The sequence below is a fragment of the Balaenoptera acutorostrata genome, chromosome 6 (genome assembly GCF_949987535.1).
Source record: "Balaenoptera acutorostrata chromosome 6, mBalAcu1.1, whole genome shotgun sequence".
NCBI lineage: Eukaryota > Metazoa > Chordata > Mammalia > Artiodactyla > Balaenopteridae > Balaenoptera > Balaenoptera acutorostrata.
In genome coordinates this window covers 96647530-96791708 of record NC_080069.1, presented here as the reverse complement: position 1 = coordinate 96791708, position 144179 = coordinate 96647530, and the positions used below count along the sequence as shown (strand labels likewise).

The following is a 144179-nucleotide window of genomic DNA, read 5'->3' as shown; positions in this document are numbered from 1 at the left end:
GCAAGAAGCTAAGATTTCCAGGTAATTAAGGGATGGTCCCTGTCCTTGAAGATATTATCTTTCAGATATGTCATAACTCTCAGGAATATATCATTAAGTTCTGGAAATTTTTCTAATATAGTTGTTCAATTTTGTATCTGCCAAAAGATGATTTAAAATTTTACACCTCCCTGATGCTTTATTCAGGAAAAAATGAAGCTAAGGCTGACTTAGTCATACACCTTTTCAAATTCTTCAGCCTGGCAGAGTGTTTTCATTCATTTTATAATGTCTTTCCATGTTCAATATATTAAAAAATCTTTTTATGGGTTTAAATGAAGTAGAGAATGGCTATTCATACTCATAACTTCTTTAACAAGTTTTCTTTATTTGCCCCATATTCTAGTCCTAAATGACTTGGCAGTTTGGGGTCAATAACTGACTAAGAATAGATTCTCTTCTTAAATTCACTAGTTCTTCAATAACAGTAGAGGATTCATTACAATGAATGAGTTTCTTAGTGCAGTAATTAGAGAGTTTGATATTGATTTCCCATGCTGTGACAACTGCTGGCATTTCTGTGACAAAAATAACCATTATATTTAGAGAATCCTTTAAATACTTAATAGAAATAGAAGTTTGAGGCACAGATACATCCATTATTATATCAGAAGTAGTTAAAAAAATTTTTTCCCTTTACCACAATCCAAAGATACAGTACTGACTTGAGATACAGGTTAGAATGCTCTTTCATGCTATTTTACTTTCAAAATGGAAGATGTTTATCATTATCACTGATACAGGGTTAGGGTTTTTTTTTAATGTCTATCATACAGAAATTTTAAAAGTGAAAGAAACCCATCTGGTGATCCACCATCCAGAAATAATTGCTGTTAATATTTTTATATATAATCCCTTGTAAATACTTTTCTATGCTTATGTCTTTAAATTTAATGCCTGAGAATAGATCTGGCTGTTACAACAACACTTCTTAATGCTTTTCAGGGACTACTTTGTTAAATTGATTTTCCTGTTTTCAAAGAAAATATTAGTTTTTGTAGAAAATTTAAGTGCTACAGAGTAAAAAGAAACCCCCCTCACCATCACTACCACTAATCTCATCACCCAACTATAAGAAGAGTCAGTATCAACATTTGGGTGGTTATCCTTCCAGAATGCATTTTATATTTGTAGTTAGTTTACATTGGTAGAGACTTTACTGTGGATAATTTCATATAGATTAAATCATATCATGCATACTATTTTGCAGCTTGCTTTATTTAAAAAAATTAAAGTCATAATATCTTCTAATAGAAATGAATACAGAGTATGTCCTTATGTGGTTGTAAGTTATTTAATCAGTCATTTATTAATGAACACTTAAATTCTTTTCAGTTACTTTTTTGCTATTTCATGTTGCAGTGAACATTCTTGTACCTTCGCATTTGCACTCTTGTCAGTTTATCTCCTTTTCTCCCTTTAATCTCAAAGTAGTTTTCTCTTAAAATATGACTCAGGTGTTCTTGCCATTTAAATGATACGGCTATAAATACAGTGTTAATGGTCTGTCTCGGGATGTTCTGGACCCCTATATCTCCCCTTGGTTTTCTTTTCTGAGGAAGTCAGTGGGGTCAGATGGGGTCACAAATTATCATCTAAATGAGTAAGAAGGGAAATAGGGCATTACAACCCCATCCTCTGAGGCAAATGGGTACACAGTGAATAATTCCATTTACATGAAATTCTAGAAAATGCAAACAAATCTATAGAGACAGAAAACCAATCATCAGTTGCTGGTGACGGTAGAGGGTGGGAAGAGCAGGGCAGAGGGATTATGAAGGAGATGAGGAAGCTCTTGGAGGCGATGGATATGTTCATACTCTTGATTGTAATGACAGTTTCATAGGAGTATGCATATGCCAAAACTTAATAAACTGGACACCTTAAAAATGTGCAGTTATTGCATGGCAATTATAATGACAAATTATTGATAGATCTGTTAAAATATGACAAAAGGATATTAATAATGAACACCGGGAGCTTTCAGATATACACAGTTGCTAAATTATCAACTAATATTACATATTTACATTTTGCTTTTAAATTTACAAAGAACTTTAATTACATTTTCCCATTTGATCCTCACAAATGTTTTGTTGAGTACACTGGACAGGCATTCTAATCCCATTTTACAGATGAGAAAACTGAGACTCAGAAAAGTTAACTTGCCCAAGATCAAAAAGCTACAAAGAATTGGGTCTAGACTTTTACCTATGCTGTGCTGACTTTCCATTCTGTGCAACTTTTATGGTATCACATTGTCTCCCCCTCACCGGTTACACCTTTGATGCCTCATTTTCAGGATCTCTAACTTGATACTGCATTAGGCAGTATACAAATCTGGAGCTATCATTATAGAAAAATCAATACCAAAACATACACAGTTTTTACCCCCAAAGAATTTACAGCAGGGACTCAAAGATATATTTGTACACCGATGTTCATAGCAGCACTATTTATAATAGTCAAAAGATAGAAGCAACACAGGTGTCCATTGATGGATGAATGGATAAAGAAAAAGTGGTATCTACATGCAATAGAATATTATTCAACCTCCAAAAGGAAGGAAATTCTGTCACGTGCTATATCATGGATGAACCTTAAGGACATTATGCTAAGTGAAATAAGCCAGTCACAAAGGGAAAACCGTTGTATAATTTCATTTATATGAGGTACCTAGATTAGTCAAATTCATAGAGACAGAAGGTAGAATGTGCTTCCCAGAGATTTCGGGGAGAGAAGAATAGAGACATTGTTTAATGGGAACAGAGTTTCAGCTTTGTAAGATGAAAAGAGTTCGGGAGATGGATGTTGTGATAGTTGCACAACAATGTGAATGTACCTGGTGCCAATGAACTGTACACTTAACAATGGTTAGATGATAAATTTAAGGTTATGTGTATTTTACTACAGTTTAAACAAAATTTTAAGGTGAGGTTTTTAACATACTCTTTATATTTATTTGGAAACTCAGAGACCTAGAAAGCATGTGTGGGCTTATTACAAAAAAAAAAAATCCCAAAGCGTCAGTTATTTACTTTGTCGCTGTTCTTAAAATGCACTTCTGAGACATAACATAACCTGTTAGCAAAATCAGGCTACAGAGAGCCTATCTCCATACAGAGAGGGAATGAAATATAGCATATGAAATGTTCTCTGCCTCATGCCTGCACGCTGACTGGAAATCCCATAATTTGGAGCCTTGCTGAATTGGAAAAGTCAACTACTGTACTTGGTCAGTTCTACCACAATTTTTAGCTGTAGTCGCCCTTCCTGTTTTCCCCTCTTGATTCCTTCTAGTTCATTCTATACATAGTAGTCAAAGAGCTTTAAAAATACATTATGGCATTATGCTAAGTGAAGTAAATCAGAGAAAGACAAAGACTGTATGATTTCACTCATACATGGAATCTAAAAAAGCTAAACACATAGAAACAGAGAGTAGAAGGGTAGTTGCCAGGGACTGGGGGTGGTCAAAATGGGGAGATTGGCCAAATGGGAAAAAAAAATTTAACATAAGATTAATAAGTTCTGGGGATATAATATAAAGCATAGTGACTATGGTTAACAATACTATATTATATACTTGAAATTTGCTAAGAGAGTAGCCCTTAAATGTTCTCACTCCCCCCCCCACACACACACAATATGGTAACTAACTAACCTTATTGTGGTAACCATTTTGTAATATAACCATTTTGCATAATATTGTACACCTTAGACTTATATAATGTTATATGTCAATTACATCTCAATAAAGCTGAAAAAAATACATAATTTTATGTCAAGTCACTGCCTAATGGCTTCGTATTTTGTGTAGAATAAAATCTAATCATCTTACTGTGGCATATAAGGTGCTGCACCATCTGGTCCTCACTATCTGGTCCCTTTGGAGCAGCTTGTAGCACTCTCTGCCCCTCTAGCATCCCCTAGACCACTGACATTCTTTCTTTTTTTAAACATGTCAAGGTCCTGCCACAGGGCATTTGCACATGCTACCGCCTTGCTTGAAAGACTCGTTTCTCCACTTTTCAAATGTATTCTTCCTTGTCCTTTGGATCCCAAATATTACTTCTTCACAGAAGTCTCTCCTGAATACCTTATTTAACATGGGCCCACCCATAATCTCTATCTCTGTTCCCTCTTTGTTAATTTCATGACATTTAACACAGTTTGTAATTATGTCATTTAGTTGTTGACTCTTTTTCTGTTTCCCCTGACTTGAATCTAAGCTCTTGAAAGGCTGGGACTATATTTGTTTTGTTCACTATTAGCCCGAGCTCCTAGCAGAAATTTGGCACATAAGAGCAAATCAATAAAAATTTGTTGAATGATTGAGTGAATAAAAACAAAAATTAAATACAACCTAAATACCCATCAATAGAGGAATAGGTTTTCTATAAAATACCATTCTATTGTTTAAAAGAATGAGAGATATTCCTACATAGTATTGTTAAATGAAAAAAGCAGGTTACATAACAGTACATTCATTGCAGTAATATTTTTAATAAAAATGTGTATTTGTGAGTATATATACACCTATATGTATATACATGTGTGTATGTGTGTGTAATTCAGAGCACCTACAGAGGAAACTATTAACAATAGCCGAAGAAGGAAATAATATTGTAGAATGGTGGGAACTGGATGATGAAAGACTTTAGTTTTTTTTTTTTTCATTTAATTTTGCTAGAGTGAATTTTTCCTTCTGTGAGTACATTCATGTTTTTTGTATAATTTAAAAATTAATATATTTTTGTTTGCTGATACCTTTATTTAATATGTTCAAATTAATTTGGGAAATTGGATAATCAATAGGTGTGAAAAGTTACCAGAATCAATATATGGTGCAAATGGGATGCTATATGTAGAGATTAAGTAATTTCAAGCCCTTAAACTAAAATTGTTAGGTAAGAATAAATTTTCAATGTTGGAAACACTAGGGATAAAATAATTACACATTTTTGCTCATTCAAGAAGATAAGTTATGTGCTATTGTCATGAGATTTCAGGCCTGAAATATTGATTTTTTTATACCAATAAAGAATAAATATATTTGAGAGTTTTACATTTTATTCAGCAGTGCTGCAATTGATAATGAAAACAGAGACAAGACATCAGAAGATTTTACAACCAAGAAGAGTTGTGTCCATTCATTCGTACACTTGATCAGCTCTGTCACATTTACTCAACTTCCAAAAAATAAGCAAACAAAAAAAAAGAGCTTTGTCTATTTTTAGAGTCTGTTGGATCAATGTGGGAAGAATGCATATATCCTTTATATAACCGCCAATTCAAACAGAATTGCAGAAATGTAATTCGTGATTGATTCCTGAAAGAATTATCACAAAATATAGGTCAGAGGGAACCTCAAGGATTCCAACCCACTTCCAGCATTTGGAAACGTGCACTGTCTCGCCCAGAGGAGGCACAAGTGCAAGACAGCTTCAGGCTCTCAAGGATAAGCATCAGACAGCCTTGTAGACTTTGCAGTTTTGAGCTTGAGGCCACTTCTTTTTCCAAGTTCTGCCTTCAACTTCTTTGCCTCAGGAATTAGAGTCTTTTCCTGCATCACTGTCACCTTTAACATTGTCATCACCAACAGATGTGCTTCTTTTCCTAGCCTGGCTACAGAGTGGAACACGGTCTCCCAAGAACCTACTTTCCTTGATATTCTGAAAAGAGTGTAGTCTCTGTACCCTTGGGCATGAAATAGCTCAGCAACAATGCCTCAGAGTCACAGGCAGAGCAGGAGTGGTGGAGGAGAGCATCCTATGGTGTACAGGAAAGATGGTGGTATAAAACCATGATATAAAATTTTAAGTCTCCATCGGTTCCAACGGGCAATTTCCAGCTCAGTCTGGATGGCCACCAACTCATTAGTGTTGAGTTCCATGAACATAGATTTCCAACAGGCATTTTCTTATTGAGACAATTTGAATATTAAAAGTATTTTCCCTCAATTCCTGATTATAGGAAGAACAATCCTCTTCCTCACTCCATGATCCCTGCATCTGACCATGAAATAAATACTATTATTCTCTTGAAAGTATTAGGAGAAACTATTCTGTCCTCTCCCCCCTCACTCATGCTCCCCACAGAAGGAAGGCCTTAACTGAATAGGAGAAGGTCACCAGGGTCACTGGCTTCTGTAAGCAACATATAGGTTGTGTTCATATATTCATTACCTTCTCCTCTCCTGGCTCCTCCCTGCAGTAAGCCTAGTAGCTGATTATTTACCAAAAATAGAGCTGATGTTTTGATCCTTCCAAACTCTATTTCTTAATATGTTCAGAAACGTAGAGGAGAAAGGTCTCCCTAGAAATGTTCATTGCCTTCATGGTTTAAGTCTCAGATTGATGGATGTCTGTCTCAGACCCACAAACCACCGAGTAATGTGGATGTTTGAGACCAAATGAGGTAACAATACGTTTAAGTAATGTTTATTGAACTTAGCACAGAAAAGACACTTACCAAACAAAACTAACAAAAAAATGAATGAAGATAGAAATAGCTCATATTTATTTAGTGAGCATAAACTAAGTGCAAGATGCACACACAATTGGTAACATACCACATCAATCAAGGTCCTTTCCAGAAACGAAATTCCACTCAGATGGTTTCAACTCAAGCGTCTTTAATAAAGGGACTATTTACAGAGGACTGGGCAAAGTTAAGAGAACTAACCATGGATGCTGAAGCACCCAGGAGTAGAAATAGGCAAAAGCCATTCATTATGATACTTAGGCCTGAAGGACACAAGGAAGAATAGCGTTGCAATGGCCCAGTAAGAGCTGGCACCCTGGAGGAGGGGCCGTGGGACAGAAGGAGGAGGGGCCGTGGGACAGAAGGAGGAGGGTCAGATCTATTGCCATAATGTGCCAGAACCAGGACACTTAAGCAGAGAGAAAGCAAAGAAGAGAGACCAACTACTTCTCCTTTTCTCCTGTCTCCTTTCAGTGTGTTGCATTGACCAGAAGCAACTAGCCAGCCAGGGAGTCTGGGTGATGCAATGTGTAAGGATCAGCCTTAGGGCACAGAAGAGGGTAGAAAAGGATAGAGAATGGGTCAGTCAGAGCAAAGAGGGGAGACAGAAAATGGAAAGCAGTCAACACAAACGTGTAATAAGAATTATCTTAATTTTCAAAACTATCTTGTGAGATAAATACAGTTATTCTCATTGTAAACGTTAAAAAAAGTGAGATTTAGAGATGGTAAATAAATTGTTCAATTCCTGAGTCCACAGGCTTAATAACTAAACTATTCTAGATGCAGAGTATATGCCCCAAAATGTTTGCTTCAATAATTAATTGATTAAGCAGGAGCTATATTTGATGTAATTAGGCATGCATTGTCTTTATAAATATAAGCTAATTAAGCATAGTAATTATTGGTCTGTAAAAAAAAAGTGAGATTTAGAGATGGTAGATAAATTGTTCAATTCCTGAGTCCACAGGCTTAATAACTAAACTATTCTAGATACAGAGTATATGTCCCAAAATGTTTGCTTCAATAATTAATTGATTAAGTAGGAGCTATATTTGATGTAATTAGGCATGCATTGTCTTTATAAATATAAGCTAATTAACCATAGTAATTATTGGTCTGTAAAAGAGAGATGACTTTTCTCCCCTGAGATATCAAATGCCACTTAATTAGGATTAGGAAACAACTGAAGGAACATTTAGGATTAGGAAACAACTGAAGGAACATTTAGGATTAGAGTTGCAAGGCAGAGGAAGCGGAGATTCACTAGAAACGAAGAACTCTGAAAGGCAGGTTTTTCGCAGGCAGCCAATAGAGCATAAGTCCTCGCTGAGTTCCCACAAACATCTCTCCTCTTCATACCTCTGGCGTGATTTAGGCAAACGGTGTTAATCTAGTGCCTGAGCACACAGTTCATGACCCGACTCTGAGCTCTTCCATGTGCTATTCCCTGGGCCTGAAATACATGTCTTCCCTTTCTTTTCCTGATCTTATTTTTCAAACTTATTTTTCAACTTATTTTTCAAAGCCATGTTCAAAGCCATTTCCTCTGTGAAGTCCTCCTGAAGGCTGGGGATGTGTCTTGCACTCCTGTGTACTCCTCATGCCTTACAAATAGCCTGAAACATATAAGACACTCCGTGAATGTATTTAAATTAATTAAACTTAGGAGAAAATGAGAATTGGGTTCTGAAGATTGCAGACTTTGAGGGGAAGCAATATAGAGAGACACAGGACTAAAATGAGGTCGATATTAGAGGTAGATCAAATTGATATAAAGAGCCATCAATAAAGCTAATTTCCTATACAGCACAGAGCTGGACTCTCTTCCCTTGAAACTGCCCACAACACCACGTGGATGTCTGCTCAGTGTCTGCCACCCAAAGTCTCCCTGTATATCTCTTTGTTACTTACTGTTTGAAGAATTATGCACATATGTTTCTTTACCTTTCTCATCTTTACATTTTATCTTCTCTCATCATTTATAGCTAAAGTTGAGTTGAATCAGTTTGATCACAAATATACACTATTCCTTCCCTAACAGAATGGCTACATGTTACTTTTATTTTTAAAAATTTTAAAGATCTTACTGGCTTTATTCAATGATTCATGAATCAGGCAGCATCCAATCTAACAGATGGAAAGGAGCTCCAAGGAGAGTATAGGCGGAAGGGAGCAGGAACAAGGATGTTCTACTAGCAGAAAGTAGATTGGCGGCAATGTCACTTTCCTTTAAGGGATGGGGTCTATCGGGCAGGTTACTTAACTAGAGCTGATTACGCGGTTCCTGATTGACTGGTTTAAGATTGCATTTCTGGGAGAGCCGAAACTGTAATTAAGTCTCAGTTTGGTGAGGTGGGGCTTAGCATAAGTGACTCCATTTGGGTCCTGTTGTCTTGTTTTTATCAATCCCCCCCCCCTTTTTTTTTGGCCACACCATGCGGCTTGCGGGGTCTTAGTTCCCCAGCCAGGGATCAAACCCATGCCCCCTGCATTGGGAGCGCAGAGTCTTAAACCCTGAACCGCCAGGGAAGTCCCTCAATTCCCCCTTTTTGATGAGACTCGCAGTCTGAGATGTGATCAAAGTTTGGCATCGGAATTACTCCCAGCTACTGCTCTAAAGTTCTCTTAAGTTTTTGCTGAATCTCTGTGGTGTTTACAGGTCGCTACACTGGGTTCACATTCTTTAAGTCAGTCATTCTCTTCATTCCTTTTCTGATGTTCTAGTTTAAGGGACATCTTTTGCTTGCTGGTTAGTGGTTGCAAACATGCATTTGAAGATTTTGAGAGAATACCAAGCCCCAGGGAGACTACTGTGATTATCATAAGCAGGATAATTCCTAATATCTGGTGTGTACTTGGGAGTAGAATGGCTACCTTTTAATATAACCTTTTTATGAGTCATTATTCATCTCAAATTTGACATTATTAAAAGCTTCTTTTGCTCCCAACTCCATCCAAGTCTCCCCACACCCAGATTTATATGGAGTTGATTGCTATGTTAGCTAAGGCATCAGACAAGGCATGCAAGAGGCTATGATGATGAATAAGATATGCTTTCTGACACTAGGAAGTTTGGGCTGTAGCAGGAAGAGTAAGAAAAGATGTTCAATAATTGATCTAAAGAATATAATTTTTGAGGTGCAGAAATAATTGCTAGGGTGTAAAGAGATGAGAGAACTCACTTCTGATAAGGAGAATAGGAAGGGCTACACGAAGAATACAACATCTCTTTATTTTTATCCAGTTTTGAAATTGCCATAGACCTTAAGTTTATGAACCAAGGAGCAGATAGGAGAATGATAGGTTTTTTCCTACCTCTTTTAAAGGGATTAGAAAAGGAATGGCGTTCAAATTTAGGGTGACACTGGAAGAATGGGGGACACTCTGCATGCCATAGAGGGATGATTTATAAAGTTATTCAATTCAAGGGAAGCAGATGCTCAGAGCCTAACATGACTCAGGAAAGTCATAAATCTCTCCCCTTTTCACCCTGGGCCACCATATTGCACATCAAGAGACGCCATACATGGCATATTCTATGTACATGTAAAACAGTCAGGAGCCTCCAGGAGTCTTTTTCCTTATTGCTTTCTCATGAAATTTTAATACCACAGATATGCTGTGTGTCTTTTATGTACTGTACATATATCTGTGCTTCATACCTAAAAGAGTAAGATTTTTTGTTCCTCCCCTTACCTGCCCCCCATCAAAAAGAACAAATTTTCACCCTCTTGGGAGTGATATCATCTGTGTTGAGAGTGCTTGATGGGAAAGCATTATCTATTCATGTTACAGGGGACATCTTTGTAGACCATAATGTGAATGGTTCTGCCGGAGGGGAGAAACCCAGCTCCCCCATACCACTTCGAATCTCCGGAGAGATTAGACAATAATTAAGTGATCCTAGGACAGGCAAATTTGATGTTGAGACATTTTAATTTCAATCTCAAATATTAGGTTATCTTAGTTGACATCTAAGTCACACCACAAATAACAACAAAACTATTGCCAGGTACTGAGAAGAATTCCCACATCTTTACAAGGCTGATGGAACTTTCCTGAAAGACTGTAAATCATCCATCACACGGGCTTTTGAATGTGTAGCGGACTTTAGTGAAGGATTAAGGCTACTGCTCGTCCTCAGACTTTCCCACTTAGGACAGCCCCCCTCACTTCCTGATTCTGCATCTCAAGCACCTTCATGAAGATTCATTAGTGTCATTATTCTGAACTGGCAAAGACTTTGACATATCACTTTCATTCTCACTTTTCCTACTAAACTTTTTCATAGAAGAGGTGCGTATAGCGATTTATTTTCTTGCTGATGTGAATTGTCTCCCAAATACACAGAGATTAAAATGTGAGAGTGGTTATTGTTCATTATAGTTTTATTTATTTTATTTTATTTTTTTAATTAAAAATACTTTTTATTGTAGTGAAGTATATAACATAAAATTTTCCATTTTATCCATTTTTAAGTGTACAAATCAGTGGCATTAATTGCATTCACAATGTTATGCAACCAATCATCACTATTTCCAAAATTTTTTCATCACCCCAAGCAAAAACTCTAACCATTAGGCAGTAACTCCCCATTCCTCCCTCTTCCCGTCTTTAGTAATCTCTATTCTACTTTCTGTGTCAATTAATTTGCCTACTCTAGACATTTCATATAAGTGGAATCATATAATATTTACCCTGTTATATCTGGCTTATTTCACTTTGAACAACGGTTTTAAGTTTTATCCATGTAGCAATATGTACAAGAACTTCATTCCTTTTTATAGCTGAATAATATTCCATTGTATATATATCCTGCGTTTTGTTTATCCATTCATCTGCTTATAGACCCTTGGGTTGTTTTCATCTTTTGGCTACTGTGAACAATGTTGCAGTAAGCATTGACATACAAATACCTGAGTCCTGTTTTAAATTCTTTGACATATATACCTACAAATGCAATTGTTGAGTCAGGTGGTAATTCTACGTTTAGGTTTTGAGAACTGTTTTCCACCATTTTATATTCCCACCAGCAATGTACCAGGATACCAATTTCTCTACATTCTCACTGATACTGTATTCTCCTTTTTTTTTTTATAGCTATTCTATTGGTTGTGAAGTGATATCTCATTGTGGTTTTGATTTACATTTTTTCTGATGATTAATGATTTTGAGCATCTTTTTAAAAATTATGGTAAAAATCACATAACATGAGATATCCCCTCTTAACAAATTTTTAAGTGTACAGCATTAATGTTGTACATAAGCATAAGCACAATGTTGTACAGCAGAGCTCTAGAACATTTTCATCCTGCGTGACTGATACTCTGTATCCATTGAACAGCAGCTTATTTCCTCCTTATAGTTTTAAATAACATTTTTTTCCATTAGGGTGAGTCATGTATCATTATAGATATTCTAGTTAAAAATTGAAGAGGTTCTGTTTGGGATTGCTAGCCAGATTCTGTTTTTTGTTTTTTCTTCCCATTTTTCAAGTATTGTTCTTTGTAATGGCAAACAACAGCAAAACGCTTTCACTTTTCTTTTTTTTTTTAAAGCTCATTCAAAGAACTGCTTTTTTTTTTTTTAAGATTTATTGATTGATTGATTGATTGATTGATTGCTATGTTGGTTCTTCGTTTCTGTGCGAGGGCTTTCTCCAGTTGCGGCGAGCGGGGGCCACTCTTCATCACGGTGCGCGGGCCTCTCACCATCGCGGCCTCCCTCGCTGCGGAGCACAGGCTCCAGACGCGCAGGCTCAGCAATTGTGGCTCACGGGCCCAGTCGCTCCACGGCACGTGGGATCCTCCCAGACCAGGGCTCGAACCCGTGTCCCCTGCATTAGCAGGCAGACTCTCAACCACTGCGCCACCAGGGAAGCCCCTCACTTTTCTTTAATCGAATGATCTGTCTTGAGAATAAATTGGTTTCTCAAGGACCTATTCAAACATTAAGACTCAGTGGTCACGTTCAAGTTTATTAAATATAAAGAAAATTCTCACATAGAACACAAATCTAGACTCTGAAACTTCTAAACCTCTGACCCTTGGAAGATGTCAGTGGACCAGGTTCAGGTGATAATCTAGAACATGGCTGATATTTTCACCAGCCATTTTCTTCCTCGATATTAGCCAGAGACCTGGTCTACACCACACCCATCAATCTCCTTTCTTGCCTCGATTTTTGTGATATTTGATTACTATAAGGTTGGGAGATTTTATTGCATAAAGTTTAAAGGATGTGTCCACATTGGAAAGGAACACAAAAGTACCCAAGAAACTCTCCACTTTAAAACATCCAGCATTTCGTACAGTGTAATTCCTTCCTTATCCCCTAAAGACAGTTCTGATTCTATCGCACCAGGCCTTCAGTAACTTCAAATTGCTGTCAGCAAAAAGTAAAAACTCCTTAGCATGACATACAAAAGTCATCTCAGCCTCATCCTATCTACATTTATGACCTCATTCCAAGCAAGCCTTTCTCTTACTTTTCCTATGTTACTGGGCTTTTCTAAACTAGACTTTTTTTTTTTTTTTTCATTTCTCTGCCTCTCTGCTTGTCATTCCTTCTGTCTAGAAATTACTTCTCATGCTGACCACCAACAATTAACACCTGACACCTCCCCTAACAAGTGTTTACATAACTAGTCACCCTTCTCTAATGCCCTCATGCTTTGCATGTATCTCCTTCTCCAATTTAATTGTAGTTATTTGTGTGCAGGCTCGCTCCTGCTAATAGGCAGTCTCTTCTTAAGGGAATGGACACTGCTAACTCAGTAAAGTGCTTATGACACTATGCACTTATTTATTTATTAGGCTGAACTATATAAAACTGCTGATATTTAACCATTTTGACCTACAAAAATGACAATACTTATATTATTTATGACCTACCTCATTCTAAAACTACCTCTCAAAATCCTGTCGAAAATACACTGAGACAGACAGTATGCTCACCAAACATTGCATTTGAACCTCTGCACTTCCTGGCTCCCTTGCTACTGGTTAGGGCCTTACAGCCAGGCCTGGTCAATAAAGCAACAAAAAGGTGAACAGAAGTGTGTCCCTTGGTGGCTGAAACAGTGAAAATAGCATGTGCATCTTTCCAGGTGCTCTTCTCTTGCTATAATGACCAAAGTGACTGCATGTTCCAGACAGTACAGCTACAGATGGTAAAACTTTTTACCTTGGGCTGGTAACTGACACACGGCACAAAGCTCTACACCAACCTATAATGTACATAAGCAAGAAATAAACCATGGTTGTGTTAGGTCACTGGGATTTCAACTTTAATTTCTGGCTAATCTTACATGTAAACAAATGAAGCAAAATAGACAAGGAAATGAGGGAAAGGGACATAAAAATAGAGAAATAAAGACAGGACAAGATTAAACCCAAAGTTTAATAGAGGGATAGACTGGGAGTTTGGGATTGACATGTACACACTGCTATGTTTAAAGTAGATAACCAACAAGGACCTACTGTATAGCAGATTAAACCTGAAGTGCCAGCCATTACGCACAAGAGGTATGATACATATTTGATTTGAGCTTCCGCGTGGTCCCCCATAAAGGAGAAACACCATCTCTTGCAAAGTTCAATGTCTCCAAAAAATGAAAACTAACTTATAACAGTGCTTTAAATTCTGGATATATACTGAATGAATGAACTTACTATCATTATTTATGTGTATACTATATATCAGGAAAATAGAGAATAGCAACATTAGCTCTAGAACAATTAAAAGAGTCTTTATGAGAGTGGGTCAGAGAAACCTCTCAGCTGTGCTGAGCCTCGCCTAACACTAGATCAATTACTTTTCTGTCTCCAGAGGTATTAACCTTGAATTGCCAATTAGCAAATGATTCTAAACAAAAGGATGCCGATGTTTCGGTAAACCACTCACTTTGTGCGTGCATCTTTAATACGTTCTTTTTAAAAATACCATTTTAGACAATGCTCAATGCATGTTAACAAATCCACAACAAAGGATCTTACATTAAAAAATTCTTAGCTCAGAGGTGAGAATAACACCTCCAATAATTTTGTGAGAATCACGTCACAGAGACTGACAATAAGATATTAATAACTTTATTCTGCAAACTTTTGCTGAAACTAAGACTAATTATCTGAGTTGTTATCTCTTCAGTTACACATTTCCAAATTAAGATATAAAGGCAAAATAGTTATGCACTAACAATATGTGTTTGTATAAGCATTTGAATTAAAAAGCTTGTGAGATTATGGATCATTTTTATTATCTCCTTTATACTTTGCTTTTATCAAAATATTTAATAATAAGCTACATTATTTTTATAATCAGAGAAATGCATTTTAAAATATATAAAATTAAAACATTTTGGTGTTTTGATCCAGCCTGTTCTCAGTGCTATCTACCCACCCTCTCTTCCTCATTCACAGCCTTGAACTTTAAAAACAGGGATCGTATCACATTTGCCACTTATTACCCCTTTTACTACCTCTATCTTTCACAGCTTGAGGACAGAAACTCTTGTTATAAATAAGCTGGATAGGTCTATAAAATACAAAAACACCTCTGCATTCCCACCGGCAAAGTTCTTAGAGGAGACCACTCCTAGTTTACTTTGTAGATACTCCTGCTTCAGCTAATGTGCCCCAGCGTCTCATCCTCAGCAATGCAATGTCCCTGTCTATTTAATACAGTCTGTTACCTCTTTGCTCAAAGCCAAAATCATTCAAACTCTGTCTATGCCCTTTTATCTGTTACTGAAGCTACACTATTCATTTCCAGAAATGTACCTCCAATTCTGTTACCCTCTTCAAAGCACATGGCATCTCTGCATAGCAGTCAACTTCTCATACAATGCTTTAACAAAGCAGAGAGAAGAATATGAGTCCTTTTTCATATTAGTTGATATAACATCTGGAACACCCATATTTTCATTTGGTGTTCAATAAGCAATTATAAAATCAGTCTATCAATAAATTATACCATATTACAATAATCTCTTGCTCTATCTAAAACTTAGGAAAGGAAACTTAGGAAAATAAAAGGAACACCTCTGTTCAACCCATTAGACCCTCCATGTTTTGGGTAGACAACATTTGTGTGCACTGCGCACACACACACACACACACACACACAATCAATCCTCCAGGTAGGGCTGAGTAGCTCACCAAACAGTCCTCATTTTGTCCTCCCAAATCTCCAGTCTCAGTTTCTCCTGAAGTGTAGTATCACAAGTAATTTGTCTCTGATCCAAAATAAAGTCTCTATACTTCCAAAGTTCAGGCCCTTTTGTTTCCATTACTCCTGAGAGCCAATTTATCTCTGCCACAAAGGAGCTACCTGGCTTTTCCCAGAGGAAATGCAAAAGACTACATCATTAATACTTTGATAGAAAGAGCTGGTAGTATATTTAGTTGACACAACCTTCTGGAGGGCAGTTTTGTGATAAATATGATGTGTTAAACTTCTGCATAAACTATGACCACCAAATTTTACTTCTAGTAATTTATCCTAAGGAAATAATAGTGGATGTGTGCAAAGTTTGCTTAAAAAATGTTTATTATGAAATTATGATGTTTCTAGAAGAAAATATTAACAGCATTTATTTCAAGATTGACAGCTTTTATTTCAAGGTAATATGATTATGTCTTTTATTTTCTTCTTGATAGGTTTTTAAATATATATATGAATGTTCCTATAATAAAACTGTAATCAGACATAAGAATTCCATTTTCTGATCTGAGGATAGGCCTTGTCCACAGGCAATCAGCAGGACTGAGTGACTGATTCAAATAATTTCACCTTTCATGTAAGAGTTTCCCCTCCAGAATCAGAAGAAGGGTGTTGTCAAGCCAAAATTCATTTAAGAAGTATTCTTCTAAAGTAAAAGAAGGCCACTAACCCACACTGCTGTAACAAGCAGGTTTTTTAGAAAGTCACTTCCCACTTGTACTACCTGCATTGGGAACTAATTGGGTTTGATTTACTACGTGTCTCAACAGACCTTCCAGCTCACTGGCTAAGCTGTTAGGTTTGCCTTGAAGTCAGTAAACCTTGGGTCCCTCTAGTTCTCAGTCTGGGCCTTGGGCATCATCATACAAGCATCATTTACCTTGATTGCCTCAGTCAGTGGCCTTTCCCTTTAACTCACTAGAGCTTCTGGGATATTTTCTTTTTATTCTCCACAATAAAATATCTTTCACAATTGAGATCTCAGAGCCTCAGATACGAAACCAGTTAAGGTATCTTAGGCCATTTTTCTGTACCTTGAAAAGATATTATTGCTATGATCTATTGTTTTCTTTCAGCAAAATTTCCTCTCTGAGATCCCTGTGTATCTCTTGGTGCCTCTGATTATTCCCGATTTTGAAAAGCAGCATTATAAATTTAATACAATAGATATATACTGAGAGTTTATGCCACTATTGCTTTGGAGACCATGTTTGTAAATTGAACTGGTACCCCAAGTTTATAAAATGTTGCCTTCTAAATATGAGGCCAATATTTTACTTTCAATATTTATTTTACAGCAGAATTGCTACAATTCACTTAAGAGGCAACTTGGTAAGGAGGAAATAACCTATTAGACATTTAAGTTATAGGTTGGATCCTGGTTCTGTGGGTTCTAGAGAGTCCCCATAAAAGAAACCCCTATATGAACCATGTAACAGCTTGAAACGTCTCATTTCTGGGAAGGCTTGCATGGTATGTATTTTAAGAGAAAATCATCCAAGACAGGAGTAGAACTACCACTTGAGGAATAGGCACCTGAGAATATCATAAGACATCACTTCTGAAAGTGCTCTCCAGCCATCCTTGGAGGCAAAGCCCTTGCTAGCTAACAAAGTGCTTTGTGAATGCCAGAATGTTCCTCAAGACTGGTGGCTCCCTGGAAGTAGCTGAGGTGGTAGCAACGATTAGGACAACTTTGGAGCCTTGGGCTGTCGCAACAAAGGTGTTAAGTGCAGGCCTTCATGGAAGGCGTACCTACGTGGCTGTTGACTGAGGTTCCCACAGACACTGAACAAAGTTCAAGGAGGCTGTAAAATCATGGAGGTGATATCACAGAGTTGGGCACACAGTAAGAAATCAGCATTCATTTTCCTTCCCTTCTCATTCTGAGATTCCTTTATGTCTAATATTTACTGTATAATCTACCGGTAGCTTTTCTCCCTGAAGCCCCCAAGAAAAATATACGGTGTCTTTCTCTAGAGTTATCAAAAAATCTTCTCTCAGCGAGATACTCTGTTACGTTTTGGGCTAAGAAGTGGGAAAAAATGGCCTTTGGCGTCAGAATACCTGAATTTTTCCTCTTTTACTGTTCTCTAAGTTTTAATGAATATCTGTGTTAGAGTCATTTTTCTCTTATATGAAGAGAACATTGATTACACCAAAGCTCCTGAACCTTGCTCCATCCAAAATATAATGAGAGTAGCTACTGTGTGATTATTGCTGCCATTCTCATTTTTCAGATGAGGAAAATTTGGCTGATAAAGGTAAAATACAACTGGACCAAGGTCGCGTAGCTAATAGGCAACAGAGTTGGAATGTAAACTTCTGATTCTGAAGCTTATGCTCATATCCACTATGCCATACAGCTCCTCGGCAAAGAAGGAAACTTATTCTCTTAGGGAACTATAAAGTAATAAAAATCGAATGAACCAAAAGTCACCTTGCTCATTAAGATAAGAAGTACACACAATATAAAAATGATAAATCAGTTAACTTTTTTTTATAACCTCAGTGTTCCATGAGAAAACTAAACTCATCAATCTTCCTCCCAACTAATCTTTTCAACATTAATAATTTCCTAAAGTAAATTATGAACTGGGAATTAATTTAATGAGCTTTTCTTCCTAATGACATAAGCCTCATATCATTGTAGCTTCCAAAGCAAATTGCCATTTAAGTTATCAAAAGATGTGGACTGCAGCCCTCTATGGAACTCGGAGTTAAAAACAGAATTTAATAATTAGAATTTACCATTGAAGTGGACACTTTTCATTCTCAAAAAAAAAAGAAAAAAATTAAGTATGTTAACATAGCCAGCAGCCTCATTTCCTTAGCAATTTAAGGATGTTTGTTTCTTGTCGTGTGTTACCTGCACCACAAAACACATGCTGCCAATATAAAATACGGCTTGTATACATTTTTAAATACACAATTATAATTTTCAATGAGCCCTGTGCAAGAGGTATACTGCTTCATGTCATTTGCATAAAATGTCAGTCAAACTGGCAGCTAGTTCACCCTTTTGCTGTCCTTGATGCAGAGCACAGAATGCTAAATCCCGCACTGCCATTAGTGATGACAATCAGAATAAAAAAAAGTCACCCGCTTTTAACTAAAAGAAGGAAAAATTTAATTACCTCTGATTTGTCAAATCATTTCACAGAGTAACGATACCATTAATAAACCATATTAGGCCTACAAAGGGACCAGAATTCCCACCATAACATTTATGGGCAAGCCATTATATTTGAGGAAGAGGAGGATTAAATTAAAAGGTTTGGATACTTTTTAAGTATATTAGTACTTGAAAAGGATTAAATAACTTGAAGTATCATCTTTCCTGTACTGTTTGTTCATTTGTATTTTAATACCCACTCTGGACAAGATGTTTTGATAAGGGGAATGAGCGAACGGTTTAAAAAATTGAGTTCTCTCTATGCTTAGGGATGAGCAATTTACCAAGGTTATAGGAGAGGTGGAACTCTGATGGTGAGGGATCTTGAAACATATGAGGAATGGTTGAGGAAACTGGATTTATTTAGCCTCAAGAAGATTCAGCAGAGGACATGCTAGATGCTCTCATTTATTTAAAACTGTCATATGGAAGTGGATTAATAAACAAAACAAAGGCAAATGGTTAGAAGACACAAGGAGGAGACTTTGTAAACATCAGAGTTGTGCATGACTGTCTGCTCAGGATACCGCTGGAAATATCCAAACATAAGTTGAGGTTGAGAACACTATAGGGGGAAAAAGTATTGTACACAAGAAAAAACTAGGTAGTATTGTTTCTTTCAGTCCCAAATTTCTCTGTTCTAGAGCTTGAAAAGACACAGACATGAAATTACCCAAGAATAATTTTAGAAGGATATGACAGAAATTAACAAATGCAAAAGAGAAAAATTCACACTGTGTGTGAAGTATTGTCACAGGCTGGGTTTCTCCAGAAGGTGACTGTAAGACTGAGTTTAGTTTGCTGAATGCTTGTCAAGGAGCTTTCCTGGGGGCAATCCCTGTAGAAGGAACGAAAAGGAAAATAGGATTGAGCAGAGAGAAAGGTCAAGCTAAGAGTTAGGACCAGTGACAACCTCCACCTACTCCAAAAGTTCCTCTGGAGTTCGAATACCCCTTAAGAGTTGTCCTGAGTTGGGCCAAGATGGCCAGGCCTCCATACAATTTTATCAGTCATTCACTGGATGTGATTCCCAGGCAGGGATGTAACCTTGAGCAAGGTCACTCCCTGCAGCTGAGGTCAACCCTGAAAGAGCGGACAGCTGAAGGCTGTCAGCCAGCAGCACTTCCAACAATTGGGGCCATAAGTCCTGCACTGAAGGGAGATCCGGGGGACGTATCATAGTGTCCACCAAATCCACCCTTTGTGCAAATCGCATCCAATTTCTCGATAAACAATCTGCAAGCAACTTCCATAGGATTCTAGCAGACCTCTCTTCTTAAATGAACTTTATAGCGGAGGAAAGTTAGTGGGACGAACTACAGCCCCTGCAGCGGCTCTCAGAGCCACAGCTGATACTCATTGTCTCCCTCACAGCAGACCAGCACTCTCCATTCTAGAGGCGCCATCGGTAGCAATAGTAGCTCACTCAGCAGTGGTAAGTAAAAATCCATACTCTTGGGCACAAGCACAGACCCCTTTACCCTGTGGGCCTCTTGTGGTCAGGTCCTGTGAACCAGAAGAGTCAGGGATGCGGGGCTGCTGAGGCCGAGGGCACCCAGGTGTTTCTCATTCCAGGACTCCCATGCCGACCCTCACCCCCCACTCTATCCCCCGAGATCCTGCAAGACTGGGCTTCCTCTAGGAAGAGTGGTCGTGGCGGCAGCACCTCGGGCCCGATTCTGCCCTTCTCTGAGCCTCCCTGACACCTAGCGCGCCCAGCGCGTCCTCTCCCTGCCCCTCCAGCAGGGCCCGTACTTACTCCCCGCTAAGCTACAAAGCGCACCCTGAGGGCTCCTGTTTGCCTTCCTGGGAAGCGCCACACTCCACCGCATCGCCCCCACCAGGCCCTGGGCCCGGCCCTCAGCTGCCACTCAGGGTATTCAAAAGAGGGGGACACTTCCTGACGGGGAGGCGTGGGTGAAGGAGCCAGCTCCCCCATCGCGGGGTGCCGGCGGCAGGGCTGCGTCAAAAGCAAGGTGAGTGCTCGGACGCCGTTCTGGGGAAGGCTCGAGGAGCAGGCAGCGATGGGCTCCCGGGACGAACTCAAGACCCCTCGCAGCTGCTGGGAGGAGACGCTGCCCCGCGGACGCGCTAAGCCCGTGCTGCTGGATTGCTGCGGCGGCATTTGACCCTGCGAGAGGTAAGCCTGTGCCGCCGCCGGTACCCTGGGGCTTTGGCCCCTGGCGCACTGGGCAGCCTGGAAGGGGATGGACTCCCGTGCTCGCCCGTGCTGGCCTCGGCCGTGACCAGGTCTCAGAGGTTCCTGCCCTCGCACCCCCACTGGGACCAAGCCTCGTCCCTCTGTCTTTGCCGGGCCCATGGGACAGCTGCCGTCGCAGGGTGACTCTGACCGTTGGGTCGGGGGAGTTTGCTGTGGGGCAATCCCTTTGCCGTGGTCTTCTGAGGTTGCGCAGGTGCGGGCACGGGCAGGAGGGAGCGGCGCTGTTTAACAGTGGCGGGCTCCGGGCGCCGTGTGCTCAGCAGGGACCTGGGCTTGATTCTTTTTTTTTTTTTTAAAGTCAGTATTTTTTTTTAAAATAATTTTTATTTTTATTTATTTATGGCTGTGTTGGGTCTTCGTTTCTGTGTGAGGGCTTTCTCTAGTTGTGGCGAGCGGGGGCCACTGTTCATCGCGGTGCGCGGGCCTCTCACTATCGCGGCCTCTCTTGTTGCGGAGCACAGGCTCCAGATGCGCAGGCTCAGTAATTGCGGCTCACGGGCCTAGTTGCTCCGCGGCATGTGGGATCTTCCCGGACCAAGGTTCGAACCCGTGTCCCCTGCATTGGCAGGCAGACTCTCAACCACTGCGCCACCAGGGAAGCCCTGTGCTTGATTCTTGATAGAGCATTTTTATCTTAAAAAGGACTGTTACGGGGCCCAACTGACTTCAGGCGAGTCTGAGAGAACTGATCTGATGCTGTGCAGTTGAGGCTGTAGAGTCACTTGGTGCCCCGTGCTTAGGTAGGCACTCCATCTCAGCAAGGGCACGCGGGGAATGGTTTTTCTGAAGATATTAAAGTCTCTGCTGCAGGTGGTATGGCCTTGCTCTATGGTTCTGGGTTGTGAGTATCCCATTGGGAGGTTGTCATAAATTCCACGTGGTATCGTTTCCCACAGCTGGTAATGCCACAGGGTCTGCCTGGTTTGTTTTAAGTAGCAAGGCTGCTTCCATTGTAGCCTGGCCTCGCTACAGAGCTTTTCCTGTTTGGGTCCCACTCAAAGCTTCCATGTCATTTGGTGTACATGTCAGTACAGTGTTCCTGGTTATTGAATGCCCTTGGAATCTGAAGAGCCCTACCAGTCATCGTGCCTGTTTCTTTGTACTGGGAGGTGCAAGATGCAAGAATTTATCTTTTACTTTGCAATGTCCTGGAATGCCCGTGCCCACTACAGTTTTACTGATGAGGCCTACCCCTGAATCGTTAGGGTTTATCTCCCACTCTCTGGAGCACAGGTATCTTAACAAGGTCTCTGATATGCTAGCCACTTCTCACTCACCTCGCCCAAATAGCATGCGGTCATTGATATAGTGGATCAACATGGTATTTTGCAAGAAGTTAGACTAAACTCTAAATTTATACTGTTGCCTGTTATCTGAATTCAAACTATTTCTGATCCCCTATTCCGATAGTTATGGGAAAGAGTGCGTTTGATAAATCAATGGCTATATTCTGTGTACCTGGGGCTATTTTAATCTGCTCAAGCTAAGACATCCCACCTGGCATGGTAGTTGTAATTAGGGCTATTCCTTGGTTGAGTTTGCCATAGTCTAATGCCATTTTCTAGAATCCATCTGGTTATATTGCAGGGGCCAGACTAGCGAAGAAAGTGTAAAACTGTCTGGAAACACCAACTCTGTATTCTGTAGATTGTTGAGTGGCGTGAATCTCCACCAGTCAAATGGGATGTAGTATTAATTTTGATTTGCTGTGTTGGAAGGGAGTTTCACAGTATCAGAAGCTTCCCTTTAGAATTTCACACCGGAACACCTTTTACCCCACAGGCCAAGCATCCGTTGTAGGTGTTGTGCCATTACCAAGGATGTCTATTCTGACTGCATTTGGGACCAGGAAAATGACCACTGGCGGGTTCAAGCACCCAGTGAATCCTTTGAGCCAGTTTTCATTTACTACCTGGCCTCCATATGCCCCCACTTCGACAGATCATGATGACACTTTAGACTTCCAGGCATCAATTTAATTCAGACTCTTTACCCATCATTCCATAAAATGTTTGGCTATTTACCTTCCTCTAGGACACAATTTTCCTAGCACATAATTGGGTCTTCTTTGTTAATTTAGTCTGAAAATCTTTGTCTTTTGGTGTGTTTATACTATCTTCATTTAATGTAATTATTGATATATTTGGATTTTGGCTCACCATTTTCTTATTCTCTTCATCTTTTTTTTTTTTTTTCTATTTCTTGCCTGATTTGTTGTGGATTATTTGAATATGTTTTAGTATTCCATTTTAATTTATGTGGCTTTTTGATTGTATGCCTTTATTTAGTTTTCATTAGTGATTGCTGTAGGGATTACAATATACACACCTAATTTTTCAGTCTACTTAAAGTTAATATTTTACCTCTTCAAGTGAAATGTAGAATCCTTATGGCTATATAGGTGTCTTTACCCTACCCGCTTTATCTTGTAGTTGTCATGCATTATACATGACAGGAAGTTGCAGGGTGGGAATAGGACATGAACAAGAAAGTAATAAACTAAAGAAGAAAGACTAGGCAAGAAGGAGCAGTGAAAAAGTACCTAGCTTCTTAATATTGATAAGTTCTACTAACAGAAAGACAAATTCAATTCTTCGGGATTATTTTTGGAGAAGTTTTAAATGAAATTAAAACTCGTGTTTTCATTCCTCCTATCAAATGTAAAATATCCACACTAAACATGCTCCTATTTCATTCATCAGTATGCTGCTTTTCAATTTTGGCCATGGCTAAGAAAGGCTTGGAGGCTGACAAGTTGGGATGGGGGTGGTGCTTTGGAGAAGATATGTATGTTTAAGATCAGAAGACCCATCAAAAACCCCATCAGACAATTTTATAATTTTTGCTTCCAATAGTCGTACATTTTAAAGAACTAAGGAAGTCTATTTTGTATATTTATTTACTGTTTCTGTGTTTCTTCTTTCTGAAGTTCCAAGTTTCCCTCTAATGTCATCCTTCTGGCTACATAACTTCTTTCTTTTAGAAAAGGTCTCCTGGAGACAAATTCTCTTTGTTTTATTTCATCTTAAGATGTCCTTATTTCTCCTTTATCTCTGAAGGCTATTTTATCTGGATATAGAATTCTGGGAAGATAAATTTTTCTCTTTGAACTTCAAAGATATTTTCCCACTGTTTTACACCCCTCATGGTCTCTGGTGAGAAATCTGAGGTCATTCAAGTTGGCATTCCCCTATATGTGATATGTTGCTTTCCTCTGGCTAATTTCAAGATTCTTTTCCTCATTTTTAGTTTTTGTAGTTTGATTATGATGTATTGGGATGTAGTTTTCTTTGCATTTATCCTGGTTAGATGTCACCAAATTTCTTGTATCTGTTTAATTATATCTTTCACCAAATTTTGGAAATTTTAAGCCATTGTTTCTTAAAATAAATTTTCTGCATTGATTTTTCTCTTCTTTCTTTCTGGGATTCCACTGACGTATATGTTAATTTTCCAGTCTGAAAAAGTTTCAGTTTGGAAAATTTCAGTTGTTCTGTCTTCAAGTTAATTCTTTCCTCTGTCATATCCATTATGCAAGTAAGCTATATGTGCTTTTTGTTAATTCCATTACTGTATTTTTCAGTTCTAAAATTTCCATTTTTTTCCTTCTTTATAGTTTCTACTTCTTTTTTGAGAACTTCTATCTTCCCATTCATTTCAAGAATATTTTCCCTTCATGAGGCATGGTTATAATTTCTGCTTTAAATTGTTTGGTAACTCCAGCATCTGAGTCATCTCAGGGTTAGCATCTGTGAATTTTCTAGCATCTGTGAGTTTTATTAAGATTTGACAGGTACTTGTATATCAAGTACTTTTCACTCGTATCCAGAACTCTTTGAATATCATTGTTAAATTCTTCAGAGAATGTTGTTGGCATTTTGTTTTAGCAGCAACCAACCTCGTTAGTTTCAGATACAAGTCTTAACCTGTATCTTGTGGGCTATAGTTTACATGTCAATGTAGTTTTCAAAGTTTATACAGTGCTATTTGTGCCAGTCTGGGAACTCATCAGCGGTTTAAACTCTAGTGTAACAGCACATCTCAGGTTAATTCCACGCTTATGCAGTTTAGAGGATAAGCCTGCGGCTTTATACACAGATTTAGGGATCCCTTACTACAGATCCTTCCTCTCTGTGATTTCCCCCATACTCTCTGACTTCAGGAGATCCTTTTTGCTGACCCTTTAGCCACTGGGCTGAAGTTTTAGTGTCCTGTTCTGTTATTCACTTCCTTTTATTGGGTCTACCTCAGCAGCAAACTGGTGAGAGAAAAAAGAGAGAGAAAGATAACCTGAATTTCCCCCACACTCTTTGGACCACAGGAACTTCTTTTCTGAGTTCTTTTTATCAGAAAGAAGAATTTTATCTCATAATTTTAGGTGTCTGAGTGGCCACAACTTCTATACTTGCTATGCAAGTGCAGCTTCCTGACTGGGGCTTGCATAGGGCTGGGCTGGGTGAGTTCTTTTAAAACTGGAATTTCCTATGCAAATCAAAACCACAATGAGATATCACCTCACACTCCTAGGAATGCTGTTATTAAAAAGGCAAGAAATAACAAGTATTGGCGAGGATGTGGAGAAAAGGGAACCCTCGTATACAGTTGGTGGGAATGTAAATTGATGCGGCCACTGGGGAAAACAGTATGGGGTTTCCTCAAAAGAATTAAGACTAGAACTACCATACAATCTAGCAATTCCACTTCTGGGTATTTATTCGAAGGAAATGAAAGCACTCATTCAAAAAGATATATGCACCCCTATGTTCATCACAGTGTTATTTACAATAGCCAAGATATGGGAACAACCTAAGTGCCCATCAATGGATATGAATGGCTAAGGAAGATATGGTATACACTTATACGGTGGAATACCACTCAGCCATAGAAAGATAAACTCTTGCCATTTGCAGCAATATGGATGGATCTTGAGGGTATTATACAAGTGAAATAAGTCATATAGAGAAAGACAGATACTGTATGATTTTGCTCATATGTGGAATATAAACAAATAAATAAAAAACAAAAGTAAATAAAACACAACAAACAAAAACAAACACATAGATACAGAGAACCGAGTAGTAGTTACCAGGGGTAGGGGCTGAGGGGAGAATGAAATGGGTAAAGGGGGAAAACTGTATGTTGACAGATGGCAATTTAATTTTGGATGGTGAGCATGCTAGTGAATACAGAAGTCAAAATATAATGTTGTACACATGAAACTTATATAATGCTATAAACCAAAATTATATCAATAAAAACAAACCCACCTCCCCCACCAAAAAAAAAAACAAACTGAAATTTCCTGTACGACTATTCTATAGGGCTCCCTTTCCTCATTCTCTGGACAGAAAAAGAGAGAATTTCTTGGTGATTTTTCTGCTTATACTCACAGATTTGGGATGTCTTAAAACCTAAGATCATGGGAGTTACGGGAGAAGAAAAAAACAAAACAGGTGACTCAAAGCTGTATTAGTTATTCTTCATGTTTTTTATTTACCTCCCAAATCTGCTTGCTGTTACTTACTTTTGAGAGTTCTCAGTTAGTGCCTTTATGCATTTTGATGAGGGTTTTTAGTTTTAGTAAGTTTGGGAGAAATAGGGTGGATTGTGTTTACTCCATCTTAATTAGAATTCAAACCTCAAAAAACTGAAGTTTGAAAAATTTAGAAATAGATTAATGTGAACATCACAAAAGAATGTTATGTATTACTAAGTCATTACTATTCTGATAAATTAGGGTCGTGACATTTAAGAAACCTAAAAAATAACTGTAAGGAACATTCAATAGTTTTTTTTCTTGTTAGGCCCTTTTTACTTGGTTGGATTTGAATTATCCTGTAGTTTCTGTTCTTCTCATGCATTAAATGATTTCATCACTCCTTGACATAATAAGGACTGGAAGTGGTTTGTTTGACAAATGATTCATTTGACCTATTTATGAATAAATGGAATTGTTTGACATTTCTACTACAGAGAGTAAAGGTCTTTTAATTTTTCTGTATTATTTTTCTTCCTCAGTAAAATGACTTCTTAAATGCTAAGAATTTTGGTCATTTTTGAGAATTGCTTTATAGCAAAAATGGTTTTAACATCTATATATCATAGTAAATTACATAATAGCATCTACATGCTCTATGCACAACTTTAAAATTTTTAAATGCATTATAACAAGAAAGAACATTGGCTGTAAAACTACCCCTTGACGATGCACTAAATTCTAAATTGAATACTTTTCATAATAGAAAGGAACAATTTAACTTTTAATAATGGCCACACCTCCTATAATTTCTACATTTTCAAATTCGCATGAATATTTTAATCTTGATAATGAAATTTAAATAAAAAAATCTTTCTCTATTCCATCTCTTACTAACAATCATTCTAAGCAAGTTACTTCATCTGTTGTTGCTGCAGCTTCTCTGCTATAAAATTGGAATAGCACCCACCACTTTACATGATTGTTGCTAGGATTCAATGAGGATACAATATCTGTGAAATTGACAGGCATAGTAATTTGTAGTTACTAATGGTTATAATGTGTTATTGCTTCTCCATACTGCCACCATATCTTCTCATTATCAAACTCACCCATTGTCAATAGATGACATTTGTGCTATTCTTGGTGTCCCCGGCTGGACCAAGTATAACCCCTCTGATCCCATCATGTGGGTGCTTTTAGTAGAATCCTCGTGTGTTTTCCATTTAGAAGAATGTACTGGGTGAAAACGTTACTGTCAGTTTCTTAGTGACCAGTTATTTTTAGGAAGGCTATCAGGACAAGCTTTGTAATGGTGACATTACCAAGCTGAAATGAGCCAAAGGGACAACTGAATTATTTTCAGGTGTGCAAAGGGAATCATGCATTCAACATATATTTCCTGAACTCCAGCTGTATACCAAGAACTGGGCTGAGATCTAGAAATTAAAATGCAGAAAAAATATGCCTATCCACAGATTTGTGGAAAAATTAGAAATCCCTAAACTAGATTATAAGTCCTTTCAGGATAGGGATCTTGTTTCATTCATCTTAGTGCTCTCAGCATTTAGCAGACTTTCTGACATATGATAAAGTAAAATTTTTGAGTTAACTTTCATGGTAATTTTTATTTCTAGGTAGCATCATCTTTAGCACACCCTGCACCACCCTTCTGATCTAAATTGAGTCCCCAGAGTCCCCAGGTATTCCTGTCACAACTTTCTGACAGGAAAGGAATGACAACGGAAATCTCTCCTTTCCCATTTCTATTTCCTTCTTGGTACACTAAGACAGGAGACAGACAGACACACAGCAGGGTTAAACACTATACAAACCTCTTCTAAAGTAGTGCTTTACTTTTTAAAATCTATTTGTATATTTTTAGGGTCACACCCTTTCCACAAAATATATAATCCCAATAGTAAAAACTGAAACTGTTTTGATAGACTCGGGACAGGATTTCAAAGCCTCTTAGCTTCTCTCAACCCTGTGGCAGTATATCTAAGGAACCCTGTGGAACCCAATTTGAAAACCATCCTTCTAAAGAAGTACCACTACTTGTCATATCAGATGCGAAGAGTGTCCTGTTGAACGGTGTCTGCACAATCTAGCTTCTCTTCAGTGCCTCCCATGTTCTTTTATGCAAAAATCTTGTCAGAACAACATATGATCATTACCCTGAGCAAAAATCACAAATTCTATTCTTTGTTACATTTTCATTAAAATAGTAAGAGTCAGAGGCCTGCCATATAACAAAGGAGTTCGTGATCCTATCTGTCCTGAAAGCAAATGTATTCTTAGCAGCTCCTACCAAGTCTTGTGGATTATAGGGAGGGGCACAGCTCTGTGGAAGATTTGCTTAAGCCTCCCTCTTGATTATGGCTTCTCTAAGTATGTTTCAGTGAGATACGGTAAATCCTATTCTCTCTCCACTTCTTCGTTTAATCCATACAGCTCAGAGTTCTCATCTCGAAGGGCTCTATAGGAACAAATACAAACAGAGGGAGCAGATGAAGCCCATTGTCTGAGGGAGTAGTGGCAAATAATTGAGTTTGAAATAAGAATGTGGATTAAAATATATTACATATTCAAAGGGTTTTAAACTGCTGAGTAGAGCCTCCACTCTGCCCAACCAGGAAGCCTGGTCAGAGAGCCCAGGCAGACGAGGAGTCCATCTTACAGCCCTGCCCCTGCAGGAGACGCCAGAGGCCCTGCCCGGCCGTGGAGCCTGAACCCGGCTCCACCTGAGCAGGGAGCCTGAACCGGCAGCCTTAGAGCCCAGCCTGTGGTACCCCTCCAATGAGCGTGTCTTCCAACACCACCAACCAATTAACTCAGTTCTCTATGGACACTGACCTAATGTCCCACAGATTTAACTCAATTCTGACACTATCTACCTGGAGATAGCATTAGATTCCACAGGTGAAGGGCTCAGTCCCAGAAGACTGCCCCCACTTCAGATGCCAATCACAAGTTCAGGTCATTACTGGTGCTTCTGACTGGCTGGTTATAAATCAGAGGTCCCCACGACCCCCTCCATGGGTTTGATTAACTTGCCAGAGCAGCTCACAGAACTCAGGAAACCAGTGTACTTACCAGATTACTGGTTTATTACAAAAGATATTAAAGGGTACAGATGAACAGCCAGATGAAGAGATACATAAGGTCAGGTACAGGGAAAGGGTCACAGCTCACGTGCTCCTTCTGAGCTCTCCCAGCACCTCCACCTGTTCACCAGCCTGCATGCTCTCCCACATGCATCCTTTTGGGTTTTTACGGAGGCTTCATTACATTGGCATGATTGATTGGTTATTGAACTCAGTCTCCAGCCTCTCTCCCCTTCCCAGAAAGGAGGTTCCAACACTCTAATCACAAGGTTGGTTCCCCTGGAACCAGTCCTTCATCCTTTGGTTACCTAGGGGCTTTCTAAAAGTCACTCCATTAACATAACAAAAAACACATTTAGGGTTCTCATAATTTAGCAGAAAGGGGTTTAGGAGCTCTGTGCCAGGAATGCGGACAAAGACCAAATACATATTTCCTATTATAAATCACAATATTACAAATGCCCAACCATGGGGGAGCCCAGCCTACAGCTGCACCCAGCAGCCAAGCCCAGGCTAAGGCCTTGCAAATGCAGAGCAAAGCCTGCTGCCTCACCCAGGCAGGCAGCCCAGCCAGTGACCCCACCAGGCCACAGAGCACAGCCTCCAGCCCTACCCAACCGCAGGGTGCAGCTGGAGGCCCTGCCAGATCAGGGAGCCCAGCAGGTTACCCGAGGCCCCGCCCAACGACAGGGTGCAGCCCCTGCCTGATCTCCAAGCACAGCCTCAGGCGCTGTCTAGTCATGCAGCCCTACCCACAGCCACACCTGAACATGGAGCACAGCCAATGGCTCCACCCTTTAGGGGAGCACAGCCGGAGGCCCCCAACCAAGGAGTGATTCTGGAGACAGGCATGCAACCCCACCCAATTACACTGTCCAACCCAGGGCACCTCCGTGCCAGGGAACACAGCCTGTGACTCTGCTCAATCAAGGGTGAGTGTAGTCCAGCTAGGGGCCCCGGCTGACTGCAGCGCATGGCCAGCGGGCCCGCCGGACCACGGAGCCCAGCAAGTGGCCATCCCCCCACCCCACCTCAGAGCACAGGCCGCAGCCTTGCCCAGCTAGAGCCCTGCCTGTGTGTGAATGCTCCCAGCTGACCCAGCCAGCATCCCAAGCTGAACTGACTGGTGAAGGTCTTTCCCTGCTGAAGCAAACTTGTAAAACTGGAAGAGGAGATTGCTTCCCCAAATGTGATGAGATGTTGTTCAAAGAGTACAGATTTCCAGTTATAAGATGACTAAGTTCTGGGGATGTAATATATTACATGATGGCAACAGTTAACATCGTATTTTGTACTTGAAAGCTGCTAAGAGAGTAGATGTTAAGTGTTCCCACCACACACACACACACACACACATACCAGAACACAAATGGTAATTATGTGAGATGATAGATGTGTTAATTAACCCTATTGTGATCATCATTTTTGCAATATGTACATATATCAAATCACGTGTACACCTTAAACTTACACAATGTTATATGTTAATTATATCTCAAAAGACCTGGGGAAAAAAGTAAAAAAAAGTATTTAAATCTTTTTATTATGTCCGTACTAGACTGGCAGTTGGACCAGTGGGAAAAATAATGGAGAAAGCTTGTTGTTTGATGCCTTCTGTAATTCATAATTCATTTCAGCACTTCCCTCCCTCTTTGCTCCTCTGTTCCCTCAATCCCCACTTCCCAGAACCTTCTTCCTCCACCATTGCCCACTCTCTTACTCCCCAACAACTGCTAGAATTGGTTTCCCTTGGTTTTAATCCTTAGGCTTCACTGGCAACCAGAATACCTAGTAGATCAGTGACAAACCCTGTTGTCCCTTAGACTCTGAGTTATGACCCTCCTTATTCACTTTCTCCTTGGCCCAGTTCCTGGGACTGAGTTTCCTTCTTATTTGCTATGCATGTTCTGCTTTCCTGAGAATGGTGTTCTGTAAATGCCCAGGACTACCTCCCTTTCCAATAATGTTTCCCCTCCTGAACAGGTATCGGGAGCTGACACAGTCCCCAGCCTCTGGGTAGATGTGTTCACTCTGATTAAGCTATATTCTCATGATTTGTGCGCCCTTCTTTACTATGTTATACTTAACAAGATGTTTATTAAAGTAAAAAACTTTAGGCAAAAACAAGAGGGCTGAGTCCAAAACACCAAGGATTTGGAAAAAGTTTTTATGTATCTTACAGGGAACAAGATTTGTTAGGCATTGGAGTGTGTGTGTGTGTGTGTGTGTGTGTGTGTGTGTGTGTGTGTGTGTGTGTGTGTGTGTGTGTGTGTGTGTGTGTGTGTGTGTAGAAAGAAGGCAAACAGCTAAAAAAAGCCCTCAGAGGTGTCTTGCCTTTAGTTAAACCCAGCAATGATTTTTACAAAATGCTACCCAGTACTTTTCTGATGAGAAGTTTCCTTATTACCCTTGTGACTCCAGGGGTTCTGTCATATCTGGATTTCCCTTGCTGTGCCCATAACTGCCTAATTGGCATCTGCAGGTGACAGAATAAGGGCTGTGCACCCTAGTGCCTTCTCAAAAATCAGCCTATTTCAGGGTCAGTTTTTCTAGGCCCTGCCCCACTTACTGTGCCCTCCTGAACACCTATCTTGTACTGACCCCAGTATGCCAAAACCAGCAGCATTTTATAGCCATGTCAAATGTTTTCACACATAATATAAATGTTTCTGCTCTCTGATGTTGAGGCAGGCTGTAAAACATATTCAGCACTGTTATTTAAAGTTCAACTTGACCTGAGTCCCAGGTAGGCTGGGGTGAGAAAATTCAGAGCATGAAAAGGTTACTAGTAATTTTTATGGATCAGGAAAGCTCATTTAAGTGATAAATCTGGAGGACAAGAGTAAAAACTATCTATAGATAAGTTATATCATTACAAGACAGTGCACTGAATAACCCTAATCTACATAAAGTATGCTACCGTGGAAAAATTTTATTCTTTTTCCCTTAGGACACTCTGAGGTTATTATGAGCCATATTTCTGAAATATTGTGGGATTTCATTTGTTTGTTTATGGGCTTATCCCCTATTCACACAAAGAGGAGTACAGAGTTTGAGCAAAGGAAAAAGGAAACCGTATTATAGAGGCCACATTTTGAATTCATTTTATTTGAGACTACAGATAGGTGAACTACAGGTATTCGTGGTGTCTTGTTTATCTTTGCCAAAAATGGACTTCGTAAACACCAAAGTCAGTGACTAACAGTTCTAACCTTTAAAGTGTAATAGTATTTAATTGCTCTGATAAAAAGTTAGGTTCTAAAAATGTTTAGAAGTATGTGAAGCATTGTAGTTACTTTCTTTATTCTAAACCCATACTAAAGAAAATGGATTATTCACAAATTGTACTAAGGTGCTAGGAAAACATAGATGAAAATATTATTCTTGAACTCAAGTAGTTTATGGTCTAATTTTGGGATTTAGAAATATAAATAAATACAGTTCAGAGTCATAAGGGCTATACTAGAAGAATGTTCAAAATCCTAGAAGCATGAAGAAAATCATGACAAAGCAAGTCATGCGTAAGTTGGGCTTCGAAGAATGAGAGTTAATCAGGAAGAAGAGCTGCATGAGGGGTGGGGCATGAATGAACATGTGTATCACGTTATGGCTGTAGCGAAGGACCTGGGAGTGAAGGAGTTGTGTGGTGGAGACTGAACCTGAAGCAGAGACCACAGTTACAATATCACTGTGCTTGGATACTTAGTTTGTGGATAATAGGGAATACATATATAGTTTTAAAAGAAAGACGTAATTGGATCATCCTTCATTTTAGAAGAATACTGGAAGTAGTGTGAGCAATGGACTCATGAAGAAATAGACAAAGGACAGAGACATGTTGCAAGGGCATAGCAAAAATCTAAGTAGTAAAATTTACTGTCACATTTAACATATTTTCAGTGTTGGAAAGGTCTTATCAAAGGCAGAATTATATGTTTGCAATTAAATTTATAAATACTTTGAAAATTATTTAACAAACATTTACTAGATACCTGCATCATGTAACAGGCATGGAAAAAACAGAAACATATAAGGATGTGTGCAAAGATTTACCTATAATGATGTTCATCACAAGGTTACTTACAACAAGATCTGGAAACAAAGACCCACAATTATTAGATTGGCTAAAAATATCTATTTTTCTATTTTATACACACACAAACATATACACTATACATATATATATAGTATATGTATACAATTTATTTTTTAAAAGGCACATGATTTTTGTACATTTTCTTCCCTTTTACAAAATATCATGAACAATTTCCATAATTATTTGCCATCTGAATGTAAATGCATTCCATCATAGTTATAGCATATATGTATACATGTAACACACATGTAAGTATTGAGATGTCATATAAAAACATGTACCATAATTATGAATGCATTAATATACATAATTTAACATTTTATAGTAAAAGAACATGAAAACATCTGCAAACAACATATGTTGTTCAAGAAAAAAAGTTGTAAAAATATGCACCTTTTTAAAAAAGAGTATATATTCCATACTTACAGAAAGAAATACCAAAAGTGTATACATGACAATGTGAACTGGTTATAACTGGGTAATAACATTGTGAGTGATTTTTATTGTCTTATATGTGTTTTCAATAGTGAACTACATATTTTTGTAAAGAGAAAATAGTTTTGACCGGATATAGTCAAAACTTGTCCATCTCTTTATGAAGTTGCAAAGGCCAATAAAACTCACACAAACTATTCTATGACCTATGAATACAAGGTGAAATGTGAATATGTTTGCCTGGCTATACATGATGGTTACTTATAAACTCTTAGCTATCAATATCTGAATCTTACTTCTGTCCACAGTATTCCTGCATTTCTGAATGTTACCTTAGCAATACACCAGAGTTGTTTATGTCAGGCTAAGTCAGCGTGTCCCCAAATTCTTGGCATAGAAATCTTGATCCTAAATCCAGATTGCACCAATCTGAACAGCATGCACTTAATGTTTAAATGCACACATAGAGTTAATTTGGCCTGTGGAGCTGACTTTTTCTTCAATAGTATGTCAGTAAATTGGGAGCTAAATTGTTTCTAATTTCATTTTAATACTTCTAATAAAATTTAGAGCCCCAATAAATTTAAGGTACCATAATTATAATAAACTATGATTATAAAGAAATTTTATTTTGCATGAAATACAGATTTGTGACCACTTAAAAATTAGAATGTAGACTTCTAGTGGAAATGTACGTAGTAAACATTACTGTGCTGTATAACTTCTTATATGAGTTTTATGGAACTCAACTGTGCTTTGTAAGCCTAACCTAATTTGAATTCTTTTCAGGTAGTTTGTCAAACAAATAAAAAAATCAGAAAGAAGGAATAGCATTTAAGTTAGGCACCACTGGAATACAATTTGGACTATATGCAATTTTAATTGCTTTCTCAAATGGTTATCAATTTGACTGAATGTAGGATTCATCTGTTACGACTTTTTTCCATGTAGATTCTATTTAAGTATCTTTTGATATATAATATTGTGAAGGAGATATCAAGGCCAGTCAGAGATTTTTCCTTCATAAGACATTTTTGCCAAAATGCTAATGAAATTCTTTATTTACACTTAAAAAATACATATGTTTATACATTACTTACTTACATTTAATTTATATATTTATATATTATTTATAGATACATTAAACATTAAACACTCAGTGAAACCTTTTAAGCTCAGGCCTTTCTTCACTTCTGGAAAATACTCTTCCCTTACATCTTTATTTTCTAGGAAATTTGTTTCTGACACTTCTTTAGGAAGAGTATTAGGCCCCTTTTGGCTAAACTCTGTTATTTTCAATTACTTATTTTTCTCTTTTTATGTCCTTTTTTATTTTTTCAATAACTAAAAGAGTACATTTGTTTTCCATAATATTGATTTGGTTTTTCAGACTGAGCTTAACAGTTTCTAATGTAAATTTTTATTTTATTTGCTTTTTAGGATCATTATGTTTTTTCTTATCTCATGCAGTTTCTTTTTATTTGTTTGCTTCTCAGCACAATTTTATTCCAGGCTCTTCTTTCATTTAATCATATCTTTCTTATTTCATAAAGTTTATTTTGTTTCATAAATACTGAGAGAAAAGGAAGCACCTAATTCCTGATTTTTCTTGATTTATTGATTTATTTTCTTGATTTATTGCTTTAAAAGTTTTAAAGTGTATTTTCTCTACATTTTAAGTACTTTATTCTTTGTATTTTATGTTGCAGAATCATGTTATACACCGTATACTGTTAAGTGATTTTGGGGGGGGGGTTAATTTATTTACTTTACCTGTTAGAAGTGTCTGACAGCCTAGTGCTTACACATATATAGGTGGTTATTTATTTCTTGGACATCCTCACTATACACTTTCATTACTCTTAGAATCTTTCATTTTTAGATGGATGGCTAATAAATTGATATAAATGTGTATGATCAGCTCAGATGTGGCTGACTGGGAAACAAAATAGAGTCATGCATAATTCAAGCAGGGAAGTTACATATTATTCACTAGGCTTTTTCTGAGTTGAATCAATTTTCTTTACATAACTTCCTTTGTGTCCCAGCAACCAGGTCAGATACAAACTATGGTGGTTTCTAGTTTCTTAACAATGTTATCCTCGTAAACATTATTTTTAAAACATGAAGTATACTACATAACAATATATACACTTATCAATAATATGGATGAATTATTTGAATATAAAAAACACTCATAAATACCACTATCCTCTGTGATTTCATGTTTTGCACAATACCTTCCAAATCTTTTATGTAATCTTTCAAAATTTTATATAGTAAGAAAAAAAGTAAACATATGTAGTATTCTCCTAGAAGCAATCATAAATAAGGAAAAATGCACATCTGTGTTTTGACCAAGAAAGCCTTTCTAAGACGCCTGGGACCTAGAGAGTTGTGTTCCTCCCTCAGGATATAATTTTCTTTCTTTCTACCCAGAGGGCAGTGAGGCAGGTCAGTGGACCATGGCAAAATTGATTCAATATTGTCTAAACAGAGTTCAAAGTATACAGAAGCTATGCCATTCATTGTTGAACCTTAAATAACTAGATGTATGCAAAGCAGCAGAAAACTTGACACAAAACACTGCCTTGAATTCTTTTGTAAAAATAATTGAATGGCCTCAGAGACAAACTAATGTTCTATGTTTACAATAAGAGTGACATAAAAGAATATCACCAATGAGAGAAAAACAAGTGTGAACCAGTATTGTATCATTCAGTTGAGTCTTGTTGTAGGCTAAAGTTGACTTGCCTTGTCTAGCTTGTGAGAAGTCCACTATACAACAATGATAGGTGGATTACAATATTTGACTGAGGATGCAAATAAGAAGTAGAATGCATGATGGAATTTCTTCTTAAACTAATTAAATAGAAAGGTCACTTCCATATCTTGTAGATCAAAAAGAAACCTGCTCAAATAAAACCTTGAAACTTTATGATACTGACACAATGGAAAGGGAATTGCTAATATTATTTAGGAAAGAAAGACTGAAACAGAAGTGGTCCAAAGGCATTATTCTAGAAACAGGAGTGTGGGTGGGGAGGGGGAGGACTAATTTTCTTTTTAATGTTCAGATATAAAATATAAATTGAGTTTCTTCTGCCCTGCACATCCATTTTTCTTATAATTTAGAATAAATAAAAAATAGTTGCAAGATGGCAGAGTGGAAGGACGTGCATTCACTCCCTCTTGCAAGAGCACCAGAATCACAACTAACTGCTGAACAGTCATCTACAGGAAGACACTGGAACTCACCAACAAAGATACCCCACATCCAAAGACAAAGGAGAAGCCACAATGAGATGGTAGGAGGGGCACAATCACAATAAAAATCAAATCCCACAACTGCTGGGTGGGTGACTCACAAACTGGGGAACAGTTATACCACAGAAGTCCATCCAGTGGAGTGAAGGTTCTGAGCCCCACGTCAGGCTTCCCAACCTGGGGGTCTGGCAATGGGAGGAGGAATTCCCAGAGAATCAGACTTTGAAGGCTAGCGGGATTTGATTGCAGGACTTCGACAAGACTGGGGGAAACGGAGACTCCACTCTTGAAGGGCACACACAAAGTATTGTGGGCATTAGGACCCGGGGGAAGGAGCAGTGACCCCATAGGAGACTGAACCAGACCTACCTGCTAGTGTTGCAGGGTCTCCTGCATAGGCGGGGGGCAGCTGTGGCTCACCACAGGGACAAGGACACTGGTAGCAGAAGTTCTGGGAAGTACTCCTTGGTGTGAGCCCTCCCGGTGTCCACCATTAGCCCCACCAAAGAGGCTGCAGGCTCCAGTGCTGGGTCACCTCAGGCCAAACAACCAACAGGAAGGGAACTCAGCCCCACCCAGCAGCAGATACGCTGATTAAAGTTTTACTGAGCTCTGCACACCAGAGCAACATCCAACTCTACCCACCACCAGTCCCTCTCATCAGGAAGCTTGCACAAGCCTCTTAGATAGCCTTATCCACCAGAGGGCAGACAGCAGCAGTAAGAAAAACTACAATCCTGCACAAGCCTGTGGAACGAAAACTACATACACAGAAAGATAGACAAAATGAAAAGGCAGAGAACCATGTAACAGATAAAGGAACAAGATAAAACTCCAGAAAACCAACTAAATGAAGTGGAGATAGGCAACCTTCCAGAAAACGAATTCAGAATAATGATAGTGAAAATGATCCAGGACCTCAGAAAAAGAATGGAGGCAAAGATCGAGAAGATGCAAGCAATGTTTAACAAAGACCTAGAAGATTTAAAGAACAAACACCTAGAAGAATTAAAGAACAAACAATTATTCAGAGATGAACAATACAATAATTGAAATGAAAAATACACTAGAAGGAATCAATTGCAGAATAACTGAGGCAGAAGAATGAATAAGTGACCTGGAGACAGAATGGTGGAATTCACTGCTGCAGAACAGAATAAAGAAAAAAGAATGAAAAGAAATGAAGACAGCCTAAGGGACCTCTGGGACAACATGAAACACAACAACATTCGCATTATAGGGGTCCCAGAAGGAGAAGAGAGAGAGAAAGGACCAGAGAAAATATTTGAAGAGATGATAGTCGAAAACTTCCCTAACATGGGAAAGGAAATAGCCACCCAAGTCCAGGAAGTGCAGCGAGTCCCATACAGGATAAACCCAAGGAGAAACACGCCGAGACACATAGTAATCAAACTGGCAAAAATTAAAGACAAAGAAAAATTATTGAAAGCAGCAAGGGAAAAATGACAAATAACATACAAGGGAACTCCCATAAGGTTAACAGCTGATTTCTCAGCAGAAACTCTACAAGCCAGAAGGGAGTGGCATGATATACTTAAAGTGATGAAAGGGAAGAACCTACAACCAAGATTACTCTACCCAGTAAGGATCTTCAGATTTGACAGAGAAATCAAAAGCTTTACAGACAAGCAAAAGCTAAGAGAATTCAGCACCATCAAACCAGCTCTACAACAAATGCTAAAGGAACTTCTCTAAATGTGAAACACAGGAGAAGAAAAGGTCCTACAAAAACAAACCCAAAACAATGAAGAAAGTGGTAATAGGAACATACATATCAATAATTACCTTAAATGTGAATAGATTAAATGCTCCAACCAAAAGACAAAGGCTCACTGAATGGATACAAAAACAAGAGCCATATATATGCTGTCTACAAGAGACCCATTTCAGACCTAGGGACACATACAGACTGAAAGTGAGGGGATGGAAAAAGATATCCCATGCAAATGGAAATCAAAAGAAAGCTGGAGTAGCAATACTCATATCAGATAAAATAACTTTAAAATAAAGAATGTTACAAGAGACAAGGAAGGACACTACATAATGATCACGGGATGAATATGAGAAGATATAAGTTATAAATATATATGCACCCAATATAGGAGCACCTCAATACACAAGGTAAATGCTAACAGCTATAAAAGAGGAAATCAACAGTAACACAGTAATAGTGGGGGACTTTAACACCTCACTTACACCAATGGACAGATCATCCAGACAGAAAATTAAGGAAACACAACCTTTAAATGACACAATAGACCAGATAGATTTAATTGATATTTATAGGACATTCCATCCAAAAAAAGCAGATTTCACTTTCTTCTCAAGTGCACATGGAACATTCTCCAGGATAGATCACATCTTGGGTCACAAATCAAGCCTTGGTAGATTTAAGAAAACTGAAATCATATCAAGCATCTTTTCTGACCACAACACTATGAGATTAGAAGTAAATTCCAGGGAAGAAATTGTAAAAAATACAAACACATGGAGGCTAAACAATACATTACTAAATAACCAAGATATCACTGAAGAAATCAAAGAGGAAATCAAAAAATACCTAGAGACAAATGACAATGAAAACACGATGATCCAAAACCTATGGGATGCAGCAAAAGCAGTCCTAAGAGGGAGGTTTACAGCAATACAATCCTACTTCAAGAAACGAGAAAAATCTCAAATAAATAATCTAACCTTACACCTAAAGGAACCAGAGAAAGAAGAACAAAAACAAACCCTCAAAGTTAGCAGAAGGAAAGAAATCATAAAGATCAGAGCAGAAATAAATGAAATAGAAACAAAGAAAACAATAGCAAAGATCAATAAAACTAAAGGCTGGTTCTTTGAGAAGATAAACAAAATTGATAAACTTTTAGCCAGACTCATCAAGAAAAAGAGGGAGAGGATTCAAATCAATAAAATTAGAAATGAAAAAGAAGTTACAACAGACATTGCAGAAATACGAAGCATCCTAAGAGACTACTACAAGCAACTCTATGCCAATAAAATGGACAACCTGGAAGAAATGGACAAATTCTTAGAAAGGTATAACCTTCCAAGACTGAACCAGGAAGAAACAGAAAATATGAACAGACCAATCACAAGTAATGAAATTGAAACTGTGATTAAAAATCTTCCAACAAACAAAAGTCCAGGACCAGATGGCTTCACAGGTGAATTCTATCAAACATTTAGAGAAGAGCTAACACCCATCCTTCTCAAACTCTTCCAAAAAATTGCAGAGGAAGGAAAACTCCCAAACTCATTCTACGAGGCCACCATCACCCTGATACCAAAACCAGACAAAGATACTACAAAAAAAGAAAATTACAGACCAATATCACTGATGAATATAGATGCAAAAATCCTCAACAAAATACTATCAAACAGAATCCAACAACACATTAAAAGGATCATACACCATGATCAAGTGGTATTTATCCCAGGGATGCAAGGATTCTTCAATATACACAAATCAGTCAATGTGATACACCATATTAACAAATTGAAGAATAAAAACCATATGATCATCTCAACAGATGCAGAAAAAGCTTTTGACAAAATTCAACACCCATTTATGATAAAAACTCTCCAGAAAGTGGGCATAGAGGTTACCTACCTCAACATAATAAGGGCCATATACGACAAACCCTCAGCAAACATCATTCTCAATGGTGAAAAACTGAAAGCATTTCCTCTAAGATCAGGAACGAGACAAGGATGTCCACTCTCACCACTATTATTCAACATAGTTTTGGAAGTCCTAGCCACAGCAATCAGAGAAGAAAAAGAAATAAAAGGAATCCAAATTGGAAAAGAAGAAGTAAAACTGTCACTGTTTGCAGATGACATGATATTATACATAGATAATCCTAAACACTCCACCAGAAAACTACTAGAGCTAATCAATGAATTTGGTAAAGTTGCAGGATACAAAATTAATGCACAGAAATCTCTTGCATTCCTATACACTAACAACAAAAGATCAGAAAGAGAAATTAAGGGAACAATCCCATTCACCATTGCAACAAAAAGAATAAAATACATACGAATAAACCTACCTAAGGAAGCAAAAGACCTGTACTCAGAAAACTGTAATATACTCATGAAAGAAATAAAAGATGACACAAACAGATGGAGAGAAATACCGTGTTCTTGGATTGGAAGAATCAATATTGTGAAAATGACTATACTACCCAAAGCAATCTACAGATTCAATGCAATCCCTATCAAATTACCAATGACATTTTTTACAGAACTGGAACAAAAAAATCTTAAAATTTGTATGGAGACACAAAAGACCCCAAATAGCCAAAGAATTCTGGAGGGGAAAAAATGGACCTGGAGGAATCAGGCTCCCTACTTCAGACTATACTACAAAGCTACAGTAATCAAGACAATATGGTATTGGCACAAAAACAGAAATATAGATCAATGGAACACGATAGAAAGCCCAGAGATAAACCCACACACTTATGGTCAACTAATCTATGACAAAGGAGGCAAGGATATACAATGGAGAAAAGACAGTCTCTTCAATAAGTGGTGCTGGGAAAACTGGACAGCTACATGTAAAAGAATGAAATTAGAACACTCCCTAACACCACACAGAAAAATAAACTCAAAATGGATTAAAGACCTAAATGTAAGACCAGACACTATAAAACTCTTAGAGGAAAACATAGGAAGAACACTCTTTGTCATAAATCACAGCAAGATCTTTTTTGACCCACTTCCTAGAGTAATGGAAATAAAAACAAAAGTGAACAAATGGGACCTAATGAAACTTTAAAAGCTTTTGCGCAGCAAAGGAAAGTACAAACAAGAGGAAAAGACAACCCTCAGAATGGGAGAAAATATTTGCAAATGAATCAACGGACAAAGGATTAATCTCCAAAATATATAAACAGCTCCTGCAGCTCAATACTAAAAAAACAAACAACCCAATCAAAAAGTGGGCAGAAGACCTAAATAGACATTTCTCCAAAGAAGACATACAGATGGCCAAGAGGCACGTGAAAAGCTGCTCAACATCACTAATTATTAGAGAAATGCAAATCAAAACTACAATGAGGTATCACCTCTCACCGTTAATCATCTGAAAATCTACAAACAACAAATGCTGGAGAGGGTGTGGAGAAGAGGGAACCCTCTTGCATTGTTGGTAGGAATGTAAGTTGATACAGCCACTATGGAGAACATTATGGAGGTTCCTTAAAAAACTAAAAATAGAATTACCATATGACCCAGCAATCCCACTACTGGGCATATACCCAGAGAATACCATAATTCATAAAGACACTTTCACTCCAATATTCATTGCAGCACTATTTACAATAGCCAAGTCATGGAAGCAACCTAAATGTCCGCTGGTAGACGAATGGATAAAGAAGATGTGGTACATATATACAATGGAATGTTACTCAGCCATAAAAAGGAATGAAATTGGGTCATTTGTAGATATGTGGATGGACCTAGAGACTGTCATACAGAGTGAAGTAAGTCAGAAAGAGAAAAACAAATATCATACATTAAGGCATATATGTGGTATCTAGAAAAATGGTACAGATGAACCAGTTTGCAAGGCAGAAATAGATACACAGATGTAGAGAGCAAACGTATGGACACCAAGGGGGGAAAGCTGGGGGTGGGGAGGTGGTGGTGGGATGAATTGGGAGATTGGGATTGACATATATACACTAATATGTATAAAATAGATGACTAATAAGAACCTGCTGTATAAAAATAAATAAAATTCAAAAAAAACCACATGAAAACATAAAGAAAAAAATAGTTAAAATAAGTTTAATGATGTAATTTAAAGTTTGAAAATGAGAGAATATCCAAGTGCAATTGTAAAAGTCCTGCACTACTGTTAGTACTTTCTAATTTTGTTTCATATGCGTGTGGAATGGAAAAGCTATATGTGGCTTGGGGCATTTTTTGCTTTCTTGGGAAATGGCAAATAGCCGAAGTGTTCAACATATAACTTCCCCCACCATGTTTTCTAACAAAAGTGATCTGCGAACTGATGCCTCTCCCTCTCCAAATAACTGCTGCCTCCTCACTGTATTTCCTGAGTCATACCAACCAAAAAGATGGTGCGGGTTTTAATAAGCTCACTTTGAAACATTTTAATATTAAATAATGTATACATGCTGTAAGAAAACACCAGTTGAAATGGAGTGCTTTCAGGTGCAAACAGGAATTTGTATTAAGAATGATAATTTGGGTGAGAAGCTAAAAACTAGAACTGAAATATCTCTGAGCATGTGTTCACAGGAAAAGAAATGTAAAAACATGAAGACTGCTCATTGCAATTTCAGTGGAATCTGTCACAACCTGCACACCTGCTAAAACAGGTCTTTGCACCAGCACGTTAATTTGTTGTGATCACCTGAAAGATTCAGTGCTAAGAAATTCTTCCATTGTGGCAGTTGCTACATTTATAAACTTAATGTGCGACAAGCCTTTTTATCTGGATTATTTGATAATGTTCCCTGTGACATGTTGGAGAGCATCATTGCTTTAAGGGATTCTGCAATAACTAGATTAGTTGGCATTATTCTCCCAAAGTTTGGATGTTCTTTTAGAGAAAGAAAGCATTTATGAGTCGAATTCCTCATTAGAATATTTTTACTTAAAAATATTCTAAAGGTCCAAATTTCCTTCCCAGACAAGCAGAGGACGCAAGGCTGAGCCTGGGCTGTAGTTCAAGAGACTGAGGCTGGACCTGGAAGTGAGGTAGGAACAGGGCTTTGGGGAAAAAAAAGATAGTACTGGGGAAAAATTGTCCTGTAGAAATACTGGCAAAGGATCTACCTACAAGAGCATGCCATTAAACACCAAAAGGCCAGGCAAAAGTGGGAGAATCAGGTTTGTCAGCAAGACTTGAGCGGACAGGTTCAGGAGGGAAGAAAAGGAGAGTGCCTGAGGCAGGCGTGAAAGGATGAGAGGCTCCTGAAAGGGACGTGTTGATTCTGATGCTCTGTTACCCAGACTCTCTCCAAGGCTTAAGAACCTAAGCGGAACCTTATTTCCATCCCAGGTTACTGAGTTAGGTTTGTTGTCATTGTCTGTAGTTTAGACAGAGCGGGAGGCACCAAAAAGTGTAGTCTATTTAATGTGCCTGGAGTTAAAAAGTTAGTAAATTGACAATTTTCACACCATGAATTCAAGTTTGAATTTATCAGACTTCCAGTTTAGTTAGAGACGGTGCCTTTGTAATAAAAAGCAAATCAGAAGGCCTAGATAGCTTTAGATGTGGTTCCTTTTCCAACAATTTTGCCTAAAATGCAGGAACATCTTTTACCTGCCTTTGTCGTATTTTTTTCCCATTCAGGAACATTTTAATTATGTCTCTGGTTATTGCTCTTGTTAGAATTGTGCTAAATTTTCTAATTTCTAAATGGGGCTACAGCCACATTTGAATAATTTTTGTCCGTTTTCCTTTTATATTTTAGGAGAGAGTTTCAATTTTATTCTCCTGATATCTGATTAGATTTTCTAGCATCAATTTTCCGTTCAAATTAATTTGTTAAGAGGACAGTTGAAAGTCAAATAGACTTTTCTCAATCCAGTCCTAGACTGCTTTCCAGCTTCGTTTTTTAAAAATTGAGGTGAAACTGACATATAACATTATATTAGTTTCAGGTATACAATATAATGTCAGTATTTGTATATATTGCAAAATGATCACCACAGTAAGCCTAGTTAACATCCATTGCCATACTTAGTTATAAAAATTTTTTATGAGAACTTTTAAGATCTCTCTTATCAAATTTCAAATTACAATATAGTATTAACTATAATCACCATGCTGTACGTTACGTCCCCATTATTTATTTATTTTATAACTGAAAGTTTTTACCTTTCGACCCTCTTCACCCATTTCGCCCATCCCCCACCCCTGGGAACCACCAATCTGTTCTCTGCAAGCTTAGGGTTTTTTTGTTTTGTTTTAGATTCCACATGTAAGTGAGATCATATGGTATTTGTCTTTCTCTGTCTCACTTATTTCACTTAGTATAATGTCCTCAAAGTCCATCCATGTTGTTGCAAATGGCAAGATGTCCTTTTTCATGGCTGAATAATATTCCTGTGTGTGTGTGTGTGTGTGTGTGTGTGTGTGTGTGTGTGTGTGTGTGTGTATCACATTTTCTTTATCCATTCATCCATCAATGGACACTTAGGTTGTTTCCATACCTTGTCTCCATATGCTAGTGGGAATAGGGTTTAACATGTTTTCTGTACCTTACATGTTTCAAGAAAGGACAAACATGTACCATTGTCTAATTTAATTTTTCTATCATCCTATCAGTTTGATATTATCAATTTCACATTATGAAAGAGGCATAATAAATAGGTTGCATTACATTTGACATTTTTACAGGGCTTTGAGAAATTAAAAATTAGACCCAAAATGGGAGAGCTATTCCAGCTAGCTTTCCTTAGTCCCAAAATAACAGGCAGGAAGGGTGTTCTGAAGCTGTCACCTTTCAGGAAGGTGGAGAAGCTTTATCCTACATGAAGTATAGTGGAACAGAGATGTGAAATACTAGTAAAAATGCTGCTGTGAAAAGAACCTTGCCTTTGTTAGAGAATAATGATCCTCTATACAAATTATGTCAGTATATCTTTGATATACTATAGTGCAATCTTTTTCAAACTGCAATTTGAGGATCTCTGGGGAGCAATCTCAGGATACGTTCTCAGGTCTGTAATGCCTTCAGTTAAATTTTTGTGCTTTTATTTTGGTAAGTTTAAAAATACATACATAATATTTGGGGCTCATCTCAACAGCTTGCATATTAAGCATTGCATGGTGATTTCATTTATACTTCTATAAACAATCTCTTTAGCATGAAGTAGAGGTATTTTAATAGGCTATGAAATAAAAGCACCGAGGTGTTCTTAATATGTACACCCAGCAGGTGATGAGAAAATGACATTATAGCGTGCCGTACAAGGTTTTATAGTGGTGAAGAGTGAGGGAAGTGGTGGGAAAATGATTCATTACAAGATTCACATTAACACGCTGCTCTTCAGAGTCTCGCTCTAAGCATTAACTATTTCACCTTTACCTGCATAATTAGACGTTATTGAGCTAAACTTAGTTTTTGTGGTGGTTTGTACTCATTTTGTATTTTTTGTTATTTTACAGTTTTATGAGAATGGAAGGCAAAAGGAGTTCATTTCAAAGTTATACATATTTAAGTAAATCTTAGGTGTAAAGTTTTTTTTTCCTTTAAATAGTTTTTACATTTTAAAGTAATACTTTAGAAACAGTTGTGTAGTTGAAAGATCATGAACCTTGGCGTTAAGAGCCACATTCAAATTCTGATTTTGCTGCACCTTAACTGAGGAGGTAAATTAGCTTCTCTGAGCCTCTGTTTTCTCATCTATGAGAATGATCACAGCAACTTTGTTGTTAAAATCAGGTAACAGGTGAAACTACATGCAACATATGCTTGTTTTCTTCCTTTCTTTTCTCTCTTTATCCTGAATCTACGTTTCGCCTTCTCACGTTTTCAACAGCAACCCACCAGGGAAGAGCACAGGCCGTGGATTGGCAGCACCGTGCAGTTTTGGTCCACGTAGGCCTGGTGGAAATTACTTGAGAGAGGGGGTGGAAGATAAAGCTAACGTACTGGAGTTGTTTATAAAAGTAAATTATTCATGCTCTTTCTGGTCCCCCAAAGCACGGGTAGTCAGGGTATGTTTAACACCTGCCTCCTTATGCTGAGCTGGAAGCACTCTCAGGATAAAAGTCTTGTTTAGATTTTTTTTCTTTTCTTTTCCTCAAATTAACATCTGCTGTGGATTTTTAATCCTAAGTAATTAACAATGAAGCAAACTTCTATACCTAAGTTACTAAGGGATTTAAAATTATGTCTTTGATTAAAGTTGATGTGAAATAAAAACCTTTCAACTTTGGAATACAATAGTTTAGACAATTTATATACTTTTCACACCTACAAAAATGTCAGTAGAATAGGAAATAATAGATAATAATATATAAAAGGGCTGATACCATCAATTCTTTTAATTCTTTGGAGGAAAAAATCTCTAGCATGAAATCCTGGCTTATAAAATTTTACTGTGACACTTCATTAACAAGCATGGTTATATGACAAAATCCTACTAGTAACTTTTCAGAGTGAATATGGGTCAATCTATCTCATTCTAGTTAGTTTGATAATCCATACAGTGTGGTAATGAGTTAATACCATGGTCTGTTCCATCTTTAACTTTTATGATTCCTTATACTCATTTATTAAGCAAATAATCTTTGAGATCAAGGCACTAATAGGTTACGAGCTCTAAAGAGATGCACTCAGCAGTTTATAATGTACTAGAAGAACTAAGACGTGTTCAGTTACTACAACTTTGGACTATTTTTTGATGCCGTTTGAAGGGGATGGGAATAGAGAAGGATCCATAGAAGTGGCGACTTTTGAGCAGAATCTTGAGGAATGGTACACTGTAGGTAGGATGGTACAGAGTAACTTCTACGTGGAGAGAACAGCATGCGCAAAAACGTAGAGATAGAGAAGAAAGCTGTGTTCAGGAGTGGCAGCTGTTGCAGATTGGGTGGGGTAGGGCTCCTTCAGAAAGACAGTTTAAGATAGGCTGTGATTAGAGGGCTTAGAATGCCAAAATGTCTAAATAGGGCAGCAGTGTGCACTAGGACCAATACGCAGAATGCAGCAAGAGTGAGCCTTGAGATTTAAAAGAACTTTAGATGCTGAATGACCATCAGGTAACAGAGCTCATCCTATAACCCGCGTAAGTGGTAAAGGATAATACGTGAAGCCTCAGGCCATTGAAGAAAACTCTGATCCTTAACTGGTGGCAAGAAAAGGGACCGCTTATGCCTACCATTCTGTCACACCTTTAGGGATTAGTAACCATACTATCTCACTAAACCCTTAGGACTAATCTGCAATCTTTGTTCTCTACAATGGATTTAAATATATCACTCCTTGCTCCCACCCATGCATGACATGTGACATAAGAATCTCACCTATGGAAAATAATGTGAATGTTCTCTCAGCTCCAGGTACAAGGCAAGGAGTATACCTAACTAACTTACAGTTTGTTATATCATAATGGCTAGGAGTATGGCTCTTCAGCTAGACAGTCTGAGTTTAAATCCTGCCTCCACCCCTTTCTACTTACACAACTTATTCAAGTTTCCTGTCTAGAGTTGAGAATGAACACATAGTTGGGAAGGGGAGGAGTATTAGATAATGTAGATATTCTTTCCTGATACTAACAACAAAATGCAACAAGTGACAGCTTCTTAAGCCAGTTGCTATGTGGAATCTGAAACTGTGTCAAAAGTTCTCCTACCTTCTAACACTAGAATCACTGGTCTTTCCTGTAATTAGAATGGCTATTTTACCCATCCATGATTTTGTAACATCACACACTGGTCACTGGAAAATACCATTCACTGAGTTATGCAGGTCTTCAAAATGTTAACACATTTCATAATACAATACCTAAAAAAAAATCCCACGTGTTAATATTACTACCAGTGTTATCAGAAAAGTCTTTAGTATTGAGAAGATGTAAAGTCCACAATGAGGAATACAAGGTTGCCAAAATTCTAATTTTCATTTGAGAGCTACAATTTTATTATTTGCAACAAAAATGTCAGGTTCTTATGACAGGCTCACTTTGTTCATTTTTGACAGATGTCTACCAAATACCATAGACTTAATAACTATAGTTTGTCTTAGTCTATCTGTTCAAGTAAAAATGGAATTCCATGAAAAGGGTTACTTCAGACCCCAACTGAAATAACTGCATTTCTGAAAAAAACCATGTTTTGATATGTGCTTTATACATAATTCTCATTTTATCACTCAGGTTATTGAAGACATGTACTCAAGATGTTGAGATATAACTTTTACAGCTTCATTAAATACACTCAAGTGAAACTGCCATTTTTAAAAAATTCAAATAAATGGCAGTGAAGAATGCGATCAGTACTACTTGTACAGTGTGGCACTGCCTTGATTTATGCCAAGTGACAGCAGTTTTACCTACCACTGCTTTTGCACCATTCATGCAAATATCCAATGTTAGTTATAAGTTCTTTATACATCTTGTACTCAATTCTGTCAACTCTGTACACTGCAAATAATTTCTCCTAGTCTGTGGTCTTTTTGTTATCTTTTGAAGAGATTTTCAATTCAATTTTAATGTTCCATTTGTCTTTTTTTTTTTATGGTTTGTTTTTTGTCCTAGGAAATCTTTGCCTAATCTAAGGCCACCAAAATGGTCTTCTAGAAGTGTTTTAACTACTTTTGGGTCTATGACTCATTTTTAGTTACTCTTCATGTATGCTTGTTTTTCCAAATAAATATGTCAGTACCATCTTTTGAAAAACCTGAAAATGGCTTAGCTTTTATAGATGTTGTTAGATTTGGCTTGCTAATATTTTCAGGATTTTTGTTCCTATGTTCATGAGGACCACTGTTCTGTTACTTTCTTGTTTGTTTTGTAATGTCTTTGTCAAGTTCTAGTATCAGACGACACTGGCCTCATAAAATAAGTTGGAAGTATTCCCTCCCCCTCTACTTTCTGAAAAACTTTGTATAATTATGATTGGTGTTATTTCTTCATTGAATGGAAAAATTAATAAGAGAAACTATATGGGATTGGAGTTTTCTTTGTGGGAAGATATTTAATAATAATTTCAATTGTATTCATAGATGTGAGGCTATTCAGGTTTTGTCTCTTCTTGTGTCAGTTTTGGTGAGTTTTATTTTCCTAATTGTTCTATTTTGTCTTAAGTTGTCAAATTTACTGGCGTAAAAATGGTCATAATTTTGTATCCTTTTAAGTAAGGTAAGATCCATAGTGTCAACTCTTCCTTCATTCCTGATATTTGTGATTTGTAATTTCTCTGGTTTACTTGATTGGTCTAATTAGAGATCTACTGATTTTGTTGCTCTTTTGAGAAACAGATGTTGGTTTCATTGATTTTCTCCATTGTTCTTCTGTCGTATACATTGTTGATTTTTACACTTTATTATTTCTATCTATTTAATTTGGGTTTATTTTATTCTTATCTAGAAAAAAGAAGATTAAGAGAACTTTAGATCACTGAATTTGTATCTTTTTAAATTTCCTAATAGAAGTACTTAAATCTATCATTTTCTAACAATTTTTTTAAAAATTGAAATGATACAAAGTATGAGCCCTGACCATAACAAAATTAAACTAGAAATCAGTAAAATAAAGCTCCCTGGAAAATCTCCAAGTATTTGGATAGTAAGAAAAACACTCCAAAAAAAATTCCATAGTCAAAATGTAAATTAGAAAATCTTTGAAGACAATAAAATTGACAAATCTCCAGCAAGACTGACAAAGATAAAAAGAGAAAAGACACAAATTACCATTATCAGGAATAAAACAAGGGATATCAATTTAGAACTTGAAGACATCAGAAGGATAATGAGGAAATGCCATAACCTCTATACACTAATTTGACAGTTTAGATGAAACAGTTCCTCAAAAAATACAAACTATCACAAGTCACCCAATATGAAATGGATAATTTAAATAGCCCAATAACTATTAAAGAAACTGTACTCATTTTACGACCCCCCTCCCCAATCTCTAGGCCCAGATGGTTTCACAGGAAAATTCTACAAAATAAAGAATTAACACCAATTCTATACAACCCTCCAGAAAACAGAAGAGGAAACATTTCCAAATTCATTTTATAAAGCTAGTATTACCCTGAAACCAAAAAGTAGAAGAAAAAAAAACCCAAACAAACCAAAAAACCCTACAGAACAATGCCCCTCATGAATATTCACAAAAATCATGATCAAACTATTAGCAAATAGAGTCCAGCAACAGCTAAAAAGAAATATACATCATGACCTAGTGGGGTTTATTCCAAGGATACAAGGCTTGTTTGTTTAATATTCAAAAATTAAGCAATGTAAATTTAAAACATTAACAGGTGTAAAGAAAAAGTCATCTGGTCATATCAATGCAGAAAAAGCATTTGAGAAAATTCAACACCCATCCATGACAAAATTATGATCAAACTTGGAATAGAAGGGAACTTCTTTAACTTGATAAAGCGTATCTACCAAAGGCCTAGAACTAACATTATATTCAGTGCTGAAAGACTGAATGCTCCTAATTTTGGGGAAAAGGCAAATATGCCAGCTCTCATCACTCTTATTTGCAAATGACATGACTGTGGGAGTACTGGCCTGTTAGATTACTCCACCATATGGAAGAGGGATTCTCAAGTCTTTGCTTTTGCATTTGCTGTTAGCATACGTGAAATACCAAAACAAAAATACAAGGAATCCTTTCTTCAAATGTTGGCGGTTCTTCCTAAAGAAAGATAATTTTCACATGTTGTGCATACTAGTCATCCAGACCTCTTTTAAATTTACTATGTACGATAAATGCAGATGTTTGAGCTGTCAGAGAGGTAGTGTATAATAGGTTCTGGAGACCAACTACTAAGATTTGTATCTTGGCTCTGCTATTCAGTAACTGTATGAACACTGTGGGCAAGTTTCTTAACTTCTCTGCTCAATTCAATTTCCTCCGTTATATAGTGCTGATAATAAGTTACTTACCTCACTGGATTATTACTAGGATTACTAGGATTAAGTGTGAAAACGTGTGCAAATGAAAATAGTGTCTGATGTATAGAAAAAGCTCAATAAATATTACTCATATTATTGCAGATGTTTGAAACAAATGTTCCCATTCCCCTTAATGTGTTCCCTCTAATCAAAGAATAATGATATTACTCACAAAAATTTAATATGTTTGAGGATTTCCATCAGAAAGCAAACAAATAGAAAATTTGTTAGCAGAGGAAACAAAATCAGTACATATGCAAAATATTCAATCCCACAAGTTACTTATAAAATGATCATTCAAATAGCAATTAAATACCATTTTATAACTAGTAAATTAGAAATATTAAAATTAACAGCCAGGTCTGACTAGGTTTTAGTCAACAGGCATACTATATTGGTGACAGTGTGAACTGATGATGTAATTCTTTTTGGCAAACGATTTGCAAAACATTTGAAAAGAAATATACTTACGTCTCTTGCATGTGACACTGGACTTCCTGTAACTCAGCATTTACAGCTTTGTCTCCTTCTCCTCCCACAGTGGACAGAACTAATTCCATATTCAGTCTTTCCAATGTGCCCCACAGTATCAGTTACCTGGGTGTTATCTGACATGCTCAGATATGATATGAGGATGAAGCATGAGAAGTATTAAACCCAGGCCAGGAAGTATGAGCATACATTAGGAAAAGGATGCCACAAAGGAACTGAGACTCAAGTATTAAGAAATGTGGGGCCAAAATAGCATACCCAAGGTCAGATTAGATTGTGTCAGAACTTTCAAGATTTGGAGTTTGAAACACATGGTTCTAGGGACATACTAAGAGATACTAAGAACCATATATAGTATTCTTACGGTGTTTATTAGCGCCATCTTTTGAAATCTTAAAGGAAATTCATGGTTTTAAGCTGGAAAGCAGAGGACACTAAGAAATATAATAATCATCAAATTTTGAGTCCTTTTGGTAGAACAGATGGATCTATTTATTTATATATATTGGCTCCTATTCTCACTCACCAATAGATTGTTATTGATTGATTGGATTATGAAAAGGCTGACAAAAATCTTTTTGAAAATATTAGGAGACTTCAGATAAACTTGCAACAGAGAGCAGCATGCAACATACCTTTCTCCCAAGCTTTTATTAAAATACTCATAAAGATTTTTAAAAAGACAAGACTGCACAGACCAATTACTAAGCATACAGAAACATGATATTCAAACATCATTAAAAATGACTGACAGAAATCTTTTAAGATCTGCTTCCCATCTGAGTCTAAATCAAGGATCTGGCATTGTCCTCAAGGAACTAACCACAAATAACTCAGTGCATGCCTAATAGCTTTCTTTGTGTTCCCTTTGTTGGTCCAGCTACTTGCTTTATAATTCTTCCTTACCTGAATGACATTATTAGCAATAGAAAACACACAAATATTACCGTAGGAATTAGCTAATTATTAAAAGCTGATTATCAGCTATATTTATCCTATAATTTAATTTCATCTGTTTCTTTGTAATTTTGCTTTTACATACAAAATTTACCACCAAATATGTATCTCTGGCTCCCTAATATATAAAAGACTTGTGTAAGAAAAAACATTTGATGACATACATAAAATCACACTCACAGTAATTGGACCATAGTTAACACTAATTCAGAACAGAGGAATTTATGCTCATTTATAAGTGATTATATAAAGGAAGAGAAAATGGGTTAGGTAACAAAATGATACTAAATTTTTTATATGAACAAATTACATCAATCCCAAGTTCTTAAAAAGTTTATGTTTAAAAAATAGGTCAAGGTGAAAGAATAAATTTGTACTTTTAACTTCCATATGTGATCATTTGGGTCCTTTTGCCTTGGATTTGGTTTCCTTTGGAACTTTTCCATTTTGACACTGAGTAAATCTGGCTACTGTAGAAACACCATCCACAAACTTGGTTTTGAAAAGGACGTTTGCATTGTTGAACATACCTTCCTTTAGGGACACCACAATGAACTTAAGGGAAAAAGAAAAACAGCATAAAAGTACTTTTTGCAGTATCCTTGAAGAAGTTCACTCTTTTTATACTGAGGTTAAGAATCATTTGGAGATATTTTGATTTTGTTATTGCTTTAAATGCTTGGCTCCATGCATATGCACATCCTCAAATGCAAGTGACAAGTAGTTATTATTAGGCACCTCAATGAATTCTTTCCATATGCAGTTTTAGGAGTCTCTTAATTTTACTTTGAGTACTTCATTACCCAAGGTACTATCTTCTGCTGGTTGGCTGCTTGTTGCTATCTTCTCCAGTTAGTATCACTGTCTTGTTGCTAGCGCTAAATGCCACTGTTAGCTGCTAAAAAACTGCCACAATAAATACACAGTGTATAATAACTATGGTAAGTGAAGCCCCCCAGAATTGTTCAATGCATTACCTATACAATCATATTTGGTAGCCTTAGTTCCTGCAGCAACAGTTCAATAAAAACAAACTGTTTTTAGCTTCAGGGGTTTTTTAAATCTACTTTCTAGGAGGAATGAAGAGCACCCCATTCAAGTGCCACATGATTTTCTGATATATTTTTCAGTTGTATCCTTGAAACAGTCTTGTTTTGATTGTGCATCTTCTGGCAGCTAGCTAGAGAAAATAATTACCCTAAAAAGTTCCAAATTACAAAAAAATTAGATTCTCCCTCATGTTACAACCTATAATTTATAATTCCAGGCTCTTTTCTTTAATAAGAGACAAAACCCTCTTTCCTTCTATACCCATTTGAATAGAAATATATTTAAAGAGATACATAACATCTTAGTATTCCTCAATCCTGAATATCTTATTTATATTGACGATTACTAAAAAAGAGTTTTAGAAAACAAACACTAGAACTATTCTGAGACTTTTTTTGGTTCTTACCTGAGAATGTGTGAAATGAGTACGTAGCATCTGTCCAATATTCTGAGTATGAGAAAGATCCAAGGCTGCATCTACCTCATCCAGGATGTAAATTGGGGCAGGTTTGAAGAGGAGCATGGACAGTATTAATGACAAAGCCACTAAAGACCTAAGAAAAGAAGGCCGAAAGAAAAGCTGTCAGAACTTGATTTTACCACTTTTTACCAAAGCACTGAAGCAAATCTGCTATCCTGTTATTATGAATAGTGCCGATTTAGCTGAAAGATAGTTATAGAAAAAAGAATCTTAAGTTTCAAACTTGAAAACTTTTGTTTCATTAAAATGTTTCTTTTACTTTAGCTTTCCATTTTTCCCTCTCTTCAACAAGTTTTATTTTGAATAAAACAGGTATATATTCTTCTTTCCTGTCAGATAATTTGGATGTTATATTTGGCACCTAACCTTAAGAAAAGATCATATTAGTGTTAATAGTTTTCTTTCTCTCCCTAAAACTCTTTTTCAGTTCTTTTCTATATCCCCTTTAACTATAGCTGTTTTTGTTCTAGTCTGGAATGAAGAAATATAATAATTTATATTTTTCTTAAATATTTCATTAAAAAGCCTTATTTATTGTAATACAAATGTTTAGACTTATTTAAAAATAGTATTAAAATTACAGTAACATCTGTAGCACACTTAATTCTGTAACTTCAGATATCTCCTGGCATGCAGCACTGGAGTAAATAGTCAGTCTAATGCTTACTGTATTCCAATAGGGTATTTATTAAGAAACACGTAAGTGGGGGAAAAAAATTGTGTGTATAAGTAGAGGGGGTCTAGGAAGGTGAAACCAAAATTTCTAGCAAAGAAAATGAACGAAACAGTACAATAAAAACCAAACAAATTGATCTTTACTGCTATACAGGGTAGCTGAGGTCACTCAAGAAACCTAAAATTACTTTTCAGTGTCTTTCTCTGTACCAAACATTTAAGGCACTGAGCTTAAAAACAACTCACCAAGAGTTAAACTACTATGCTGGATTGTGGCATATCTGAAAATAAGTTTATATCATCTTAATTATGGAAATAATTTTTAGGTTCCAGTAAGAAAATAAGCATACATTCTCTATTTTCCTCAAAAAATTTTCTAGGACGTTGGCAAAAGCAATTAAAGATGCTGTGATCTAAACTGTGGAATTCAACTTTGATTGACAGGCAGCAGAAGCTGTCTTTTTGGACTTAAAATATTTAGGAATTTTATCAATAATGAAAAATAAAGAGTGGACTTCTATTCATAAAAATGACAAAAGATTTCATAAGAGAAATTAACAGGTCTTAGTATTTTCTACATCCATAAGAGAAGAGTTACATGATGGCATAGAGCACATGAGAACAATTCAAGAACTGTGGACTGTACATCCTGCAGGGGAAAAAATACAAAATTAATAAGCATCTTCAATTATATTGATATTCACAATTTTCTCTCAGGTTTTAATTATTTGGCTCTCTGCAGTTAAGAAGTTAGGCCAAATGACCTTCTAAGTTTCTCTCAATATACTGATTGTCTGAATCACTGTGTAAGGCTGGGAGAAACTTCCCTGAAGCCCAGAACATGCTATTTCCAGTACTCTTCTTTCATTTATGTAGATCCAAGTTTCCATTTGGTATCATTTTCCTTTCACCAGAGAGCTTCCTTTAACTTGTACAGTTCTGCCGGAATCAAATTCTTCCACCTTTTGTTTTTCTGAAAAAATATATTGCCTTCAATATGAAGAATATTTCTACTAGATACAGAATTCTAGGTTGACACATTTTTCTTTTTTTTTTTTTTTTAAGTTTTACTTGATTTTATTTATTTATTTATTTTATTTTTGGCTGTGTTGGGTCTTCGGTTCGTGCGAGGGCTTTCTCCAGTTGCGGCAAGTGGGGGCCACTCTTCATCGCGGTGCGGGGACCGCTCTTCATCGCGGTGCGCGGGCCTTTCTCTATCGCGGCCCCTCCCGTCGCGGGGCACAGGCTCCAGACGCGCAGGCTCAGCAATTGTGGCTCACGGGCCCAGCTGCTCCGTGGCATGTGGGATCTTCCCAGACCAGGGCTCGAACCCGTGTCTCCTGCATTAGCAGGCAGATTCTCAACCACTGCGCCACCAGGGAAGCCGACACATTTTTCTTTTAGCACTTTATAGATGTTGTTCCAGACTTCTGGCTTGCATAGTTTTTTTGTTTTAACATCTTTATTGGAGTATAATTGCTCTACAATGGCGTGTTAGTTTCTGCTTTATAATGGCTTGCATAGTTTTTAACAAGTCTAAAGTCATTCTTCTTTGTTCCTTGGCACTTAATATGCCTTTTTACCTCTGACTGCTTTTAAGATTTTTCTCCTAATCACTGGTTTTCAGCAACTTTATATGACATGACTTGCTGTGTTACTGTATGTGCAGGAAGCGGGTATATGCGTTTATCTTACCTGGGGTTCACAGAAATCAAGTATGTGGGTTTACAGAAGTCATCAAATCTGGGGCCATTATTTTTTTGAGTGTTTTTCGGTTTTACCTCTTCCTCTCCCTTTGAAATGCCAATTACATGTATGTTAGATCTCTCAATATTGCCCCATGGGTCACTGAAGCTCCTTTTGTTTTTACAGTTTTGTGTTTCTAAGCTTGGCTTGAATAGATTCTATTGATATGTCTTCAAATTGAGTCATGTTTCTTTTATTCTGTCGAATAATCCGTTGTTAATCTTATGCAGTAAACTTTTCCTTTCAGGTATATTCTTTATCTCTAGAAGTTCCACTGGATTCTTCATTGATAGCTTCCATTTCTCTCATCACATTCTTTTTTTCTTGTAAATAGTTAATGTAACTCTTTAACCTCCTTGTCTACTAGTTGCATCATCTGTCAGTTCTGGGTCTGTTTTTCCTCTAGGCTACGAACCATATTTTCTCGATTTCTGTCTAGTAATTTTTATTAGATGCTGAACACTGTGATTATGTTGTTTACAGTCTCAACTTTGTTGTCTGTCTTTAAAGCATGTTGGGCCTGCAATGAACCTTTGCTAAGGGGTGTCTAAAATAGCCTTCACTTTAGGGATAGTGCAAATGTAATGCTAAGGTGTAGCTCTCTGGGGCTTCCCCAAATTCTAATCTGTTTCCTTCATTTAGTAAGACTACTGGGCTTTGTGTGGGTTTCCCTCCCTGCATCTGCAGTCAAGAAATTGCTCCTAGGGAGAAAGCTAGGGTAAACACTGGACTCAGCATTTTTGTTTCATTTCTCTCAGGTATCTCCTGGGTTATCCATTTTCCAATGTCTGAAAGTAATTGTTTCTCATGTATTTTGTCTAGTTTTCTAGTTGCTAATCCTTATTTCTACTTTGTTGCCTACTATTTTAATCAAATGTCCTAACCAAAATTTGTAGTCTCACATATTAGGCTCCTTAAATTCTACATGCAAAGATAGCAAAGCAAATCTGAAATAAAATTGGGAGGCAATGAGATGATGGACTATAATAAAATAAGAGGATTATTGCAAAGGGATTACTCACTCACCTCTGACCACCACTAAGTTCAGTTAGGTTTTCTTTCCAAGTATTTCCTAAGGCAACCTTAAACTCCAGACCATCCAGTACATTTTGCCCTTCTGGTGGTGCAAGCATAGCATTAGCACCGGGCAAAAGAGTGGAAAAAATAGATCCAAAGTCCTTGTTCACCTGGATAAAAAAATGATATTAAAATATCAGAGAAGGTTTTCCAAGAAGAATCAAATGATGTGTATATACGCAAACCAGCAGGAGCATTTTGTTGCCTGTTACCCTAGCTCTGAGGTTGGCAAGTTATGGTCCATATGACAAATCTGGCCATGCCCGTTCATTTATGTATTGTCTATGGCTGCCAGCAATACAGTCTAGTGGTTGCAACACAGACTATATGGCTCTGAAATACTTATCTGTCCCTTTACAGAAACAGTTTACTGAGCTTTGCTCTAACTTCCAGGGGAAACTAGAGGCTATACCTCTAACTCTACCATGAAGTTTTGATACAACAAAAGGCCATGGTTGCCGGAATCCTCAGAGACACACAATTGGATAATATAGGAGATTGAACTTTCAGCTGGAGAAGAAAAACAAAAACTCTTTTTGGCATAAAGTGTTCTCTTAAAAAATCTGTTTTCTGTTGACTGGTATGGTAAGGCCTGTGGTTATCAGCTAACTAACTTTAAGAAGCCTAAGATCAGGGTGAAGTCTAGGAGAAAAAGAGGCATGAAATCAAACCAGATCTGTTAAAGGGGTTCAATGGTTCTTTTCTATGCTTCTTCTCAAAGCTAAAGAAGTTAAGGTATCAAGGGACAGGAACAGGATTGAGCCCCAAAAGAAAAAGGCTAAAGAAGCTATTTGGCCTATTCCCATAAAGGCTCAGCAGAAGATTACACAGAGATTTAGGACCAATATTCTAGACTGTAAATGAGTAATTTTTGTGCATACACACTTGATCAATGACTTGAGAATTCAGCCATCTGTCTTCAAAAAGACATGACTAATAATCTTAGAGTTCAGCAGACAAAATTGAGAATGTATACATGCATGCACACATGTGCACACACACACGAGGATTTGACATCCATGTTCTCTAGGGAAATCTCTGCCTTCAAGTATAAAATTCAAGTGCAAATACACTTTTTATGAATATTTGTAGTAATAAGGAAATCTCCTAGACATAAACAGTCTCCTAAATATAAATTTACTAAGGAACACATATCTTAAGAACAACTGCACACATGCTAATATTCTACACAGAGAAAGTAGATTCTAGTTTTATCTGGGATAGATTTCCAGAGCTAGGCAAGGTTCATCACAATGAGGAGAGGACCACTGTCTTTTCTAGGAGAAAGATAGAAGATAGCATAGTATTTATAAACACCCTTTTCTTTTTAAAATTTTTTGATCAGGCAGGAGAGAGGCAGCTCAAAACTAAGACTACTAAATGCTACTAAATCCCAAAGATGACTATGGATCCCATGTGGAAATTCCTCCAAAAGGGAAAAGACAAACTTATCAGTCAGTGGATAGAGAAGAATATAGATAGGAAATAAACTGAATTTTGAAAATCCAATAAGGCTAAGAAGGAAACAAAAAAGAAAGAAACACAACCAGTGCCTAAAATACTCTGGCTTTGTGAATCAACTATACTTGAAGCCATAAGGAAGTAATGTAATGCTGATAGTAATAGTACCTACTTCATTAGGTTACTTTGAGAATTAAGTGAGAAAATTAATAGAAGAATAGTGCCTGACATATATCATAAACACTCAATAAATTTACTTGCTTTGGGAGAACTTTAGAGACTGGGGAAAAATCAGTTTAAAAGATAAATTTGTACTCACACTAAATCCAGGAACCATGGTGAAAACAAAAGACAGAATCTCTCAGATCTAGTGTTAAATCCACATATTGTGCAAGAACAATGGGGCCTACTTTTTGCAAGCATTTTTAAAAAGACAAATACTACAGGGAGACTGAACACTGAAAATAAGTTGTAGAGCAGGAAAAACAACGCAATTGAAAGACATAATTGTTCTGCCATTACCAAAAATAAAGTTCCCGAAGAATTAAAAAGAGAAAAAGAGGTAAGGTGCCAGTTAAATCCCAGAGGCCCAGGCTTGTTAAAGTACCAAACAGCATAGTAACTATGGAATCTTTTGAGGAGGAGTCTTTTTCTATGGTAGATATAGGAAAACTTCACAGAAGAGGCTAAGGAATTATCCTAAAGGTGACAAATCTATGCAGCCAGGGAAGTAGAAATAATAGTAAAGAACCTTGAAATCTGCCAAAGTTGTCATAAAACAAAAGAAAAATGGTAATTGGGATTCTGTTGCATACGAATCCTGGAAATGAATACTGAACTTGTTTATTACCCAGTTCTACTTCTTAAAAAGCAACAAAAGGCAATTTTAACTTTAGTTCTAATTAGGAAAAGAGAATTCCACTTTTTCTACCTTTTGACTGTTATGATATTAGGCTATTTCACCTTTCTAAGCTTTTGTTTCCTCATTTGTAAAATAGAGATAATAATGATGAAAGTTACGGAATTAAGATAATTCATGTAAAATGACAGAACTGCTCTTAATTATAATTATATAAAATTAATAATATTACTTTATAATTATGTAATTATTAATCTAACATGTATAAAAATCCTTTGCTAAAAATCTAAGAATGCCTAATACTTATGAATTCTGAAATGCAATTAATTTATAAGTGGTAAGGAACACACAATCTTGCTATAGAAACATTCTTAGAATTAATATTTGACCTCTGTGAGTCTAGGCAAGAGAAACCGAAGAGCTAAGAACTGAAGGGGTCCTTTGGAGAGGTTTTCCAACAATGAGAGCTTCCCCAATGTGAAACAGATAATGCTTCCAGTTTTAAGCAGAGGATAAGTGGGACTACAGCAGATACTTGGAAGAAACCTAGATACTGTCCAATATTAGAACCTATGATCTCATGAGAAGGAAAGAGGGTAAACAGTAACCGAGACCTGGCAAAAGATGTAAGAAGGAAAAATGTAGAAATCTAGAAAATTAGAAATTTAATAGCTTAAATTTAATAGCTTAGGAACGAGAGAAGTAGACTATGAGAGCATGATGGAATGACACAACTTACCTTTACAAATCAGTAGTAAAGTCCAAAAGGCCAAAATGCTTTAAAAAGCCTACAAGGTTTTAATTAAGGTCTGAGCTGTGCCTCAAACAAAAATTAGCTATTTCAAATTCATCTTAGAGTACAACCCTATTGACTTTATCTTTCATCCTTGCCTCATACAGAATAAATGATACAATTTTTGGTTCAAATACCTTTTGCCAAGCAATATTTAGGGCTTGATTTTTCTTCTGGTCAAGGTCTTCTATAGTTGCAAGGATTTTTGATTTGTCATTTTCTACAATTCTCTTCTTCTTCATCAAGTCATTATACTAGTAAGATAAAAGGCATACTTAATTGGGAAAACACAAAATTTTCTTTATATTCTAGAATTCAGTCAAGAATAAAGAGATTTCATTATTTTTATACGCAATATATACAACTCCTGTTTACCAAAAAGATATACTACACTGAGTTATAATGTAAGCCAAATTAAGGAAAGTAAATATATCATCTATATGTAAGATTCAATTACTATAACTGAGAATTTACAGGGACAAGCTGTTGAAATATTTTGACTCCACTAATATTCCCTTATCTTCCTAGCAGCCAAGGCAAAAAGGAAAATTTGTCATACGTAAACTCAAAAGTAGCCCTGCATGCTTAAGAAGCAAGGTCAGTCTTAGCAGTGACACAAATAAAATTTTAATTCTTCACCATGATGTATGAAGTCCTACATAAATTGGATCTTATTTATCTCTGAATTTTTGGCATCACACTCCTCCCCAGGCTCCAGCCATATGGTCTCTTTTTTTCAGTTTCGTGAACATAATGAGCTCACTGTAGCCTTATGGCCCCTGCATTGTTCTTCCTCTATTTCTGACATAACAGGTGCCTCAAGTTTCCACTCAAACATCACATCTTCAAAGTAGCCTTCCCTGGTTAATGCAGAAATTTACTGAAAACAATTTTGAGGGAGGCAACAGAGGGAGAATAAACCATGAGCAGCAGCAGAACTTTCTAAAAGTCCTTTTAACTTATTTCTCCTCAAAGCCTCACATTTCAAGGAGCTTCAAATTCTCCCTGAAGAACTCCAGCCAGTCTTGCTAGTTTCCTTGCCAGCCCTCTCCTTTGTGGAGAGGAGGCTTTAGGAGCTTGGCCGTATTTTTATCCTATTCCTTGCATAATTCCATATAGTTTTTCTTATATGTGGTGACACAAAATACAACAAAAAACAAAGGCCAGCTGCTGATCAACAATAGATCCTTCCTCTCTGGTAAGGAGATGGGAGTTAGTAAATTCTTTTAAAAAAATATTAGCCCCAGTTATCATTATCTAATGGAAGCAAACAAGTAAAAGTAAACAAGTTTCATGATGTTTTAAGCAGCTCAAATTCAGACAAAATATTTCCTTTCCAAAAAGATGCCATATATTGCAAAGCTTTAATGGAGAAATGTAAACCAGCAAGAACATTTTATAGAGAGATCACAGCATGTGCATTATTAGACTGTTCAGCATCTAACATAATATAGATTCTCTGTAGATACTAATGTCAATAACAGTTTAAAAAAACCTGTTACCAAAAAATTTGTTAAAAGTGATTGAGCTCATAAGTATTTCCATTTTTACAGAGCTCTCATTAACTCTGTTATACAAATTCAAACAGAATTTTACAGAATTAAAGAAGGTATAATATAAAATTACTCAGATTGCTATTTCCTATGGAGCCATCAAGAATAGGAACTGCTTTCTCCTTTGGGTTTTTCTAGCGACATGCAGACTATAAAAGGTAGGGGTGATGGATAACATTATCAAGTAACTGAGGGCATTATAACAGAGAAGACGCTGCTGCATTTACAGATTAGTAAAACAGTGTTTATGTATGTAACAATTTTAGCCATTTACTTATGTGATGGTTCCAGCATATACTGGAGTCAAAGGAAGACGGCAGTTATGGAGTGACTGACTGACTGTGAGGAGGCAGACAGCAGGATACAGGTATCCCCCACTTTTCGAAAGTTTGCTGTACACCACTACTTTTACAAGAAAAGGTAAAAAGCACAAATAGTGTTCAGCATGTGTTTTGCAGTGAGCCCCTAGAGAAGCAGCACACACCCCGAGCAGGGAGAGTGTCACCATCAAGCTCCTCACGGGGAACAGCACTAAGCATCTCAGCACTAAGCCGCCGGAGCTTTGAACTGTGTCTATGAGCATCTGTGCTTTATCTCAGTTTATTTTGTGCGTCTGTTAGCAAGATGGGCCCTAAGGTACTTGCTTCTTTGCTTTATACCATTTCACAGGAATAGTTTCACTGGATTGGCGCTACTTTTGGACAGTGGGGGAAACCTGTACTCTATTTTTCAAAATCTTTCAAAAAAGGCAAGTGAAAGAAATGATAGAAATGTGAAGAGTTAACATGATCAAAAATGTTGTTTTTATTTACACCAAAAATAAGAAAGGAGTTGGAAAAGTCATTCAAGGTAAAACAGAATATATAACTGATGATGCAAAAAGAATGAAATAAGAAATAACTGAAAAGGGAGAAAAGGAAAACGCAAAGAAAACAAGTTATCAAAAGCATCAAGTAAAAGACTGACTCTAATAATTGCCTCAGGGGTCATATGAAGCCATCAACGCTACTCATATTCTGAAGTGGCCAAATAGTCATAGCAAAGTGACTTACCCGCTCTTCAGCTTCTGTCAGTACATTCATAGCTCTCATGTTGACATTTCTTCCTAGTTTCTCCTTCATTTCTTGCAACTTCTGAAGTCTCTGACCAGCTTCTTTTGGGTTGTTAGTTTTGAAATCATAGGTGCTATTGGGTTGCCCAAAGAGGTGTTTCTCTGCATTAATCCAGTCATAATCTTTCAACATTTTGGACACCTAGCCACATGCAATAATGATAACAGAATGATATCATTGCTTACAAACCTGTATTTAAATATTAGTTTCTTAAATATTTACTAATTTTAAACCAAATATTTTGGAAAAAAATCCCACAATGACACATTTGGAAAAAATGAGATTCACTGTTGACAGTGAACCTATAATAAGTATGAATATTTTTACCTGGAGGACAGGTAAGAAACTTGAGACTATACAGAAAAAGATCTTCCTATTACTCAAGCATTAGAGTAAGAGCCAACTCAAGAGAAATCGTTACAAAGTGCGTGTGTGTGTATACACACACATACATATATAGAACATCTCCATTATAATGAAATATAAGTCAGATGAGGCTCCAGATTTTACCAAATTCAATCTATTGCTTCAAAAAAACAACTTGTGAAAGTTAAAAGTCCTATAAGAATACTTAAGTCACAGATTTGGTAAAATCATGGAAGCCTAATCCTGAGTGATATCTAATAATTCTTCTGGAAATTATAATCTAAGTAAAAAACTGTCCTAAATATTGACTCTATCCCCTTGCCACCCTCTTTTGACAAGGCACAGTAAAATACTCCTTCCTATAATATAACCAATTAAAGTTTTTTAATTATAGTGCTTAAGGAAGACTTTCTTCTACTAGAATTGTTCCAGGTTGGTTCTGACTGGTAGAATCTAATCCTCGTCAATCATCCTTATTAATTCCATAGGTACAGTCTCCCCACTAGAATCCAAAGTAAAATAATCATTTCTTTCCTGCTCATCTGTAAGCTCTATGAACACATTCTGTGTTCATGTTGCTCATTCTTATATCTTTAGTGCCTGGCATAGTATGCAATAAATATTTGATAAACTATGTATTTCAAAGAATCCTTGACTTTTTAGCAGTTCCACTTACAAGTCCTTTTTCTACCCCCTTCCCTTAACTGTAAATAAAATCCCCTAGCAATCACCCATACTAGCATTTTCAATTATAAAAAAACCATTAACAGTAATACTAGCATTGGTAATAATTCAGTGAATCCACTAATAGGAGGCTACTAGGAAAGCAATACTAATAAAATACTAGGATATTATGACGTGGCCATAAAAAAATGTTTTTTAAACCAAGTAATGAACCTGAACAGATACTCATGGCTCTTTCAGAGAGGGTGGAAGACTGTTTTGTATGTTCTTATCTTTTTGAAATTCAATCTCTTGTATTTTTATGATGTTAAAAAGATTTAAAAGGCAGCAAACTGTTACACACCAGTAAGAAAACATGCTGAGTGAATTACTAAGACCACATAAATGCAATCTCTTAACTAAACAACGAATTTCTACAAAACCATGTATTTTCTCTAAAGTACTTAAGGCACTGTGACACATGAAAGAAAGAAACTTCAAGAGTGACCAAAAAACTGTGGGATAACTTCAAAAAGATAACTGCTTGGCAAAACATCAGATTTCAAATGAGGCTGCTAAAACTGACTATAACTGATCCTCGTAAGGACATCCAGAAACCAATTAAGATGTTATTTTAGAAGTTGCCTGTGTATATTTCTCTGTGAGTTCCCTAAATTCAATTTGCAATAAGGTAAAGAATATATATTATTACTACTAATACATTAATAATTAGTTCTATGAGCAACTGGGGATAAAAACCAGTCGTTTCCATAGGAGACCACTCAATATTTGGTTAAAAACATCTTGGAGATGGAATAAACACCTGAAATTAAATTTAAAAATAAAAACATTTTTGCCTATTGGTGATTGCTGAGGAACAGTTAACATAGTTGTAAGCCTCAAAATTATGTTACACAGTAGTTCTGCCATTTATAGCAAGGTCTTCATTGAGCAGGTTACAGAATATTTCAACCCAGAGGCAAAAATTTGATCAAGGGTAAAAACGAACAACACAAACGTGCCTTTGCAGCAGCATCTTCAGCTTCCCGTTTATGTTTGCTGATGTTGTGGTCCAGTTCCTTAATTTTAAGCTGAGATTCATTGTTTTGCTCCTTATGTTTTGCTACTTCTGCATATTTAGCTTTAACTATGCTGTCTTGGGCTGTTATCACTTCTTTTTGCTTGGTCACCTCTTCTTGAGCTTTATTTACTAACTCCTGAAACAGATAATCAGAAGACAACATATAGCAAGGTAAGATGGAGACATTTTTAGTTTACTGAAAGATCATCTAACAGACTTCTGGGCAAGATGGCAATGTGATTACAGACAGGTAGTTATCTAACCCTCTACATTTTATATCCCCATTAAAATGACTAATGAATTTACAGATAAGTGAAAACTTGTATTACCACTAGAAAAAAAAAAAGGATGGGATGTATTGTTCATGCTGAAAGCAACAATGTTTCTGCAAGATACAGTGTAATTGGGATCACCTGAGGAGGAGGGACTACTGGACTCTGACCTGTGAGGTCTCTCAAAAAAGTGGCATTTTGGGGAGTTTACAAGATAATCTGACAGACTCCCAAATGACGTTTATTAGGAGGGGCAAAGAACAGGGGTGGAAGCAGGTAAGCTGGCATTTGTTCCTTTCCTTTCTATAGAAGTAAGCCATAGGGACTTTACCAGTGGCAGTAGAAAGTCAGTGTGTTTGGTTCTAGCAGAGGGATCAAAACGGAGATATGGAAGAGGAAGAGACAGTTTTTTGATGAAATGGATCTGTGGCACCAAGAAAAACTTCTTGCTTTGACTTTTACTATCCCCTGCCTCCCAAGGTTGAAGTTATTCAACCTCCAAAGTGATAATTACAGCTGGGATTTAGTCTATCAACTCTCACCTCCTCCCCCTCAAACCTCTTTGCTAGATCTTAAAAGTCCTTCTGGTAAAGATACGGTCACAGACTCACACAAATGTCTGAAAACAAAAAAACCTAGCTCAACTCAGATTTAGGTAGAGGGAAAACAAATAAGTAGAACAACCAGCTAAAAGACTCTGAGGAAGAACAGATCTCTGTAAGTGATGAAAAGCACCAGTAAAAATTTAGGAATTTTTTAGGCATGCTCATTAGAAGACAAGATCATTTTGATCAGTAAACAATACTGGACATTATGGTTAGGTCATGAATGTGCCATAAATGCTTTAATTTCCTTATAACGTTTCGTTTGTCTCACTAAAGGTCCTTTGCAGGAGGAAGATAAATCACAGCATTCATCTAAAAAGCCCAAAACAAAAACCCATGACAAAATCGTGTTTATGAAGAAGATTCTCTCATGCCTAAAGGTTGAAGATTGCATCGCAGGTATGACTGTTTCAATCTTTACAATGGTAAGAAAAAAACAAGGAAATCTATCACTTAAGATTGAGCAAAAATAAAATTTTAGTTTTGTTTGAACCTAATTAGTTAGTAGGCAATTTCTCTTCTTAGCTCCCTGAGAGTGTCCTTAGTTACTCTTATCAGCAGATGGAAACAATTTAAAGTGTAGAGCCTGAAAGAACAACCTTTACAAACTAAGTGATCCACTTTATAGTTTTCCATAAAGAGAAATGGATGCCCTCTTTATAGAAATATGTACATGTTTTGATTTTATCTTTATTTAGATTAAGGAAGAAGTGGCTTATTTTACTTCCACATTTCTCTTTAGAAACATGACATCTAATTTTTAAAAATTCCACAACATGATGTCCATGAAAGATGGTAGAAAATATGGAGGAATGAGATGAAAAATGAGATTCAAAGACAAGTCAGAAGGCAGAAAAGAAACTGTAGAAAATGTAATCAGCAACACAAAACACAAAGCTGAAAAGCATTTCTATCCCTTATCTTCAAAAAAAAGAGTAAAGAATTGTTATTCTGCTATTGGTTTGATAATGTGTTAAAAAAAACAAAACAAAACTTGAATTTAACCACAAACAGAATGAAGAGGAAGGAACTACTTTCTAAAACACTGCATGCTACAACAATTAAAACAATCATCTCAAGGGAGAAACAACAGAAAATGTAAAAGCTGATGACAAAAGGCAAAAACACACTTTACTATAATGTAGGTAAAATGGATGGAACTCCCCTGTTAAAAGCTGTTATATTTTTGTTAACATGAAGATCAATGATATATTACTTACAAAAACAGTATCTATATAGCCACACAACAGAAAACTTAAAAATGAAAGTTATATTGAGAAAACAAAAGTGGGTACACTTTGTACAGCATGGTGACAGTATTTAATAACACTACTGTATATTTGAAAGTTGCTAAGAGTACATCTTGAAGTTCTCATCACAAGAAAAAAAATTCTGTAATTATGTATGGTTACTAGACTTACTGTGGTGATTGTTTCACAATGTATGCAAATATTGAATCATTACGTTGTACACAGGAAACTAATATAAATGTTATGCTAATTATATCTCAGTTTTTAAAAGTAGGAGTAGAAATAATATGAAATAAAACAGAATTCAAATTCAGAATTAAAAAAAGGGTCAAGAGGGTATCCAATATTCATGAGGGACCATATCTAATATTTGTAGGTAATAGAAATGTCTTTATAACATTTGAAAGCCCCTCAGCCCCAAATCCACCCTTTACTTCCTGCTTCTGAGATGGGGACATTTCTCCCTTGCCAGGTGCAACAGTATGAAGCCTCATCAGTAAAGGATGCTATAGGGACACTGTAGAAGGAAGGGGCTTTACTTCTTGGTCCAATGTGCTTTTCTCAAAGGCAAGCTTGTCATGTGCAGGGGCTAGCAGCTTTCATGGCTTCCCCTGGCATCCCAGCATGTCCGCAGGCTGGGCACCTCCCCATGGCCAGTCCCCATGGCATCCTGGAAAGCTATTTCCCAGCAAGTGCCCCTGTGTAGCACTTTCCTATGCATGATTTCCCTTAGTACTCCACCAAACTCCACCACCAGTGGGCCACAGTTATCTTCTCCAAGTAGATGTGGTTCTCAGCCCTGCAGGTAAAATGGGGCTCCTTTCCAGATTTGTTCCTCCCAAGGGGGCACTGCCTCAGCCTTATGGGTAATGCTGTTCCCTGTATCTGCTGTTCGTATAGTCTTTAGAGTTTTCTTTATCTCTTAGAAATCAATGCTGCATCATTCCAAACTCCTGTTATAGTTAATAATTTTTATTTAAGCTTTGCCTGGTCAAATTACTATGTAGTTTTTGTCTTCTGAATAGACCTGGACCAAAACAATTAGTAATATTATTTCAGGTCTCTTTCTGGATTGGTACTCATCATTTTAACTCATCATGACAGGAGTGAAGAGACTGAGACCTCTAAAGTCAAACACCTTCAAGCCACCATTTCAGAAGTAGATTAACATTTGTAATTTCTCTAATATGGTTAGTAAATCTTACCTTATTTTTAGCCACCTCAGCTGCCATTACTGCAATCTGACCTTCATAGGATTTGATAGCTTCATTTACAGCTTCAAGCTGTTGTTCATTGGATGCATGCTCTCTCTTGAGCTCTTCTAGCTCCAGGGTGATAGCTTCAACTTCCTATAAGAAACACAGCATCTGGGCATTCAATAGGTTATTAAGTACTGAAAAATAAATACATGTATGTCAATAAAATTAGTAAGATTCTCAAGCAAGTAAGACCCATAGCTTAGTTACTCAACTACCAAAACACGTAAGCTACTTCCAAAGAAGAAAGGGGAAAGGAAATTTATTTTTCTGTATTAAAAAAAAAAAAGACAAATGTACATATAATTTTTATGGGTTCAAAGAACTTTGTATAAACTATATCCTTTATCCTTTTATTCCTATAGGGATAAACAATATACAGTTCTACATAGCAGATAAATTAACAGAGGTAAAGCCTTTTAAAAACAATTATTCAGTGACAAAAAAATTAGTTTCTTAATTTTCTTCTTTCCCATTATAGCCTTTAGTTCTTTAGAAAATACTGTGCAAGCTATGAAAGAATCATAAGGTGGGTTAAAAAAACAAAAAACAAAAACTATGAACAAAGTTAGACTTAAGTGAAATTGTACAGAATAGTGATTGAGCACAGCCTCTGTAGACAGAAAAACGCAGGTCAAATTCCAGCCTTGGCACTATCCAAAAGATATAATCAGATATCACCAGTCTATGATCGAATAGCACTTTGTAAATATAACATGCCTGGTCTTACATCATTCTTTCACAGTGTATGTATGTTCACAAAGATGATCAAACAGAAATGTCAACAGTGAATCTCTGATACGACACAGCTCTGCGTACATGATATGAGCTTTGGTCTACTCTTGAATGAAACATTTACCAAAAGGCAACTTTGCTCTTTCTCCAAAATTAGCAAGCCAATGCAACCCCTACTCAAAATTATATAACACTTAACTCCAGGGTTTCAGAGTAAAGCATATTTTAATTTGACTCATAAGATGTGTAATGTGTCTCCTAAAGAAGTACATCTCACTTTTGGATTTTGTGATAAATACCGATGAATAAGGCCAAGGCCAACCAATGGTGCTCTACCACCTTCAGTTCTATTCTGATGTTAAAAGATTAGTTCCATTTCAAAAAAAAGTTATTACCTGTTGTTTTTCTTTCATTTTCTTGGTAGAAGCATCTGCTTTAGTTTTGGCACAATCTAGTTTCTTCTGTGCATCCTTCAGTTCTCTCTCTCTTTCAGCTTCTGCGTTTTTCATTTTATTCTCCAATACTTCGTATTTTTCTTCTGCTTTTTTTTGAATTTCTTTGGTGTTTTTTAAGGTCTCCTCACTTTCCTCTGCATCATAAAGCAGGTAAATATGCCTATGTGAGGTCTTCCAACAACAACTATTAACAGGTATAGATATTAATGGCTTACAAATTCAACTTTTAATAGAAGAAAAGGTATGGAAAGTTGGAGCCAAGAGTTTAAAAAAAAAAATTAACTGTTCTAACCTTATTCTAGAAATGGTATATTGAAACACAGATCACGCCTAAGAGCCATACTTGAATTATCTAATGATCTGTAAAGAAATTATTTCCAATCACATGAAATTGAGTAACATAAACTTTACCTACAACTTAACTTATAAAAAGATCACAGACCATCTTTTTATATGCCTGTATGCTTCCTAACATCAGAACTGAGTGTGTAACTATGGTATTTTCTTTTTATTTTAGTTATAAGAAAGCTTACAATTTACTTCATAAGCAAGCTTACTTAGTGTTCCTTGCTCCTTTATTTTTATTCAAGGAATCTCTTATTAAAGTAGAGAAGCACTGTGAGAACATGTCTAGGATGACACATAGGAAACATATTACCTCTAAATTTATAAATTTAAAAATAAAAAAGTAAGATAGAATGAGCATGTTATGGTCACAACTGACATACACTGTTAAGCATTAGGACCTAGGTACAAATATAACCCTAAAAGCCATGATTAGACAATTTCCTATACTACTTTTTTCATTGTAGAAATGTCATTCCAAGAAATCAAAAGAGAAATAAAAAAATACTTTGTCACAAATAAAAATGGAAATACAACATACCAAAACTTACATCAGCTGTAGCAAAATCAGTTCTAGCTATGAGTGAAGTTCATAGCAAAGTTCATAGCAATAAATGCCTACCTCAAGAAACAAGAAAAATATCAAACAGCTTTACACCAAAAATCTGTTGTGTTTCTATACACTAAATAATCCCATTTACAACTGCATCAAAAAGAAGAACAAACAAAGCCCAAAGTTAGTAGAAGGAAGAAAATAACAAAGATCAGTGTGGACATAAATGAAATTGAGACTAAAAAGAAATAGAAAAAAAAAATTAATGAAACTAAGAGCTGGTTCTTCAAAACTGCCAAACTTTTAGCTAGACCTAAGGAAAAAAGAGACTCAAAGTCAGAAATAAAAGATGAGATGTTACAACTGATACCACAGAAATATAAAGAATCATAAAAGGTTACTATGGACAATTTTACACCAACACACCAGACAACCTAGAAAAAATAAATTACTAGAAAAGACAACCTATCAAGATTGAATCATGATGAAACAGAAAATCTGAAAAGAGATTATTAGTGAGAAGATTTAGTAAGTAATCAAAAACCTCCCAACAAACAAAAGTCCAGGATTAGATGGCTTTACTGGTGAATTCTAACAAACATTCAAAGAATAATTAATACCAATCCTTCCTTCTCAAATTCTTCCAAAAAGCAGACAAGGAAGAAATGGTTCCAAACTCATTTTGTGAGGCCAGCATCATCCTGATACCAAAACCAGACAAGGACGCCACAAGAAAAGAAAATTATAGGCTATTACTGCTGATGAACATAAATGCAAAAATTCTCAACAAAATTTTAGCAAACTGAATTCAACAATACATTAAAAGGATCATACACCATGACCAAGTAGGATTTATTCCAGGGATACAAGTATGGTTCAACATCTGCAAATCAGTCAGTGTGACACATAATATTAACAAATGAAGGATAAAGTCATGGTCATCTGAATAGCAGAAAAAGCATCTGAGAAAATTCAACATCTATTTATGATAAGAACTCACAATAAAGTGAGTACAGAGAGAACATACCTTAACATGATAAAGGCTATACATGACAAGCTCACAGCTAACATCACACTCAATGGTAAAAAGCTGAAGGCTTTTCCTCTAAGATCAGGAAGAAGATAAGGATCCTTGCCTACTCTCCACTTTATCTGACATAGTGTTGGAAGTCCTATAGCAACTGGGAAAGAAAAAGAAATGCATCTAAACTGTAAAGGAAGAAGTAAAACTGTCACTATTTGCAGATGACATATTATAAACAGAAAACCCTAAAGACTCAATCAAAAAACTGTTAGAAGCAAATCCAGCAAAGTTGCAGAATACAAAATCAATATATAAAAAATCTGTTGTGTTTCTATACAATCCCATTTACAATTGCATCGAAAAGAAAATACCTAAAAATAAATTTAACTAAGGAGGTGAAGGACATGTACACTGAAAACTAGGAAACACTGATGAAAGAAATTGAAGAAGACAGAAATAAATGGAAAGATATTCTGTGCTCACGGATGGGAAGAATATTGTTAAAATGTCCATACTACCCAAAGCAATCTACAGATTCAAGTCAATTCCTGTCAAAATTTCAATGGCTTTTTTCACAGAAATAGAATAAACAATCCTAACATTTGTATGGAACCACAAAAGACCCTAAACAGCCAAAGCAATCTTGAAAAAGAACAGCAAAGCTGGAGGAATCATACTCCCTGTTTTCAAACTTTATTACAAAGCTAGAGTAATCAAAACAGTATAGTATTGATATTAAAAACAGATCAATGGAACTACTGAATAGAGAACCCAAAAATAAACCCACACATACCTGGTCGATTAATTTATGACAGAGGAGTCAAGAATATACAATGAGGAAAAGACAGTGTCTTTTATAAATGGTGGAAGGAAACTGGACTTGCAAAAGAATGCAACTGGACCACTAAGACCATACATAAAAATTAACTCAAAATGGATTAAAGACTTGAACATAAGACCTGAAACCATGAAACTCCTAGAAGAAAACACAGGTGGTAAGCTCCTTGACATAGGTTTTGATGATTTTTTGGATTTGACACCAAAAGCAAAAATGAACAAGTGGGACTACATATCAAACTAAAAAGCTTCTGCACAGCAAAGGAAACCATGAACAAAATTAAAAGGCAAACTACTGAATAGGAGAATATATTTGTAAATTATATATTTGATAAGGGGTTAATATCTAAAATATATTAACTCATACAACTCAATAGAAAAAAACAACCAAATCCAAAAATAGGCAGAGGACCTGAATACACATTTTCCACAGAAGACATACAGGTGGCCAACAGGTACATGAAAAGATGTTCAACACTAATCACCAGGGAAATCCTAATCAAAACCACAATGAGATATCACTTTGACCATTAGAATGGCTATTATCAAAAAGATAAGAAATACCAAGTGTTAGCAAGAATGTGAAGAAAGAGCACACATGTATACTGCTGGTGGGATTGTAAATTGGTGCAGACACTATGGAAAAACAGTATGGAGGTTCTTCAAAAAATTAAAAATAGAACTATTGTATGATCCAACATTCCACTTCTGAATATTTGTCTGAAGAAACCAAAGACACTAACTTGAAAAGATATCTGCACCCCCATGTTCACTGCTGCATTATTTACAGCAGCCAAGACATGGAAACAACCTAAGAGTCCACTGATGGATGAATGGATAAAGAAACTGTGGTATACACATACAACAGAGTATTATTCAGCCATAAAAAAAAAAGGAAATTCTACCATTTGCAATAACATGGATGGACCTTGAGGGCATTATGCTAAGAGAAATAAGTCAGAGAAAGATAAATATCATATGATCTCACTTATAACATGGACTCTTAAATATCCTAGCTCGTAGATACAAAGAAAAGATTGGTGGTTGCTAGAGGCAGGGGTGGGGGAGGTGAGTGAAATGGATGAATTTTTAATTTTATAAAAGAGAAAAAAAAAAAGAATGAAAATACTAGTGGGGGAAATAGGTCTGTGAATATTGTCCTAAGGAACAAGACAAATTTAAAACTACCATATACAATTAAATTCTGATTAAAGGTATAATATAGGTTCTTAAAATTTGGGACAGAGATAGCTATAAATTGAATTACACATTAAAAAATTCTGTATAACAAAAATACTATAAACATAAAGCTAAAAGACAAGCACATAACAAAAAAGATATTTGTAATGTGGTGACCTATAAAAAAATCAGTACTCTTATGTATGAGAACAATAAAAACAAGCTATGAGCAACCCAATAAAAAAGGGCAAATTAACAGAAAATTATTAAAATATTTAAATTGAAAAATATTTTTTAAAATTAAAATATTTAAAGTAATTAATGCAGATAAATATATAATAAACACGAGAGCTTCTAAATACCTAAAGTAAGGTTATCAGTAGAAACAGATTAGCACAGAATGTTTTTGTCTTACCAATGATTTTTTTAAGAGCATCTAATTCTTCCTGTTGCTTGTGATATGAGCTTTGCTGAAGCTTGGTTTGTAATAAATCTGCCTCCTCAGTTTTCATCTCCCACTGCTGTTTTAGTTGGCGATACCTTAAGAAAGAGAAGTTTATAATAAATGACAACAGTTTTTCTGATGTTTGAGACATGCTTTTAAATAACAGGCTCTTACCCAAAACAAACTCATACAACATAATATAAGATGCCACTGGTTACAAGACTCGTTTTGATGACTTCCACATTTCTGAGGCATCAATTAAACTCAAGTTTGACTTGGTTACTGAAGGTAAACAACCCTAAATGACCAAGACCAATAGTAACTATCCAGAGAAATATTCTTAATTTCAGAAAATACTAATAATCTTTGAATAAATAGGTTTCCTTAAAAATAACTCCTCCCACTGATCCTTATCAAAAAGAAAAACTCCGTAACAGCTCCCCATCACAAAAATAGAACACATAACAATTATATAAAATTTCAAAAATTGTGTTATCTATTAATCCCTAGTTTCAAATGTTAAAAAAATAATAATGTTCCCTACATTTTGTAAGGAGACTGGTAGTTTAAAATGGCACAGTACTGAACTTAAACATTTGCAAAGCCCTTTTTTTGCAAACCCTATAATTCTCCCCCAGTTCTGGATGCTTCAAGTTATTTCTTTGGAAGGTATTTCGCTAATTCAGCTGCAGTGAAATTTTAAATTACAGTAAATTCAAAGGTTGCTTGTCACTAGAAATTCATGAGGTTTGAGGACAAAGTAAGGAAGCAACTTATAAAACATAAATACTCCCTTGAGTATTCTTGTCTGAGACTGCTTGACAGCAATTAAAAAGCCATAATTTTAACTTGAGTCATTTTCCAACTGATTTAAAAATGTAAAGTGTAGAAATGTGAAAAAAGATATAAGCTATTTTCCTGATATGATCTATGAAAGAATGGCTTTAGTTGACCCTTCCACTCTCATTTTTCAAAATCTATTTCTCTTCCTTAACCTCTGGGCCACAATTAGTCTACAAGACAACTCTGCAGAATAAATGATCCAGTATTGCTCAACAAAGTTAACAGTTCCAAGCCAAATGTGACCACAAACTCATTGCCTTGACAGAGCCTCCACATATCAGAGAAATTTTTTTGTATATTTCTCACAGAAAAAGTTCATTCACTTTACGGTTAATGTATGTTAATGAAGGTAAAAGGCAGGCTTTACATGTATATCATGTTTGAAAGTGGGCATTTTGATACAATTTACATATTGGAATGGCCACTTTGACTTACTGTAGCAATCTTTTCCATATAATACTGTGTCCCAAAAAAGTCTTGGTACCATTCTAAGTTTTGATGATTTCAGAAGATGAATGCCAAAAGTTTACCAAAAAAAAAAAAAAAAAAAAATCACTTCAAGTTTTTTTAAAATTAATTAATTTATTTTTGGCTGCGTTGGGTCTTCATCGCTGCACATGGGTTTTCTCTAGTTGAGGCGAGCGGGGGCTACTCTTCATTGCAGTGCATGGACTTCTCATTGCTGTGGCTTCTCTTGTTGCGGAGCATGGGCTCTAGGTGCGTGGGCTTCAGTAGTTGTGGCTCGCGGGCTCCAGAGCGCAGGCTCAGTAGTTGTGGTGCACTGGCTTAGTTGCTCTGTGGCATGTGGGATCTTCCCAGACCAGGGCTCGAACCAGGAAAGTCCCTCATTTCAAGGTTTTTATCTCTCTCTCTCTCTTTTTTTAAGCTTTATTCAGTATTATGAATTCTAAATAAAATGTTTGATTTTAATTTTATCTCAGTTCCCACTTGCCATCTTCAGAGTGACTAGAAAAAAATTACAATTAAGCTCTCAAATACTGTCCTTAGTAAGTCTGTGGCATTTATACTCCTGAAGTTTTTACAGCAAGTAAGGACTGTTCTCCTGGATAACCACACGGCGAGTTCACTCACATCATTCCGGTATTTATTCAACAGTCTTCTTCTCAGTAAGGCTTTCCCTGACCACCCCCATATAAAATTTCAACACCTCTTTCTTTGCCCTGGATAGTTCATATCTCCTTTACTATTTTACTTTTTTCTTCTTAGAACTTAGCATTATCTAACATACATTTTACCAGTTTAACTTTTTATATTGTCTGTTGCCCCAGCTACACATATCAAAACAAGATGAAGAGATTTATGTGTTTGACTCCCTGCTATATTCCCAGCTCCTCGAAGAGTACTTGGCACGAGGCACACAACAGTAAATAACGTTAAGTGACAAAAAAAGGTTACATTAAATAGCATGGTACCAATTTTGAAAAAAAAAAATGGCATACACATACTGTCATACACAAAATATGTATCATACACAAACAGAAGTAATGTTGAAAAGTACGCACACATACCTATATCCACACCCACACAGAAAATACACTGTAAGTAAACACTTTAATTCTAGCAGTGACTTTTGACATCAACTTGTTTAACTTCTCCGTAGGAAACTTAGCAATCTTCATCTACAGGACAGCCATAATGCTGCAAAACTTAGTGCAGACACCCGATCGACGCTATAATATTACATCATTTCAAATCAAGGACTCAAGTATCCTCTGGCATCAACCTCTAGAGTATCTATGGATTTCCTCACTAATCCCAGCAGAATGTTAACAGAGTAGATCTCAGCAGAAAAAGAGGAATATTTGGCTGATTTTTCTTTCCTTCTTTTAGCTTTCCCCAATTTCTTAAAACAAAGACACTATTTATATTTAAAAAAAACAAACAAGTTATCAACTCACAACTTATTCAATAATACCAAGGTTATTATTAAAAAAAGTCAGAAGTATTTCTTTAAATAAAATTTTCTTTCATCTTCTACCATGCAAATCTTTGACCAAGAAAATTTTTAAATACAGCTTAATCCAACCAAAGTCTTACTTTTCAGCAGTGTTTTTAAGACCTGATAATTCTTCTTCTAGAGCCTGTAGCTCACTCTCCTTGATTCTCAGCTCATCTTGAACATCTTTGAGTTCTTGAAACTTGGTTAAAATAGAAGCTGCCTGGGATCGAGCACCTGACAGAGGCAAATTGAAACAGGCCTTTGACACCAAGTTACCACGTATTTAGTAAGCAATAAAAACTTTTCTGAGAGAATTATACTTGAAATAATTCAACAGCCAATCTTTAGTAAGTTTATGAAGGTACAGAATTCCCTTCATCATTTGAATCTTAGGGCATACATACTTGATAACAAATAATACTTCTAAGTAGATGTGATGGATTATTTATTCAAAATAATCATTGCCCTTGCCTACTGGGCCCATCCCTCCCAGGCCCATTTCCCTCTCTACTGTCATCAGGCTTAGCCATGTGCTTTGCTCTTGCCTATCAGTGGGAAATGTACCTCTTCTGAAAGGAAGCTTTAAGAGGCAGCACATAATTTACCATGTTTTCCCCTTCCCTTCCCATGAGAAAAGTATGTTCAAAAGAGGGACTTACTTCTCAGTCACCCTGGGTCCCATAATGAGAATAACATGGAGCAGAGACAAGTGACCCACAGTTAATGTAGCATAATTATGGAATAAACTTGTAAGCCACTGAGATTTGGGAGCTGTTTATTACCACATCATAGTGTGGTCTAAACTCGATGTAGCAGCGTAAACTGGTTTCACCTTACGTGCACTATAACTGTCTGGCAGTAACAGGCTGAGGTGTTAGGTTGGCAAGAAAACTCTAGGCTTGATGGGAGGATGCAAAGGTCAATTAGCAATGCTATTGTGAGCACTTTGTTTATATGATACTGAGTTACATATCTGCCATCTCTTAAGCAGGAATTTTAAGAACCTCCAATTCAATGAAATCTAAAATGTTTCTTCTATTTTAGATATTTAAAAATATTTGGTCTCTATCTTCCAACTGCAGATGCTAGTCATCTTGTACACTGGGGAACTTGATACTTTATCATGGAATTCATTATATTGGCTGTTTTCTTGGCCTAGAAAGAAATTAAGACACTTGATATCTCAAGAGGCATCCAAGTCTCTTGGTTTGGTTAAAAGCACAAACTCTGTAATCAGACCACCTGAGTTCAAATTCTGAGCTCTGCCACGTACCAGCAAGTTACTTAATCACTCTATACCTCAGTTTCTACAACTGTATAATGGAGATGATAGTAATGTCTACCTCATGGTTGCTATAAGGATTAAATAAGCTAATCATCTAAAGTCCTTAGAATAGGGCTTTATAGAATGATAGAAGTGTTCTATATCTGCACTGTCCAATTACCCACTAACCACTTGTGGTTACTGAGCCCTTGAAATATGACTAGTGCAATTAAGGAAATTATTTTAATTTTATTTAATTTTAATTATCTTATTTTGGTGTAAAGAGCCACATGTGGCTAGTAGCTACTGTATTGGACAGTACAGTCTTACAACACTGCCCAGTACACAGTAAGTACTATTTAGTGTTTGTTATTTATTACATGGTCACTTGACATGGATCTGGAAACTCAGTGTTGCAAATATTAGAACAAGAAATATATGGTCATTATCTAAGAATTCCTTACTTAAGGCATTCAGGCAGATTTAATTTTTTGTTTTACTTTTGACAGGAGCAGTAACATATACACAAATTGAAAGTTAACATGTTTCCTAAAGGAGAAGTGGGTAGTTAAGCTACAAATGTACTGACTAAAAAGACTTCATATCCCAGTGACTAGAATATCTTAATAAGACAACAAGCAAGAGACAATAAACGGGAATAGACTTAAGATGAATAAGAAAAGCTATAGGACTGATTACTAGCCTATGAGTTCCTTCAGGACAATGACAGTGTATAATTTCTCAATTAATATTAAGCACCTGTCACAAAGCAGGTATTCAAAAGAAAGCTCAACCCTTTGATTAGGAATAAAACACTGGATTAAGTCATTCCAAGCCCAATATTTCCTGTTTAAAAAAAAAAGCCCCCATCCTATTTACCACACAGAATTGTGAGGACAAAATGATATAAAACCTACCTCCACTCAACGTCCCATGAGGATCAAATACATCACCTCCTAGAGTTACAGTTCTAGTCATTATCCTTTTATCGAAAGCTACCTTTTTTGCATTATCCATATTGTCACAAATAAATGTTGTTCCAAAGACAAATTCCATTGCTTTCTGAAGTTCTGGTTTGTATTCAACCAGGGAAAGAGCCACATGAACATTATCAGGGCCAACCTGGGGGAAAACAGTTATGTCATGATACATATTACTCCTTTCCTTTCAAATATTATTTTATAAAATAGTAAGAACTGCCACAACAGAAACTGAATACCTATCCAGCACTACAACTCCTTTTGAATTTTCTAAAATGCTATAGAAAGCTCAACACTTTTAGAAAAAAACAATTCCAAGTTTAAACACTGAAAAATCTAAGTAAAATATTTAGCTAGAATACCAGTCATTATGAGAGTTTCAATCAAGCAGAAGCCACTACCAAGTTTCTAAATTCAAAGTGGATTATTTGAACACACTTTTTTTTTTTAACATCTTTATTGGAGTATAATTGCTTTACAATGGTGTGTTAGTTTCTGCTTTATAAACAAAGTGAATCAGTTATACATATACATATGTCCCCATATCTCTTCCCTCTTGCGTCTCCCTCCCTCCCACCCTCCCTATCCCACCCCTCTAGTGAACATCCTTTCTTAATTAAAGTACATCAATTTCTGGATCAACACAATTACATAAAATGTTTTGCTTCAATTATTAACTTGGTTGTTCCAAAGTGAATACTTTCTCATTCAAATAAAACATGCTAAGGCAACCACCTGCCAGTTACAGAAATAAAAACAGTAATTGAGTAAAAAAAAAATCTTTTTTAAATCCCTCAATCTTTTATTTTGATCCAACTGTCTTTTCTCAACCTTTGTTTATAATGTCTACCTCTGCCCACATTTTTAGAACAACTTAGCATACTTTATGGAGCTTAGTAGTAGCAGAAATCATAATGAAGGCAGCTCTATGTAACATATGTTCAGCAGTGTCCTCTGACATAGCAGTTACCATTAAATGGGTCTGGCTGAGGGATCTGGGTAGAAGTGTTTTTGTTACTTAAAACCCCAATTGACTTCTAACACTGGAACTTGACATAGGACTAAAATAACGTCCAAAACCTTCTAGACTCTAAGGTGATTTTTCTAAGGATGTAAATACTAACCAAAAATACCACCTTTCAATTACTCTGTACTCATCTTTCTTCTTCTGATAGTAAACAATTTTCATTGAAGGTGTCTCAATTTCAAGAAATATACTGACTATCCATTTAGTATCTTAATTATACATGCATTTTCAGGTTTCATAGAATTTTCTTTTCAACTCATGCACTTGGAATGCCTGCTCAATAACTGATATCACTGCTGAATGTTACGATTGGCTTCATGTTTTTACCAAACATTATGCAACCACAACAGCCTTTTAAATGTATTTCCTTCTACTCATCTGTTTACTAGTAACCACTCCACTTTAGATCTATCTCAGCAGCTGACTGCATATACTGGTTACCTGCTTTGTATGTTCAGAGGTTGGTAAGCAATCTAGAAAAGCTCTAATAGAGAAGCATCGCTGTAAGACGGATGGATACCTTCCATAACGGTTGTCACTGCAGCCAGTTTAAGTGTGCCGGGCATGAGAAAACCTGAAGAATTCTTGTATTTATCTATAAGCTCTACAATTCTATTTGGAAATCAAAAATTTAACATTTAATGCCACCTGATAGTCATGTGACTTAGGTTTAAAGACATTCTAGAAGATGGCAGAGTAGGGTGACGTGGAACACACCTCCCCACAAATACATCAAGAATACATCTACAAATGGAACAGTTCTCACAGAGCACCTTCTGAATACTAGCAGAGGACCTCAGACACCTGAAAGGACAAGAAAGATCCCCATGTAACCAGGCAGGATGAAAGACATAAAAAAGAAAAGAGGAAGTGGGACGGGACACGTACCCTTGGAGGGGAGCTGAAGGAGAGGAGAGGTTCGCACACCTGGGGAGATACCCTCACCAGTGGGGAGATCCGATGGGACAGACGGGGAGCTTCGCGGGCTCAGAGGGAAGTGCAGCAACCAGTCCGTGACAGGCAGGACAGAGTGAGACCTACATGGATGGTCCGTGCCACGGTCCTGCACGCCCCAGCCTGAGACACGTGTGGTGGTACGGACAGGGGCTGGGCGCTGGAATGTGGGGTTTGGAGAGCTGACCTGGGGGGAGGACCACTTCTGTCTGCATGGAGTCAGCCTGAAGGGACGGAGCAGCCAGGAATGTTCGTGGAAGAAGCCCCAGCCACCACAGAAGCAAAGCGCTGCTGTTGAGCGGTGTGCGAAGGGCACGGCCGCCACTGCAGCCTCTTTCCCCACGCACTGGCACCTGCCGCTGCAGGCACTACGAGGGGCCCCCGCCTGGGCAGCCCCCGCATCCTGACCGCCGCCCTGGCCCCCTCCCACCTGGGCGGGCCTGAGCACCTTGACCGCCGCCCCGGCGCCCTCCTGCCTGGGAAGGCTCATGTGCTCAGGGGCAGACTCAGGAGCAGAGGCTGGTGGGTCTGAGCCCCAGGGGCCGTGTGACTAAGGAAGAAGAGCTGAAATCTCTCCTCGCAGCTTTGTGAACCATGGATTTACACCTCTGCTGCCGGCTTTGTAAATTTACTGCCTGCAGAATATCCAAACAGACAACGAGTGCTCCTGCAGCTGAGACAGGTCTGGCTTTGGCAGCTGTGGGCTTTGTGCGGGTTGAACCAGGCCAGAGTCTGAGCTGCCTCCATAGGTCCCACAGCAACTCCATGTGCATGACTGTTGCAGTCCTGGCACCTGACTTCAGTGGATCTGCACTGGTGGCCCGGTGAAAACAATGCTTTAGAGACACCAGGGCCAACTGCCAGCATACCCACAGTTAAGAGGGGACGAGAGCAGGGCCAGCAACAGTGTACTCTGTGAGCCCGCACAGTGGGTGGAAGGTGACACAACAGAGCACAATCACAGGTGAACTCCTCCAGAGGAGGAATACTCAGTGGTTTCTCTCCCGGTGGGAGAGAAATTCTGCCTACCTCACACCGCAGATCAGAAACACAGCTCAGAAACACATCTGGGGGCTTCTACTCCAACAACTAGGGAGCAGACCCTGCCCCTGACGGCAGTGACAACCACAGAGGAAAGTGGAGGCCCCGCTCAGTATCCAGTGTAGGCTCTGGTCACCACAACACTGGTCACTGCCACAGAATAAAGAAAAAAGTATGAGAAAAAATGAGGACAGTCTCAGAGACCTCTGGGACAACATTAAATGCAACAGTATTCACATTATAGGGGTCCCAGAAGGAGAAAAGAGAGAAAGGGTTTGAGAAAACATTTAAAGAGATGGAGCCGAAAACTTCCCTAACATGAGAAAGGAAACACTCACTCAACTACAGGAAGCAAGGAGAACCAAATACAGGATGAACCAAAGAAGGAACACACCGAGACACATATTAACCAAATTGACAAAAATTAAATACAAAGAAAAATATTAAAAGGGAAAAGCAACAAATAACAGAAGGGAACCCCCATAAGGTTATCAGCTGATTTTTCAGCAGAAATTCTGCAGAGGGAGTGGCATGATATATTCAAAGTGATGAGAGGGAAAAACCTACAACCAAGAATACTCTACCTAGCAGGGCTCTCATTCAGATTCAACAGAGATCAAAAGCTTTACAGACAAGCAAAAGCTAAGAGAATTTAACAGCACCAAACCAGCTTTACAACAAATGCAAAAGGAACTTCTCTAGGCAGGAAAAAAAACCAAAAAAGAGTCCACAACTAGAAGCAAGAAAATCACAAATGGGAAAGCTCACCAAGAAAGGCAAACATAAAGTAAAAGTTGGAAATCATTCAGACACAAATATGATACCAAAACCAGCAACTGTGAGAAGAGAAGAGTACAAATGCCAAGAAATGGGAAATGCATTTGAAGTTAAGAGATCAGCAACAGAAACACTCATAGATTTCAAAATCAAACTTATGGTTACCAAAGGGGAAACGTGAGGGGAAGTGATAAATTAGGAGATTGGGATTAACATATACACACTACTATAAATAAAACAGATAACTAACAAGGACCTACTATATAGCACAGGGAACTCTACTCAATATTCCATAATAACCTATATGGGAAAATAATCTGAAAAATAATGGAGATATATATATATATATATAAAACTGAATCACGTAGATGTACACCTAAAACTAACACAACATTGTAAATCAACTATACTCCAATAAAAATTTAAAAAATAAAATAAGGACATTTAATACTACAACTTTAAAATATCAAAGGGTATTTTAGTCTTCCAACATTTCTATTCTCTCTCCATCTAATTTCACAAAAGCCAACTTATTCTCTTTGGTATCTTAACTTTTTTAAGCATGGTATCACAATAAAATTTTGTGCTTTGATATAATGATTTAAATCCCAATTTACTTCAAAGGACAAAGTTAATGTCCTGTAATTAAAAAAAAAAAAAAGTAAGATACAGATAAAGCATATAAAAAAGACTTACAAGATTCTGAGCAACCCTCAGAGTTTCTGGAGCAATACATCTGGCTGAAATTTTATTCAGTGGAATTATAGTGTATCTACGCTTCAATTCCCCCTTTTCTAGTAGCTTTTTTCCAGTAACCTAAAACATTGTGCATTAGAAATGAAAAAAATATTAATGACAGAGAACATTTAAATGGAATGAGTACAAGTTTAGGAATCCATAATCAAATAAATGCTGAGTGCCTACTATCCTGAACAATCAAAATTCTAAGATCGATAATATGCATTCTGGGCTCCTGAGTCAGCCTTACTCAGCCATAATAAAGAATGGAATACAGTTAATCAAATATAATCAATAACATAATAAAAAAGTCATTAACTCTATAGTTTTACCCTGTAAAGATAAGCATCCAGCCTTAGGAGAAGCTTAAAACATCAAGAAAGTACCCAGTTCTACTAGGAGCACATGATTTTTCAAGCTAAACAGCAATTGTAGGTTTTCTTTCATTAAAATCAATTTACCTCTGTGTCTACTACAACATTGTAGAGTCGGTCCCCAGCCACCAATTCTAAAGCTGTGGTTGCAGAAGTATCTTTCACACTAATCAGTGAAGCTACAAGTCCTTTCACACAATTTCTATTCCAGTTCTTCTCTGGATCCCTAAAACAGAAAAGTGGACAAAAATTAATCTTAGATAAGAAAATAGAAAAAGTTGTACTTTAGTAGTCAAGAGCTCTTTCTGACAATACATTAAAGTGATAGCACAAGAATCATATAGTTTTAACGAAACAAAAATTTTTCAAATGTCTCAGGTGACTAGCCAGCTACAGGCATACCTTTTATTATGTTTCACAAATACTGCTGTTTTTTTGTTGTTGTTTTGCTTTTTACAAATTGAAGGTTTATGGCAATGCTGCATTGTCAGCTGATAGTATTTTTTAGTAATAAAGCCTTTTTAAATTAAGGTATGTACATTGGGTTTTTACACAATATGCTACTGTACACTTAATAGACTATTGTTTTAAAATCAATTGAAAGATATTTCAGTATACATGTTTTCAATGTAACAAAAATAACTTTGATGTTCTAATCTTTGTAATACATATATTAAGTATTCCATGATAAAAGGACCATATAGTAAAACAAACTGTAAAATGTTAATGTTTACAGTTATTTAATATTAATGATATAATAACTTTAAAGGAACTTTCCAACTGAGATTAAATTCCCCTCATTTTGGTTTTAAGATTAGTGGCATTAGTAGCCTTAAATTTCATAAGAATTTCCCCTGCCTACAAATCTGAAACATTCAATAAACATTTAAGGAAAAAATATCAATTAAGGAAAAGCAGCTTACAATAACTTTCATACAAAAATATATCCTGGTTATTACCATGATGTTAGAATTCAATGTTTAGCTCTCTTACCTGTAGGCAAATCGAAGATTGGGAAATCTGGCCAAGAGAGCTTCATATGTTTCTTTCAATCTACTGATATCACGAGATAGCTGCCTGCGCCTTTCCAGAAGGCATTCCTCCTTGTTTTCTGAACAATAAGTCATAAGTAAATTGAAACCAAGTTTTAAAAACTCAAATAGTCTACTGTTTTAAGGAAAATATTAGTAACCTCTATTTCCAAAGCATTTCTAAAAGCAAAATACAAACTTCTGGTAAGTATTAAATAAAAGCATGCTTGACATTCAAATTTCTATCAAGTGTCAAGTAGACATATTTCCAACACATAACACCATTTTCATGCCAAGGAACAACATATGAATTGGATACCTACTAATGTAGAAATATATAAATAACATTTTTGAGTTTTCAAGTGGCACTTCAGAGTGACTGAAGCAGGAAATTCCCAGTATTGAGCTTTCAAAAATTCAAAGCGTTGATTTATACTCATTTTTTGTGACTATATTTATAAATAATTCCTATACTAATACCCATTAATATTAATGGGATAAAATATTTCCTACTTGCTATCTCCTTTATTTAAGGAAATTTCTATCAATAATCACTACTTCCTAATGATTTAAAAAGCCTTATTTAATAAAGTCTTTTTAAATTAAGGTATGTACATTGGTTTTTTACACAATATGCTACTGTACACTTAATAGACTATTGTTTTAAAATCAATTGAAAGATATTTCAGTATACATGTTTTCAATGTAACAAAAATAACTTTGATGTTCTAATCTTTGTAATACATATATTAAGTATTCCATGATAAAAGGACCATATAGTAAAACAAACTGTAAAATGTTAATGTTTACAGTTATTTAATATTAATGATATAATAACTTTAAAGGCCAACCTTCATAATTTAGCTTTTTCATTTCGGCTTCAAGTTTTTCTCTAAGTTTCTTCACAGCTTCTAAAGCTTCTTGATCCTTCCTATAGCCACCATCCATCTTCTTAATTTCTGTTTGTTTAGTCTTTAATTCTTGTTGGGCATGTTTCAACTTCATCTGAGCCTATAACAGAAAAATGTAACAGACTATATGAGGCAGACAGTGCTAGTGATAAAATGGCCACAGATTCAGATTGCTTTAAGAGACATCAGCCTTGAAAATGTAACTGTTTGGTCACTTGGATCAATATCTCAATAGATCAATCATTTCCCAATGTTTTCACCTCAAAACACTACTCAGAATATAAATGAATAAAAGCTCCAATCATTAAATAATTTGCAATTTAACTCCATATTTTTAATATTTATAAAACTGACATCAATGAGCTCAAAAATTATATCAAAGAATAACTGTCACTAGCAGGTTAAATTAAAGACAAAATAGAAAGCTATTTCTATCACTTTCTTCCTTCCTTTTCCACTTAGATATGCATGTTTGCATTTAGGTATATTTGTGTTGTATAATTAACTGTACAACTGTACTGAACAATGAGAAATAAAATCATACAGGAAAAGGAAGCTAAACTGACAGAAAAATTTAAAAGCTATAAGTCTGATACTTAAATGTTAGTTTATATAATTGAGCACTATTCCTTAAAACCATGAACTAGTATCCTAAGATCTAAATGAGTGTATACTTCCTTTAAAACTGAAAAATGGTGGACTTTTCCCAATATAAAATAAGTTAACAAAAAAAACTGACCATCATCTTTTTTGTGACCATAATCTTCAAATGAAAAAGTTGCAAATATATAATAGAAAACCTTGAATGGGATTAATACACACACATCTGTGTATATTTTTAAAGATGAGTCCTCCATTAAAAAACAAAAAAGAATGTGCATGTGTATATATACATTTTTTCTTTCTGCCATCAAAACTCCTGCGTTCATAGGACTTCTAAGCTGCACAACTATCTAAACAAATATGAAAACCATTTTAATAGATCGAAAAGCCACTGAAGATTATGAAATCAGAGTAGGGAAACCAAAGACTGGAATGGGGGTAAATGGGAAGTAGAGATACTTCCAAGGAGGATATTACAAAGTTTCAGAAACAAAGTTTTAAAGAACTAAGTGTGGTGGACATAGAAATGAAGACATTTTTGTTTTCCTTTTAAAGCTTAAAACTTCAATTTTATGATGTCAATAAAATAGCAAAAAGATGAAAATAAGCTAACCTCAAATATTCCACACAATGCTGAAAGCAGAACAGAGTATTTATGGCACTTGTAATTTCAATTAATCTATAAAGGTATTTTACGTTTCATAGCATCTTAAACTAACATTGTCAAGAGTTAGCAATCAACATGTTTGAATTTCATTGTTTTAGGTGCTAAAGAGTGACAGAATATAGTAAACAATAAACAAGTTCCTTGATACTGATCTGAATATTTTCAACATTTTATAACAACTGCCAAAGCATAACGTGAAGGAGCTTCTCAAAAAAAAAATGAAAATAAAAAAATAAATAAAAACTGCATTCACACAGTGCTTACTGTCTATATTTACCTGTTTGGCTTCTGTCTGAGCTTTACTTATGTCATTTTTACAGGCCATCATTTGACCAGCAAGAGTTGCTTCTGCTCCATCTTCATTACTGGACAGGCCAGCGGAAACAGCATTGAAGTGCTGCTGTGCAGCAGCCAAAGCTTCAGCATCTTTATTACTTGCTTCTTGAAGGGCACTCAGCCCATCTGTTATCTTTTTAACCTCTTTTTCCTTTGTTGCTAAAGTTTTAGAATCCTTTAGGAAGAGTTTCAGATTGGAAAATATTATATTTTAGAAAGCCATCCATTTTCTTAAACACATATACCTTTATGTCATCAAATTTCACAGCAATCTGAAGTGAACATGGTAATTTAACCATCATAACTTTATACTTTATTCCCATTTTGAAATTCAGCCTTTCTCAGTTTTTAGGATAAATGTACCTCTTATCCTAATAATACTTTCATTCCATATGTTATAGTCAAATCTGGGAGACAGTGAACTAAAACATCATTGCAAATTTAAACAAACCACTTGAAAAAACTAAAAATCAAGTTCTAAACCTATAAAATTGAAATAATAACCACCCTACCCAAAGCTTAAAAGTAGAGATTTTAGGATTAAGAGCATGTATATGAAAATATTTTATAAGCTATTAAAGGCCATAAATTTAAGTGTTAAATAATTATGGGAACAGTATTACTAACACTTAACACCTTTTAAGTTCTAGTAACCAGGTATCTAATGCTATGTAAGATATCAGCACTGAAAGAAAAAAAAAAAAAGAAAAAAAATCTAGTTATATTTACATGAAAGTGACCAGAAGTTCTGGCCCACTTAATTCATGATTCATTGGATATATTAGATATGTACCAGGCATTATTCTAGACATTAAAGACACAGGGTCCTCAGGGAGCCTACATTTCTAAGGTGGAAGACATAGTAAACAAATAACTAAAGCAAGGTAAAGGGACAAGAAATGATGGGACTACTGTTTTGAGAATGATGAGGGAAGGCCTTTTGTGATGATATTTTGAGCAGAAACCTAAATGAAACAAAAGGAGTAATCATGCTAATACTAGGGGGACAGCATACTTGGCCAGCTCTGAGGAATATGCTTGGGTGTTAGAGGAACTGTGGCTGGAGCACAGTGAGCAAGTAAAAGCAAGGTAACTATTAAGGACACTACTGAGTATCCCTCCTGGGAGGTGATGGCTTCAACCAGGTTAGCAGTGAAGGAGGTGTGAAAAGTGGCTGTATTCTGGATATACTTTTAGAGTCAACAGAATTTGTTGATGAATTAGATACCATAGAGTTTGAGAGAAAAGGGAAAATTCAGGAGGACTCCAGGTTCTGGAGTGAACAGCTAGGTTAACAGCGGTATCGTTTACTTACATGAGGAAAATTCAGTAACTCAGGCAGGTTTGGGTAGGTAGGGAAAATTTAAGAGTTCTATTTTGGTTATGTTAAGTTTTAGACTTTTTAAAGTCATCCATATAAAAATGTCAATTAAATAGCTTGACAAATGAGTCCTTCAAAGAAGGAGTCAAGGCTAATTATTGATTTGAAAGGCATCAATATATAGACGGTATTTAGGGCTATAGGGCTGGATGGGATCACCTAAGAAATGAGTGTATATAAAAGAAGTCTTAGCACTAGCCCTGGGGCATGCCAGCATATGTATTTTGATTTGTATTTCTAACCTGGATTCAAGGTTCATATATTCAACTATCAAACCAACATCTCTACTTAGATGTCTAACTGGCTCCTCAAGCCTATTATCCTCCACTCAACAAATGGTAACCATATTTCAAACTGTCAAAGACAAATCTCTGGAGTTATCCTTCAGTCCTTTTTCATATTCAAAAACCAATCTGCTGGCACTACTTACAATAGCCAAGACATGAAAACAACTTAAATGTTCATGGACAGAGGAATGGATAAAGAAGATGTAGTGTGTATGTACACACACACACCCCCCCACACACACAATGCAATATTACTCAGCCATTAAAAAGAATGAAATAATGCCATTTGCAGCAACATGGATGGACCTAGAGATTATCATACTGAGCAAAGTAAGTCAGAAGGAGAAAGACAAATACCATATGATATCATTTATACGTGGAATCTGAAACATGATACAAATGAACATATCTACGAAACAGGAAGACACAGACATAGAGAACAGACTTGTCGTTGCCAAGGGGGAGGTGGGTGGGGAAGGGATGGGTTGGGAGTTTGGGATTAGCAGATGAAAACTATCATATACAGGACGAATAAACAACAAGGTCCTACTGCATGGCACAAGGAACTATATTCAATATCCTGTGATAAACCATAATGGGAAAGAATATGAAAAAGTATATACATATAACTGAGTCACTTTGCTGTATAGCAGAAATTTAACACAACATTGTAAATCAATTATACTTCAATTAAAAAAAAAAATCTACTGGGTCTGTCTGCTGGACCTATCCTTAAAATACACATAAATTCCCACAACTTCTCTAATATCCCAACTTCTATTGCATTTATCCAAGGGCTATCACCTGGACCCCTACTACCGGGATTCCCTGCTTCTTCCATTTATCTTTAGTTTATCCTCAAAACAGCAATAGTCCTATTAAAATATTAAAATGTCATGCTTCTGCTCAGCCAACTCCAGCAGCTTCCCATGCCACTCGGAATAAAGGTCAAAGTCCTTCACATGTTTTGCAAAACCACATGTGATCCTACACCCCATTACCTTTCTGCACTTCTACTACTTAGTGATAACCAGCTACACTTATCTCTTTACTCTTCCAGCACCTTAGGCACTTAGGGCAATTGCTGTTCTTTTGCCTGGAACACCTTTCCCCACAGCCTCCCAATTTATCTACATTGTTCTCTGACCTCCTTCACGTCTTTAATGAAATACAGCCCTCCCAATGAGACCTTTGATGGCTACCCAATTTAAAATCCCAAACTACACCCCCACCTCCCCTATACTACAACCCTCTCCACTGCTTTATTTTCTCTCCACATCAGTTATCACTATATAACATATGATATTTTTCACTTATTTGTCTTCTTTATCATCATTTCCCTCACTGCAACAAAGACCCACAAGGTATTTTGTCCATTGCTACATCCTACCCCAAACAACTACCCTTGATCCATAGCAGACACTCAATAAATATGAACAGAATGGATAAATGTATACTACTAGAATTAAATTACACTTTTCGTTTGCTTACCTCTACCATATTTTTTTCCAGCTCTTTGCGTTTGTTCTCTTCACTTGCCAGATTTTTCTTCTTGAAATCAAAGGCACTTTGAGATTTAGTATTAACTCGCTGAGCTTCTGCAAGAGCATCTTCTAAAGATCGGAGTATACCTCCAATTTCCTATAATCAAATGCACCCAATTCAATCAATGTACTTACACATTTGTTCATGGTGTCCTTTTCTTGTATAATTTCTACATAAATTATTGACTTTTTATAAGCTATTTCATTATTATACTTTAAGATTAAGAAATCGATACAGAAGACAATGTCCAGTAAATCCTAAATAGTTATTGTATAATATATAATTTTTTTTTCAGAGTGTATATTCTAGTCTTATATATATGCCTGACCTTATCTTTTCTTTTTTCCAACTCTTCTATTTCATGACTAAGTGCTTTTATTTTTTTATCATTTTCAGACAATTCTTCTTGAAGCTTCACAATTTTATCCTGCATTTCTTTTAACTCCTCAGCTGAGCGTTCTTTGGTATCTTCAGCCAGCAAAAACTGATAAGCAATATATAAACGACTCAAATGTTCTATTTCTCTCATTAGCTTTTGGTACTCCAAGTAGGAAGATCTTTCCTGAAAGAGAAATCACCAGTAAAGTGTAACTCAAAATTCATATTTTTAAACAAATTTGGAAAGAATCAAAATACAGCAACATGTATAAAATTTCCCATTACATGATGTAATGGATTTTGTCTTAAACTGAGTGATCATGGATTATAAATTTTAGGAAGCTTTAAATAACATTAGAACTATGGTTAGATAGCATAATACCATCTCTAGTGAATCCTTTGTGGTTATTTCTTCTCAAATATAATCAGGCAGCTGGGATTAACAAAGAAATGCAGACATAAGATTCACAGACTGGCAGTAATAAGAAGTCTATATAAATACAACCTACACAACCATGAATGATACACTATTAAATGTTCTTTGTAGTAGTATTACCAAGATGCCCACCCAACATTCATTCATGTAACTATTTATAAGTATTTGCTCACACATTACTAAACTTGATTCCCATTAGGACCTACTGGGACAAAGTAACAAAATAACAAAAAATTCCTAATTTCAAGAAACAAATTCAGGGTGATTAAATGACCACTCCATATTATTAGATTTAGAAAGAACTTGTCAAAATCAAACATGACATCTAGGTTTAAACTCGTGATCTAGTGTTTTCTACTAAATCATACATACAAAAGGCAGAACCTTCAAGATCACAATTTTTCAGTTTTTCCAATAATGTCTATGCTACTATTATGGATTCAGAAGAGAGCTTGAGAAATATCAAACTTTAATGAACATTTAATAAATTCCTAAATACATAATTTAAAACCAATGTGCTATAAACACATTCTTTCACTGAAACACCAATTACAATGTCAGAAGCTGCAAAGATTATAGAGAAAACAGTCATCTGTTTCAATACCTTTCGTTTACCAATTGCCTTGACAGCAGCAATTGTAATGACAGCCCCCTCTTATCCGAGAAGTTATTCACTCTACCAAGAAAAGTCACTGAGAGGGCCATATCTTTACGAAATATTATTCCATTCAATTCTAAGTATACAGGAAAATTTAGACTTACTTCTCTTCAACAAAGAATTAAAATCTGGCATATTTTCTGAGATTAAGATAGGCAATCTATTTACAAAACCATTATGACTTAATAGATATGAAGTACATTGTCCTCTACAAGCAGAAGGCCGAGTATGGACTACCAACTTTAATGCCTTATCTCATCCGCCAGAATAATTCCTGAGAAGTGGTACACATTTCATCCCCATGTGTATGATCGTGGATACATCACCAATTTTGAGAGACATTCTAGCTGGCTGTCCTCACATATATAGTAAATACCTCTTTTAATTTCTGAATGGTTGGAGTAATTTCTTCTTCAAGTATCTGGAAAATAAAGGAAAATCATATTTTTCAGTATGTGAAGCACCATTAAAGAAATTTAAAAGGAAGAAGTAGGATGTAAGACTAAGGAAAACTGAACTAAGGCTGGGCAGAGGGGGGGTGTGGTAAAATTTCCCTTTTTACAGCAGAGAAACTCTAAATGCAAAAGTACTCTCTTCTCTCAAAATATTTTATATAAATTTAATTACCGTCTTAATTTCTTTCAGCTTAGCCTCCTTTTTCTCTATAGTCTTCTGGGCAGCTATTTTTTTGTATTCATACATCCTGGTTCCAGCTGCTTCTTCTATCATGGACAAAATCTGGAAAGACGATTGTATTAATGTTTTAAGAATCCAAGACAATGAGTCTCATTGGAATTTACATTAAGGATATTATTTAATGCCTTAACCTAAGTATCGTAACAAAATTATGGATCATAAAAGTTAAGTACATAAAATTGTACATATTAGCTAATAACCCTAACATTCAAGAAACATTCCTGGCCTTCACTCAAATTCTAAATTCAAACTTTATGCCACACTGAGGTTCCCGAGTACATCTCCTTTAAAACTGAAGCCAGTAATTCCTTCCTCCTCTTTTCCTTCAAATACGAGTCTTAGAAAAAGTAAAGGCTAACAACATTCAGTTTTCATTTTAGAAATTTCTACTTAAAATTGTTCCAAGTGAGACTTCAGCCATTTTGTTCCTACAAGGATGAAGCATGGCCTAATATTTGCATTCCAACTGTGGCACATGCTTTAAGAACTTGGGAAAGTAACTTAATTTTCTCTGTTCCTCTGTTTCTTCTTCTGCAGAGTACTGATAGTATCTCACAGCATTGCTGAGAAGTAAACATGAAGTAAAATAATTCATGAGAAGTACTCTGAAAAAGGCAAATATTAATTAAAATTTTGTAAGAAGGACAATTTTGCTAGCACTCCTTTTTCAGAAGCTTCTACTCACCATCAATCCCTATCTCAAGAGGATTATTGCTCTGAAAACCATTTTGATTTCTATGTATTTGGCAGGTTTTGAATTAGAAGTTTTCCCTTAAGATGTTATCTAAAGAAAATAAGCGTGACCTATGGTCAAACCAGACTAGTATTATCAATTATCAGTCGTCTTCTTAGTTCTTCTCCATAGAAAAAAAATACCAAAAGAGCTTTTGCTCTTATACAAAACATTCATTCCTTTGTACCAACTCTTCTCAAGGGGGCTCTAAGAGAAAATTAAGTCTTAATGTCCTAAGCAATCCATTGTATGTAATGAATTAATTTCACTCAAATCTTTTTCTATAGGCTGACATGGAACACCAGTTGAGAAAGGCTACTTTATAGAGGCAAAATTTCTTTTAATACTGTATCAGGCACATAAAACTCCTAGACATCAGTCTTGGCAATGATGTTTTTTGGATTTGACACCAAAAGCAAAGGCACCAAAACCAGAAGTAAACAAGCGGGACTACATCAAACTAGAAAGATTCTGCACAGCAAAGGAAATCATCAACAAAATGAAAAGGCAACCTACTGAATGGGAGAAAATATTTGTAAATCATATATATAAGTGGTTAATAACCAAATACACAAAGAACTCATACAACTCAATAGAAAAAAATCAAATGAAAAAAATGTGCAGAGGGTATGAATAGATATCTTTCCACAGAAGACATACAAACGGGCAGCAAGTACATGAAAAGATCGTCAACATCACTAATCATCAGGCAAATGTAAATCCAAACCACAATGAGATATCACCTGTTAGAATGGCTATTATCAAAACGACAAGAAATAACAAGTGCTGGTGAGGATGTGGAGAAAAGGGAATTCCTGTGCACTGTTTGTGGGACTGTAAATTGGTGCAGCCACTATGAGAAACAGCATGAAGGCTCCTCAAAATATTAAAACTAGAACTACCATATGATCCAACAATTCCACTTCTGGACATTTATCTCAAGGAACCAAAGACACGAATTTGAAAAGACATCTGCACTCCCATGTTCACTGTAACATTATTTACAACAGTCAAGACATGGAAACAACCTAAGTGTCCAATGATGGATGAATGGATAAAGAATATGTGATATTTATACACATAAATAAATTAAAGAGTATTATTTAGCCATACAAAAAGGAAATCCTGCCATTTGTGACAGCATGGATAGGACCTCGAGGGTATTATGCTAAGTGAATTAAGTCAGACACAGAAAGACAAAAACAGTATAATCTCACTGATATGTAAACTCTTTAAAAAAAAAAAAAAAAGTGAACTCATAGATACAGAGAAAAGATTGGTGGTTGCCAGAGGTGGGGAAAGGGTGGTGGGCAAAATGAGTACAGGTAGTTAAAAGGTACAAACTATAAGTCCTGAGGATGTAATGTATGGCATGGTGACTACAGTTAGTAATACTGTACTGCATATTTGAAAAGTGCTGACAGAATAAATCTTAAAAGTTCTCATCTTTAAAAAAAATTTTAACTGTGTGGTGACAAATGTTGAGTAGACTTACTGTGATCATTTTGTGATATATACATATATTAAATATATGTATATATATAAAATCTTTATGTTGTACACCTGAAACTACTTTATGAATATCTCAATTAAAAAAATAATTTTTAAAAAATTTTTCTTAACAAGGTCCTAAGACTTTTCTTTTACTTCTTTTAAGGATTCTCATTTAATCCTCAGAACAGACCCTGAGGTAAGGATTATTGGCTCCAATTTATGGATGAGGAAAGTAAGGCTCAGAAGGTTTCTGTTACATAACTTAAAAAAAAAATGGGGCACAGTGTTAAATATTAAAAAACAAAACTATTTTCTCCACTAATCATTCTTAAATGTTTCCAAGAATTTTAATAATGGAAAAAATTATGTTTGGGCTTCCCTGGTGGCGCAGTGGTTGAGAATCTGCCTGCCAATGCAGGCGACACGGATTTGAGACCTGGTCTGGGAAGATCCCATATGCCGCGGAGCAGCTAGGCCCGTGAGCCACAACTACTGAGCCTGCGCGTCTGGAGCCTGTGCTCCGCAACAAGAGAGGCCGCGACAGTGAGAAGCCCGCGCACCGCGATGAGGAGTGGCCCCCACTTGCCACAACTGGAGAAAGCCCTCGCACAGAAACGAAGACCCAACACAGCCATAAATAAAATAAATAAATAAAATAAATAAAATAAAATTTTTAAAAAAATTGATTACCTAGAAGATTAAGACAATATCTGTCATTACTATTTTTACTGTCCTTAAAGAGTACTCTTACCTCTGGAGGTTTCATATTCAACACTTTTGTAATTCGGCCCTGAAAATAAAATTGGCAAACTTACTATGATAATAACAAAATACAGAAAGAATAACCTAAAGACATACATGTTTATCTGCACTGAAGCTGCTGTATCCTAATACACCAATCTTTTGGGAGTTATTTCTTCCACCTACATGAAAAGATGTTTCTTTTATTAGATTTGAGACCAAAGGTAGCTTATAACTTTAGAATTTTGTTACCCACTTTCTCACGAGTGATACAAATTACATAGGTTATTAAATGATACAAAGTTAACTCCACCATATTTCCAAGACAGTTAATATTAATGATGTAGAAGTCTCCAATTCTAAGACAGATAAGTATATAAATAAATGTTAGCATAATTATTGAACATTTCTTGATTTTTTTGGAACAATGGCCCTCCAGGATAAGTCAAAGAAAATTACTTCCAGACATTCTTCAAAATTCAAATGTATACAATATACTAGAACACGTAAGTACAAAAAACTAACCCACATTTCTTAACAGGTGCCTAAACAGCAGCCTAATAGTAAAATAAAAAATGAAAAATCCAAACAGAAGCACTTCTCTTATAAGTTAAAAAATAAAAGATGTCAAAACTATTATGAAAGAGACATAAAGACCACAAACGAAATACCTGCATGATGAGAAAGTGAGGGTTGTTAACATTAAGGCCAACAGAACAAAAGAGATCCTGTACTCTGGTATTGTTTGCATTTACTCCATTGATTAAATATTTATTTCTGCCACCAATAACCACCTAAAAAGGAAAGAATTTTAAAAGATATAAATGAACACACACATCTTGAGCTATGATGATAAATTCCCAAATACATTATTTTTCATGTTTGGTCTGTCCAACTAATGGTAAACAAAATCAATCTAGGGTAAATAAATAATAAAGAAAGTGTGACATGGTCAAAAAGAATGAGATTGAGTCAGGATAATTGGCTTCTAATCCAGGGACTTTTGCTAACTAGTTATGTAACCAAGCACAAGCTTCCTAACCTCCCCTGCAGTGGATTAGGTCTCTAAGGTCCCTTCTAGCTTCATGTTTCCAAGTATGTGTAGATTGTAGTTTCTATCCCTGATCACCCTCTTTCTACAATTTTCCATAATCAGAGGTTAACCCCTCTTCCTCCCCTTTTTGATTTCCAAAGGAAAAGAAGTCAGAAACTGAAAATGAAAGGCAAATAGTTTAATATCAGTCCTTGTCAAGATGCTAAAAGGGATTACTAAAAGACATGACTGGTAAATACTTGAAAGAAAAAGAGTAACCATGGAACTTCGTCATGGGTTTAACAGGAACAACTTATACTAGATACCAGCTTGTTCACACTATACTATAGCACTTGCATTATCATTTTTTGGGTATGACTGTCTCACCCATATTTTGAGGTCCTTAAAGATAAGGTATGTTTCTCATTCTTTCTATCTGTATTTCCCAGTGCATTCAACAATGCCCAGCACACATTACGCACTTAATAAATATTAAATAAATATTAATTCACTCCTTTTTCCTGACAGGATTATGAGGGTGGTAGATCATTTATTAATATATTTGAACAACAGTCCTAATACACCCATAAGTAATTTGAGACAGTCTTTATAACAAAATTATGGTGAAGATACAGGCATATGGATTGCATGAGGACAGGAATTTTGGGTAGATTAGTAGCAGACTTACTTAAAATCCTTAAAAGGGATGGCAGAAGAGTAAGACGCGGAGATCACCTTCCTTCCCACAGATACAGTAGAAATACATCTACACGTAGAACTGCTCCTACAGAACACCCACTGAACGCTGGCAGAAACCGTCAGACCTCCCAAAAGGCTCTTGGTGCTCCAGCCAGGCATCAGGGCCGTACCTCTGAGGTGGGAGAGCCAACTTCAGGACACTGGTCCACAAGAGACCTCCCAGCTCCACGTAATACCAAACGGCAAAAATCTCTCAGAGATCTCCATCTCAACATCAAGACCCAGCATCACTCAATGACCAGCAAGCTACAGTGCTGAACACCCTATGCCAAACAACTAGCAAGACAGGAACACAACCCCATCCATTAGCAGAGAGGCTGCCTAAAATCATAATAAGGCCACAGACACCCCAAAATACACCACCAGACGTGGACGTGCCCACCAGAAAGACAAGATCCAGCCTCATCCACCAGAACTCAGGCACTAGTTCCCTCCACCAGGAAGCCTACACAACCCACTGAACCAACTTTAGCCACTGGGGACAGATACCAAAAACAACGGGAACTACGAACCTGCAGCCTGTGAAAAGGAGACCCCAAACACAGTTAAGATAAGCAAAATGAGACGACAGAAAAACACACAGCAGATGAAGGAGTAGGGTCAAAACACACCAGACTTAACAAATGAAGAGGAAATAGGTAGTCTACCTGAAAAAGAATTCAGAATAATGATAGTAAGGATGATCCAAAATCTGGGAAATAGAATAGACAAAACGCAAGAAACATTTAACAAGGACGTAGAAGAACTAAAGAGGAACCAAGCAACGATGAAAAACACAATAAATGAAATTAAAAATACTCTAGATGGGATCAATAGCAGAATAACTGAGGCAGAAGAAAGGATAAGTGACCTGGAAGATAAAATGGTGGAAATAACTACTGCAGAGCAGGATAAAGAAAAAAGAATGAAAAGAACTGAGGACAGTCTCAGGGACCTCTGGGACAACATTAAACGCACCAACATTCGAATGATAGGGGTCCCAGAAGAAGAAGAGAAAAAGAAAGGGACTGAGAAAATATTTCAAGAGATTATAGTTGAAAACTTCCCTAACATGGGAAAGGAAATATTTAATCAAGTCCTGGAAGCACAGAGAGTCCCATACAGGATAAACCCAAGGAGAAACACGCCAAGACACATATTAATCAAACTGTCAAAAATTAAATATAAGGAAAACATATTAAAGGCAGCAAGGGAAAAAAAACAAATAACACACACGGGAATCCCCATAAGGTTAACAGCTGATCTTTCAGCAGAAACTCTGCAAGCCAGAAGGGAGTGGCAGGGTATACTTAAAGTGATGAAGGAGAAAAACCTACAACCAAGATTACTCTACCCAGCAAGGATTTCATTCAGATGTGATGGAGAAATTAAAACCTTTACAGACAAGCAAAAGCTGAGAGAGTTCAGCACCACCAAACCAGCTTTACAACAAATGCTAAAGGAACTTCTCTAGGCAAGAAACACAAGAGAAGGAAAACACCTACAATAACAAACCCAAAACATTTAAGAAAATGGGAATAGGAACATACATATCGATAATTACCTTGAATGTAAATGGATTAAATGCTCCCACCAAAAGACACAGGCTGGCTGAATGGATACAAAAACAAGACCCATATATATGCTGTCTACAACAGACCCACTTCAGACCTAGAGACACATACAGACTGAAAGTGAGGGGATGGAAAAAGATATTCCATGCAAATGGAAATCAAAAGAAAGCTGGAGTAGCAATTCTCATATCAGACAAAATAGACTTTAAAATAAAGACTATTACAAGAGACAAAGAAGGACACTATATAATGATCAAGGGATCGATCCAAGAGGAAGGTATAACAATTGTAAATATTTATGCACCCAACATAGGAGCACCTCAATACATAAGGCAAATACTAACAGCCATAAAAGGGGAAATCGACAGCAACACAATCATAGTAGGGGACTTTAACACCCCACTTTCACCAATGGACAGATCATCCAAAATGAAAATAAATAAGGAAACACAAGCTTTAAATGATACATTAAACAAGATGGACTTAATTGATATTTATAGGACATTCCACCCAAAAACAACAGAATACACATTTTTCTCAAGTGCTCATGGAACATGCTCCAGGATAGATCATATCTTGGGTCACAAATCAAGCCTTGGTAAATTTAAGAAAATTGAAATCGTATCAAGTATCTTTTCCGACCACAACGCTATGAGACTAGATATCAATTACAGGAAAAGATCTGTAAAAAATACAAACACATGGAGGCAACACAATACACTACTTAATAACGAAGTGATCACTGAAGAAATCAAAAAATACCTAGAAACAAATGACAATGGAGATACGATGACCCAAAACCTATGGGACGCAGCAAAAGCAGTGCTAAGAGGGAAGTTTATAGCAATACAAGCCTACCTCAAAAAACAGAAAACATCTCGAATAAACAACCTAACCTTGCACCTAAAGCAATTAGAGAAAGAAGAACAAAAAAACCCCAAAGCCAGCAGAAGGAAAGAAATCATAAAGATTAGGTCAGAAATAAATGAAAAAGAAATGAAGGAAACAATAGCAAAAATCAATGAAACTAAAAGCTGGTTCTTTGAGAAGATAAACAAAATTGATAAACCATTAGCCAGACTCATCAACAGAAAAAGGGAGAAGACTCAAATCAATAGAATTAGAAATGAAAAAGGAGAAGTAACCACTGACACTGCAGAAATACAAAAGATCATGAGAGATTACTACAAGCAACTCTATGCCAATAAAATGGACAACCTGGAAGAAATGGACAGATTCTTAGAAATGCACAAACTGCCGAGACTGAACCAGGAAGAAATAGAAAATATGAACAGACCAATCACAAGCACTGAAATTGAAACTGTGATTAAAAACCTTCCAACAAACAAAAGCCCAGGACCAGATGGCTTCACAGGCGAATTCTATCAAACATTTAGAGAAGAGCTAACACCTATTCTTCTCAAACTCTTCCAAAATATTGCAGAGGGAGGAACACTCCCAAACTCATTCTACGAGGCCACCATCACCCTGATACCAAAACCAGACAAAGATGTCACAAAGAAAGAAAACTACAGGCCAATATCACTGATGAACATAGATGCAAAAATCCTCAACAAAATACTAGCAAACAGAATCCAACAGCACATTAAAAGGATCATACACCATGATCAAGTGGGGTTTATTCCAGGAATGCAAGGATTCTTCAATATACACAAATCAATCAATGTGATACACCATATTAACAAATTGAAGGAGAAAAACCATATGATCATCTCAATAGATGCAGAGAAAGCTTTCGACAAAATTCAACACCCATTTATGATAAAAGCCCTGCAGAAAGTAGGCATAGAGGGAACTTTCCTCAACATAATAAAGGCCATATATGACAAACCCACAGCCAACATTGTCCTCAATGGTGAAAAACTGAAACCATTTCCACTAAGATCAGGAACAAGACAAGGTTGCCCACTCTCACCACTATTATTCAACATAGTTTTGGAAGTGTTAGCCACAGCAATCAGAGAAGACAAAGAAATAAAAGGAATCCAAATCGGAAAAGAAGAAGTAAAGCTGTCACTATTTGCAGATGACATGATACTATACATAGAGAATCCTAAAGATGCTACCAGAAAACTCCTAGAGCTAATCAATGACTTTGGTAAAGTAGCAGGATACAAAATTAATGCACAGAAATCTCTTGCATTTCTATACACTAATGACGAAAAATCTGAAAGTGAAATTAAGAAAACACTCCCGTTTACCATTGCAACAAAAAGCATAAAATATCTAGGAATAAACCTACCTAAGGAGACAAAAGACCTGTATGCAGAAAATTATAAGACACTGATGAAAGAAATTAAAGATGATACAAATAGATGGAGAGATATACCATGTTCCTGGATTGGAAGAATCAACATAGTGAAAATGACTCTACTACCCAAAGCAATTTACAGATTCAATGCAATCCCTATCAAACTACTACTGGCATTTTTCACAGAACTAGAACAAAAAATTTCACAATTTGTATGGGAACACGAAAGACCCCGAATAGCCAAAGCAATCTTGAGAACGAAAAATGGAGCTGGGGGAATCAGGCTCCCTGACTTCAGACTATATTACAAAGCTTCAGTAATCAAGACAGTATGGTACTGGCACAAAAACAGAAATATAGATCAATGGAACAGGATAGAAAGCCCAGAGTTAAACCCACACACATATGGTCACCTTATCTTTGATAAAGGAGGCAAGCATATACAGTGGAGAAAAGACAGCCTCTTCAATAAGTGGTGCTGGGAAAATTGGACAGGTACATGTAAAAGTATGAAATTAGAACACTCCCTGACACCATGCACAAAAATAAACTCAAAATGGATTAAAGACCTAAGTGTAAGGGCAGACACTATCAAACTCTTAGAGGAAAACATAGGCAGAACACTCTATGACATACATCACAGCAAAATTCTTTTTGACCCAGCTCCCAGAGAAATGGAAATAAGAACACAAATAAACAAATGGGACCTAATGAAACTTAAAAGCTTTTGCACAGCAAAGGAAACCATAAACAAGACCAAAAGACAACCCTCAGAATGGGAGAAAATATTTGCAAATGAAGCAACTGACAAAGGATTAATCTCCAAGATTTACAAGCAGCTCATGCAGCTCAATAACAAAAAAACGAACAACTCAATCCAAAAATGGGCAGAAGACCTAAATAGACATTTCTCCAAAGAAGATATACAGATGGCCTACAGACACATGAAAGAATGCTCAACATCATTAATCATTAGAGAAATGCAAATCAAAACTACAATGAGATATCATCTCACACCAGTCAGAATGGCCTTCATCAAAAAATCTAGAAACAATAAATGCTGGAGAGGGTGTGGAGGAAAGGGAACACTCTTGCACTGTTGGTGGGAATGTAAATTGATACAGCCACTATGGAGAACAGTATGGAGGTTCCTTAAAAAACTACAAATAGAACTACCATACGACCCAGCAATCCCACTACTGGGCATATACCCTGAGAAAACCATAGGTCAAAAAGAGTCATGTACCAAAATGTTCATTGCAGCTCTATTTACAATAGCCAGGACATGGAAGCAACCTAAATGTCCCTCGACAGATGAATGGATAAAGAAGATGTGGCACATATATACAATGGAATATTACTCAGCCATAAAAAGAAATGAAATGGAGGTATTTGTAATGAGGTGGATGGAGTTAGAGTCTGTCATACAGAGTGAAGTAAGTCAGAAAGAGAAAAACAAATACAGTATGCTAACACATATATATGGAATCTAAGGAAAAGGCCATGAAGAACCTAGTGGCAAGACGGGAATAAAGACACAGACCTACTAGAGAATGGACTTGAGGATATGGGGAGGGGGTGGGGTGAGATGTGACAGGGTAAGAGAGTGTCATGGACATATATACACTACCAAATGTAAAATAGATAGCTAGTGGGAAGCAGCCGCATAGCACAGGGAGATCAGCTCAGTGCTTTGTGACCACCTAGAGGGGTGGGATGGGGAGGGTGGGAGGGAGGGAGATGCAAGAGGGAAGAGAAATGGGAACATATTGTATATGTATAACTGATTCACTCTGTTATAAAGCAGAAGCTAACACACCATTGTAAGGCAATTATACTTCAATAAAGATGTTTAAAAATAAAAAAATAAAAAAAAATAAAAAAAGAACAAGAAAAAAAAAATCCTTAAAAGGTTATTATTTGATAGATGCTTAATGAAAGAGAACAGGATTCTGTCCCAATCTAGTCAATCCCCCCCTTTTTTTTCAACCAGAGGCTTTCATTAAAATAGAGAGGGAAATCTAAGTTACATAATGCTAAGTTGGAGAGTAAATGCGAATTTTTAAAAATAAAACTTTGACAAACTGAAAACATTGTCTGACTGTAATAAAATGTAAGGTCCTCCCTTGGTTTCAAAAACCTGCTTAGATACAGAACTGGCAGTATGTGGCTAAGTAATAACACACATGAACAATTTAGAGTGATTTTAAGTAAATCAGATATGAATTCACAATGTATCATGAACTCTCCAACATCATATTGAGAAAAATAGAAGTAGAGTACTTAAAATGAAAGAAGCAACAATTCTGCTTAATCCCCTCGTAGCTAGACCAATTCTGGCATATGCAATGTGAGGTGCCAAGCATTAAAAAAAAAAAAGATATAAAAAACTGGAGCAAATTTGTATTCAATGTGGTGAGACAACTGAAAGACCTATGAACAACTAAATATCAATTGAAAGACCTAGAGATTTAGCTTAGAAAACTGACTTACAGAACACTTAAATGTTGAAATACGGAATAAATTAGATTTGCTCTTGATGCTCTCAAGAAAACTAGGATTAATGTGTAAAACTTGAAGACAGCACTTTGGCTCAATATATAGGAATAACTTTCTAATTAGACCTTTCCAAAAACAGAATGGGTTACCTCAGAACATAGAACGATCCCAAGAGCTACAGGTGTTCCAGCACAGAGAGAGAAGACTCAAGTGTGGTTCAAGATTTAAGCATGAGTGCTTGGACTGATGGATTTCAGATCCCTTTCAATCCTCTTGGCACATGGCGGAATTTGCATGATCAAAATGTAACATAAGTTAGATATTCTTAAGGAATCTAGTCAGTATTTGATCCATCAATTTTGCTCATAAACTTTCTCTCTCCAGTAGTCACATTGCCAAAATGCACATCAGACCTGCAAGTTTCTAGGTAACCAAATATTTAGTAGCCACTCACCTGCCTTGTTACTGTAATTTCATCATGAACCTCAAATCCTAAAGGACTCTGCTTTTTGTCAGAATTATCAAAGGTGATTGACACGGAGGCTTTGGTAATACCAGCCTGCCCATTTTTGTAAACTAAATCTTGTAAATTAGAAGCCCGAACCTAAAATAAAGGAAAAGTTTCAGTTACAAAACCCCATACTACATAAAATAGCACTAAAAATGTTCTTCTTGCTGTTGGAAAATCACCCATGTAGTATCCATTAAGCAGCCAAGGATAGGCAGTGGCATTCATAAGCAAGAAGAGCAAAGAAAATGGGTAACAACCTGAAATGGGCACCTTTCTCCATAGGACTTTTTCAACCCTGAACAGATCTGTTTTCTATTCATTTCTTAACAAAAGCTCATTTGAAAGATTTAAGGAAAGACAGTGTCTAAGAATTTCACTATTCATCCAATCCCATTAGAAGGTCCTGAAAAGGCATTATAATGGGGGGGGGGCAGGGATGGGGTGAGGGTACAACTCTGGAATAAGAATGCCTGAGTTTCAGTGTTGCTCCAAACATTTTAAGAAGATGAACCTTAGGCCACTCCTCTAAGTTTTTATTTTCTCACCTAAAATATGGAGTAATAATACCGACTTTTAAAGGACTGCGGTGAGTTATATTTCACGTAAAAATGCAAATGAAGAGGATACTGGCAATAGTCTCCAAGTGCAATGAGGATTCCCTCGAGGCTCCTCAAACTTAAATTCACATAAATGAGAAAGTTTACACTTTACCTGAGACAGGTTGGAGATGCCCAGCAAAAAGCAGATGGAGTCCAATATGTTGGATTTCCCACTACCATTTAAACCAGTGATAGCATTGAAGAGGGGGTCAAAACCATTGACTTCAGTCCTCTGAGCATAGGACTTGAATCCCTCAAGAATGATTGACTTAATGTGCATTTTCACTACTGACTCGGACAGGCAAATCTCTGCTAGAAATCAAGCAAGCCACAAAGCAGTTCTGTACAAAACAAATAACAACACATAAGTGGAATGTAAAACTGGAATCATAATAAATGTAAAAGACTGAAACATAAGAATGACAGCTCTACAGAAATAAAACAGCCACATGCCAAGCTACTTCCTCTGATGCAAAGGTATCTTTTTTTAACTTAAAAATATACAGGCGTTAGTCTTTAGTCAGAACTTAATTAAACCATTAATTCAACCTGGAAGCCAACCACTTACTTCTCCAGGCTTATCTTCCACCGTTATCATACTCTAGCTAACGTAGGCTGATTATTTCACACCGCATCCCCTTTGCCCATAATGCCCTTCTCCCGGATACTGGCATGGCTCACTCTCCTTTCCAACACTCACGTCTTTGCTCAAACGTCACCTAACTGGGGTCCTTCCCGACTTCCCTATATAAAAGAGCACCTCTACCCACCCCCTCGCTCTGCTTCCTTTTTCCTTCATTGCACTTAAAGCTGACACTAAACAGTACTTATTTACTCGTCTATCCAACCTATCACAATGTAATCTCCGTAGCATCTTCGCCTACGTCCACCGCTGTATGCCGGAATAGTCCCTGACTCGAGGGCGCGGGATGGGGGCGGGGGGGGGTCGTAAATATTTATTTAGTAGATAAATCCCACATAAAGAGATGAAGCTTTTTGCCTTCACTCAGGCTCTTTCCTCGCCTCACCAGGCCTTTCTGTCAACACTTCCTCGCCCTACTTCAATGGCAGGAACTAGCCATTCTGCCAGGAACCCCTTAGAACTAACTTCAGTCTGAGGTCCCTTGCTCCTCGGCTCCCCAGCCCCCGACGCCCATCTCCAGCCAGGAATGCCAGGCTAGGCCCAACCGGCCGCGCGCACGCACCTGCCTCACCGCTGCGTCAGGCCGCCTGGGCTTGCGGCGCCCCCAAAGTTCTTCCTAGTCACTAGGGCGGAGAGTGGGCCAGCCTTGCCCGGCTTCGGGCGCTACGAAGCGAATTCCACCATAGCGGATACAACACTCATCCCGCGCTCTGCAGCGGAGAGGAACTATTTATGCCTTTGAATTTAGGCGCGAGCAAAGGACCCCACCCCCTCTGTCTATTTCATTGGCTGGTGCCTCAGAGATGCCTGACTTCCATTTTTCTCTTCCATCAAACAACCAAAATGACAGGGAGATAGAAAAGAAGGTCGCGACGGTGGCGGCTCCGGGAAAGCGACGGCTCGGGCCTGAGGACTAAAGGAGCTGGTGGCATACGTTGAGCTCGGCGTCCGGCACATCTCGGACAGCCCCGCACCTCTGCCTCGGGGCCTCGCGCTCGCCGGCCCCGCCCCGCCTCAGGCCCGGTTTTGCTGCCGCCGCGTTCGGGAAACTCCGCCTTCCCGCGGGCCATGTTGGGGGTGGGGGGTGGAGTCGCAGGTGCTGGCTGTTGTGGTCTGTGAGCAACGGAGGCAGGGTGGCTTCCTACCAGTCTCCTCGCTGTGCTTCAGAAGCCTCGGAATCTCCCCATGCTGGCGCAGATTCGTCAAAAATGGAAGCTGCCCCTTGTTGGGACTCTGGCAGCGCCGACCCAACTTGTGAGGACTGTAGGTCGCGGTCTGGCTCCACCCCTCGCCGGCCACTAAGCCTGGCGGGCCTTTTCATCTCGGGTTTAGCGTCCGGAAGGGAAGATAGGCTCGCAGCCAGAGCTGTGCAGCGCTCAGGGGAGAAATTGAGTGGGGCCGATAGTAGGTGCTGGACGAATAGGAGTTCCCCTCCTTTCACTGAAAAGCTGTAGAATGATAAGCAATGGCAGAACTAACATTTCAGAGAATTTTAGGGGGAACACCTTGTAACAGCTGATGTTTATTGCGTTTCGTGTGCCAGGCTGCATTCCAAGGGCTTTTTAAAATCCTCGTAGCAACCCTATGAAATCCGTGATATTGCTCTCATTTTACAAATGAGCAAACGGAGTCACAGGTTAAACAACTTATTCCAAGTAGTAAGCGGAGCAGCGGAGATTTGTTCCCACGCAGTCTTGCTCCAGAGCACGTACTCTTAAATAGTAATGTTTACTTCTCTTCGTGTATAGACTCCAGTACTAGTAATAACAGATCCTGTTATCAGTGTGTACTTTTCTTTAAAAAAAAAAAAAAAAAGGCCAGTTTACTCACCGTTAAGGATATTGATACTAATGAGTTAGGAGGAGCTTGGCTTCATAGTGCACTGTGGTGCTATCTATCCCTAGGTGATGTATAAAAAGATGGTGCGGCCAGTATGCTGTTTTAGGTTGTATATTTAAAGTTGTTTTCTTCACCCCGGGTTGGCTTTGCAATATTCAACACCAGTCGAACTACCAAGAATTACCAAGAATGAGCCAGTGTTTTGAAGTTCTTTCTCTACTTAAGAGAATAAAAAATTTTATGAAGTTTTTTGTTTGTATAAGAAATAATTCATTTGTTTACTCTCATCCCATCCACTTATAGAAGTCAATCATTACAGGCCTAACGTCATTTAGTCGAGCAGTTATCTTTGTGTGCTGTGATTCCTTCATCTACACGCCACAGCTCTTCACTTGTATTGATTCTATTCAGTCTTAATATACATTTCTTTTCAACTCTGTCCTCTTCATCACTGTGAATAAAGAATTTTAATTTGCCAACAAACCCTAATGTGGATTTTACCAAGTTGTGAGATAAACAGTTCTTTGGGGTGAAAATGTAAGTGTTAAGACAGACATTATCAGCCTTTGCACTATTTTAATAAGTTAATAACTAGCTGATATTATTTAAGTCAAATGGATAAAAAATATATGCAAATACACTTGCTGGATAAGAACTTCTGGGTAGTTATAAAAATAAACACATCTAACTACTACTAAAAGTAATTATTAAAATGAAAATTCCTTATAAAAGGAGAGATCTAGAGCAATTTTAGCCTTAGAACACGTCAGAAGCACGAAGGAATTTCCGTTAGTACAGATGGACTTGAGGAAATCACTAATGGCTGACTTAGAACTGGCCCCTGAGATCACCACAGAGAAGTGGCGAACACCAAGGCACAAAGTCGCTAAAACCACTCTAATGTGGAGAGGTTAGGGCTGGAAGTAAAGATAGACTGTAGGGTGGATACAGTATAAATAGAGCACTGTTCTTGTTTCATCACCGTGTATCAAAAGCTTTTGAAAGCTTTAACACTGGCTGGCTAGTGTAGTCTTTGTCCTTACGTAGAAGGCAGCAGCACCAGCAAGGACACTGATAAAAGCCATAAAACAAGACCTAGGAAAAAGATCTGGTCTTCTACTCTTCCAGGGCACTGGGAGGGACCATCTTTCCCTGGGTGCACTTTTCTAATTTTGGAGTCCTACAGTAGTTCTTCTGTGGACCTGGGTGAATCCTCTTTCCCTGGAATTTAGGACAGAAGGAAAAAACTGAAAGAACTTTACTTTCATTGCAGAAATAAGGAAAGGTTGATTCATTTTGTTGAGAGATTAATTTTTGGTTCCAGGGGATGAACTGAAGTTCATACTGCAAAATTGTATTGAGTAGCAGCACATTTTGAATACACCTAGTATAACCTGTCTGACAAACTTGGAAAGAAATACAGCTGAGCATAATTTAAAATGAGGAATAGAAAAGGAGGTGATTATATTCATTCACTTGTGGGATCTGCTTAGACACATTCATTTTCATTTCAATGACAATATTCTTTTCAATACTCCATGTTCTGTTTGGTGCCTTGTGAAACCTGCCTGTACTTTCATTATGATTTCTATTATTTTGCCTCCTTAGTCAAGTTAGATATCTTTATCTTCTCTTTCAGGTACTTCTACTATTTCCAGCTTTCGAGTTCCTAACTCTACTGTTTACAGCAGTGGGTGACTCTTACTCATAGTGATTTATTTCCTCCTGTGGTGCTGTTCTGGGATGGGGTTGTTTTGTTTATGGGAGTCTCTTATGCCCTGAGTTGTGAAAGTGTCCTTTCAGAGCAGTTACACACTTGCTTCTGCCAGGGTTCTTTGGCTCTTAAAGATCTGGGAACATTTGTAAATGATTGTTTCTCAGTTTGTGGTTCCTGAATTATACAGATACTGTAAATTTATATCTGTTGCAGGTCTGGGGTTTTGATTGCTCAGAAGTAATGTTTTGTTTTATCCCCTTATCCAAAGCTCCAGGCAAAGAACAAATTTCCTTGCCTCTTCCCCAGGCTAGTAGGTGGAGTTTTTCCAATCCCAATGACTGGCAGATCTTTAAGGCTCTGAGTTTTACCTAAGGGCCTAGTTCCAGCTCCTCTGACTCAGTGAAGCTCAAGGGCCAGTGGTTGTACATTAGAGCCCAGCCACTGGCTTCTGAGCCCTATAGCCAAGTATAAAATAAATGTTGGAGGGCTGCCTGTCAGTGCCTGCCCTTCAAATTTTCAATTTGTCTCTGGCACTTAGAATTTTCTGTTTTTTGTTTTTTGTTACCGTGCTTGATATATGGTTTACATGACAATAGTTATATTTTACCCAGTATTTCTATGAGTTTATAAAGGGAATTTTAGTCAACCAGGTTAGCGGAGGTCTTCCCATTTACCTTTTATGAAGCACATCAGTGATCTTTGTTTTGCTGCTGCTGAACCTTGCTTTCAGATTCTCACATTCCACATTCCAATTAGCTTCTCCTAAAAAACAGAAAGATGTCTGGTACTAGCTCTTAAGAAAATATTTTCATGCACTACTCATAAAATCCAGTGTCTATGTACTTATTTCACATTTGTTCAGTTTTTCCAGTTCTCCTTGGCTTTTATCACTTCCACACTGGTTAATAGCCAATGCTACTCATCTCATTGCTCTTCTGCTTTGCCACACCCCTTTCTTTATGGGAGGATTATTCATTTCCCTTTCTCAAATATCATTCTCATTTCATTGTTCTCCCTCTCACAGTGGTCCCTTATTACTTTTTATTTCAAATCCACACACATCTGCTTGACCTTCCTCCATTGGTTTCCCTTTACTACCAACTCAATTCTTACTAGATTTCACTCTTAGATTTTTTTCCCACAAGATCTGCCCCTCTGTAATCAACGTTTCCTCTCTACATTATTCAAATTCCTACTTAAATTTCTACTTCAACAATACTTAGCCACCAGTCTCTGCCGTCTCTAATGTCCTACAAAATATATATGTTTCTATATCAGAAATATGATACCTCTTTACTCTGTATAAACTTGGTGAAAATTGCCTACAGAATTAATTCTAACCTCTTTAAGGTGGCATGCCTGGCCTTTCATAATTTATTCTCAACCTGCTTTCCTAGACTCATCTCCTGCAGCTTCTTCCTTAGATTACCATGTCATTTGTTGTTCACTACTGTAAACCAAGCACCAACCAATGACAAAAAAATAAAAGTGTTCGATAACTTTTTAAATGGATAGATGAATGAATGTATGAATTCAATAGGCATTTATAGAATGCCTACCTTATTCTGAGAATTGTACTATGTTCTGGGATACAAAGATGAATAAGATGTGGGCCTGTCCTCAAGGAGTCCATAGTTGAATAGAGATGACATGTATAAAAACATTAACCAGAGGAAGAGTGAAAGGCATTATAAACAGAATAGATTGCACAGGCAAGGCCAAATCTTATCTGTTTCTGGGTGACTTATTTGCAACCTCTTCTGTAATCCCTTAACCCTTTATCCAGACTTTTCTTCTGACCTCTATTCCTATTGTGACATATCTTTGTGACATAGCACATAGTAGACAATATTGGTTGAATATGAATAAACTTAGGAGATTCATTTGCTGCTTTCTGATCAAGGTAAAGGGAAAGAATAAATTTAAAAAGTAAGAAAGACTTGGAAAATATTGAATTATAAGACATAATCCACAAACTAGTCAATATTATAAGATTCAGCAAGTTAATGGTGGTGATTATTTCATTGATCTAACACTGAAAATTTTTTTCAGCTTGCAGTGTTCTTTTTGTGTAACACCACCAGCGACCACTGTGACATTCAGAAGGCTGAGGAATCTATCATGGAATGAACATTACAGCTTTTGGTTTCACGGAGCTCTCAGCGCCATATACTTTCCCCAGTCCTGCTCTTTTGACCCGTAAAATAAAAAATAGATTGGATTTAGCATAGGTAGTAGTGCTGAGCAGGGACAACAGGAGGAAAGTTTCCTAATTGGGCTGGTTGGTGGCGTCTTCTTTTTATAGAAAGAAATGTTGCCAGCGATTCTGCTTGGAAGACTAATTTAGAATAATTTTTATTTTGTATATTTTTTATTAGTTAATGGGATCTAGAAGTGTAATAACCTGGTGAGAATTTCTCTACAAACAGCAATCAAATTAGTCTTATTCATGAAACTCATAAATAAGCTATAATTCAGCATTTTATGTCTAGGGAAAATAAAACTGGGGTCATGCTGTTTAAGAGGATAAGGGGATTTAACGGAACACTGGGGGATTAACTGGAAGCTTAATTATGATTTAAATTAGAGGTCAAGCTGTGCAATGTGTTTTCTCTTTAGGGGAAAATCTTTGGGGGGATAAGAGTATGCTTGTTTAAAGAAGAAACAGAAAGCAAATGAAAAAACAGACTGCATTTTCTGTTTTTCTTTTAAAATTTCAAGCTGCTGTAAGTCAAATTGCCCCTGAGTTCCTGATGATGGCTGTTGTGAAATTTCTTTGTTTTACTTTCTTTGTGTTATTCTCGCCCTCTATTCCAGAGCAGTTATTTTACTTGACAGTAATAAAAAGATGTAGGCAGCATATCTGCCAGCAAACTAATATGGAAACGAGATAAGGTATTCTCAACTTTTCTAGAATTGTGACATCCTATCATTTTAGGCTGACTCACATCAAATCAGCAACTTCTACAGATGGAAGGGCCCTGGAAGAATTATAGCCACTCATTTTGCAAATGGGGAAATTAAGGCTTCTGATGATTTTCTTAAATTTATTCTTTATCTCAAATAAATTAAGGTCTAATGAGGAAATAAAATAGGTATATGAATGATTTTAATTCAAAGTATAAAGAAATTGCTTTCCTGCAAAATAAAAATTAAAAGATTATCAGAGGTTGACTCTGTAGGTAGGATTTTTACTTGTAAAATAACAGTTAGACCTAAGAGCCCAGACTTTTACTCTCTGACATTTCCCTCTCCCTCCGACAAATACCTCAATGAGTAATAGCACAACCACCGTGCAGGATTCAGCTGTGGGTGCGGATAGAGTCGGGTGGGGAGTGGGGACAGAAAGCCTGAGACGGAATTGAAATGATCTGTTCTCCCTTTAAGGCTCTGAAATAAGGCCAAGTCAAGAATGGAACATTTAAACAATCCTTGACTAGAACTTTAAGAATAATATTGGGGAAACAATCAATAGAATATGGTAAAAAGACAGAAGACTCTAACTTACAAAACACAACATGGGTCAACAAGATAGTCTGGGACTCACAGGCATAGTGTCATCTGTGTGGGACCCCAGAAAAACAAATGGCACTAGAGTGTCCCATTGAAATCCCTCCTGTTATTCCCCGTGACCCCACCATCTTCCATCTTAGTTTCTCTATGCCTTGTTTGAGAAGCAACCCTACAGTCATTCACTTAAAGGACCTTTTCCTCATATAAGGCAAACTTGTAACACAGGATCGGTGCAGAGTCCCAGGGAAGCCCAAAAGAAGAAAAAAATCATGGCTGGGGACATCATCAAGAGATACATCCTCAGAGGATTTTCCTAGATGGTATTTGAGCTGAATCCTTAAGGAAAAATATGCCTTTGACAGTTGGAGATAGGGAAACAACAGTCCAAGTGGACAGATCATTTGGGGACAAAACAAGGAGGTAATGGTTTTGATAGGAGATAACCCTGTACAGGCTTCCAATAATTTTACTAGAAATGTATACTACTCTTATAGCGGGTGCTGTGCCGTACCACGCAGAACCCTCCTTCGGGACGAGGCACGAGATCCTCCAGTTGCCAGGAGTGTTGGCTGCAGATGGCTTACAGCTGAGCCTCTCCCCAGCGTTGTCCTCCACAGAAGGAAGCCGCCCAGCTGAAAGTTACGCCTCCTCTTCTGTGTTGGCCCATATCCAGTGACTTGTTGATGCAGGGACACAAAAGCCCCTTTGCTTCAACCAGGACAACTATAAAGGGTCATCTAAAGAGCTCCCCATGCCATCAATTGAAGCCTTGAGACTGCATCACAGTGTGGCTTCTCCCTCTGGCCAATTCTGCTTTCTGCACTAGGTCACAGGTGTTCTGCACAGCACTCCCAAACAAACTTACTGCACACAAATCTCTGTCTCAGTCTACTCTTTGGGGAACCCACCTAAGATAATGCCAGATAAAATTTGGGATACTATAGGCTATTTTAACAGAATTTAATGTAGAGTTTGGAAAGCCTAAATGTGCATATGATTCAGTCATTAGAAGTGCTGATTCGTGGTCTCTACGGTAACAAGTTGGCGTCTCAAGTTAAGTGCTGAATTACTAAACCGATTTATATTCCACTGACAAAGAACTGGAAAGGAAAGAAATCATACCTGAGCTGTGATTCTTCTGCTCTCAGGCTTTGCCAAACCCATCAATCAGTTCTGGTCACTAAGCGTTAGGTGCTCTATCAGAATGGCTATATCAGGAAGTTATGCTGTGGGGAAAAAAAATAAACAAAAATTACCAAGGGCTTAAAAAAATGACTTATTTCTTGTTCATGCTATATATCCATTGCAGAGGGAGGAGGCATTTCTTCTTTTCATAGTCAGTAAGGAAGCCAGCCTAAGGGAGCAGCCACTACCTAGCATCTTGTAGATACCTGCTAGAGGGAACAAGAGCTCTGGAAGTGTCTGGAACCAGAATTTTAAATGCTCCATCCAAAGTGACACACATCACTTACACTCACAACTCACCACAGCTATTTATGACAAGGGGCTCAGGAAATGCAATCTCAAAATGTGCCTGGAAAGGCACAAGGAGAAGGGGAGAACTGGACTATTTGGCAGGCTGTACTAACAATTAGGGGAAAATCCTGGAATCTAGAAAATCAAAAAAGAAAAGAAATAGCAGGTTAAACTGATAGTTGAATTTTCAACTTTCAATTAAATGAAAAGCATCTTAGTAGTAAGTACTCATTGATCCTGTATTATCTTTCAAATTATATTTGCACTGTTGGATTTTATATTTATCTATTTTGAAAACATGTGTTAGGTACCTGCTATTTACGAAGTGCTACGATGTTTACTCTCAGGGCACAACTACAAAAAAAAATCTCTGGATCTGTTTCTTTAAAGACATATCTAGTTGGAGATATAGGCGTTCAAATTACATAGGGAAAGAGAACAAAGAGAAGACGGGGTGCGGGGCAGGCCGTGTTTAGTGAGTGTAAAAGGCTAACTGTTAAGTGCTGAGTTTCCAGGTTTGAAGCTGGAGTGGACAAAATTGTGCCTTCTACAAATATGCTTGAAAATAGCCTGCTGATCTGAGCTATACAGAGGCGCTAAACAAAAGTAAATGTTACATTATCGCTTTTAAGTCCACTTCTTGATTTCCATTCCACCCCTCCCATTCCAGATCCTTTATTTATATTAAAAAAAATTCCATAGATAATGCCACAAATGTTTCTGTGGTTAGGACAAATGATTGTGAACTGAAAGGTGATATCATTGCTCCTTGAAATTAAGAGCCCTGCTTTTTTGGTATTCTGTATACCCCCTTCCAAGTTAATGATGACTTACAGTGATAATTATAGTAAATTGCTCCTCTAATGCCTAGTTTACATTACTATTAAAGTTATTTCCACAACATGCTCATGAGTTAGGTTCAGGAAGTTTTAATAAAATTATTCCCATACCATAGATAGAGGAATTGAGGCTGAAAGAAGTAAAATAATTTAATCATAATTGCAGTTATCTGTAGCTGTGAACAAACCACCCGAAAACAGTGGCTTAGAATGATAGCGCTCATTTCTTTGCTCACCTGAGGGTTGACTAGTATCAGCTAGTCAATCTTCACCTGGTGTCTCTCAAGCAGTTGCAATCAGGTGATGGCTGGGGCTAGGTCACCTCTAAGGCTTGACTCACATGTTTGGTGCCTGGGCTGGGAAGTCTCTAACATCCAGTGTGAGAGCAGTTTGGGCTTCTCAGCTGTATCTCTCTCCGTGGTCTGCCTACACAGACTCTCCACATTGGGTGTGGGCCACCCTGGGAAGGGGCGTGAACTGGGGAAACATGGTTCTCTGTAGCTGAAGCAACCCCTGAAGGTGGTGACAGCTGAGGATTGTCTGCCATTAGGACTCCCAGAAGCTGAGGCCACAAGTTCTTCATTGAAGGAAGATTACTTACACTGGTTCCAAATCCAGTACCCTCCCATTGTGTCACCCATCTCCACTGATGTAACACCACTAGTCTGTTGACATTAATAAATGTTAATTGTGAATTATATAGTGAAAGTAAATAATCACATTGGGACACTGTTAAACAATTACATAGCACTCTGTATGTACATCTATTATGGGAATATGCCATACCTTACTAATTTGTAGGTATCAATGTGAGCACATAAACATTAGCACTCAAATCTTGCTTGCTTCAAGCTCCCACATGCTCCTCAACAATTCTAGGTCCTTTCCTTTCAGAGTAACCATCCTCAAACATAAGTGGGAACACACAAGAGACGGGGACATATGGATTATGAATCAGTCCAGGCAGCCACTTGCTGTCAGCCTATACGTATTGCTCCAGGCTGCACTACCAATGCTCCTATCCCTAATTCCATGCTTGTTGCAGTGGAGATTCATTGCTGGGCGCCAAGCTCCAGACTCCTATATTCCACTGCTTAATCAACATTTCCATTAATATCAAGTCAGCAACTCAAATTTACATGTTCAAAACCAAACACTTGGTTTTGCTCACTAAAAAAATCAAAAAATTACTACATTTCAGTAAATGGCATAACCATTCTCCAAAACCTAGAAGTTATTCTTGATTCCTTTCTTTCCCATGCTGGGTATGAATACCTAAAATTCCATTACTTATTTACTCATCTACTTGTTTATTTCCTATCTCCTCCTCCTAAAATTTTAGTTCCACGAGGTAAGAAAATTCAAATGTTTTGTCCCCTAGTGTGTGTCCAGCACTTGCAAAAACTTAGGACTATGACTTACATAGAGGTAAGGCACTAGGAAAATATATGATGAATGAATTTGTGAAGAAATTAATTAGCTAATTCATTTCTGTTAACTGAGTCAGGATTCCACAACCACCAGCCTCAAAAATTCTACAGAAATGCTGCTCCAAGATGACACATCTCTGCTCTAAGCAGAGATACCTCTCATTGGCCTTAGAATCAGACCATTTTTACCACCACAATTTATTGAAAACCAGCCACTCTCAAGATTTGCTGATGTCACAGCCAAGGTTGCTAGTATAATAGGGATTTCCCAGCTGCTGCTCCAAAACTCTTTTGCCCTTATTTTAACAGCATCATGTCCAGTGACCTATGATGGCATGAGACAGTATTACTGCTGCGAATATGCAAGTACCTCTGCACTTGTGAAGTATGTTATGTTCAGCTGTAAAAAGATGTGTTCCACAGCAGAGTTATTTGGGTCCCAAATCATTACTGAGTCTAGTGAAACAGACTTTTCAGTTGACACACAGCCCTTTTTATTCTCTCTGGACGTATACACAATCCTAGCTGGGTTAGAACGGATACAAATAAAAACTTAACACTGAAAGGGGCCCACCTCTTTTCAGACCAGTTCCTTCTACTCATAAAAACAATTCTCTTGCTGAAAGGCTATTGTCCCTTACCATAGTCTGGCTCCAGTTTATCAGAGTCCATCCTTCTTTCCTTCCTTCTCTTTTTCTCCTTCCTTAACAAATATTCACAGAACACCTATTCTGCTAAGTACTGAGGAAAGAAAGATGAATTAGTCTGTAATCCCAAGGTACAGACATAAACTTGGAAAGATGAAAAAAAAAATTGCTTCATTTTATGACAAGTATATGTTCAAGCTACAATGGGTTACAAAGATAGGAGAGGTCAATTATTACTGAGTAATTCATAAAATCTTAATTCAGGAGGAGAAACAAATTGTGTCTGGCAATATGGTTAGGTTTTCTTCCTTCAGGGTGATGATGAAGTGTTGGAGGTGAAAGGAGAAAAGGGGATACAGGCAGTGGGAGCAAAACACAGATAGGCAAAAACACAGAGGCGTGGCCTAACTTGTGACATACTGTAATGTAAGTCAGCCTAAGTTGGACACCCAAAGATTTGTCTTTGTCTTCAATTAAAAATGTATTATGGTTCAGATATAAACAATTCATACAGGGGAGAAGGCATCCCTTTATTTCTCTCTTATAAATTTTTCTGATGGATACTTAGATTGGAGAAACAAAGATATTTTAATAGTAGTCATCTCTGTTTAATAGGATTTTGTAGCTGAGTTTTATTTTGTCCTTTACAGTTACAATTAGAAAAAGTTAGTATGATAGTGGTAGTGCCACTTGCTAACAGTATGACACTAGGCAAATAACCTCTTTATATTTAATTTTTCACCTTTGTCTTATCTGGAAATTGGTAGTTTTGAGCCAACTTTTTGAGGATCCTTTCCTGCTTTGAAATTCTGTGGCTGTAAGAGTCGACAGGGGGTAGAATACTCAATGCAGAGGACCTATATAATATTGAGACTAAAGTCCATATTTACACAGTATTATTTCTAGGAACACATTACAAAACCCAGTTTTTCAAATGCCAATAAAATCTCAGAGGGAAAACTACAGCAACTAAAGGGAGTCATTTTGGAAGAATGGTATAGGAGAAAGAACATTTTGCTAAGAAGCAGAGGGACTGGGCTACAGTCTATGGTTTGCTAGTTTCTCGCTGTTCTGAGAAAATGCTTTCCCTCCCTGATTCCCAGTTGTCTCTCCTGGAATAAATGAGGCTACTGGGAATTGAAGAGGTTAATGTATCATTATATCATTATAATGATATATCATTATAATGATATAGCATTGTAATGTATCATTGTAATATCAGACAAAGTTGATGCTACCTGGAAGATCAAAATCAGAACAATAGGCAAAATAGACTTATCACTTTCTGGGGGATAGGAGGGCAAAATCTGGTGTCTCCTGGACTGTAACACAACACGTACCAAAGGTGTCTCATTCCAAAGACAAGAGGAGCTTCTCAGTATATAGACTTTCTAGGAGAACTTGGGAGTGGAGGGGTAAGAATGCTTAACTACTGATTCCCAGGCTACAAAATACCAAGAGCCTTGCCCTGTGAGATCCGTATGTTTATTTGCAGAGGATTCATCTGGATATAGTCAGTCTTTAACCAATCAAACTTTCCTTCCATATGGGAGCAGAGAGAGGTCCCATTCTCAACATTCCCAATTTCTTCCTCTCACAAAATAAACATCTTCCTTGCTGCAAACCATGGTAGACCAACTGATATGTTTAATCATGATCCATGATCTTGGTAAGGAGTCTGGCAATTACCATAGTTGAGTACTACACTGAGGTCTGAGTTAAGAGACATATTACAGGTGTTATTATATGATAATAAGAAAGCACATAACTTATTATAGAAAGAAAAATGTGGAGAATGGGAACTCTCAACCACAGCAAATGAATTGTGAACTGATAATATCTAGTCAAGTTGAAGGAGTATATTCCCTATAACTCAGCAGCTCATTTTCTAGCAGAGAAACTCTTCTATGTGTACAAAAGGAGATATGTCCTAGACTTTTTGGCAGCATTGTTTGAAAAGGGGAGGAATTAGAAACAATTGCAGTGTCCATCAACGGGAGAATAAATAGTGCAATATAGTCATAAAATAGAATATTACAAAAATAATGCAGACAAACCTGAGCAACACATATTAATATGGATAAAGCTCACAAAGCAATTTGAAAAATAATACCTATAATATGGTACCATTTATATAGTTTAAAATTCTGCAAAATCATAGTATATATTGTTGAGAGATAAATACAAATGGAAATATTAGAAAACCTAACTATAAATGATACACGTTGAGTTAATGAGAGTAGATTACCTGTGGGAAGGAATGAAGGTAATGGAAATATGAAAAATTTTAGAGAAAACCCCAAGTATAACTAAAGCAAATATGGAATAATGTGAGAATATGGTAAAGCTAGGTGCTGAGCACATGATTTTTATTATATTATTCAACATTGTTGTCTGAGTTTTTTGAACCACTTTGTAACTTTGAAACACTAATTTTAAAAGCTTAAATATTGTATATAGAACATTCAAACTTGCGTATTTTTTTTTACATGTATGAAAATTGCCCTTGACGTGTATAAAAGATAAAATGCCAATCAAATGTTAGAAACACTGACGTGCCTGTTCAGGGTTCTATAGAAACATATAAATCTGTAACAAGAGATTAATTAGGGAAGTTTCATTATCATAGGGGATTGTATTTGCTTATTGAATGAGAGAAATTTTATTCATTTTTATATGAGTCAAATCTGGGCCCTGAATTTTACTACATATATAAACATATGTATATTCAATTTTCTCTTGGAAATACTAGTTTTTTCAGATTATTGTTTCAAAGCTCTTTGACAAAATAAGGTGGTTTCTAAAACTATAAGTAAAGTCAGCACATTTGTTTGGCTACTAAACACAATGTGTGCTTTATTTCAGCAAGTAAAACTCACGAGAATGCATTTTCACCATGTCTGCCTAAGACACATTGAGGCAGTGAAGTTCGAAGGTGTTATGTTCCTGTAGATTTCTATTATAGTAAAAATCCTTGAAGCATGAGAAGTGTGTAGCCATACTGATTTTCTCCCAGCATGCGATGCAGAATTTATATACTCTATTTTCTTCCCATAAAAGAAAATCTATTGCCAAAAAATAATGGTCCTGATCAAATTATATATTGAAAATGATCAAATACCTCCTTTCAAAATTCCCACTTTTTATGACATAAAAATATAAATTAGGAAACAGAAGTTTGAAGAAAAATGGTTAAAGTTGTCATGACTTTTAGCATCAATTTTTATTTTGCTATATATTTTACATAACTTGAGTTAAATATAATTTTGAGGCAATAGTGTAACTATTTAATTGCATATTTTTATTAAAATGTTTTTTAAAAATCTTTTTCAGAAAGTCTTCTAAATGATATATTTCTATAATCCATTCATTTGGTATTTCTTGTGGACTTTGTGCAGGGTATGGCAGGCCGAGATGTGTAAGGAACACGTAACTTAGCATGTATTGAGTATACATATATATTTAAAGCATTTGCTATGTACTTTTCAATCAGATATCCTATTTCTTAACAGCTCTGAAATGTAGATATTCCCATTATGCTGATTTTGGCAGCTCCTCCCTTTAAGAGGCGGACTCTATTTCCTACCACTTGAATCTGAACTTCCCTTATGATTAGTTTTTGGCCAACAGAATGTGGTAGAAGTGACTGTCATTTCTGAGCTTAGGCTCTAAGACACCCACTTGCTCTCTCTTGGAACGCTCACTGCCATGTGGAGAAAGCTCAGGCTAGCTTAATGGAGGATGAGAAATTATGTGGAAAAAAGTCTAGCAGTCCTGAGACTTCTCTCCATCATCTATTGCTAGCCAACCACCAAATACATGAAAGACTCCAGCCAAGACCAGTAAAGCTGCCTCCTTGATACAAGTCTCATTGCAGATACATAAGTAAGCGCAGCAAAGACCACAAGAACCACTTAGCTTACTCACAGACTGAAGAGCAAGAAGAAATCCTTACTGTTTTAAGACACTGAGTTTTGGGGTGATTTGTTACACAGCAGTAGTTAACTGACACGCCAATCTTTAGAAAGCTGACATAATTTAGCCTAGGGAAGAGTACTGAATCACACCTGTACAACTTCAAAGCCCATGTTCTTTCCATACACTGTGTGGAATAAAAATAATGAAGTAGAAGAGCATAGAACAAAGTCGTATAGCTATTCCAAAGAGGTAGGAGTTACTTTGACTGAAGTAATTAAGAAATCTGTCATAAGGAAGATATCTTTTGGATTACACCCCTGATAGCTGGAGAAGGAGGTTTGCAGTTGAAAATAAGCTAAGGTGCAAAAGCAAGAAGGTGTAAATCATGTTCAAAGAATGGCAAATGAGCCTGTTACCCAGAAAGTACAGTCAGTGTAACAGAGCACTGGGAGATAAGGCCCCCAAAGTGGCTTTTATTTATACTGGGTTTTTTAAATTCAGGTGAAAATTTATATGGAAAGAAATATTTTTTGGTTTATAAGCAGAAATAGAAATTGGTTGAGAGTTTTGATTACATGGATTATAATTCATTCATATCTTAAAATATACTAATGTTAAAGTATAATTTATAATAGAAAATTAAGGTTTAAAGAAGAAAATATACTTACCCTTTTAAATAACTCAGTATAAGTTAAAGATCATAGCTGTAGACAGAGACAACATTGGATATGAAATTCACCTTAGCCATTTACTACATGGACCTGGACAAGATACTTAACCTCTCTGATTCCTAGTTTCCTAACCTGTAGAGTGGAGAAAATGGATATCTATTTTATAGGATTATTGGCAAAATTAGATATAAGGTATATAGAAAAAATATACCACTTGATACATAGTAGCTACTTTTTACAAAATTCGCATTTAATACATTTTAAAAGTCCCCTTAGAATCAAAGTGTTAATAGCGACCTTAAAGTGACACAATCATGAATAAGCTCAGTGGTACTCTTAAGTTCAGGGGTTCCTCATATTTTACTGATATGATTTCTTAGATTATATGTCAAATAGAAACACCTATGCTATTCTGTAATTATAGAGCTTGCACCTCCCCACCTCCCCAACTTAATTAGTATCCCTATTTCCTCTATAAGATGAAATGCAGAATGATACATATCATGTCCCAACATCAGAAAATATTGAACTAGTGATTTTGTGGTAAGAATAAAGTATAATACAAATCCCTATCAGACATAGTTGAAGAATAAACCAGCAAATTGGAAAGGGGCTAAAAGAGGGATGGGATCATTTTCCCTTCAGAGGATTATTAGTTTCCTTTATAACCTTGTCATTGTCTTAAGAGTCCTTATATCAGGGAGCTGCAATCCAGAAGGGGATAATGAATCCACATACCAATAATCACATAGGGAACAAAGTTTAATGTGACTATTTATTAGAGAAGTAAAATCAAATGATATATCTTCTTACAACTATTAAATTACGTTATATGTGCAAGTGAGTGTGTGTTGAAACTACTGCATTAATGCACACTGCGCTGAGTATAAATTGTAGTAATTTTTTGAAAACCAAATAGCAAAAAAAAAAGTTTGAAAATTTTCAAGTTTTTGGACCTCTTGTTGATATTTTTGAGACTATATTATTTTAAGGAAAAAAGAAAAATCACATGCAAAAGTACCCATTGCCAACTTAATTATAATAGTGAAAACTTGAAAGCAGCTTAATGTCTGAAACTGAGAAATGGTTCAGTAAAAAGCAGGATATCAATTTGTAGACTATAAACCACCCATTAAAACGTATTGTTGTGAAGAACAGCAACATGTAAAAATGTTTATACACACTGTCAAGTGCAAAAAACATTAAAGTGTGCACTGCTTTCAAATGCATAAAATTTGTTTTCTTATGATAAAGAGAACATAAAATATGAAAACAAAGGATATTTTAGTGAGGTGGGATTGCAAGAGATTTTAATTTTTATTTATATCTTTCATTATTGATAAAATGCTTCCTGTGCTACAAACAGAAAGCAGAATTAGAAATTAATAAAATGGAACTAATTACTCTCATGCCAGACCTTGGAGGCACCTATAAGTTGATTCTTTATAGTTTATCAATATCAGTGTAATTTCCTATTTCCAAAAATGCTTCATCTCCTTTATTCAACAGATTCAATTAAATGTTCTTGAAGCAGTAAACTGACATCAATATGAAATAAATGCTATGAGAATAATAGGCTTGAATTTATGTAGTCTGCATTGGGTAGAGTTTAGAATGAAAGATAAAACAATTATTCACCAGTTCTCAACACTTCAATAATCTTAGAGAGGGAAAAAGGAAAAAATGAATTCTGGAAAATGGTGTTTTCAATGTCTTGTGTGTTATTTCTGAAAAATGAGAACACTTTTTTTCAATAATAATAGCTGTATGGATTTTAGCTAATTATATCATTCACATTCCCCATTAAGTTACAGAATTCTTTATTAAAAATATAGAGTTCTTTTTTCTGTCTACACCACAGAAAGAACCACCATAATACTAAGCACTTTAAGGAATCATTTTTATGTGCTGAATGCTGATTTTTAGGAGATTTTGGTCTGAACGCTAGCACTAACTTCTGAAAGAGGTATCACCTGATTTGAGTTTATCTATAAATTAATAGTAATTTCTCTCTTCTCAGTAAAAGGTATGACAAACTATAAATTAATGAAAAGAACTGTGAATTCATTGAAAATGTGTAAAATAATAAAATTGCATTTGCTGCCCTTTAGAGAAGTATTAATAAATATTGAAAACATTCAATTAGAAAAAGAACTATATCTTTCTATTCCACATATTAATTCCTTCTGCAATTCAATAAATATTTATCTGGGCCCAATAATCACTATGCTCGATGCATGGAATACAACCATAAAAATGGCAAAAATCTTATTCTTCATTCTAACAAAAAAGGCAGATAAATGAACAGCCAATAACAGTACAAATCAATAAATTTTATGGTAGGGTACTATGGCAGTGCTATGGATTTAATGTTTGTGTCCCCTCCCCCAATTCATATGTTGAATTCCTAATCCGGAGTGTGATGGTATTTAGAGGTGGAGCCTTTAGGAAGTAGTTTTGAATGAGGTCATGAGTATAGAGCTCCCATAATGGCAGCCAGAGCTAAGACAGAAACTGGTACCAAGAATTAGGGTTCTGCTCTAACAAATACCTGAAAATGTGGAAGTGGCTTTAGAACTGGATAGTGAGTAGAGGCTGGAAGAGTTTTTGAGGTGCATACTAGAAAAATCCAATGTTCCTATAAAGGGATTTTTGTTTTTAACATCTTTATTGGAGTATAATTGCTTTACATTGTTGTGTTAGTTTCTGCTGTATAACAAAGTGAATCAGCTATATGTATACATATATCCCCATATCCCCTCCCTTTTGCATCTCCCTCCCACCCTCTTTATCCCACCCCTCTAGGTGCTCACAAAGCACCGAGCTGGTCTCCCTGTGCTATGCGGCTGCTTCCCACTAGCTATTTTACATTTGGTAGTGTATATATGTCAATGCCACTCTCTCACTTCGTCTCAGCTTACCCTTCCCCCTCCCCATGTCCTCAAGTCCATTCTCTAGTAGGTCTGCATCTTTATTCCCATCTTGCCTCTAGGTTCTTCATGACCTTTTTTTTTTTTTAATTTTTAGATTCCATATATGTGTGTTAGCATACTGTATTTGTTTTTCTCTTTCTGATTTACTTCACTCTGTATGACAGACTCTAGGTCCATCCACCTCACTACAGATAACTCAGTTTTCTTTCTTTTTATGGCTGAGTAATATTCCATCGTATATATGTGCCACATCTTCTTTATCCATTCATCTGTCAATGGACACTTAGGTTGCTTCCATGTCCTGGCTATTGTAAATACTGCTTCAGTGAACATGGTGGTACACGTCTCTTTTTGAATTATGGTTTACTCAGGGTATATGCCCAGTAGTGGGATTGCTGGGTCGGATGGTAGTTCTATTTTTAGTTTCTTAAAGAACCTCCATACTGTTCTCCATAGTGGCTGTATCAATTTACATTCCCACCGACAGTGCAGAAGAGTTCCCTTTTCTCCACACCCTCTCCAGCATTTATTGTTTGTAGACATTTGGTGATGGTCATTCTGAACGATGTGAGGTGATAACCTCATTGTAGTTTTGATTTGCATTTCTCTAATGATTAGTGATGTTGAGCATCCTTTCATGTATTTGTTGGCAATCTGTATATCTTGTTTGGAGAAATGTCTATTTAGGTCTTCTGACAATTTTTGGATTGGGTTGTTTTTTTGATATTGAGCTGTATGAGCTGCTTCTATATTTTGGAGATTAATCCTTTGTCAGTTGCTTTGTTTGCAAATATTCTCTCCCATTCTGAGGGTTGTATTTTCATCTTATTTATCATTTCCTTTGCTGTGCAAAAGATTTTAAGTTTCATTAGGTCCCATTTGTTTATTTTTGTTTTTATTTCCATTTCTCTAGGAGGTGGGTCAAAAAGGATCTTGCTGTGATTTATGTCATAGAGAGTTCTGCCTATGTTTTCCTCTAAGAGTTGATAGTGTCTGGCCTTACATTTAGGTCTTAATCCATTTTGAGTTTATTTGTGTGTATGGTGTTAAAGAGTGTTCTAATTTCATTCTTTTCCATGTAGCTCTCCAGTTTTCCCAGCACCACTTATTGAAGAGATTGTCTTTTCTCCATTGTATATTCTTGCCTCCTTTGTCATAGATTAGTTGATCATAGGTGCGTGGGTTTATCTCTGGGCTTTCTATCCTGTTCCACTGATCTCTATTTTTGATTTTGTGCCAGTACCATACTCTCTTGATTACTGTAGACTTGCAGTATAGTCTGAACTCAGGGAGCCTGATTCCTCCAGCTCCGTTTTTCTTTCTCAAGATTGCTTTGGCTGTTCGGGGTCTTTTGTGTTTCCATACAAATTGTGAAATTTTTTGTTCTAGTTCTGTGAAAAATGCCATTGGTAGTTTGATAGGGATTGCATTGAATCTGTAGATTGCTTTGGGTAGTATAGTTATTTTCACAATGTTGATTCTTCCAATCCAAGACATGGTATATCTCTCCATCTGTTTGTATCATCTTTAATTTTTTTCATCAGTGTCTTATAGTTTTCGGCATACAGGTCTTTTGTCTCCTTAGGTAGTTTATTCCGAGGTATTTTATTCTTTTTGTTGCAATGGTAAATGGGAGTGTTTCCTTAGTTTCTCTTTCAGATTTTTTTCATCAGTAGTGTATAGGAATGCAAGAGATTTCTGTGCATTAATTTTGTATCCTGCTACTTTACCAAATTCATTGATTAGTCTAGTAGTTTTCTGGTAGCATTCTTAGGATTCTCTATGTAGAGTATCATGCCATCTGCAAACAGTGACAGTTTTACTTCTTCTTTTCTGATTTGGATTCCTTTTATTTCTTTTTCGTCACTGATTGCTGTGGCTAAAACTTCCAAAACTATGTTGAATAATAGTGGTGAGAGTGGACAACCTTGTCTTGTTCCTGATCTTAGTGGAAATGGTTTCAGTTTTTCACCATTGAGAATATTGTTGGCTGTGGGTTTGTCATATATGACCTTTATTATATTGAGGTAAGTTCCCTCTATGCCTACTTTCAACACCCATAAATGGGTGTTAAATTTTGTTGAAAGCTTCTTCTGCATCTATTGAGATGATCATATGGTTTTTACCATTCAATTTGTTAATATGGTGTATCACATTGATTGATATGTGTATATTGAAGAATTCTTTCATTCTTGGGATACACCCCACTTGATCATGATGTATGATCCTTTTAATGTGTTTTTGGAATCTGTTTGTTAGTATTTTATTGAGGATTTTTGCATCTATGTTCATCAGTGATATTGGCCTGTAGTTTTCTTTTTCTGTGACATCTTTGTCTGGTTTTGGTATCAGGGTGATGGTGGTATCATAGACTGATTTGGGAGTGTTCCTACCTCTGCTATTGTTGGAAGAGTTTGAGAAGGATACATGTTAGCTCTTCTGTAAATGTTTGATAGAATTCGCCTGTGAAGCCATCTGGTCCTGGGCTTTTTTCTTTGTTGGATAATTTTTAATCACAGTCTCAATTTCACTGCTGGTGATTGGTCTGTTTATATTATCTATTTCTTCCTGGTTCAGTCTCGGAAGATTGTGCCTTTCTAAGAATTTGTCCATGTCTTCCAGGTTGTCCATTTTTTTGGCATAGAGTGGCTTATAGTAATCTCTCATGATCCTTCGTATTTCTGTAATGTCAGTTGTTACTTCTCCTTTTTCATTTCTAATTCTGTTGATTTGAGTCTTCTCCCTTTTTTTCCTTGATGAGTCTGGCTAATGGTTTATCAATTTTGTTTATCTTCTCAAAGAACCAGCTTTTAGTTTTATTGATCTTTGCTATCGTTTCCTTTATTTCTGATCTGATCTTTATGATTTCTTTCCTTCTGTTAACTTTATGGTTTTTTTGTTCTTCTTTCTCTAATTGTTTTGGGTGTAAGGTTTGGTTGATTATTTGAGATTTTTCATGTTTCTTGAGGTAGGATTGTATTGCTATAAACTTCCCTTGTAGAACTGCTTTTGCTGCATCCCATAAGATTTGGGTCATCATGTTTTCATTGTCATTTGTTTCTAGGTATTTTTTTATTTCCTCTTTTATTTCTTCAATGATCTCTTGGTTATTTAGTAGTGTATTGTTTAGCCTCCATGTGTTTGTATTTTTTACAGTTTTTTTGCTGTAAGTGATATCTAGTCTCATAGCATTGTGGTTGGAAAAGACACTTGATATGATTTTAATTTTCTTAAATTCACCAAGGCTTGATTTGTGACCTAATATATGATCTATCCTGAAGAATGTTTCATGAGCACTTGAGAAGAGAGTGTATTCTGTTGTTTTTGGATGGCATGTCCTATAAATATCAATTTGTCCATCTTGCTTAATGTGTCATTTAAAGCTTGTGTTTCCCTATTTATTTTCATTTTGGTTGATCTATCCATTGGTGAAAGTGGGGTATTAAAGGCCCCTACTATGATTGTGCTACTGTCGATTTTCCCTTTTATGGCTGTTAGCATTTGCCTTATGTACGGAGGTGCTCCTATGTTGGGTGCATAAATATTTACAATCGTTATATCTTCTTCTTGGATTGATCCCTTGATCATTATGTAGTGTCCTTCTTTGTTTCTTGTAATAGTCTTTATTTTAAGGTCTATTTTGTCTGATATGAGAATTGCTACTCCAGCTTGCCTTTGATGTTCATTTACAGGGAATATCTTTTTCCATCCCCTCACCTTCAGTCTGGATGAGTGCCTAGGTCTGAAGTGGGTCTCTTGTAGACAGCATATATACAGGTCTTGTTTTTGTATCCATTCATCCAGTCTATGTCTTTTGGTTGGAGCATTTAATCCATTTACATTTAAGGTAATTATTGATATGTATGTTCCTATTACCATTTTCTTAATTGTTTTGAGTTTGTTATTGTAGGTCTTTTCCTTCTCTTGTGTTTCCTGCCTAGGGTAGTTCCTTTAACATTTGTTGTAAAGCTGGTTTGGTGGTGCTGAATTCTCTTAGCTTTTGCTTGTCTGTAAAGGTTTTAATTTCCCCATCAAATCTGAGTGAGATCCTTGCTGGGTAGAGTCATCTTGGTTGTAGCTTTTTTCCTTTCATCACTTTAAATATGTCCTGCCACTCCCTTCTGCCTTGCAGAGTTTCTGCTGAAAGATCAGCTGTTAACCTTATGGGGATTCCCTTGTATGTTATTTGCTGCTTTTCCCTTGCTGCTTTTAATATTTTTTCTTTGTATTTAATTTTTGATAGTTTCATTAATATGTGCCTTGGTTTGTTTCTCCTTGGATTTATCCTGTATGGGACTCTCTGTGCTTCCTGGACTTGATTGACTATTTCCTTTCCCATGTTAGGGAAATTTTCAGCTGTAATCTCTTCAAATATTTTCTCAGTCCTTTTTTTTTTTCTCTTCTTCTTCTGGGACCCCTATAATTCCAATGTTGGTGTATTTAATGTTGTCACAGAGGTCTCTGAGACTGTCCTCAATTCTTTTCATTCTTTTTTCTTTATTCTGCTCTGTGGTAGTTGTTTCCACTATTTTATCTTCCAGGTCACTTATCCGTTCTTCTGCCTCAGGTATTCCACTATGGATTCCTTCCAGAGAATTTTCAACTTCACTTATTGTGCTGTTCATCATTGTTTGTTTGCTTTTTAGTTCTTCTAGGTCCTTGTTAAACGTTTCTTGTGTTTTCTCCATTCTGTTTCCAAGATTTTGGATCATCTTTGCTGTCATTACTCAGAATTCTTTTTCAGGTAGACTGCCTATTTACTCTTCATTTGTTTGATTTGGTAGGTTTTTACCTTGCTCTTTCATCTGTTGTGTGTTTCTCTGTCTTCTCATTTTGCTTAACTTACTGTGTTTGGGGTCTCCTTTTCGTAGGCTGCAGGTTCGTAGTTCCCATTTTTTTTTGGTGTCTGCCCCCAGTGGGTAAGATTGGTTCAGTGGGTTTTGTAGGCTTCCTGGTGGAGGGGACTGGTGCCTGTGTTCTGGTGGATGAGGCTGGATCTTGTCTTTTTGGTGGGCAGGACCGCATCTGGGGCGGTGTTTTAGGGTGTCTATGAACTTAGTATGATTTTAGGCAGTGTCTCTGCTAATGGGTGGGGTTGTGTTCCTGTCTTGCTGGTTGTTTGGCATGGTGTGTCCAGCACTGGAGCTTGCTGGTCATTGAGTGGAGCTGTATCTTAGCATTGAGATGGAGATCTCTGGGAGAGCTCTTGCCAATCGATATTACGTGCAGCCAGGAGGTCTCTGGTGATCCAATGTCCTGAACTTGGCTCTCCCTCCTCAGAGGCTCAGGCCTGACCCCCAGCTGGAGCACCAATACCCTGTCAGCCACATGGCCACATACGTGGGGAGTTTCTTGCCTTTTTGGAACTCTGAGGTCTTCTGCCAGCATTCATTAGGTGTTCTGTAGGAGTTGTTCCACATGTAGATGTATTTTTGATGTTTTTGTGGGGGAGAAGGTGATCTCCATGTCTTACTCCTCCACCATCTTGAGGCAATCTCCCTAAAAAGGTATTTTGAAAGGCAATCTGGTAAGGGCTCAGAACTGAATGATTAGAAGTGTAGGGAAAGCTTCCATTGTCTTGAAAAATACATTAATAATGATGTACAGGATGGTGGTTAAAATACAGATGGTAAAGGCCATTCTGATGAGGTCTCAGATGGAGATGAGGAATGTGTTACTGGACAATGGAGAAAGGGCAATACCTGTTATAAGGCAGCAAAGAACTTGGCTGAATTATATTTGTGTTCTAGTGTTTTCTGGAAGATACAATTTATGAGCAATGAAATTGGACTTTTAGCTAAGAAGACTCCTCAGCAAAGTGTTGAAGGAATGACTTGGTTCCTTCTGACTACTTATAGTAAAATATGACAAGTGAGAGATAAATTGAAGATGGAACTGTTTAGCAAAAAGGAAGAGAACTTAGAGATTCAGAAAATTCTCAGCCTGTTCATACTACAAAAAATATACAAAAAACAAGAATACCAAGGTGTCTCTGAATGACTTTTTGATAAGGAGATTAAGTGTGGGTGTGAACCATGGATACAATCAACCACCTCAACAGAGGCCAAGAATAGAGATGGAATTATACCAGGAAAGACACTGCCAGTTTGCACTAAAGGGGACAGAGAAAGTAGGACGAAATGAAGGAAGGCTGATGGATTTCTTATACCCTACAGGACTGGACTTTAGAGCTCTTTGGCTGTGAACTTGTGCTACCCTTCAATAAAAGAGAAGGAGGGCCCCAAGGTTGATTCAGATACCATCAAGGTCAAACCTTTTGGTTTTAGTTCCATTTAAGAAAATTTTTAGGGGAAGATATTGAATTTTAACAATTTCTTGTGTGTCCAGTAATGTTTTTTTGTTTTATTTATTTATTTATTTATTTATTTATTTATTTATTTATTTATTTATTTATGGCTGTGCTGGGTCTTCGCTTCTGTGCGAGAGCTTTCTCTAGTTGTGGCAAGCGGGGGCCACTCTTCATCGTGGTGCATGGGCCTCTCACTATCGTGGCCTCTCTTGTTGCGGAGCACAGGCTCCAGACGCGCAGGCTCAGTAATTGTGGCTCACGGGCCTAGTTGCTCCGCGGCATGTGGGATCCTCCCAGACCAGGGCCCGAACCCGTGTCCCCTGCATTGGCAGGCATATTCTCAACCACTGCACCACCAGGGAAGCCCCCAGTAATGTTTTAAAGATAATATACATACATAAAATATCTAGTTGTTTATCATTTAGAGAGCCCTTCAGAATATCTTGACTCCATAGGATTACAAATAGAAGTCAGCTCATCAGCTGAGTCAAAAGTATACCCCCTGCTACATTTTAATAAGAAGAAAACCAAAAATAAAGAGGATACATAGTCTGTCCACAACTATAGAGCTAGGAAGTGTCATAGATAGGATGGGAATCCAGAGTTGTCTGTACCAAAGTCCATGCTGTTTCTATCAAATCATGTTCCCACCTTCTGTAGGGTATATATAATGGGAAATATAAGGCATTATAAAATTCTTGTATATTTGCTTTTACATTATCTTATTTGCAGGAAATCAACTGTTGATTTTATTAGGAAATCAGAATATTTTATTGTCAAAGTACCCGACCATAGCTTATACTTGTACCATCGCTTAATCTTTCTTTTATACTAACCACACTGAGATTTGCAAGAGCAGGAGTTTTTGCTGCGTTGTCAGGATGCTATGGCTCCCTGTATTCTGTTTGTAGTCACTTGTGTGGTCTGTCACATTTTAGCAATTAGAGAATCTAGATGTAGTTTCATCAAACCACTCCCCAAAATCACAGCTAGTGCTTTCCTGTAATTGGAGTACATTAACATTAAATGCATTAATTTGAAGTCTTGGATGAAAGATTTTTATCTAAAGTTTTTTTCTCCTCATACCCATTTTGTGATTCAAACATCTTGAGCATGTTGCATTACTGTGTGATATGTTTTTTTTAAGTCATAAAAATCTACACCTAATTTGACATGATTTCTTTGGCAGTTAATAAGAACACATTATACAGTTTAATGAATCTGCAAACTAAATAATGGTTGTAGTGGGTGTGAAAATAGGGATATTTAAATACATAAGGAAATTTAGCACACATCCCAGTGGCCATGTAAATAGACTCCTGATTCTTTTATAAATTGGAAATGCTTTCTTGTGCAGAAACACAGCGAAAAATATAGTCTTGCATCCACATATAGAGCTCATTATCATACCTCAGAATGCTCACTGAATGTCTATTATCCACTTAAAAGCTTCATTAAAACACCCACTCTGTTTCAGCTGCAGGTGTACAAGTCAAAAACTAAGTCTCATTTGTCACTATTTATTCTCAGAGATTTAAGACAGCTGTATTGATGAGGTGTATTTAAGATTACATCTCCAGTTATTTGATAAAAAGCTTTCAAATATGACCCTGTGTCATATAAAATTAGTATTCAAAAACTCATTATCAGCATGAATTCTAGAATAGACCCAAAAGAAATGTCCATGAAGAAAAATAATTGTAGATAATGGACATTTGGTGGATTGTACTGTAAACTTACTATAAGTAACATAAGCCTTTTGGTGTACTAGTTGTTTATTGTCATTTACAATCTAGGTGCAAGGACATCTATGTTCAATAACTTACATGAAAGTAAAATAATTAAGAAGATAATACATTGCTGAGAAACTAATACTGAGCTCCACCTTAGGGTCAAATAAAGAAACCATAATACAGAGACTGTTGACATTCAGAATGTGCCATGGAGATGATGCATTTTGAAACTTGGGTTTTAAAATAAAAGGCGGTGATATTCTCTTCCCTTTGCATTTGGCTTCATCTATCCTTTATTTGGATACCACTGACCACTTTATTTTTTTATAATTGCTGTGTTGCCATTAAATGGGCAGATATAGCAGTATATGAAAACACAGTCAGAATGTGTTAGGTTATGCTTCTAAAATGAACACAAAATGAGTGACTAGTCATATGGAGATCAAATAATTATTTGTATGCACTGTGCCTGACTTTTGGATGTATGCCATGAGATGAATTGTGGTGTCAATTTAGGTGAGCTTAGATCCAACCTCCATACAGACACGTGCTTTCCCACGTTTAAACGTAAAAATGCATTACTATCTCAATCTATTCCTCTACATTTTTTTGCAAATATAATTATTGGGAATTCAATACATTTATTTTTTTCAGCATCCATACATAGAGTTCATTATGATACCTCAGAATGCTCACTGTATGGTGGCTCTTTCCTGCCTCAAAAGTATTCTGTGGGTACCTGATGCTAAAGCCATGTTGGAAGCATGATATGATCACGTCTCTTCTGTGCCAGTGCAGTGGATGGATTGAAGGTTGCTATATGAGTCTGAACCAAAGAAATGGCAGTGCAGATAGAGTGGATAGAATAGGTTCTAGAGATATTTGAGTAAAATTGACAGGAATTGCTGATTGATTTGATATAATGAGTGAGAGAAAAGGAGTTGTTGAAGATGACATGAGGTTTCTGGCTTGGAAACCAAGGAGTGATAGTTCTATTAACCTAGATAGATAAAGGATAAGACTTAGTATGTCTTTAGATGTTAAGGTTGTATGGTCTAGAAAACAGTTGAGTAGGGATTCAGCTCAGGTAGATTATAAGGACTAGAGCTAGAGCTATATATTCAGAATCATTAGTTTATAAATATTATTTAAATTCATGGGTCTAAATGAGGTTAAAAGGTGTGGGAAGTTTCTCTAAATTATTCTTCATATATTTTCTTCCTCCTTGTCATTTATTATACATTTCTGGGTGTTGAAAAGCCCAATCCATTTATCACGTATCCAACTGCTACTGAATGTTTTTACTTGTAAGCCTTATAGGTACCTCAGACACAGAATATCTAAAATCCAGCTCCTATATTTACCAAATCCAATCCTTCTTTTCTGTTCTTTATTTTCAAAAAAAAAAAAATGAAAGCATCCTCCTTATCACAGAATTAATGAGTCATTTAGAATCCTGCTTTTTATTTAGTATTCCAAATCTAATCAGACATTCTAGTATATTTTCAGTTTATTACCTTTTCTCCATTCCTATTGATAATTTTAGCTAATGAATATTGCATTCATTGACTGGATTACAGAGATAGTCTCCAAGTTGACTTATGTGCTTTCGGTTTTGACCCCTCCAATTTATTCTCCATCCAAATTGTTATTGGAGTAAAAAACTCACGGTGCAAAACTAATTGTGAGATCCCTGTGCTTAAAATCTCTCAATGGTCATATCATTCAGGATAAAATTTAAATTCCTTAGCTTGATATACCAGACTCTTCACTGTTTTCCACCTGACTATATACTTACCTTTCCTCCCTATATTTTTCCTATACACACCGACACACACACACATATGTATATATTAATATATATGTATACATATATATACACATATACATATTTAATTAGTTTCCCATTGCTACTATGAAGAATTACTAGAAACCTAGTGGCTTAAAACCAGACAAATTTGTTCTCTTACAATTCTGAAGGTCAGAGGTCCAAAATATGTTGGCAGGGCACATTCTTTTCAGAGAATCTAGGGGGGAATCTATTTCCCTGACTTTTCTAGCATCAAGAGGCCACCTGCATTCCTTGGTTTGTGGCCCATCCCCCCACCTTCAAAGCCAGCATTGCGGTTTCTTCAAATCTTGCTCTTCTCTGATCTCTGCTTCTGCTCATCTTCTCTGATCTGTCTCGTTCCTCCCTCTTTTCCTTTTAATGACCCTTGTGATTAGATTGGACCCACCTGGATAACCCAGGATACTATCCTGATCTGAAGATCTTTAATTTAATCATATTTGCAAAGTCCCTTTTGCCCTGTATCATATCCACGGATTCTGGAGATTAAGATACGGACATCTTTGCGGGGAGGGAGGCATTCTTCTGCTTATCACATACATGCTTTACAGTAGCTATTAGAAACCATATTGTTGCCTATTCCTGGAATGCTATTCGCCTCATTCCTGTTTTAATTAACTTCAGATGTTCTTAAGAGAGAACACTCAACTTCAGGTTTCAATTCTTTTTCCTTGTGGAGAATCACACACAAACAGTAAGGAGAACAAGACACAGCAGCACATTCTCTAAATATGTACTCTAGATAATGTCTAACTCTAAGCTAAAACATATGAACATGGAAATGGGTGGTGAAATAGCATGTGATTTAACAGAATAAACAAATTCAAATTTAAGAGTTTGCAGAGAGCGCTTCCCTGGTGGTGCAGTGGTTGAGAGCCTGCCTGCTAATGCAGGGGACACGGGTTCGAGCCCTGGTCTGGGAAGATCCCACATGCCGCGGAGCAACTGGGCCCGTGAGCCACAACTACTGAGCCTGTGCGTCTGGAGCCTGTGCTCCGCAACAGGAGAGGCCGCGATGGTGAGAGGCCCGCGCACCGCAATGAAGAGTGGCCCCCACTCGCCGCAACTGGAGAAAGCCCTCGCACAGAAACGAAGACCCAACACAGCCAAAAATAAATAAATAAATAAGTAAATTAATTAATTAATTAATTAAAGAAGAAAAAAAAGAGTGCAGAGAGAGACACGATGAGAATCAAGATTTTTTTTTGTTTTTTGTTTTTTTGCCATAGCATTCTGAAAAGGCCTAAAGAATTAGAAGCATTAGTTACAAAAGCTTGGGAGAGATTAAGAGGATGGAGTAAATAAAAATGAGAGAATGATTTGAAAATGTACATGAAGACCAGCTATTGCTCCAGGTTGTCAACCCGACTCAGGTGTTTCAGTTACCTAACTTTCCTCCACATCCTGTAGGAGACAAGAAATATTTTTTCTGGAGAAACAGAACTAGAGAGTCTCTGGGCCAGTCAATGTAGGGGGTCTCAATGGCAGATGTAACAATACAGAAGAGAGTGTAAGCCAAGCATAATCAAATGAATTGCCTTCCTCAGTTGTTTAGTAGATACTGGAGCTAATTTCGGCATAGACACAGCTGGTCAGACCTGTGTAAGCCTGACCCATTTGTACTCCTAATTTCACCCCAGTGTGCCAGTCAGTAATTGTCCTCAGCATGCCTTTCTATTTCCCATCTGTCTTTGGCTTGCAACTATTTTCTTTGTAGAATAAAAAAAATGTGAGCAAAGAAAAATTAGTATGAATAACTATTCTTAGTAGAAAAACTCATTCACTGAATCTATATACCAACTGGTAAAGTTATATACAATTACATTGTAGAGTTAAAACACAAAAACTAAAATCATCACACTAATTACTAGGACAAACACTAAAGACATGTTTTTCAAGTTCTTTCTTCAAACAATCTCATGCAAAGTATAATAGATAAATACAGAGAACGTCTGGCTGAAACAGAGGCAGAATCATAGTTGGAGGGAGGAACATAGCCACACAATATTCAGAAGACATGCCTTTTAGCACTAGTAATTATCAGGATAAAAAGACATTAGAGTTTGCAGTGTGAAATAAGCAATGGAGATATCAGTGCTCAGACAATGAGACACTTCAAGAAAGTCATTTTTCTCTTTGCTCCTCTATCTTCTAAAGGCACAAGATTCTTTCAAAGGATTGCTTTATATGACTATGGCTCCCCTCACTGTTATACTCCACGAGGGAGCTCTTAGCATCTGGCTTAAATAATATTCACTCAGTGCTTCTTTGTTCTTTTCAAACAATGCTATAAAACCTGAAATTTCTTCATGTTGAAACTTATAGCATTGGGTTTTTGACATTTTAATTTGAGGATGTTGCTTCATGGCTGGTGAATTCACTGTTGGCAAACCTCATTGATTGGGTGGAAGCAGAGTTAGGGAAGAATCTAAAGTATTGGATATTTAAAAAACCCATTTGTTTTACTTTTCAGGAAGCTAGATAATAGAATATGAGAATGTAGTTTAAGAGAACGCTTTGAGAAATAGGCTCAGTGAATAAATAAAAACAACTGTAATTAGCCTATCATCCCAGGTATTACATATAAATGTAAATGATGCTTTTAAAGCACCATTGAGGTTGCTTGAAAGTAATTTCTTCTTTGAATTAGTTATAAACTTTAAGTATTCTGTTCACAATGGTTTTCCTCTATTAATTTGCTTAACAAACCATTTCTTCATCATTAGCACAAAGGTAAACTTCAATACAATTAAGAATATTTCCAAATTATGGTAATCTATACAAATGAATTTCATTTTGTCAGGGCACAGTAGGTGTAAACTTAAACGTCAGAAACAGACATTGGCTATCACATGAACCTTTATTATTTCTATCTGATCATCCAAGAACTATCATAAGTGTCAGTACTGGCTAGAATAATCTTGATTGTAAGACTGCCTACGACACAAAGTCAGAGGACAATGTTCACCTCTAAAGACTTTGTATCCCCAAGTTCCACCCAGCATGCGGGGTCAGAGGAGAATCCGGTGACATTTTAGGGCAGAAAATGAGTCCCAGGGAAAGCAGATTCCTGAGTTTGGTAGTGATGGTAAGAGGACTACTGAGTGAGTGGGAGCTGCTAAGCAGTACCAGCTCCTGTGACAGATGCTCTCAGTTTAAAGAAATGCAAAACTATAAGAGAAATAACATTTTAGCACAAAATCCTAGAAGCCCTTGAGGATAGATGATGCCAGAAAAATGTGAGATTATTGTGCCCGCCAGAGTATATTGATACTATAAATATAGATGGTTTCCTGAGAAAAAATATCCTTGAAAATGTACCAAATGTACGATGCTGAATATCAAGTTAAACAGCAAAGACACAGAGTGCCAACTGAGCATCGATTCCCGCCCTTCTTCCTTCCTCAGGGCACTGAAAAACACGACTGGTATATTCATGTCCAATTCGATGGGGCCCCAACCTGAATTCATTAATTCTTTTCTCATACTTTCTTCTCTTTTCAGATTCTCCATCTTCTTAAACTTAGAGATAGCCATCCTTTAACTCAAGAGCTGAATGATCAGGTTCATTCTTTCATCCAACAAATTTTTATTAAAACTACTCTGAAGTTCTGGGCACTGTTCTAAGCCTTTAGGATACATTTGTGAACAAGATAGACAAACATTCCTCTCCTCCTGGAACTTGTATTCTAGTGAAGTGAGTGGTATGGACCGTAAACAGTAAATATAAAAAATAAGTGAATTATGTATTGTTTTCATAAATGCTATGGGAAGTCAGTAGATCAAGGAAGGGGGATAAGAATTGCGGGAAGGAATGGTGGGAAGGATGGGTTGCAATTTTAAACTGGGTGGTCAGGGTAGACTGAAATTGAACAAAACTCAACTCTACTTCCTGCTTTTCTTCCTCACCTCTTGCCAGACCTAGCTGAGTTAGATTCTATCCATTCTTCAATGCCTCGTTCAAATGACATCTCCTCTGTGATGCCTGCCCTGATTCCCTCAGTATTCTTTAAATATTTTCTCCTTTACGTTCCCATATGTGGCTGACCGTGTTGTTACTCACCCCATCTCCCCTGAGTGGTGGACGCGTCCTGTACCTGTGCATGTGCATCTGACAGTTTCCCATCCCAAGGGCTTGCATCTCTGTCTCTCTGCCTTAGGACTTTCTCCAGTGCCAGTGCTTGGAGTGCAAGGAAGCCCAGAAGTGCTGGGGATTTAACACCCCACAGGGATAATCTTCAAACTCTAAGCAATGGGAATGGGTAGATAACTACTCCAGCTCCCCCACCTGCTGGTGGAGTAGTTCCTCAGAGGCTCCCAGTGGGATTAAGCATCAGGTGCCCAGAGTATCTGTTTATTAATGCACAATTTACTGGTGTTTTGCCCTTCCTTGTCTCACTCTCTGCACCCTCATTCATTTTGTAAATAATCTATCCACATCCAGTTCCTTTAGGGAAATCTAAATTCAGAGAGTTTAGCACTTCAATTCTGAATTCTTTATGGTCTTATTGGATTTTTCTCTATATTATATTATTTATGGGCATTTGTTTCTTCTACAAACTTGTGAGTTCCTCAATTTACATCCTAAAAATTCTGTATTATTAAACATAGCTTTTGACTTTTAATCCAAAAATATTAAGTTACCAGTATATTTGGTAAAGGTGACCTGGATTTAGGTAATCAATTACCTGGGTTCCAAATCCTGGTTCTATCATTTAATAACTGTATTTGTGAGCACTATTCTGTGCTTCCAATTTCTTATTGGTAAACTGGAGATTAAAAATACCTGCCTTATATGATTGTTCTGAGGATAAAATAAGAAAATGTACAAAAAGTTCTTAACAGAGTACCTGGCATACATTAGGCACTCAGTCAATGTAAGTAAGTCCTTTCCTGCCTCTCCCTGCCTTTCACTCTTTTGCTAAGTTCAATTTTTTCAAATAAAGTAAATGGAACAGGAACAGAATCTCAAGTCTGTTTGAAATACAACATGCTAAATCAGAGGCATTTCATCTGAGTAAGAAGTATAAAAATAAACTGATACATGTTTCTGTATTTCTCCCTATTCCTTTTAATTCAATAAGGAATTTGGCATCATACATGGCAAGCTTCCATATATCTCTTTAAAGTGTCTGGTATTTATTGTAGAAATACACTGCCAATAAAATAAATACTTTGGCCAACTGGTTACCTAGGGCAGATGTGTGCAAAAGAAGTATTGCATTATTTGTAGCATATGTTTGCCAGTCAAAAAAAAATGTTGATCATTAAATACTCATTTTTTTCTATTCTTTATTTTAAAATAGTGACTTGAGGGCTTCCCTGGTGGTGCAGTGGTTAAGAATCTGCCTGCCAATGCAGAGGACACAGGGTCGAGCCCTGGTCCGGGAAGATCCCACATGCCGCAGAGCAACCAAACCCGTGCGCCACAACTACTGAGCCTGTGCTCTAGAGGCTGCAGGCCACAACTACTGAGTCCACATGCCACAACTACTGAAGCCTGCATGCCTAGAGCCTGTGCTCTGCAGCAAGAGAAGCCACTGCAATGAGAAGCCCGCACACCGCAATGAAGAGTAATCCCCGCTCTCCACAACTAGAGAAAGCCCATGCACAGCAATGAAGACATAACACAGCCAAAAATAATAAATAGATAAAATAAATAAACTTACAAAAAATAACTCTTGAGCTCAATAAAAACAATTAAAAAAGTGATTTGAGGACAAGAAAGTGATTCAAGTGCAGTGCCTTGAAATTATAAAAATATATTATTTAACTTACTATAACTAGAGATAAAGAAATATTTTCAGAACTTCAATTTAAGAAATATTTCCTGCATATGCAAAATTCTGTGTCATGTCAACGGAAAAAAAAAATACAATGTAAGAGCTGTAAGTCGAGATGCAAGCATCAAGGTTCATAAAAATTTCTCCTGAAATATATCTAACTATCTGAGGGCCTGTTTTGTACTGTAGGTCAGTGACTGCAGTGGCTAATGACTTAATCTTTGTAGAACCAGATGGCAAGTGACATTCCTTTTATTTACAGTCAGGTGCAAGCATACAGAGAAGAGTAAGTGTAGAGGTAAGATTTAGAATTGTACATAATAGGTCGGCAGCCATTTTGCACTATGGATTCTGGTCTGAAGAGCCTCTGCCCCAGGCACCAAATGAGTGACTGAAACTAGAAAGCACAAAGGGGGAAAAAAAGGGAGAATTCTTTGTAAAATATGAAGAAGGAAAACTCCTTGATCCAACAGACTGGAAAACTAACTCAAAGAACACATTGAAGAAGATCTGAAGTGTAGGTCAAGTCAGGATTTTCATAAAAGTGTCAAAGAGAACAAGAAAGAGAATTATAAAAATGTCAGTCTTTGGTAACAATGGAGAATGGAGTGGCTCCTTTGAAGATTACTTCAATAATTCTGCTAGATAATTACACAAAAAGAGCAGTGTTTAAACAAAACTTTATCTTAAGGCTCTGTTGGGAGGACCTTTAGGATGGCAGAGGACTAAGAAGTGGAGATCACCTTCCTCCCCACAAATACATCAAAAATACATCTACATGTGGAGCAACTCCTACAGAACACCTACTGAACGCTGGCAGAAGACCCCAGACTTCCCAAAAGGCAAGAAACTCCCCACGTACCTGGGTAGGGCAAAAGGAAAAAGAAAAACAGAGACAAAAGTATAGGGACAGGACCTGTACCTCTGGGAGAAAGCTGTGAAGGAGGAAAGGTTTCTACACACTAGGAAGCCCCTTCGTGGGCGGAGACTGTGGGTGGCAGAGGGGGGAAGCTTCAGAGCCACAGAGGAGAGCGCAGCAACAGGGGTGCGGAGGGCAAAGCGGAGAGATTCCCACACAGAGGATCGGTGCCAAGCAGCACTCACCAGCCTGAGAGGCTTGTCTGCTCACCCGCTGGGGCAGGCGGGGGCTGGGAGCTGAGGCTCAGGCTTCGGAGGTCAGATCCCAGGGAGAGGACTGGGGTTGGCGGCGTGAACACAGCCTGAAGGGGGCTAGTGCACCACGGCTAGCCGGGAGGGAGTTGGGGAAAAAGTCTGGAGCTGCTGAAGAGACAAGAGACTTTTTCTTGCCTCTTTGTTTTCTGGTGCATGAGGAGACGGGATTAAGAGCGCCGCTTAAAGGAGCTCCAGAGATGGGCGCGAGCCGCGGCTATCAGCACGGACCTCAGAGATGGGCGCGAGCCGCAGCTATCAGCGTAGACCCCAGAGACGGGCGCGAGCCGCGGCTATCAGCACGGACCCCAGAGACGGGCACGAGACGCTAAGGCTGCTGCTGCCGCCACCAAGAAGCCTGTGTGCGAGCCCAGGTCACTCTCCACACCAGCCCTCCCGGGAGCCAGTGCAGCCCACCACTGCCAGGCTCCCGTGATCCAGGGACAACTTCCCCGGGAGAACACACAGTGCCTCAGGCTGTTGCAACTTCACACCGGCCTCTGCCACCGCAGGCTTGCCCCGCATTCTGTAGCCCTCCCTCCCTCTGGCCTGAGTGAGCCAGAGCCCCCGAAGCAGCTGCTCCTTTAACCCCGTCCTTTCTGGCCGAAGAACAGACCCCAGAGGGTGACCTACATGCAGAGGTGGGACCAAAACCAAAGCTGAACCCCAGGAGCTGTGAGAACAAAGAAGAGAAAGGGAAATTTCTCCATGCAGCCTCAGAAGCAGTGGATTAAATCTCCACAATCAACCTGATGTGCCCTGTATCTGTGGAATACTTGAGTAGACAATGAATCATCCCAAAATTAAGGCAGTGGACTTTGAGAGCTACTGTAGACTTGGGGTTTGCTGTATGCGACTGACTAGTTTCTGATTTATATGGTTATCTTAGTTTAGTTTTTAGCCCTTGTTATCATTGGTGGATTTGTTTACTGGTTTGGTTGCTCTCTTCTTTTTCTTTTTACTACATTTAAAATTTTTCTTATTTTAATAATATTAAATTTTTTTTTTATTTTAATAACTTTATTTTATTTTATTATTTTTTTCTTTCTTTTTTTCCTCCCTTTTATTCTGAGCCATGTGGCTGACAGGGTCTTGGTGCTCCATCCAGGTGTGTCAGGCCTGAG

General features: G+C 37.0%; 1 protein-coding gene across 2 annotated transcripts; it reads right to left on the bottom strand.

The window, feature by feature from the left end:
* Positions 1 to 33975: 33975 nt before the first annotated feature.
* Positions 33976 to 107993, bottom strand: SMC2 (structural maintenance of chromosomes 2). Of its 2 annotated transcripts, XM_057548496.1 has the most exons (25): positions 107790 to 107993; positions 106697 to 106925; positions 105929 to 106078; positions 98030 to 98152; positions 97369 to 97407; positions 94322 to 94432; positions 94071 to 94115; positions 92551 to 92784; positions 92169 to 92318; positions 88951 to 89184; positions 87344 to 87503; positions 86455 to 86572; positions 85549 to 85687; positions 85046 to 85165; positions 80488 to 80692; positions 78405 to 78540; positions 75474 to 75598; positions 71061 to 71254; positions 69880 to 70023; positions 66489 to 66683; positions 64378 to 64578; positions 61910 to 62026; positions 58609 to 58769; positions 55087 to 55234; positions 33978 to 54185 (listed from the first exon to the last, which is right to left on the bottom strand). In XM_057548496.1, exons 2-25 carry the CDS (start codon positions 106862 to 106864, stop codon positions 54027 to 54029), a joined length of 3576 nt encoding a protein of 1191 aa, XP_057404479.1. In that variant the 5' UTR covers positions 106865 to 106925; positions 107790 to 107993; the 3' UTR covers positions 33978 to 54026. The 2 variants fall into 2 exon arrangements, with proteins under 2 accessions (XP_057404480.1, XP_057404479.1); XM_057548497.1 differs by lacking the exons at positions 98030 to 98152; positions 105929 to 106078; positions 106697 to 106925 and having other exon boundaries at positions 33976 to 54185; positions 107799 to 107993.
* Between the last annotated feature and the right edge of the window lie 36186 nt (positions 107994 to 144179).

Coding starts and splice junctions, on each gene's coding strand:
- SMC2 (XM_057548496.1), bottom strand. CDS start 106,864: ATGCACATTAAGTCAATCATTCTTGAGGGATTCAAGTCCTATGCTCAG. Junction 87,504..88,950: donor CTCAGACAGAAGCCAAACAG/GTAAATATAGAC, acceptor TTTCTGTTATAG/GCTCAGATGAAGTTGAAACA. Junction 75,599..78,404: donor CTTAAAAACACTGCTGAAAA/GTAAGACTTTGG, acceptor CTCTTTCTTAAG/GTATCGCCAACTAAAACAGC.